The sequence below is a fragment of the Scyliorhinus canicula genome, chromosome 20 (genome assembly GCF_902713615.1).
Source record: "Scyliorhinus canicula chromosome 20, sScyCan1.1, whole genome shotgun sequence".
In the NCBI taxonomy this organism is placed as follows: Eukaryota; Metazoa; Chordata; class Chondrichthyes; order Carcharhiniformes; family Scyliorhinidae; genus Scyliorhinus; species Scyliorhinus canicula.
In genome coordinates, this window is record NC_052165.1 from 10,211,234 (window position 1) to 10,355,412 (window position 144,179).

A 144,179-nucleotide genomic window follows, 5' to 3' on the forward strand; every position below is an offset into this window, starting at 1 on the left:
TGCTGTCGTTGGTGTGATGATTGTGGCAAGCACTGGGTTCAATAGCTGGCAACCAGGGACTAACAACAATAAATGTTTATTAACAATGCTGAGCAGCTCTTCCATGTTGTGCGACTGCGCACGCCCAGGTGAGAACTGCCACGCTACCACACACGTGACCCCTATTGTACCCACATCCCAGCGCCTACCGTTCCATTCAAAGATGTCAGCCACAGTGAGTAACCATGGGAGGTCCGGGACCCCCTAATGCAAGAGACACCCCAGAGACCCTCTAATGAAAGAGGTCCCTCGGAGACCCCAATATTAAAGAGACCCCACAGACACCCCGAATTAAGAAGACACCCCCAGAGACATCCTAATTAATGAGACTCCCATCAAAGACCCCCCCCCCCCCCCAGAAGACAGGCCCCTGTCTGAAAGCTCCCCAGAAGAGGGACACCTGACTGGAGGCCTCTCAGAAGAGAGTCTCCTGTCTAGAAGATTGAAAGCAGTCCGGATAGAGACAGAGAAACAAAATTCAGTGCCCTAAAACTCACCTGGGCAATACACCTGCTGGATTAGGCAGAGGAAGCTGCACCTGTCAATTCCTGGAAAGAGAAAACCAGTCATCTGGGTTTAAACCCCATCAGACCTTTGGTCTGCAAGCCAATCATTCATTTCTCTTTGATATTGGTTTTACTAGGTTGTGATTGGCAGCTTCAACACAGGCACTACTGTCTGCATTGTTCCATTCTTTTCTTTTAAATTATAAATTTAGAGTACCCAATTCATTTTTTCCAATTAAGGGACAATTTAGCTTGGCCAATCCACCTATCCTGCACATCTTTGGGTTGTAGGGGCGAAACCCACTCAAACATGGGGAGAATGTGCAAACTCCACACAGACAGTGACCCAGAGCTGGGATCGAACCTGGTACCTCGGCGCCGTGAGGCAGCAGTGCTAACCACTGTGCCACCGTGCTGCCCTTGCATTGCTCCATTCTAACTGCAATGGTTATAGACCAAGCTTTGATGATAGCTCCTGGATCACATCAAAGGGTTAAGTGATTCCTGCTAGTTTCACAGCTGACTACTTCAAAGTCACTCAAGCGTGAAGGGAGATGAATGGAACACTGCAGGCAGTGTGTGGAAGCTGTCTATCACCACCCTCTGCCTCCTATTACTAACCCAGGTTTGTATCCAACTTGCCAAGGAACCCATGTGCTTTTACCTTCTTCATGTGGGACCCTGTCAAAGGCTTTGCTGAAATATATAAAGTACATCACCTGCACTACAACTCATCTGGACCTGGGAATTTGTCCACTTTTAAACCCACCAAAACCTCCAATCCTTCCTCACTCCCTGTGCCAAACTGCTCAAGAACCTCACAGTCCCTCTCCTCGAATTCTATACCTCCATCTGCCTTCTCCCGTGTGAAGACTGATGTAAAGTACTCATACAACACCCTACCAATATTCTTAATCTCCAAGCACAGATTGTCCCATTCGTCTTTAATGGGCCCTACTGTTTCCCTGGTTATCCTCTCACCCTTAATATAGTTAAAAAATATCTTTGGATTCTCCCTAATCCTACCGATCAGTACTTTTTTATTCCCCTCTTTGCTCTCCTAGTTTCTTTTTTAAGTTCTCCCTGCACTTTCTATACTCTACAAAAGCCTCTCTTCTGCTTCTTTTCCAGTTCTGAATTTTTGTTCTTATTCATTATGTGGACGTCACTGGTTCAGCCAGCATTTATTGCCCATCCCTATTTACCCTTCAGAAGGTGATGGTGAATTGCCTTCTTGAACCGCTGCAGTCCTTAGAATCATAGAATTTACAGTAAAGAAGGAGGGCATTCGGCCCATCAAGTCCGCACCAGCCCTTGGAAAGAGAACCCTAGCCTAGACCACACCTCCACCCTATCCTTGTAACCCAGCAACACCACCTAAACTTTTTGGACACTTTAGCAATTTAACAAGAGCAATTTAGCATGGCCAATCCTTCTAACCTGCACATCTTTGGACTGTGGGAGGAAACCGGAGCACCGGGAGGAATCCCACACAGACATGGGGAGAACGTGCAGACTCCACACAGACAGTGACCCAAGCCCGGAATTGAACCTGGGACCTTGGAGCTGTGAAGCAAACGTGCTGACCACTGTGCCACTGTGCCGCCCAGGTGTAGGTACACAACACTGTGCTGTTAGAGAGGGACTTCCAGGGTTCTCTAGGCTTATTGCTCCTGTTTCACCCTCAAGGGAACATGTTGGGCCTGTACTCTCCCCATTTCCTTTTTGAATGCCGCCCACTGCTCTGCTGTAGATTTTCCCCACAAGTAGTTGTTCCAAGTCTACTTTGGCCAGATCCTGCCTTATTCCAATAAAATACGCCTTCCCCCAATCCAAAAACATTTTTTGCAGATCACTTTTTTCCTTTTAACAAACTCAAAATTTTGCATCAAACTTTCCATGACAAACTGTGTTGTGTAATCCGTGAAGCTAAAGCCCTCCGTTCTGCACCAACTGTTGAGTTACGCATTCATCTGCCCTATTCTCCAATATCTGTACTTGGCACCGTGACACTGGGAGGAATCCAGACATTACAACATTTGAGGTCCTGTTTTTTAATCTGCTGCTGCTGCTGAAACCGGGAGTTAAGTTACTGCATTTGGGCCCACTTCCTGCACATTTGACCATCCAGGATGCCGGTCGGGCTCATGAATTCTCACACATGACAAATCACACATTCCATCCGGCTGACCTCATCTGCTATGTCTTAAACTTTTCAAATTACTTTGTCTCAAAAGATACTCTTCTCGCCTTCACTGAGGGCTCGATTCAACTAATTGGGAGGAAAGTTCCATCGCTAGCGCGTTTAGCCTCATGCTTCCTGTCACTTGCAGGGCCGAGTAACACGCGGCTATACAATGTGACTCACATTGTGTAAGGGCCATCAGTGGGGAACGCGTGGCCGGGGCCGCACAAAGCCCCGTTTTCTGCACTGAAGACCTCTCCTCACCAGATTTCCTCAGTGTAGCGAGAACTCAGGATGCCATTTATAAATGGAATCCCAATCTCCAAGACCCCAAAACGACCACCCAGCCCAAACACACTATGGGAGTGCCCAACAAGGTACCCCTGGCCCAATCATGCACGTGAAAAAATGCCTGCTTGGCACCACCAACCTGGCACCCTCGCAGTGCCCCTGCTAGCACCACCTAGGCACCATGGCAGTGCTAGGCTGGCACCCAGATGGCACTGCCAGGATGGCACTACCAAGGTGCCAAGCTGGCACCAGCAGTTCCAGAGAACCACCCTGCGGGCAGGCAGCTGAGAGCCTCTGTTCCCCTAGGAGACCCCCACAAATGACATTCTATCTGATCCCCATTCGCGGGGACCAGTGCTGAATGGCACTCACCTGAGCCCTCCAAGGCGAAGGGAATGAATCCTAAAGTCTCAGGTACAGGGTAGCACAGTAGCACAGTGGTTAGCAAGTTGCTTTACAGCTTCAGGGTCCCAGGTTCGATTCCCGGCTTGGGTCACTGTCTGTGTGGAGTCTGCACGTCCACCCCGTGTCAGCATGGGTTTCCTCCGGGTGCTCCAGTTTCCTCCCACAGTCCAAAGATGTGCAGGTTAGGTGGATTGGCCATGTTAAATTGCCCTTAGTGTCCAAAAAAGGTTAGGTGGGGTTACTGGGTTACAAGGATAGGGTGGAAGTATGGGGTCAAATAAGGTGCTCTTTCCAAGGGCTGGTGCAGACTTGATGGGCCCAATGGCCTCCTTGTGCACTGTAGGGCTCAGCGTGGCTATCTGATCGCGCCCATAGTTTCCTTATCTAGTTCTACTGTGATCTCGTTATCCTTGTATAACTTATCAGAATTACTTACCAGTTAGCTGGTTTAGCTCAGTGGGCTAGACAGCTTGTTTGTAATGCAAAACAAGGCCAGCAGCGTGGGTTCAATTCCCGTACCAGCTGAGAATTCTGAATTCTGAATTCTGAGATGATACAGTCCTTGACGACTATGACTCAGACCAGACTCCAGACGGGGAGCATCGACAAGCCAAAACTAACTCAGGTGAAACAGACCAGACTCCAGACGGGGAGAAACCACAAGCCAAAGCTGATTCAAGTAAGCCGGACTTGACTCCAGACGGGGAGCGCAGCGAACTCAGTGACGGCACGCTCAAGGAAACAGCAGATGCCACAAAGCACGCTGACACGAGTAACTGTGTGAAGGACTCGTATTGTCCACAGAGTGTGGTCCTTGAGCGCAGCAAACACGACAACAAAACCAACCAACACAACAACAACATCAAAGACGATAACAAGAAGTGTACCAGAGGCTACAACATCGACAGCAAGCACAACAAAGACAACAACAATGGAACTATGACTGGTACGGTATAAGGTGGGTGCAACCAAGGAGGAAATGGAACAATTGTCAGAGATAGCCGTAGAAAAGGAATTGATCCTGAATACGTTAAGAGGATCCAATACAGTTTAGTCCCTTGTCCCTGACGGTATGCAGCCGAGGCCGCTGAAACACAGGTAGGTCAGAGACACTGACCTCAATTTTTCAAACCTCCTCAAATGTACAAGAACTGATGTGGGGGCCGGAAGGTAATTGAAGTGACTCCTTTACGGAAGAAAAAGAGGAGAAAAATAAATTGTGTAACCGCATCAGTTGCGGATAAACTCTTAAATCTAAATTTAACCGAGTGTGGTGCAGCGTGGGGGGAGGGAATGGGCCAATGTTGTCATGGCCTTCCTGATGTGTGTTAATGATTGATGGGACATAGGAGGAAGCATTTGTGCTCAAACCTGGTGCAAATGATAGGTGACCAGCGGACGGGAGGGGAATATCGGACAAGAGCAATATATTGGGTGAGAGCATAATATTGGTATCTACCAAGGACCGAGTGAGCAATCGTGCTGAAGGAGGGGTTCCAGAGGCAATTGAAGTTGGTAAGTGAGAGGAAGCCCAGGAGAAGGAGGCCCAAGGTTTGGTCGAGGGCGATATAAAAAAGCACGCCTTTCCCTTCTGACCTGCAAGCAAACTCATTGGAATTTAGAAGGATGAGGGGGGATCTTATAGAAACATATAAAATTATGAAGGGAATAGATAGGATAGGTTGTTTCCACTGGTGGGTGAAAGCAGAACTAGGGGGCATAGCCTCAAAATAAGGGGAAGTAGATTTAGGACTGAGTTTAGGGGGAACTTCTTCACCCAAAGGGTTGTGAATCTATGGAATTCCTTGCCCAGTGAAGCAGTTGAGGCTCCTTCATTAAATGTTTTTAAGATATTGATAGATAGTCTTTTGAAGAATAAAGAGATTAAGAGTTATGGTATTCGGGCCGGAAAGTGGAGCTGAGTCCACAAAAGATCAGCCGTGATCAGGCTCGAGGGGTCAGATGGCCTACTCCTGCTCCTAGTTCTTGTTCCTAGAGGAAACATTGCTCTCCTATGCAAGATTTGGGGGTTTTGAGGTATAAACCCTTCTAATTAAAACTCTTAAGGTCTGAATTCTTAATTTCTAACACTAACACTAGGGTCCCCAGTTGAGCTTGGCCGAACAATCGAATGGAGTAGAATTTATTAAGCAAGATTTTAATAATGCTTATCACAAAGCAGTGCAAGACAATATAGAAGTTCCACATCCCTCAAGTTTCGAGGAGTCATTGGGCGGGATTCTCCCATGCCGCGCCATATGGGAGAATCGCCATTCACGCCATTTTTCCCCGCGGTGCCAGTCCGACGCCGTTCCGCCATTCTCCCAAACGGCGAGAACGGCTTCATCGAGGTCGGCGCCGCGCCTGCCGGAGAATCGCCCGAGGTCAAGTACGGCGGTTCTCCGGGTCCCCCGCTATTCAGCGGCCCGAATGTACCCAGGTCACGCCGTCGCCGTTCAACTCTGGTAAATAAATTTGTCAGCCAGTCATTGTGGATTACGATGTGGAGGAAGGAGGTGAGTGCCCGGCAGCAGGAAGGGCCGTCCACGGCCGGTGCTGGGGGGAGGTGGGAGGCTTCTCGGAGAAGGATGCCGCAATGCCCGGGGGTGGGTTCGCGGAGAAGGATGCCGCAATGCTGGGGGTGGGGCGGGGGTTCTCGGAGAAGGATGCTGCAATGTCCTGAGGGGGGGGGGGGGGGGGGGGGGGGGGGGGTGTTCTCAGAGAAGGATGCCACAATGCTGGGTGGGGGGGGGGGGGGTGAGGAGCAGGGGCTGGAGGTTGGAGTGGGGAATGGAGTGGGGAGTGTGGAAAGGAGGGGGGGTGGAGGAAGGAGGAGGGGTGGAGGAAGGAGCAGGGGGTGGAGGAGGGATGAGGGGGTGGAGAAATGAGGAGGGGGTGGGGGAAATGATGCCGCTGTGCTGTTGCGAGGGGGGGGGTGGCTGAGGACGGGCAAGGTTACCCGCGGGAGCGACATGCCAGCCGGCCTGCCATGGCAGGACGGTGGTGAAGACACGCTTCCAAGTGCAGGTCAAGCTGATGGGCCGAGGCAAGTGGCGCCGGAATGAGGAGGGACGGGGTTCAGTGGGCGGTGGACGGAGACTGTGGGCAGGGCGAAGGTTGCGTGTGTGTCTGCAGCGGTACAGGGCAGCCGGGGCACCCATGTATCCCATGGGCCCTGGCTGTCGAGGTGTCAAAGCGCCATCGTTAAACATGTTGTTGTCTCTCCTTCCCAAACCCTCCCCCCCCCCACATTCGTCTAGGTCGTCGTGTTTGCGCACCATACAGCTATGTTTGCCGCCATGGCGGGAACGGCTGCCCTGCAGGTAGCCATTCGGTGCCACTGCCGAAGGCGGCTCAGAGCAGCTGCTGGAGCGGTGGCTGCAGCACAGGGACTGGCTGCAAAGAGTCCCCTGCCAGCCTCTTATGCTGCAGGCCCTCCCACCCGACAGGTACATGAGGAAGCGGAGGGTGACCATGACAACCACATCGTCGGGCACGCAGAGGACGAGGATTCGGATCCTGATGGGGCGCAGGGGAAGGAGCCGGTGGTGGTGCCAAGGCTCCGGAGGCGCACCATGCGGCCTCGAGTGTACTGGGACCGCATGTCGTTCCAGCAGCTTCCGGATACGCATGCAGGAGGAGACTCCGATTGAGTCGGGTGCTCATGGCACATATATGCCACCTCTTGGCGCACCTGGTGCCACGTGGAACGGGGGGAGGCCATGCTATCCTGGTGGCCGTCAAGGTCATGGTTGCCCTCAATTTCGTCGCATGGGGGAAGACGGTAAGCTCGATTATTGATATTGACGAGGGGTTTTTCTTTGTCTCACTCGGCAGCCATCTTGGGTGGGGCTTGGTCCTTATAACTTGGAAGTGGGAGAGTGTGTCAGAGACCCCCGGTCACGCTGGGCGAGTGGAATATTAGGGGTTTGGGCGACCCACTGAAATAATCAAGACTTTTCTCTCATCTGATGAATTTAAGGGCTGATGTGATCCTTCTGCAGAGACCCACCGATGGGTGAGGTGTCAGCCTAGGAATCAAAATGACCGGATGAGGCAGGTCTTTGATAGCAGGGCCTTGGGCGAGGCAATCTTAATTAATAAAAGGACCTGTTTACTGGCGGGAAGGGTCATGGAAGATTAGGTACATTATAGTCACTGGGAGGCTGGAAGGTAAGTTAGTGGCGATGGTGAATGTGTACACCCCAAACTGGGAAGATGTAACATTCATTTTTTAAAAATTAATTTAGAGTACCCAATTCATTTTTTCCAATTAAGGGGCAATTTAGTGTGGCCAATCCACCTACCCTGCACATCTTTGAATTGTGGGGGCTAAACCCACGCAAACACGGGGAGAATGTGCAAACTCTACACGGACAGTGACCCAGGGCCGGGATCGAACCTTGGACCTTGGCACCGTGAGGCAGCAATGCTAACCACACCGCCACCATGCTGCCCCGATGTAACATTCATGAGGAGATTGTTGGCCACAATATCAGACTTGGATACTCATCAGGTGATCTTGGGGGTAGATTTAATTGGGTCTTGGAGCTGAAACTAGATCAGTCGAAGCCATCATCTTGGCCCTTTCGGGGGTAACAATACTTCTATGTTGGCATTTATGGAGGATATGAACGGGGTGGGGCTGATCTGTGGTGGTTTATGAACCCTGGGGGGAGGGGGGGGGGGGGCTAAGGAATTCTCTTTTTCCTCCGCAGTACATAAAGCGTATTTGAGGATTGATTATTTTTTTAATGATGGGAAAGTCTCTTCTGCCTGTGGTGAGGAAAGCTGAATACTCTGTTGTAGACATCTCAGACCATGCTCTACATCTGGAAATTTGGTATTAGAAATAGGAAGTAGGTCGGGTTCAGCGTCCGACATGGAGGCTATTGATAGACTTTGGGTTCTGTGGCTGGATATTGAAGGTGATAGACAAGTATATGTGGTTTAATGGGAATGGATCAATCTCACCCTTGCTTCTGTGGGAGACCCTGAAAGCAGTCATTTTCCAGCTACTCATGCTTTTACCATTGGGTTTGATGCCCAGAGCTATCCTGCACTCGAGCTTATACAGTTGTGAGTGTCCATTTAATTTCAATTAACGATCATTTCCAGATTTTCGTATGGTTGGGAAAGCTCCTCGGAGGGAACACTAGGATGTGGGGGGAATTCAGTAACCCCTCCCCAAGAAATATTTCAATGTAGAGCAATGCATAGAATCCTTATAGCGCAGAAGGAGGCCATTCGGCCCATTGAGTCTGCACCGACCCTCCGAAAGGGCACACTTGCTCAGCCCACTCCCCCGTCCTTTCCCACAATCCTACCTAACCTGCAAATCTTTACACCCTAAGGGGCAATTTAGCTGGGCTGGTTTAGCACAGGGCTAAATCGCTGGCTTTGAAAGCAGACCAAAGTAGGCCAGCAGCGTGGTTCAATTTCCGTACCAGCCTCCCCGAACAGGCGGCGGAATGTGGCGACTAGGGGCTTTTCACAGTCACTTCATTTGAAGCCTACTTGTGACAACAAGTGATTTTCATTTTCATTTTTCATTTCAATTTTAGCATGGCCCACCCACTTTAACTGCACATCTTTGGACTGTGGGAGGAAACCAGAGCACCCGGAGGAAACCCACGCAGAGACGGGGAGAAGGTGCAAACTCCACACAGACAGTCACCCACGGCCGAAATTGAACCCAGGTCCCTGGCGATGTGAGGCAGCAATGCTAACCGTGCCACCTTGTTGTGTTGTTTCCTATATGAACTATTTGGAAGATTTGAGTATTTTCGGCTCCTCTCTCTGTTGAATCAAAAATCGTTCTCGTTTGCAATTCCTGAAGGCCTAAGTGCTATTTTCAAAATATGATTTGATGCCTACAAGTAAAAGAGTGACCAAGTGTGACACAAGATGCCAGAAATATTGTGGATATTGTTTGATCACAAATTATTTTTCACAGGGAACCATTTTACAACTTTACTGCTTGTTATTCATAAATAATTTCAGAGGTCACTACCGGCTAAAATGGTTTCTCAAAGATGCCTGAAATGTGAGTTATGTTGCAGGGAGGTTTTCTGAATGAAGCTGAAAAATCGCCAGGCCTTGGATCGTGCTGAAACAGAACATTGAAGGGCACAGTTCAAAAATGTAAAGAATCATTGTGTGGGGGAAAATTGGTCATTTTCTATTGCTACTCTGAAATTGGTCAATTTGCCACTGCTGAGTTTGGAAGAAAGAGATTGCAATTTAGTCAAAGAATGTTGTATGTTTTATTATTTTCTGATGCATGTTCAACAGGGACATTTTAGCTCAAATGAGGCAGATTGATACCTCATGAGGATTTAGTGCAAAAAAACGATTTGGGGGGTATAAAAACATATCTAATATTTTGACAGATTGCATGTGTCATTCCATCACACTTGTTTTTTTTCCAATTGAGGGGAAATTTAGTGTGGCCAATCCACCTACACGGCATATTTTTGGGTTGTGGGGGTGAGACCCACGCAGACACGGGGAGACTATTTTCGCCATGCTTTTGATATCTTTTCTGGGGTTGTAACCAGATACTTTTAGAGTCAGTTGATGAGGAATTAGGCAATTAAACTATATCTCTTATTTCCCCAAAATTCTTCTTTGGCAATCACTCGCAATGATTGTTCAGGTCTCTCCACCGCCGGAAGGTCGCAATCCAAGAAAGGTCTTGTGTTCCCCTACATTCGGCAACATCTGAAATTCAAGTGTGGAATAGTTTTGTGGACAGAACTCAGGAGCACCAACAACAGCAAATATGTGGAAATGGGAAAAGGGGAAAAGGATCAGATTGAATCAAATTGGAGAAAAAAACCAAGGTTAAGGGGCTGGGAATGTGCATTTTTTAAATGTTTGAGGGGGACTTGTTTTTCTTTCAGATTGTCGAAAATCTAAAAGTAGTTAGCAAACAAACAATTCCTAGAAAGAAGAGTGTAAGGCAGCTAATGTGGTATAGTGTAAGGTAGCTAGTGTGGTATAGTGTAAGGCAGCTGGTGTGAGATAGTGTAAGGCAGCTGGTGTGAGATAGCGTAAGGCAGCTAGTGTGGTATAGTGTAAGGCAGCTGGTGTGAGATAGCGTAAGGCAGCTAGTGTGGTATAGTGTAAGGCAGCTGGTGTGAGATAGCGTAAGGCAGCTAGTGTGGTATAGTGTAAGGCAGCTAGTGTGGTATAGTGTAAGGCAGCTGGTGTGAGATAGCGTAAGGCAGCTGGTGTGAGATAGCATAAGGCAGCTAGTGTGGTATAGTGTAAGGCAGCTGGTGTGAGATAGTGTAAGGCAGCTGGTGTGGTATAGCGTAAGGCAGCTGGTGTGAGATAGCGTAAGGCAGCTAGTGTGAGATAGCGTAAGGCAGCTAGTGTGGTATAGTGTAAGGCAGCTAGTGTGGTATAGTGTAAGGCAGCTAGTGTGAGATAGCGTAAGGCAGCTGGTGTGAGATAGCGTAAGGCAGCTAGTGTGGTATAGTGCAAGGCAGCTAGTGTGGTATAGTGTAAGGCAGCTAGTGTGGTATAGTGTAAGGCAGCTAGTGTGGTATAGTGTAAGGCAGCTAGTGTGAGATAGCGTAAGGCAGCTGGTGTGAGATAGCGTAAGGCAGCTGGTGTGGTATAGTGTAAGGCAGCTAATGTGGTATAGTGTAAGGCAGCTAGTGTGGTATAGTGTAAGGCAGCTAGTGTGAGATAGTGTAAGGCAGCTAGTGTGGTATAGTGTAAGGCAGCTAGTGTGGTATAGTGTAAGGCAGCTAGTGTGAGATAGCGTAAGGCAACTAGTGTGGTATAGTGTAAGGCAGCTAGTGTGGTATAGTGTAAGGCAGCTGGTGTGAGATAGCGTAAGGCAGCTAGTGTGGTATAGTGTAAGGCAGCTAGTGTGAGATAGCGTAAGGCAGCTGGTGTGAGATAGCGTAAGGCAGCTAGTGTGGTATAGTGTAAGGCAACTAGTGTGGTATAGTGTAAGGCAGCTAGTGTGAGATAGCGTAAGGCAGCTAGTGTAGTATAGTGTAAGGCAGCTAGTGTGGTATAGTGTAAGGCAGCTGGTGTGAGATAGCGTAAGGCAGCTGGTGTGAGATAGCGTAAGGCAGCTGGTGTGAGATAGCGTAAGGCAGCTAGTGTGGTATAGTGTAAGGCAGCTGGTGTGAGATAGTGTAAGGCAGCTAGTGTGGTATAGTGTAAGGCAGCTGGTGTGAGATAGTGTAAGGCAGCTAGTGTGAGATAGCGTAAGGCAGCTGGTGTGAGATAGTGTAAGGCAGCTGGTGTGAGATAGCGTAAGGCAGCTGGTGTGAGATAGTGTAAGGCAGCTGGTGTGAGATAGCGTAAGGCAGCTGGTGTGAGATAGTGTAAGGCAGCTGGTGTGAGATAGCGTAAGGCAGCTGGTGTGAGATAGTGTAAGGCAGCTGGTGTGAGATAGCGTAAGGCAGCTAGTGTGGTATAGTGTAAGGCAGCTGGTGTGAGATAGTGTAAGGCAGCTGGTGTGAGATAGTGTAAGGCAGCTAGTGTGGTATAGTGTAAGGCAGCTGGTGTGAGATAGCGTAAGGCAGCTAGTGTGGTATAGTGTAAGGCAGCTGGTGTGAGATAGCGTAAGGCAGCTGGTGTGAGATAGCGTAAGGCAGCTAGTGTGGTATAGTGTAAGGCAGCTAGTGTGGTATAGTGTAAGGCAGCTGGTGTGAGATAGTGTAAGGCAGCTAGTGTGAGATAGCGTAAGGCAGCTGGCATATCAGGTGTAAGAGGCTTTACTAAATTGAAAACAAAAGTGAAATGACCAGATTTGTTTTAGTTGAGAAGATATCAAAAGCATAGCGAAAATAGTCTCCCCATGTCAGCGTGGGTCTCACCCCCACAACCCAAAAATATGCCGTGTAGGTGGATTGGCCGCATTAAATTACCCCTCAATTGTAAACTTTACATTTGTCTCCTCTTGGCCATTGGTGACATAACTCAGGTATTGTGTGGGTCTCCAGAATAAAATATCATCGTGCCACCAACGATGTCCTCAAGCTGCAACCTTTAATTCTAAAGAAGGTTCCTTGTTTGTTTCAACGCGGGCCTTGGCTAACCTCAAAGCCAATGAACATGTTCATTGTATGTATACAATGTTGCTTTGCCGGAATGATTGAGCCTGAAGCCAATAGCCTGATCGTAACCCCTCCCAGGCTTAAAGGAGGAGGGGGTTCAAAGCAGCTGTTATATTTTTATATTATTCAGAAAGAGTTAGTAACTACTTGTTATGTGACTGTTTATCCAGGGAGCCACATTTAATGTTGCACTGCAGTCAGATGCCATTTAACATTAGATCAGTCCACCAGCCGCATAATAATAATAATAAGAAGAAGAATCTTTGTTTGTGTCACAAGTAGGCTTACATTAACACTACAATGAAGTTACTGTCGCCACATTCCGGCGCCTGTTCGGGTACACTGAGGGAGAATTCAGAATTTTTAATTCTCCTAACAGCACGTCTTTCGGGACTTGTGGGACGAAACCGGAGAACCCGGAGGAATCCTACTCAGACACGGGAGAACGTGCAGACTCTACACAAACAGTGACCCAAGCCGGCAATCAAACCCAGGACCCCGCCGCTGTGAAGCAACAGTGCTAACCACTGTGCTACCGTGCCGCTCATTGAGCGTAGCAAGAAATAAAGTTGATGAAGCCCCAGCATTTTCAGTTTAAAAGTCTGATTACTTTAAACTTATAAGAAGCAGAGGACATATAATGGTAGCAGCGAGCTTGTGTAAGACGCCCAGTTTAAATGGTTTTAGTGTTGAATTAAATTGAGAAAACCCAACCCAAATTAGTGCCAGAGAGAAACAAAGATCTGAGTGAATCATGTGGAGAAACAAAATGGTCACAGCTGCAACAATGAACACGCAGCTACTGGCCATAATACGTTGGGAAGATGATGATGGCGTAGAGGCATTTGAGAAGTTTAAACAAGTTCAGACTGCCATTCAGTATCTTTCTAAAAATCAGGAGAGAAGAGGACAGTGCCAGCTACATACTTTTGTGGGTAGAAGAGAAAGGCTTAAATTTGTTTAACAGCTGGGAGAATTGGAAAATAATATTTTGCATACATCTTCCGCCAAAGGCAAATCTTGGATCAATCAATGTGAGTTTCAAACGTTGAGGCAGGAACCAGGTGAGCCTGTTGACAATTTCTCAACAAGATTGAAAAATACAGCCGGAAAATGTAAATAATAATAATCTTTATTGTCACAAGTAGGCTTACATTAACACTGCAATTAAGTTACCGTGAAAAGCCCTTAGTCGCCATGTTCCGGCGCCTGTTCGGGTACACGGAGGGAGAATTCAGAATGTCCAATTCACCTAACAGCACATCTTTCGGGGCAGATAAGATGAATCAGTTTCTATTGGACTCTGTACACCTTGATGTCCAAAAGCATTTGATCGGGAAGAACAAGCTCTCAATATCACAGTATGTAGATTCCATCGGAACATACGGCAGCAGGGTAGCATGGTGGTTAGCATAAATGCTTAACAGCTCCAGGGTCCCAGGTTCGATTCCCGGCTGGGTCACTGTCTGTGTGGAGTCTGCACGTCCTCCCCGTGTGTGCGTGGGTTTCCTCCGGGTGCTCCGGTTTCCTCCCACAGTCCAAAGATGTGCGGGTTAGGTGGATTGGCCATGCTAAATTGCCCGTAGTGTCCTAATAAAAGTAAGGTTAAGGTTACGGGTGGGCCCGAGTTGTTGGGTTACGGGTATAGGGTGGATACGTGGGTTTGAGTAGGGTGATCATTGCTCGGCACAACATCGAGGGCCGAAGGGCCTGTTCTGTGCTGTACTGGTCTATGTTCTATATGAAGCCGCAGGTAGATTAATGAAGATACAGACTACCCAAATTGTAAGCCTTTCGTTAAGTCACGAGAAAGGCAACAGGGTGTATAAAGCAGTGATGCACATACCAGACAGAGAGAAATGAGTGCAGAAGCTATGGATGACAACATGTGTTCACAGACAGAAGGAAATGTCCTGCATATGGATCAAACTGCAGAGATGGTGGAAAGCCCAATCACTGGGAAAATGTATATAGGACAAAGAAAGAAGACGGTAAAGGAGTTATCAGAGGCAGAGGAACAGGGCAAATGAGAAGGGACAGAAACCAAAATATCCATACCCTGGAAGGTATTGATGAGTTTGAGAACACAATAGACATAGGGACGATACAACTGCCTGAAATAGCTGGATGTGACGCAGAAAAGAAACTGAAGCATTATTCAGATAAGGAAGAGGGTGGAAAATCAACCTACAGCCATAGATTTGAAGATGAAGCTTCTTTTTGAAGCAGACAGTAACATCATATTGCTCAGACTATACCAGAAGATCATTCCTGAAAATTTGAAGAGAAATGGTTCCCCAAAGAATGATGCTTTAAAACCGAACAAGATCATGCTAATAGCATTGTGGAACTGGGATTCAACAGATAGGAATGATCCAAATTAGAGAGACACAACAAAGAAAAAGCTGTTAACGGTATGTTCTACATCGCTGAAACAGACACTCCTGTTGTCCTGAGTTGTGAAGAGCTGTAGCTTATCTCAGTAAACTATAAGGTCAACGAATTGATACTAAAGATTGAAGGTTGAAGGCGCACATCTATTGAAACACACCCTTGACAAGAAGCAAGGAAGATCTGGTACAAATATATCCAGAGTGCTTTGACGAGAGAATTTTCAAGATTTTGACAATCAAATAACTATTGATCTGGTGAAGAAACCAATGATTCACCGTCCTCAACATAAAGCACCAATAGAACCAAATGGAAAGCTTGAAAGCGAGTTCCAAGAGATGGAAGAGAAGAAATAATGGTCACAGTCACTGAACAAAAAGATTGGATAAATTCCACCATGGTGAGAGAGAAGCCAAATGGATGGCCAAAACTTTGCTGGGATCCCAAAGGCCTTAATCAAATAATAAAGTGGAACCAGCGCCCTATTCCTATACTGACACTGACAAAGTCATAGGTTTTCAGCAAGCTCATTGCTGCAAATGACTCATGGAAGGTGCAGCTTGAAGTGGAATCTTCACTGTTGATAACATTCAACACAGCCTTTGGCTGCGACAAATTCCTCTTCTATCTTTTAGCCCTAAAGTAAGCCAAGATGTGTTCCAGCATAAAATTGATGAGACATACCACAAATGTAAAGGGGCATAGCTGATGATGTCCGTATCTATGCTGCAGATGGGAATGGTTTTGGGCACAATCTTCCATAAAGGGAATAATGTTCCCCAGCGAGTGCATTTAGCCAAGCATTTCCCGGCACTTGCACGTGAATAAGGGGCCTAAATGGGAAATGCGCAGCTGAGGCCACACAGAGCCCTATTTTTTACAACGGAGAGCTCTGTTCGCCGGAACTACCCGATATCCGAGGTCCACAAAAAAAAATGACCTCCTCCCAGCCCGAAAGCACATCAGACCATAAGACATAGGAGCAGAATTAGGCCACTTGGCCCATCGAATTTACTCCGCCATTCAATCATGGCTGATATTTTCTCATCCCCATTCTCCTGCCTTCTCCCCATAACCCCTGATCCCCTTATTAATCAAGAACCTATCTATCTCTGACTTAAAGACACTGTGAATTGGTCTCCACAGCCTTCTGTGGCAAAGAGTTCCACACATTCACCACTCTCTGGCTGAAGAAATTCCTCCTCATCTCTATTTTAAAGGATCGTCCCTTTAATCTGAAATGGTGTCCTCTGGTTCTAGTTTTTCCTACAAGTGAAAACATCCTCTCAACATCCACTCTATCCAGGCCTCGCAGTATCTTGTTAAGTTTCAATAAGATCCCCTCTCATCCTTCTAAACTCCAGTGAGTACAGACCCAGAGTCCTCAAACGTTCCTCAGATGAGAAGTTCCTCCTCCATCATTCTTGTGAACCTCCTCTGGACCCTTTCCAAGGCCAGCACATCCTTCCTTAGATATGGGGCCCAAAACTGCTCACAATACTCCAAATGGAGTCTGACCAGAGCCTTATACAGCCTCAGAAGTACATTCCTGGTCTTGTATTCTAGCCCTCTTGACATGAATACTAACATTGCATTTGCCTTCTTAACTGCCGACTGAACATGGACATTAACCTTAAGAGAATCGTGAACAAGGACTCCCAAATCCCTTTGTGCTTCTGATTTCCGAAGCATTTCCCCATTTAGAAAATAGTCTATGCCTAAATTCCTCCTCCCAAAGTGCATAACCTCACACTTTTCCACATTGTATTTCATTTGCCACTTCATTGCCCACTCTCCTAGCTTGTCCAAGTCCTTCTGCAGCCCCCTTGCTTCCTCACTACTACCTGTCCCTCTACAGATCTTTGTATGATCTGCAAACTTAGCAACAGTGCCTTCAGTACCTTCTTCCAAATCATTAATGTATATTGTAAAAAGTTGTGGTCCCAGCACAGACCCCTGAGGCACACCACTTGTTACCAGCTGACATCCTGAAAAAGACCCCTTTAGCCCCACTCTTTGCCTTCTGCCAGTCAGCCAATCCTCTATCCATGCCAGGATATTACCCTAAACACCATGAGCTCTTAACTTATTTAACAGTCTCCTATGCGGCACCTTGCCAAAGGCCTTCTAGAAATCTAAATAAATCACATCCACTGGTTCTCCTTTGTCTAACTTGCTTGTTACCTCCTCAAAGAACACTAACAGATTTGTCAGACACGACCTCCCTTTGACAAAGCCGTGCTGACTCAGTCCTATTTTACCATGCACTTCCAAGCGCTTCGCGATCTCATCTTTAATAACGGGCTCTAAAATCTTACCAATGACCGAAGTCAGGCTAACCGGCCTATAATTTCCCGTCTTCTGCCTCCCTCCCTTCTTAAACAGTGGTGTTACATTCGCCACCTTCCAGTCCTCTGGGACCTCCAATGCCTCCAGTGATTCCTGAAAGATTATCACTAATGCCTCCACAATTTCTTCAGCTATCTCTTTTAGGATCCTGGGGTGTAGTCCATCCGGTCCACGTGACTTATCCACCTTCAGACCTTTCAGTTTCCCCAGAACCTTCTCCTTAGTAATGGTCACTGCACTCACCTCTGCCCCTTCGTTATCCTGGAGCTCTGGCATCCCATTGGTGTCTTCCACCGTGATGCCTGACGCATCTTGGCACTGCCAACCTCGCACTGCCCTGGTTATTCCCACACCCTGGCATACCAAAACAGCCAGCTGCCACCCTCACCTTCCCCTGGCACCCTGGCACTGCCTTGACACCCCCCAAACTGCACCTGGCTCCCTGGCACTACCCTTGACACTGTCCCAGCACCTTATACTGCTCTGGTACCCTGGTACTGTCCCCTGACACTGCCCCCAATGATGCTCCCGGTACTGCCTCACACCCTGTCACTATACCAATCTCTACTCCCTGGCCCCGGCATTACTCCAGGTACTTCCCTGGCACTTCCTCTCGGCAATCTGTTGCTGCAACCGGTGCCCTTGAACTTCCCATTTGTATCCTGGCACTGCCACTTGGCACTGTCCTCAGCATGTCCCCTGACACTGCCACATGGCACTCTGGCACTGCCGTCTGGCCCCGGCACTACCACTTGGCACTGTGCATGGCATTTCTCCGGCACTGCCACATGCCATCCTGGCACTGCCCCCTTTCACTGGCCACTGCCCCTTGGTGATCGCTCACTTTGAAATGCTGATCCGATACTTCCTTCTTGCATTAGTTTGTCGATCAATAAGGAGTCAGCTGCCTCTCCAGCCAGTTACGGCCATGTGATGGCAGAATTGATACATTCCATTGTCCACACAATGGGTTGAAACTGACGTAATTGTTACACAAGAAAGAAATGCTTGATATCACATCAATATTCCAACCATGTTCATCTCACTGAATTACTTTATCAGCAACCCCACCTTGGCAGGTGTTGAAGACATTGTCCTTTAAACCTTTTCCATGAGAATGGCGAAGGGTAGTTACAAATCCATTTGCATTTCTAGTAGCTTCCCTGACATATTCTCAATCTGTCCAGAGGCCAGAAACAGAAGTCACGTTCTGGAATCAAGTCTGTGGTGAGGTGTCACTGACCTGGATTGCTGTTTCCATTTGTTAAGGAAAGTAAAGTGCCTGTTTTCCAGTTTGCTTTGCCGGCATGGCGTGACCATCACATCATTCGTTCTTAACCTTTCAACCAATGCAACAATTCCCAAATGCATTGCGTCACAACGCCCTCTTCTACAGCTTGTTCTTTTCCTTTTCTAAACTTTTCCATTCTGTCTTTTTTAATCCACTCTTAATCCACTCTCTTTCTAGATATAATCTGATTCCAGTTCAATCTGTTAGCTCGTTTCTCATTAGCACTTGCTTCTTCTCTAACCTTAAAGTTTCATTGATTACAGGGGCTGGTTTAGCTCACTCGGCTAAATCGCTGGCTTTGAAAGCAGACCAAGCAGGCCAGCAGCACGGTTCCATTCCCGTACCAGCCTCCCCGGACAGGCGCCGGAATGTGGCGACTAGGGGCTTTTCACAGTAACTTCATTGAAGCCTACTCGTGACAATAAGCGATTTTCATTTTCATTTCAAAGACTGACAGTCACAATGTTCCCAAGGCCCGAGCCGTGACAGTGACATTAGTGCATTTCTGGCCATTTGCAGTGCTAATGAGTGTTCAAAAGGGTAAGGAAATAAATGTGATTGAAGTCAATCAGCAGGAGATGTGCCATTTCAACAGTTTCTGGGACATCGTGTCATGGATAGCCATCAAAGCCAGCTAGACCCCTTGGAAAGTCAAGAAAAAGCATGCCCTATAATTGACAGGATGATGCAGATCTTGAGGAATTAATTTACCTTTCACATCGGAGAGGTGTTTCCTCTGACATTAATGGCATTGTGCCATTTCCTGAGAATTGTCTTTAATGTAGTAAGGTGGCCTGAGAAGCACATAGCACACGTGCATCTTCGGTGGACTCATATTTAGTCTGTTGCTATGGAAACAAGAGGTAATCATTTTCAAAGCTCAACCATTGGTGAATAATCTGAGAGGTTCTGAGGATATGTCTGAGAAAGCAAAGGTGGAAACTGTTTGGTCTTTTCCCCTGCCTCGCATATGTTGTCCACGCCTCGGCACTGGAGAGGAGTGCACCTGCTCTGTGTGCAAGCAGTAGGACTGTCCTTTAAAGATGGCATCCAGAAGCCCCTTGCCAGTACTAACTCCCACCTGACAACCACTATTGTTCGCTCCCCCACCGGCATGTCAAAGGTTGGCCACATTGCACAATACGGCGACAGGGCCTCAAGCCATTTGGCAAAATCCAATCTTAAGAACCAATCTTCACGGCTCTGCCACCCCAATCCTTTGCCGCCTGCAAGCAGAGCCTAATAGAATTGGGCTGATTGCTGATTGATGGTAAACTACAAGTTTGCATGACAGGATGTGAAAAGTGTATTTCATTTAATACCAAGGTCCATTATTTTCCTGTATTGACTAATTGTTCTGATTGCTGATCAATACTACTTGGATGGTCTTAATTTAAAAAAAAAACAAATTTAGAGTACTCAATTCATTTTTTTCCAATTCAGGGGCAATTTAATGTGGCCAATCCACCTACCCTGCACATCTTTGGGTTGTGGGGGCGAAACCCACGCAAACACGGGGAGAATGTGCAAACTTCACACGGACAGTGACACAGAGCCAGGCTCGAACCTGGGACTTTGGCGCTATGAGGCAGTAGTGCTAACCACTGTTCCAGGGTGGTCTTAATTTAGTGCCCTCCCGTGTGGTGAGTTTGGTGATGGGGATGTATTTAATCAGGCAGAGTAGTGGTGAGTGAGGGACTCCATTATCTTCCTGCTCCACTCCGATTAATTCCATGGTGGAAAGTCCTGTGGACGGCCTTCCGACCCCACTGTCAATTTATGCCCTTAAGTGGGCAATTAATGTCTTATTTCAAAGGCATAGTGCCTGATTGAGGGATCTGCCATTGGGATAGGGCTGTGTCTGAGAGCCATCCCCTGCCCTTGCTGCGGCTGCAGTGCCGCCCCCCCCCTCCCCCCCCCCCTCCCCCACCCTCCGTGATTGCCATCCCATGAACCCTCCCACTCCTGATGTGTTATGTACTCTGGGATAACACAGGCTGTAGCCTTGACCATAAAATACTCTAACTTTGAAGTAAGTTCAATGTGATTTATTGAACCATTAGCACAGTTATCTATGAGTTTGACTCTCCTGCTAATCTTGCTATGGTAACTCAGTCTAACTAACCAGTCTGCTCTAAGCCACATGGTGGGTGTGATGCTTCTGATCTGCCCCTGTCCTACTCTCTAAGTGTTGCCTGTGGAAAGAGACAGAGCATGTGTGCCCTGTCCTTTTATATGGGTTGTGTAATGCCCCCTTGTGGTAATGTCACCTCTGGGTGTCTTGACTGCTCATTAGTTGTGTCCTATTCTAAGTGTTCATTAGCTGCATGTTTGCATATCATGACGTCTCTGGTGCTCCCTCTAGTGTTTACTTAGTTGTAGTGTATTTACATTAACCACTTGTGTATTTACAGTTGTGCATATCATCACAACTCCCGCCATCACTTACCTGTAGCCACCACTGTCTCCCTGCTGATGCTGTCATTCAATCAAGATGCGACTTTGATTGGCTAGCAGCTCTCAGCAGGTGGGACTTCCACCCCTGGAATCCTTGATCCAGGGGATAGCCCGTCGGTGACCAGTTGAGTGCCTGAGTGGCCTCTAATTTGGCAGACCTTCTCTAAATGAGGTGGCATGGAGGTTCCCCTGCCCAACTTTCATTAAATAACATCCTATGTTCAACCATTACCCTTTGCTTTTCTGCATGTAAACTCCACTTCTATCTGGGCTTAAGTGTGAACAAAGAATGTTATACAACTGCATTTGAACACAAAGACTAAATGAAATACAAATCAGACCTAGTTAGTCTAATATTTCTGAGGTTATATTCATTGTGTTTGGTACAAAAATACAAGCTGCTTTAGTCAAACTACATCAACACACCTTCACACATGTGTATATAGATTTCAGATAGATTTCACTCAATGTTCTCATGGAATGCCCCTCCACGTATTGTGCCAAGGTTAGCAGCTAAGCATAGCTGGATCAGTTAATGCCATATTAAGCATCAAGAACATTACTGAGCAGTTTCATTGTTTTATTTATTTTCTCTCTTCAAACATCTACTTTGATTAATTTTGAGAACTTAAATTCAGTTTCCCGTTTTATCTTATTGGACTTTCTTAGCAAACCAATTCCTCCCTAATTTGGTTCATTGTATGGGAGAGAAGAGGACCTCTCATTGCTCTTGCTTCAGTCACATGTTCCAGCCAGTGGTCCAATGAGAGCAGAGCAATTTGATCAGACTGGGAACAGAATTTAAAGGGGCTTTAATGCTCAACTATTAAAATGATTAGGGTAGTCACTGACATTACTGGTGTGTAGTAAAATGAAAGGAACTAACATAGAAACATAGGACGCGATCGTCCGGCCACCTTGCACCGGTAAAGTGCCTCCCTGCGGCGCAATGTGGCCATTGAAGCCGGGAGACCCCGCCCCGGGATCCATCCGGCTCGCAACGCCTTGCGAGATTCAACGCAATCTCGCGAAATGTTGCCAGGAGAATCACACCCACAATGGGCGGAATCACAATTTGTCAAATCTGCATATTAGAGCGAGGCAGTAAGACTTACTCTAAAGTACAGATTCCTGAGGTACCAGAGGCTTTGGGATCCAATCCATTTGCCTTGGGGACTTTGGCTGAGTACTGTTTGGTACTGGTTTCCACAAATGGGGACCAGATGGCACTTGTGGGGGTCCATAAGGAGATTGGAGGCCACCAGCTGCATGGGCAGGGTGGTGCTCTGTCACTGCTGGTGCCACCTGGATACCATCCTGGCATTGGCAGGGACACAGCCATGGTGCCAGGTTGACACTGTGAAGGTGCCAAGCTGGTATTTTATGTGGGTGTGCCATTAGGCCACCGTGGCTACGTCTTACCATGTTGTAAAAATGGCGTCCCGATCGCTCGATACAAAGAGTGGTTCTGGCAAGCGGACTTCCCTGTTGTAATAAATGGGGTTATGTGTGGCCTTGGCCAAGCGTTTCCTGTTTGGCCCCTTATTCAACACGAGTAGCACTGTGGGTGCTGGGAAACGCGCGGATAAACGCACTCGCTAGGGAACTTTGTTCCCTTTTGGGAAGATTGCACTCATAGAAAATAGGAGCAGGTGGAAGCCATTCGGCTCTTAGAGCCTGCTCCGCCATTCATTATAATCATGGCTGATCATCCAACTCAATAGCCTGATCCTGCGCCCCCCCCCCCTATATTCTTTGATCCCTTTCACCCAAGAGCTATATCGAACTCCTTCTTGAAAACATACATTACTACTATTACCAGCAACATTTGTGACATGCCAGCTTCTTTCATATGTTGCTGTGAGTGGGAAATGATTAGATTTTGTTGCCATTCACATGCTATCAGTTTGGAGTAATAGAAAGCCAGTTGTTAACCAGGCATTGCACAGTGATCTTTCTCAACTTTACTGCCATGTGATGGAATCTATGGGTCGGGAGTTTCCGTTGCCCAACGCCGATACTGTAATCGGCAATCGGGCGGAGAATCCCTGTTTACTGCTGAATCGGGGGCGGTGCCTGTTTTCGGATGTTCCGCCCCCTCCAAAACAGCATCACCGAGGAGTGTGCGCACACCGTTTGGATGGCCTCAGGACACTACCTGAAGGCCCTCCCCCGTGCTCTGCCCCCGATGGGCCGAGTTCCTGATGGCGCAGGACAAGTGTGCGCTCTGTGTCCGTGAACCCGGCGTGGCGGTTGCGGACTGTGTCCAGTGCCGCCACAGTCGGGAGAAGCCATGCTACTGGCCGGGGGGGGGGGGGGGGGGGGGGGGGGGGGGGGGGGGGGTGGGCTTCAGCGAGGGCAAGGGGGGACTGGTGGGTGATGGCCCATGCACGGCCACGGACCCGGCAATTCGGGAACGCCATGCATTTAACGTGGCGCGGCTGCTACCCCCTCACCGGTCGGAGGATCGGTGCTGGGGCCTCGCCAATTTTTCAGTCGTAAAACTAGACACTTCCTCCGGACGTAGCCTCAAAGTCAGAGAATCCAGCCCACGTTATTTTGAGGAGGAGAATTAGACTGACCCTAACTCAAGAATTAGACTGACTTAGAATTAGACTGACCTTAACTGACCCTAACTCAATTAGACTGACCCTAACCAAAGAAAGGAAATTGCAAAGTGAAAAGGAAACTGAGCTTTTTGGTTTCTAAGGAGACTAGGACTGAAACTGAGACTGGAAACCAAAACCTCTGGGCAACCTAAACTGGTTGAGGCCATATAAAAGGACACAGTGTCCCCAGAGACGTCAGATCACAGACCCCCATCGTGCAGAGCAGACAGATTGAAGAAGACGGATGCTGAACCCAGGAGCTGGGAATCGGCACATGCACAGTTGCTGCAATGTGTTCCGTTACTTTAATGCAACATTAGCAGATCATCGCAGGGCAGCACGGTGGCGCAGTGGGTTAGCCCTGCAGCCTCACGGCACCGAGGTCCCAGGTTCAATCCCGGCTCTGCGTCACTGTCCGCGTGGGGTTTGCACGTCCTCCCTGCGTTTGCGTGGGTTTCGCCCCCACAACCCAAAGATGTGCAGGCTAGGTGGATTGGCTAAAATTGCCCCTTAATTGGAAAAAATGAATTGGGTATTCTGAATTTAAAAGAAAATTGTGGATCATTGCCATCAAGCCTGTGGCGAGCTGAGCTGAGGCGGTTCTGCAGACATTTGCCATTTTTGGTGGAAATGGAACTTGGGTTGGTTGTGTGCTGCTATCGCCTGGGAACCAGGCTGAATCCTGGAAGGAGAAGAGCTGGAATCCTTTGTGAGGAGGACAGACTTTTGAAGGACTTTGTTGCTGAGATTGGAGTCATACTGAGAATACAACCTGAGCTATCAGTAAGATCCACCCTCTATCGGCTATTTAATGCGCAATTTATAGTTTATAATTAATTACAGTGTTATTGAACTCATGTTTAAAACATTGATTTTAGGCTTGATTGCTACAGATTTGTTTTTAAATTTAAAGTATTAAATTCTTTCTTTTTTCCAATTGAGAGGCAATTTAGCGTGGCCAATCCACCTCCCCTGCACATCTTTGGGTTGTGGGAGTGAGACCCACGCAAACACGGCGAGAATGTGCAACAGTGGTTAGCACTACCGCGCCACCGTGCCGCCCCCAATTGTTACAGGTTTTTAAAAACAAATTTATCCATTAGTTTTCTCACTGGGGCCGTTTGGGAAGTTTGTTTTTTCTCACATCTCTGCGGGAATCTTAACAACTAACATTTCATTTATGCAGCAATGGAGACCTGTCACCTTCTGCTCGTGATTATTATTTCATGCTGGTATTTTCACTGAGATAACCAGTCTGGGGGTGGGGTGCGGGTGGGGGGGGGGGGGGAGAAGGTAATAAGATATTTCTCCTTGCATGACATAAATGGGATTACCAGCAGTGGTTTACAACTGCAATCGTAAGAATCGGAGTGGATGCTAAATAGTTCCCCTATCCATTAATGGTCACTCACTCGTCTACCTGTCTCTCATAATTCATTCCTTTCTAACTTATTCTCTCTATTTTCCCAGGTTTAACCTGTGCCATTCGTCATTCCCAGCCTGATTCTCTCTGTTGGCTGTCTGCTGTCGTCTATTTTACTTTCACCCTTGTCTGATTAGTAAGACTTGCTAAATGCGCACAAGGCTCTCAGTCAGCCAGAGCCACCAATTGCACCTCTCTGTCCCAATGAAAACTGTAAATGTTGGAAATCCAAAGCAAAATCAGATATGGCTAGGAGCCGGATCAATCAGCATCCGTGCAGCGAGCAAAATGAATGTTCCAGAGGAAGGAGCATCTTTTAAAAATTTTTTTAAAAATAAATTTAGATTACCCAATTATTTTTTCCAATTAAGGGGCAATTTAGCGTGGCCAATCCACCTACTCTGCACATTTTTGGGTTGTGTGGGCAAAACCCTCGCAGACACGGGGAGAATGTGCAAACTCCACACGGACAGTGACCCAGAGCCGGGATCGAACCTGGGAGCTCAGCGCCGTGAGGCGGTTGTGCTAACCACTAGGCCACCGTGCTGCCCTTGGAAGGAGCATCTTAATAGAAACAGAGGAAAGAGGGAGCTTAACCTTCCATTTCTTCAGCTTGAAAGGCCTAACCTGAGACATTGCCTTATCTGTTTTAACTAATCCCATGTGTGTTCCCAACAGTCTGTAAGCACTTGTACCAAAAATGCACAAAACGCACCAAAATCTCTGTGCCGTACAAGTCAGTATTTTAAATAAAACATGAAATAAAAACATTTTTTGTTCTTAATGATATGCGATGTAAACAAAATGCATATTAGGACAGTGCTAGTGGAGCACCAGAAACAGGCTGCTTGCAACATAACTAATCCAAATTGCTTATAACTCTACTGCGCATGAAGTTCTGCATTCAAAACTGGGCATCATTTGCACTATCCAGTGCCTTCAACCATTTCTGGTCATCACATGGCGGCTGTTCAGAGGAGGTTGTCTGACGAGAAAAGGTTGGACTTGTTACCACTGGAGATTAGAAGAGTGAGGGGTGACCTGATTGAAGTTTGTCAGATCATAAACAGCCCTGGCAAGGTGGATGTGGAAAAGATGTTTCCCCTTGTGGGTGAGTCCAGAACTAGAGGGCAGTGTTTGAAAATTAGGGGTCGCCCTTAGAGGACAGAGATGAGGAGAAATAGTTTCTCTCAGAGAGTTCTGCCACTTTGGCACTCTGCGTCAGAAGGCCGTGCAGGAGAAATAAATATATTTAATTGCATAATTTTAAGGTGGAGGTAGATAGATTCTTGTTAGGCAAGGGAACCAAAGGCCATCAGGAATAGATGGAACTTGGAATCGAAACACAAACATATCAGCCATAATGTTATTGAATGGTGAAGCAGGCTGGAGGGGCTGAATGGCCTACTCTGCTGCTATTTCATATGTTCATGTGGAGTGAATTGAATAAACCTAAGAGTGCCATCTGTGAGCTGGGGACCTCAGGAGGCGGCCGAGATGGCCCTTCTGGTAAAACATAGTCATAATTGTTAGCCTTGTCTTTCACACTGAAGTGCTTTGCTTTGCCATTCCCCTCCCATTAATTGTTGAATTGTCCTCCACCATTCACAACTTGACAAGGAGAGAGTGCAGAGCATGGGGAGGCAGTATCATAGTGGTATTATCGCTGGACTAGTAATCCAGAGACCCAGAGTCATGCTGGGGGTTCGAATCCCACCACAGCAGATGGTGAAATTTGAATTCAATAAAAATATGGAATTAAAAGTCTGAAAGGTGACCACAAAACCATTACCTGAACCAGAGGGGTACCAATATCCTGGGGGGGGAGATTTGCTAGTGCTCTTCGGGGGGTTTAAACTAATTCAGCAGGGGGATGGGAACCTAAATTGTAGTCCCAGTGTACAGGATGTTGAGAGTAGTGAGGTCAGGGATAGGGCTAAACGTTCGAAAGAGGGCACCGACAAGCAGGACGCTGGTTTGAAGTGTATCTACTTCAACGCCAGGAGCATCCGGAATAAGGTGGGTGAGCTTGCAGCATGGGTTGGTACCTGGGATCTCGATGTTGTGGCGATTTCGGAGACATGGGTAGAGCAGGGACAGGAATGGTTGTTGCAGGTTCCAGGATTTAGATGTTTCTGTAAGAACAGAGAAGATGGTAAAAGAGGGGGGGGTGTGGCATTGTTAATCAAGGAAAGTATTACGGCGGTAGAAAGGACGCTTGAGGACTCGTCTACTGAGGTAGTATGGGCCGAGGTTAGGAACAGTAGAGGAGAGGTCACCCTGTTGGGAGTTGTCTATAGACCTCCGAATAGTTCCAGAGATGTAGAGGAAAGGATTGCAAAGATGATTCTCGACAGGAGCGAGAGTAACAGGGTAGTTGTTATGGGGGACTTTAACTTTCCAAATATTGACTGGAAATACTATAGTTCGAGTACTATAGATGGGTCAGTTTTTGTGCAGTGTGTGCAGGAGGGTTTTCTGACACAGTATGTAGACAGGCCAACAAGGGGCGAGGCCACATTGGATTTGGTACTGGGTAATGAACCCGGCCAGGTGTTAGATTTAGATGTAGGTGAGCATTTTGGTGATAGTGATCACAACTCGGTTATGTTTACTTTAGCAATGGGCAGGGATAGGTATATACCGCAAGGCAAGAATTATAGCTGGGGGAAAGGCAATTATGATGCTATTCGGCAAGATTTAGGATGTATAGGATGGGGAAGGAAACTGCAGGGGATGGGTACAATCGAAATGTGGAGCTTTTTCAAGGAACAGCTACTGCGTGTACTTGATAAGTATGTACCTGTCAGGCAGGGAGGAAGTTGTCGAGCAAGGGAACCGTGGTTTACTAAGGAAGTTGAAGCACTTGTCAAGAGGAAGAAGAAGGCTTATGTTAGGATGAGACATGAAGGCTCAGTTAGGGCACTTGAGAGTTACAAGTTAGCCAGGAAGGACCTAAAGGGAGAGTTAAGAAGAGCGAGGAGAGGACACGAAAAGTCGTTGGCGGATAGGATCAAGGAAAACCCTAAGGCTTTCTATAGGTATATCAGGAACAAAAGAATGACTAGAGTAAGATTAGGGCCAATCAAGGATAGTAGTGGAAAGTTGTGTGTGGAATCAGAGGAGACAGGGGAAGCGTTAAATGGATATTTTCCGTCAGTGTTCACACTGGAGAAAGACAATGTTGTCGAGGAGAACACTCAGGTTCAGTCGACCAGGCTAGATGGAATTGAGGTTCAAAAGGAGGAGGTGTTAGCAATTTTGGAAAATGTCAAAATAGATAAGTCCCCTGGGCCAGATGGGATTTATCCTAGGATTCTCTGGGAAGCCAGGGAGGAGATTGCATAGCCTTTGTCCTTGATCTTTATGTCATCTTTGTTGACAGGAATAGTGCCGGAAGACTGGAGGATAGCAAATGTTGTCCCCTTGTTCAAGAAGGGGAGTAGAGACAACCCTGGTAATTATAGACCTGTGAGCCTTATTTCGGTTGCGGGTAAAATGTTGGAAAAGGTTATAAGAGATAGGGTTTATAATCATCTTGAAAAGAACAAGTTGATTAGCGATAGTCAACACGGTTTTGTGAAGGGTAGGTCATGCCTCACAAACCTTATTGAGTTTTTTGAGAAGGTGACCAAACAGGTGGATCAGGGTAAAGCTGTTGATGTGGTGTATATGGATTTCAGTAAGGCATTTGATAAGGTTCCCCACGGTAGGCTATTGCAGAAAATAAGGAAGTATGGAATTGAAGGTGATTTAGCAGTTTGGATCAGTAATTGGCTAGCTGAAAGAAGACAGAGGGTGGTGGTTGATGGCAAATGTTCATCCTGGAGTTCAGTTACTAGTGGTGTACCGCAAGGATCTGTTTTGGGGCCACTGCTGTTTGTCATTTTTATAAATGACCTGGAAGAGGGTGTAGAAGGATGGGTTAGTAAATTTGCAGATGACATGAAGGTTGGTGGAGTTGTGGATAGTGCTGAAGGATGTTATAGGATACAGAGGGACATAGATAAGCTGCAGAGCTGGGCTGAGAGGTGGCAGATGGAGTTTATTGCGGAAAAGTGTGAGGTGGTTCACTTTGGAAGGAGTAACAGGAATGCAGAGTACTGGGCTAATGGCAAGATTCTTGGTAGTGTAGATGAACAGAGAGATCTCGGCATCCAGGTACATAAATCCCTGAAAGTTGCCACCCAGGTTAATAGGGCTGTTAAGAAGGCATATGGTGTGCTAGCCTTTATAAGCAGGGGGATTGAGTTTCGGAACCACAAGGTCATGCTGCAGCTGTACATAACTCTGGTGCGGCCGCAACTGGAGTACTGCGTGCAGTTCTGGTCATCACATTATAGGAAGGATGTGGAAGCTTTGGAAAGGGTTCAGAGGAGATTTACTAGGATGTTGCCTGGTATGGAGGGAAGGTCTTACGAGGAAAGGCTCAGGGAATTGAAGTTGTTTTCGTTAGAGAGGAGAAGGCTGAGAGGTGACTTAATAGAGACATATAAGATAGTCAGAGGGTTAGATAGGGTGGACAGTGAGAGTCTTTTTCCTCGGATGGTGATGACCAACATGAGGGGACATAGCTTTAAATTGAGGGGTGGTATATATAGGACAGATGTCAGAGGCAGTTTCTTTACTCAGAGAGTAGTAGGGGTGTGGAACGCCCTGCCTGCAACAGTAGTAGACTCGCCAACTTTAAGGGCATTTAAGTGGACACTGGATAGACATATGGATGAAAATGGAATAGTGTAGGTCAGATAGGCTTCAGATGGTTTCACAGGTCGGCGCAACATCGAGGGCCGAAGGGCCCGTACTGCGCTGTAATGTTCTATGTTCTATGTTCTATGTTCTAGTTGTTGCAAAAACCCATCTGGTTCACTAATGTCCTTTAGGGAAGGACATCTGTCATCCTTACCTTGTTTAGCCTCCATGCGTCTCCAAATCCACAGCAATGTGGTTGAACGTAGGAATTAGGAACAGAAGTAGGCAATTCAGCCCTTCGACCTTGCTCCGCTATTCAATCAGATCATGGCTGATCTCTTCCTGGTCTCAAAGTCACCTCCCAACCTGTTCCCCATATCCCTTTAACATATTTTTAAAATCAGAAATATATCTATCTCCCTCTTGAAACCATTTAATGACTCCACCGCACTATGGGGTAGTGAGTTTCACAAAGTTACTGCCTTCTGCGAGAAGTAGTTGCTCCTCATCTCAGTTCTAAATTGACCACCTCTCAACCTATAAATGTGGCTCAACCTATATCTGTGGCTCAACCTATATCTGTGGCTCAACCTATATCTGTGGCTCAACCTATATCTGTGGCTCGTAAATGCCCTCAGGGGTGGGCAAAAAATACTGGCCCAGCCAGCGATGCCCACATCCCATGAATAAATTAAACAAATGATCTGATCCATTGGTTACGGGGTTGAGAAACTCTGCTTATCATCTGCTTCTTCTGCTGTTTTTTTATTTGTTCATAGGATCATGCTGGGATCTTTGTTGCTGGTAGTACATATAAATGATTTGGAGGAAAATGCAGCTGGTCTGATTAGTAAGTTTGCGGTTGACACAAAGATCGATGGAGTTGCGGATAGTGAAGAGGATTGTCAGAGGAAACAGCAGGGTATAGATCGGTTGGAGACTTGGGCGGAGAAATGGCGGATGCAGTTTAATCTGGACATGTTAGGTAATGCATTTTGGAAGATCGAATACAGGTGGGAATTATACAGTAAATGGCAGAACCCTTCGGAGTATTGACAGGCAGGGAGATCTGGGCGTACAGGTCCACAGATCATTCAAAGTGACAATGCAGGTGGATAAGGCAGCAAAAAGGTATACGGCATATTTGCCTTCATCAGTCGGGGCACTGAGTATAAAAATTGACAAGCCATGCTGCAGGTATACAGAACGTATTTAGGCCACATTTGGAATATTGCGTACAATTCTGCTCGCCACACGACCAGAAGGCTGTGGATGCTTTGGAGAGGGTACTGAAGAGGGACACCAGGATGTTGCCTGGTCTGGAAGGTATTGGATATGAGAAGAGGTTGGACAGGTTCAGATTGATTTCACTGGAATGATAGAGATTGAAGGACAACCTGACAAGTTTTACAAAATTATGTGTATGTGGTGGTATGAATGGGAGCACTGCCATTGATGCAGAGCTTTGGTTTCCCATTGGCTCTGGCTGGTCATGTGCCTCTCGTCTGATTGGCTGCGACTAGTCACGTGACTACTCACCAATTGTACGAGAGGCAAGTAGACCCCGCCTCCGAGGCAGGGTATAAGTACCCAAAGTTCCCGGCGGTCGGCCTTTCTCTGTAGTCGACCACCGGGCTAACAACTAGCTGATTAAAGCCTAAGTTTGGACCTTCATTGTGCCTTGCGTCCAATTGATGGCACATCAATTTAATCAGCTAGAATTTTGAAATGGAGCTACGCATCAAGCCTGACTGCTTCCGGATCAGCCCGCATGCTTCAAATGCGCCTGCAATCTTTAAACATTGGCAGGCGTGCTTCAACAGTTACCTGACAGCTGCAGCCAGCAAGCCCACCAAGGAGCAGAAACTCCACATCCTCCACTCGTGCGTGGGCACGGCGGTATACTCAATGATTCAGGACGAAAATGATTATGACACGGCCATGGATATCCTGAGAGGACACTTTCTCCGGCCGGTCAATGAAGTATATGCACGGCATCTCCTGACTACGAGACAACAGTTCCCTGGCGAGTCACTCGACGAGTTTTACCAGGCCCTCACGGTTCTAGGGAGAATGTACGCCTGTCCCCAAGTTTCTGCAACAGAGCACATGGAACTTTTAATTAGAGATGCTTACGTTTCCGGCATGCAATCCTCCTTTATCCGCCAACGATTACTGGAGAAGAACGCCCTCAGCCTAGTTGAGGCACGGACCCTTGCAACCTCCCTGGAGGTCGCCGACCTGAACGCCCGCGCATACGCCCCCGGCCGCGCAGCATCCCCTTGGACTTCATGGCACGTGCCACCTCCGTCCTCCGCTGACCCCGACCCACCCCCAGGTCTGCGCTGCGGGACGCTCCGACAAGCTAACAGGGCCCCCTGCTATTTTTGCGGCCTCTCCAAACACCCCCGCCCGCGCTGCCCGGCCCGCTCCGCTCTGTGTAAGAGCTGCGGGAAGAAGGGCCATTAAGCTGAGGTCTGCCAGACCAAGCCGGTCGCTGCTGTTCCGCGCAGCGACCGCGGATCGCCCCCCCCCTCCCCCGGGGCCCTCCCAGGGCCCAGGGCCCAGCGCCACGCACCGACCTCTCCGGCCCGCCTCCCGGCCCCTGCAACAGGCCCACGGTCCTCCCTATCCTCGCTCCTGGCTGCCCTGACCAGCCTGCAGACGCCGCTGACACTGCCCCCAGCCGCCACGAGGTTCCCACGGGCGCCGCCATCTTGAGTCCCGGACGCCACGTCGGGTCATGGGCTGTGATGGTATGATTTGCATAGCTGTCTGCCATTGGTGCAGAACACTGGCTTCCCATTGGCCCTGGTCGGTCATGTGCCTCTCGACCGATTGGTTGAGACCAGTCATGTGACAGCTCCCCGATTGGTCGAGAGGCTGAGTTAACATCGTCTCAGAGCGAGGTATAAATACCCAGAACGCCCGGCGGTCGGCCATTTACTGTAGTTGGCCGCAGGGCTAACGTCTAGTTTATTAAAGCCTAACTTTTGTACAGCAACTCGTCTCGCGTTCGATTGATGGTTCATCATGGGCGCTGCCATCTTGGGGCCCCGGCTCCACGTGCGGGTCCTGGGCGCCGCCATCTTGGGGCCCCGATTCCACGTGCGTACGTGGAGTATCCCGACGGTCGGCAGGATACGGGCAGGATATGGGGCCTCACGGTAGCATGGTGGTTAGCATCAATGCTTCACAGCTCCAGGGTCCCAGGTTCGATTCCCGGCTGGGTCACTGTCTGTGTGGAGTCTGCACGTCCTCCCCGTGTGTGCGTGGGTTTCCTCCGGGTGCTCCGGTTTCCTCCCACAGTCCAAAGATGTGCGGGTTAGGTGGATTGGCCATGCTAAATTGCCCGTAGTGTAAGGTTAATGGGGGGATTGTTGGGTTACGGGTATACGGGTTACGTGGTTAAGTAGGGTGATCATGGCTCGGCACAACATCGAGGGCCGAAGGGCCTGTTCTGTGCTGTACTGTTCTATGTTCTATGTTCTATGATACGGTCTCGCTTCGGGACATGGCACCCGCCGGCGTGCGGCCTTCTCCCCTTACATCAACACCTCCCCCCAACCCCAATTCCCCACAGCGCCCCCACGACCCAGCGCACAGACCCCCTCTTCCCCGATTACAGCGTCTCCGCCACCGGCCCGGGGTACGACCGACGCTCCCGGAGGCAAGGACGACCATCAGCCCGACGTCACCGGCTCCACTGCAACGGCCCTCCAGAACACCACGGGCACCCGACAGGCTGATCGTGTCCATCTGATGCAACCATGGGACTTTATTGGACTCTGTTGTAATTTCTTTTGCATCCTACTGTATTTAGTTTTGTTCATTTTGCCACGAGCCAGTGGGCAGCCCCCATCTCGATTGTCTCTACTCATACCACCAGTCCTCGGCCCCCCCCCTCTCTCTCTTCCCCTTACAACACCCCCCCCCCCCCGCCTTCTTTCTCCACAAGGGGTAAATGTGGTGGTATGAATGGGAGCACTGCCATTGGTGCAGAGCATTGGTTTCACGTTGTCTCTGGCTGGTCATGTGCCTCTCATCTGATTGCCTAGAACGAGCTGTCGAACGAACTACCTGAGGCTTTTGGATTCATCCCCTTTGACTTAGAGACCTTGGGCGAATGCCGCTCTGCACTGGCCCCACAAACGAGGACCAGCTGGAATGACACTTGTGGGGGTCTCCCAGGGGTTTTGAATGCCCCCAGCTGTGGGGCAGGGTGGTGCCCTGGCACTGCTGGTGCCACCTGGTCACCCTGGTGGTGCCACACTGACATTTTTGAGTGTGTGATTGGGCTGGAGGTGCCCTGTGTGGGTGTAGCTGAGGGGCTGGGGACCCTCCCATAGTGCGCTCAGGCTGGGGGTGGCCTGGAGCTGCTTTGGGGACCTCAGAGATCGGGGCAACATTTTGAAATGCAAAGACACTTCGTGCCTGATTGAGGGACCCGGCATGAGGAGGGCCCCGACAGCCACCTCCTAACCTACCGGCCAATCCGCCCCTCTTCATGTGTTTGCACGTTCTCCCCCGTGTCTGCGTGGGTTTCCTCCGGGTGCGCCGGTTTCCTCCGACAATTCCCAAAAGACGGGCTCGTTACATGAATTGGACATTCTGAATTCTCGCTCAGTGTGCCCGAACAGGCGCAGGAATGTAGCGACTAGGGGATTTTCACAGAAACTTAATTGCAGTGTTAATGTAAGCCTACTGGTGACAATAATAAAGATTATTATAGATCCTGGCTGATCTGATGATGGTCTGAAGTTCAGCAGCCCACAACCCTTGATTTCCATGCCTATCCTATTGCTCTGCGGCCAACCTAAGTTCTTGATCTAGAGCTGGGGAGTGCAAGATTGCCTCTGGTTGTACCATCACAAACATAAATACCTCTCCTGATAGTTACTTCTGTGAAAATCGTGCACCTGTTCTTTAACAATCCTTTGGGGTGCCACCGCAATCCTGCTGATACATTCTGACAGAGGAAACCTTTCCCCTGGGGAGTTTTTCAAATCTTGAACCAGTTACCATGACAGCAGGTTGCTGAAAGAAGCCCTTTGGCGTTTAAGGGACATCTTGACAAATACATGAATAGGATGGGAACAGAGGGATACGGACCCAGGAAGTGTAGAAGATTTTAGTTGAGACGGGCAGCATGGTCGGCACAGGCTTGGAGGGCCGAAGGGCCTGTTCCTGTGCTGTACTTTTCTTTGACCGAACTGCGCACAGTAGTTTTGCAACTTAAACAGCAGCGGACTGCTGGAGTGCAGGGTGCCGGCTGGAGCTGAACTTTCCAGGGAAGCACCCCCAAGAAATTCCCCTTCACCCTGGGAAGGGAGTGAGTTTCACTGGGCGTCAACCCAAAGGGAAGGGAGTCACTTATCAGGCGGCTGTGTGAGGGGCAGGGCACACGCCAGCATCTCAAACCTAAAATGAATCAGCTATTTTTTTGTTGTAGTTTGTTTGTATGTTGGTTTGCAAGCAGTCTGTCCAACATTCCTTCTCACCTCTGGGCTTTCAAAGGAAAGAGGACGTCCGACTTAAAGCAGAGGAATGCACATTTGATCGGGGAGGGGAATAAAGGATTGGAATGCAAGCAAATCAGATGGAGTGAGGGATTAAAAGAGGAAGAGAGAGAGTGATGCTATTTGGTTGTGGTTGGAGTGCGGTGGGCATGTGGACCCCGCGGGTCTCCCGCTCTCCGCCTTCCAGCGCTCTCAATACCACTGGCATCCGGAAATGATGAAAAGTTGTGGTGTGAGGAGAAGAGAGAGAGAACTCTGTGAGGAAAAGTGAAGAGATGAGTTGGAGAGGAGGAATAACGTAAGATGAAAGCCGGGGGAGCAGGGGGAGGGAGTTTCGACCCAGCCCGCGGCCACTCAGCCCGTCCCCGCGGAGCGCAGGGGCTAGTCTTGCGGGCAGACTGTGTAACTTTTTTGTTTGATTTGTTACTGGGCGCACTCGAACCAAAATTAGCCAGTTGTGAAGGGTCCGGGGTGGTTTTCAGGTACGTGACCCCCGATGTGTGTGAGCTGAGAAAAGTGTTGGGAAAAGTTTGCCCTCGTTTCTCTCAGCTGAGGAAGATCCATCACCTTCCCTCTCTGCGCTTTTATTTTCTTCAGATTCTTTGCCACAACTTGTTGACGTGGTTCACGGAGTGGCTTTGCGGGGGGGGGGGGGGGGGGGGGAGACAGAACAGTTTTCCAGATTAGATCAGTGCACTGCTTTTATATTCTGTTTTTTTTTCTAAATCTGCTGCCTGATTACCTTTCTTTTTGTGTTTTAATTTCTTCCCCCTCTCTCTCTCTCTTCCCTCAGGATTGCTGATTCCGTTTCTCGTATCTGCGCCTGACTGACTGAGTGAGTGAGTGAGCTAGCTGCTTGGCAGATGTCCCAGGCGGAGAAGCCCCTTCAGGGGCCTCGAGGGCCAGAAGAGGACGTTTTTACAGAAAACAGCCTTTTACTCCACACTGAAGGTAAGGAGGCTTTGTGTGGGGGTGGTGGTGTGTGTGTGTGTGTGTGTGGGAGGGAGGGAGGGAGGGAGGGGGGGGGGGGGGTGTTTGGAGGTGAGTGTGTGTGTGGTTGGGGTGCTGGTGGGTGTGTGTGTGGGGGGGGGGGCTATATGGAGGTGGGGGTGTGTGTGGATGGGGTGCTGGGGTGGGTTTGGGGGGCAGTCCTCAGTGCTGTTGGGGAATTCAGCCTCAAGACGTTTCGGTTTAAACTGAAAAAGAAACTTAAACGTTCGGCCCAAAGTGCACATAGTTATACAGAGCAAGCAAAGTGAGAATCAATTAGAGGTAATGCCTCACTGATTTTACACCTTTTCGTCTGTAGAACTTCATTAGCTTAAGTGCTTCACAGCGCCAGGGTCCCAGTTCGATTCCGACTTGGGTCACTGTGCAGAGTCTGCATGTTCTCCCCATGTCTGCGTGGGTTTCCTCCGGGTGCTTCGATTTCCTCCCACAAGTCCCAAAAGACGTGCTTGTTAGGTAAATTGGACATTCTGAATTCTCCCTCAGTGTACCGAACAGCCGTCGGAGTGTGGCGACGAGGTGATTTTCACAGTAACTTCATTGTAACGTTAATGTAAGTCTACTTGTGGCAATAAAGATGATTTCAATCCAGAAACATAGAAAATAGGAGCACGAGGAGGCATTTGGCCCTTCTTGCCCGCTCCGCCAATAGAATTAGAGAATCACCACAGTGCAGAAGGAAGCCATTCAGTTCATCATGTTTGCAGCGACCCTCTGAAAGAGTACCCAGTAAACCCACATAACCTTTGAACACTTGAGGGCAATTTGACATGGCCAATCCACCTGCACATCTTTGGACTGTGGGAGGAAACCCACGCAGACACGGGGAGAACATGCAATCACCACACACAGTCACCCGATGTCAAAATCAAACCGAGGTCAGAATCAAACATGGGTCCCTGGTGCTATGATACAGCAGTGCCAACCACTGTGCCACCATGCTACCCATCCATTATGATCATGGCTGATTGTCCAAAAGCGTGATCCTGCTTTTCCCCATATCGTTTGATTTCCTTTAGCCCCTTGTGCTATATCTAACTGCTTCTTGACGACATACATTGTTTTGGCTTCCAACTCCTCCCTGTGGTAACAAGTTCCACAGGCCAACCACTCTTTGAGTGAAGAAATATCTCCTTATCTCTGTCCTAAATGGTTTACACTGTATCAACAGACTGTGACCCCTGGTTCTGGACATCCCACCATCGGGAACATCCTTAATGCATCTACCCTGTCTAGTCCTGTTAGAATTTTATAGGTTTCAATGAGATTCCCCCCCCTCATTCTTCTGAACTCTAGCGAATAGCATCCTTACCGACTCAATTTTTCCTCATGCGTCCCGTCCTGCAATCCCAGGAATCAGTCTGGAATATGACACTAGACAGCCCAAGTTTTTGTGTATACATTTGATTGCGACAAGGATTAGATTAGTTTTAGGACTTTGGTTGAAACTTGAGATGGATATATCCATCTGAGCTATACTTTGTCTTTTGGGGTATGTTGAAGCTTGACATCTTGCTACGGTAACAATAAGTTCCCCAAGTTTTTGGTTTGGTTTGGTTTGTTTTGGAAGATGCTCATATATGTTGCATTGCAGTACAAAGATGTGCAGTTTAGGTGGATTGGCCATGCTAAATTGCCCCTTAGTGTCAAAATGTTAGGTGGGGTTATGGTGATAGGGCGTGAGATTGGGCCTAGATCGGCTACTCTTTCGGAGGGTTGGTGAAGAGTTGATGGGTTGAATGGCCTCCTTTTCCACTGTAGGGATTCAATGATTCTATGCAGGGTTGATATATATTTTTGAGATTCAAACTGGGATGCCTTGCCACTTAGGGCACTAGTGCAGTTAATGGTTTTTCAGACTTATACTGTCTCTTCTGTCAGGCAATGCACTCAACTAAAAGTTAAAAATGTGTGAGTATTCATCTTATTAAAATCCAAACAGTTTCATTGGTTCTAAAAGGACTTCTTCAAAGATTTACATTGACATTTACCAACATTTTTTTAAAGCTACTGTGACATTTTAAATTAGTTGAATCGTGTAGAAGTTTCGTTCTTGAAGTTAATGCTGTGGAAAATCTTTATTAAGGCTCCTGTAATTGTGGTTTAATGCTATCTGTATCTCGTCAATGGCTTCTCTGGCTAACACCATAATACAGTTACAACTTCAAACAAGCAATTTCAAAGTTGTAAGTTAAGTAAACAAACTGGAGGGACAGGAGTTTGAGTAAAATTGGTGCTTGGGTGTGTCACCTGATCAGCTGCCAGCAGTTTAATCTTGGCAGTTCATTGTGCATTATATGCTCCGCAGCTGTTTTACTTCTGCTGTCTTTGTATTGTTTTGTTTCTATAAAAGCCCTCAACTTTCTGATTTCAGTTGCTGTGAATTTGCAAATTTGTTTATCCTTGTGCCCTGAAATCACCTTATTACTACATTGTTAAATTCTTTCATACTTGGTAAATGAACCAGTAAACGTATTTTCTTTTAATGTCAGCAGAAGTGTGTCATTTTGGCATGAACACTAAAACAAATGAGTTCATTTCATTAACAGTGTTGAGGAGCAAGGGAGAGAGAGGGAGCATTAACATGCGAGATGTCCCACACCCAACTGTTGCAATGTATTGTGATGAAACACATCATTACAAACAAATCTATAAAAGTGCTTTTCATTTTTTAATGGTTTATCCTCTTGGTAATTGTTTCATGTAAGTAAATGACCGAGCCTAATTTAGTCATTGACTGGCATTGAACCAGGCCTTCAATAACTATAATTTCCTGTGAATGATTCACATGCACAATGTAAGGCTAGCTCGTGTATGGTGCTGCTTCACAGTTCAGAATTTGACTACTGTATTCTCCTTTCGTCCAGGGACAGAAGATGTAAAGCGTGATAGGTTTTCTTTTTTATTGTGAAGACTGAACCATTCATTCTCTTCAGATCCTGCCACCAATTCTGTTCCCTCAACCACTGCCTTCAGCCCTGCCGCTGGCAACTGGCCGAGGCTGTAACAGACTCCCCCGCAACCATGGTGTTGCATTTGAATCCGAATGAGCTGCTGAACATGCACCTACGTGACCGCGAAGACTGTTTATTCCCACTGTTGTAATATTGCACAACTCTTGCCTTGACTGCTCCTGGTCGGCCTCTGATTGTCCACCCCCATAAACTCAACTCGTCCAAAGCTCTGCTCTCCATTCCGCACCAAGTTCTGTTCAAGTGTCAGCCCTGTTGGCTCCAGGATGAACAATTTTTTGATTTAAAAAAATAAATCTCACTCGTATTTTCAAAACTCCATCCACGACCTCCCTACTCCCTATCTCTGCAACCTCCCACAGCCTCACAATCCTTCAAAATGTTGTACTCCACCAGCTCTGCTATTTTGCCCATCCACCAATTTTATTTTTACAAATTTAGAGTGCCCAATTCATGTTTTTATTTTCAATTAAGGGGCAATTTAGCGTAGCCAATCCACCTATCCTGCAGATCTTTGGGTTGTGGGGGCGAAACCCACGCAAACACAGGGAGAATGTGCAAACTACACACGGACAGTGACCCAGAGCCGGGATCGAACCTGGGACCTCGGCGCCGTGAGGCTGCAGTGCTAACCACTGTGTCGCCATGCTGTAATCATTCCACCATTTAGCAGTTGGACGTCAGAGACTGAAGCCTTTGATCTGGATTATTCTCTCCTGCCCGCCGTAGGATTGCCACGGGCGAGGCACAGACAATGGAAAAGTCCATTGACCTCGGGCGGGACTCTCTGGATGCCTGGTGGGCTCTGAAATTCACTGCCTCCTCTGCCCCAACCCTCTAAACCTATTTTTAAGATGCTGATTAAAATTTGGTCAAAGAGGAAGGATTTTAGTTCTCGCCTTTAATATCTCCTTGAGGTTGAATTTTGTTTGATTAGCGTGCCTTGGAACTATTTACTCCATTTAAAGGTACATATAAACTCAATTGTAACTTTGCAGATTGGGGTTGAAGATTCTTGAATTTCAACATCCACAAAATCAGTGTCGTGGGTTGGTACAGATATTTAGTTCACTGTCCTGTCACCTCTAGAAATGATTCAAATACAAATATAGAGTTACAAAGAGGATGCAACATAGAAACTGACCTTTTGGCCACTGCTAATGAACCTTCTCCCGCTGTATTTTTTGAAACCAGGGGTCACAGTCTGAGGATACGGTGTAGACCTTTTGGGACAGAAATGAGGAGAAATGTCTTCACCCAGAGAGTGGTGAGCCTGTGGAATACGTTACCACCGGCAGTAGTTGAGGTCAAAGCGTTATGTTTTCAGTAGCAGTTAGATGTAGCATTTGGGGCAAAGGGGATCGAAGCGGAAAGCGCAATTAGGCTATTGAGTTGGATGATCAGCCATGATAATGAATGGCGGAACAGGCTCGAAGGACCGAATGGCCTCTTCCTGCTCCTATTTTCTATGTTGCTATCTCATCCCAGTAACATATTCTTCATTTCCTTTCTCCCGCATGCTGTTTCCTCTTAAATACATCCATGTTATTCCCATTGACCACTCCATGTGGTAATGCGTTCCATGTTTTCATCACTCTTCTGAGTAAAAAAGTGGCTTCTGAACTCCTTACTGATTTATTAACAACTTCAGAATCACAGAATTGATTATGGCACTGAAGGAGGCCATTTGGCCCATCATGTCTGTGCCCGAATGAGCAACACTCCCAGTACCATTTCCCCTGGCTTCTCTCTATCACCCTGCAAATTGTTCCATTTTGGAAAAGAATCTAAGGGCTGGATTCTCCTACTCGGCCTGCCGCACGATCGCCACCGGTGGCACACGTATCATGTAAAGGTCCAGTTGCCGGGCGGGCACTGCTGGAGAATCCCGCCCTAACTCCACTTTAAGCACTTCAGTTGAACCTGCTCCTTGTGCATTCCAAACCCTAACCACTTGCTCTATAAAATAGTGTCACCTCGTATCTCTGGCTTCTGGCCAATGATGTCTCAGGAGGGGGTCTCAGCAGCCAATGGTCCATCTCATTTCTGGTGGTATGGGCTGCACATAACCTGTTCCCATATAAGGTAAGAGTAGAATCTCTGGGTGATGGAAAGTCTGGCTCAATCTGGGTTACGGACAATCGACCTGTGCATTTCAATGGGGTGCGATGATCCCTTGCTGGGTCTCGGTAGAGTGCGATGATCTTTGATGGGTGATTGATTGTCAGGCCCAGACGCAGACATGTTGACAGATTGTCTGCTGGTTGTGTATTTGACTTTGGTCAAGTCTGAATTCCAACAGCCTTCCTGAGGTTTGACTACAGTATGATTATAAAATGCCCAGTTCTTTAATTTAGGATATCCAATTTAATCAGCAAATTCTTTAATTTAAAATACCCAATTTTAATCGGGCCTAAATCTAGGCCTTGCTATGTTACCACAGTCCCTCCTCTTGATCCAGTGAGCATCAGTGGCTCACGCAATACTGACCAAACCATCTTTGATGAGTAAGTATCGTGATCTTGGGTTTACAATGTCATCCCTAGCCCACAATAGTGCAAAATCTTAATAAATAGTAGAACACAGTAACAGCAAACAAAAAAAAATTTCAACAACAATAAGATGCAACAATATTATGAGGAATTTACAGGTGTAAGAAATACGTTAATGTCAAGGGTGAATAGGCAGACCGACTAGGGAACTATTACAATATATACATTCATTTTATACAACGGAACAGTAGAACTAGGTGCATCGGTGCTGAATGGGTCGTCACGGGCTTCCTCTATATATTCTTTCTTGAAGTCGGAGAGCCATTTCTGCCTCCAGACGGCGCATAAATTCCTTTTTCAAACATACAAATTTGAAGAGGTGGGGGAGTACGCGTGTGCTCGGCTGGATTGGAGATTTAACAGGAAGAGGCGTATCCCTCCTCTGGACAAGTCCTTCCAGGGTGCTGTTGATTGACAGGTTTTGACACAGGTTAGAGTGGGACGAGTGAGAGCTCCTTCGGAAGCTTTGGTAATTGGGGTGTTTGCGTGGAGTGGACACAACGTTTTGTGACTGGGTGGATATGTGGAGTGGATGGAAAGTTTTGTGATAGGGAGCGGTTTTCCAGCTTTCAGGGTGCGGTTTATTCTTTCCGCGATCCCACTGGAGAGGGGTGGTATGTGATGTGGAACCGTTGTTTTACCACAAAAAATTCCATTACCCTCCGCATTACCTGGGCTGTGAAATGGGTGCTCTTGTCGGAATCTATACTGCGAGGGCGACCCCGCCTAGTGGAAATGTGCTGCACTAGGATGTCAGCGATCACTTTGGCCATGGTCACCCGGGTCAGGAAAGCTTTCACCTATTTACTAAAAGTGTCTACCATGACCGGGAAGTATTTGTAACCTCTCACTTCGGGCAGTAGGGGACAGTAAGATTTGCCTAATCTCGTGCTCATCGATAACTCGGTCCGGTTGAATGAATGTAAAATAAAGTTTATTTATTAAGAACACATTTTGGTACATTCACGTGAAAGTAACTGGAAAATGCTTTTTCGCATTTCTCTCGAAATGTCCTTGAGGCATCAACAAGTGAAAGCAAAAACTTCAAGATAAAAGTGACTTCAGATTGAACAAAATTAAGTCATTTCAACAAAGGCCTTTAAAAGTAATGTTTATTCTCTGATGCTATAATTTCTCTGCTAATCAGTTATAGACAGATCACATTCTTAAGGGAATCCTTATCTGGGTTTAGCCCCTCACTTGGTTTCATTGGTTCTAATTCTCAGCTGAGACCATCTTGATTCGTTCAGGAAAGTGTCAGTTACTTAACAGGTGATCGGTTAATTAGACATTAATCAATTACTCTAAATTAATTAACTGTCCCATGATTTTTGTCCCACGTTCAAACTTCCTACAATGACCAGGAAGTATTTGTAACCTCCCACTCTGGGCGGTAGGGGACACTAAGATATTGTTTCAAGCTTGTTGAATGTACCTGGAGGGGCTGGTTTAGCACACTGGGCTAAATCGCTGGCTTTTCAAGCAGACCAAGCAGGCCAGCAGCACGGTTCGATTCCCGTACCAGCCTCCTCGAACAGGCGCCGGAATGTGGCGACTAGGGGCTTTTCACAGTAACTTCATTGAAGCCTACTCGTGACAATAAGCGATTTTCACTTTCTCTTTCTTTCACCTTTCATATCGTATCAGAACTTGTAATACATTATTCGTAACATTTGAAACAAGCATGGACAATATTCAAGCGATTATAACTTACTCATATTTCTACAAATTCAGTAATTTTCAAGAATCATTTTAGCTAATATTTTAAAGGACCCCCTTCTATAATGGTTGAATCCAACAGGGACCGTATAGGCAAAATCTGGAGATTTGTCCAGGCACTTTCCACAGGATGAATATGGCTCAGTTTCCTGGGCATATTTATCAGGATTGTTCTGTGCGCAACTGATACAACTACCGACGTAATGCCGCATGTCCTGTTCTAGGTTTGGCCACCAGCACAATCCTTTGATTTGCTCACTTGTGGTTCCTGCCCCTTGATGGCCTCGGACATTGTCGTTTTGGAAAATGATTTGGTTGCGGTCCCTGGTCGGGACCACATATAGGCCGTCCTGAAGGTCCTGGTCACTGCTCTGGGCTTGTTTTTTTAAAAAAAAAATTTATTTAAAAAAAAATAAATTTAGAGTACCCAATTACTTTTTCCAATTAAGGGGCAATTTAGAGTGGCCAATCTACCTATCCTGCACATCTTTGGGTTGTGGGGGTGAAACCCACGCAGACACGGGGAGAACGTGCAAACTCCACACGGACAGTGACCCAGGGCCGGGATTCGAACCCAGGTCCTCAGCGCCGTAGGCAGCAATGCTAACCACTGTGCCACCGTGCTGCCCACTCTGGGCTTGTTTTAGGTCTTCGACCTTGGTCGGGCTAACAGTTACGGCTTCAATTCACTCTATAACTATCGGTTTCCAAAATTCCCCGTCCCGAGCACCCTGTTTCCCATTTGCCGATAAGTATGCTCTTGCTTCCCATAGGGGCATGAAGCCTGTTAAACTATTGAAGACATATGCACTGCTGCCTCACGGCGCCGAGGTCCCAGGTTCGCTCCTGGCTCTGGGTCACTGTCCGTGTGGTGTTTGCACATTCTCCCCGTGTTTGTGTGGGTTTCACCCCCACAACCCAAAGATCTGCTCAGTCAGTGGATTGGCCACGCTAAATTGGCCCTTAATTAGAAAAAATGAATTGGGTACTCTAAATTTAAAAAAACAATTGCAGACATACATACTATCGGAATGTATGTTTGTGGGTATGGGGAACAGGACAAGGTGGCTGACTATGTATGCTATCGCTGCCAGTTCTGCAGCCTGTGTACTCATGTGTTGGAAGTTTTAAGCCTATCTCCCTCAGGGGGCTTGCCTTCTTGGTTTTCCACGTGCATCCCACATTCTGTTCTCCTTTTTCCCTCTTCCACCATGGATGACCAATCTGCAAACATTTTTAAACTGTCCTGAGCCTGGGTTTGGCAGATTCCTCCCTGGCACCTCCCCATTTTTGTTTTGGCAAAAATGGCCCCATGGGGTATTTTACTGCCGGAACCTGGCATTCGTGAAGTTCCCCTCCATAAGTTATATTATCTGCCAGGAAGGTGGGAATTTGGGTGTGTTTTACGGCAATGACCCAGCCCTGAAGCATAAGGGTCCACCTTGCTATTCTATTCTCTCTAACCGTCCCGTCTTTGATTCACACGTTCAGCAGTAATTGAATGGGGGTATGTTCAGTGAGAATGGTCAGGGCATTGAGTCCAACTATATAGTTGAAGGGTGTACTGCCCAGAGCACTGATAGGAGGTGCGTCACACATACCGCAAAACTTTGTTCCACCAGGGTGAGTAGGCGTGAGGCGTAGGCTATTGGGTCTAGGCGCCTATGCCATTCCTGGAGGAGTACAGCGGCTAGGGTGCTGTCAATGGCTGCAACTTCAAGGGCAAAAGGGAGTTAAGGGTTGGGTACCTGTAAGGCAGGGGCTTGAGGTCTGAGGCTGCTTGTGTCCAAACCCACGGGGTGTGTTTCTCGTAAAGGTTCAAACAGAGGAGCAGCTTTAGTGGCAAAAGCGTCGATGTGGTTCCAGCAGTACCCCACCAAGCTCAGAAAGGAGTGCAGCGAGCTCTCGTCCTTCAGTAAGGGAAGGTGTGTTACAGACTCAACTCTTCCCTTCTATCTCATGCTTTCCCTCTGTCACTACTACACCCAGGTAGGAGACTTGTGGTCTCATGATTTGGGCCTTTTGGGGTTTATTTTGAATCCTAGGGGAGCGAGGAGGCTTAGCAGCTCCTTTAATAATTTTAAACGTTCCCCTCTTGTTTCTGTTTGCCGGAGGAGATCGTCCACATATTGGATGAGACATTCTGGTTTGGAAAATTGTTCCAAGCCTTTGGCCAATCTCTGGTGGAAGATCCTCTTCAAAGTCTCCCTACTCTCTCCCTGGGTCACTATCCCCGGTTCCGGTGGTGACTGCACACATTACAGCCCTTTTTATGGCTAGTTGTGATTTTAAATCTTCAATCTCGTGCATGCATTTGGAGTGGTTTGTTGCGTGGGCAGTATGTTATTTTCCTGCTGGGTGCAAAAATGTTACTGCAGCCTGCAGATCGCTGCATTTACGTTTAACTTCCACCTGTTTCAGCGTAGCGTCTCTCTCACTGACAGCGCGCTGTGCCTTTTGGTAGGCTCTATCACATTGAGCCTGGAACTGGCTCGTGTGTATCATATTAAGCTGGTTCCTTTCCTCTCGTGTGCCTGCCTCCACATCCAACTGTTGTATGCACATGGTAGCGCACATTGTCCTGGTTTACACGAACAGCTGCCGGAATGTGGTAACTAGGGGATTTTCACAGTAACTTCATTGCATTGTTATGTAAACCTACTTGTGACACAAAAAGATTATTATTGTTATAAACTATAATTACCCCAGGTGAATGAAATGAAATGAATGAATGAAAATTGCTTATTGTCACGAGTAGGCTTCAATGAAGTTACTGTGAAAAGCCCCTAGTCGCCACATTCCGGCGCCTGTCCGGGGAGGCTGGTACGGGTCTATTTGAATTGCACTTCCTTTAGGGTTGTGTAACAGTTTCTTAATACTTTCATTTGTCGACATTTAGAATTCAATTCCGAAAACTAAAAACAATGAACGCGATTTGATCCACAGAAAACAGAGAGGCGTGAACAACCGCGCTATCAACGGGCCTTTGTTGGGAACGCCCCCGCTGAGGCCGCACCTACCACACTTCCTCTCCGACAGGTTCAGCTCTTCAGTGCAGAAAGAGATTAGAGGGGTGTTTTAAAATATCCCCCCCCCCTCCCCCCCTCCTTTCAGAATCCCCACTGCGGTCTCTGGAACCCCCCCATCTGCCTACTTCTCAGGGGGTCCTCGATTTTCCCCCTCTTCCCCCCCCACTTCTTGAGTGCAGTGCACCCCTGGGCCCGATCCCTTGCACTGCCAACCAGGCACCCTGGTAGCGCCAGGTTGGCAGTTTCAATATGCTTAGGTGCCAGTGGGAGTGCAGGGTACCACCCTGCCCACAGCCTGACCATCCGGGCCTCCGATAGCCTGGGAAACTCCTCCCACTCCCCCCACCCGGTGCCATTATCTCCCCCCACCCCCCTCCCCCCAGGTGCCATTATGCCTGTTCTACGTTGAGTGAACCAGTGCTAAATGGCGCCATGCGGCGGTCTCCCAGGCGTGGGCCTCAGGACAATCGGGGGCCAACATACTTAAATTAGCGTAATGGCTCTCTTAAATATGTAAATCTGGACCTCGCCCAGTGAGGCCGAGATCCAGATCGCGACGTCTCGCGAGATCTCATTGGATGTCATGAGGCATTCCAAGCGTCGCCAATCTCGTGAGGGACCTTTCGCGAGATTTACCGGCTTCATCGCGTCATGGGTGCGCTGAGGCCATTCGATCGCGCCTAATATGTCTAAAGCATATGAATAAGAGATTTGTCAAATGTTATTTTCGTTTCATAAAATCGTGCTGACTCTTCCTAATTATATTTTGATTTTCTAACTGCTGATATTAATTCCTTAATAATGATTGCAGCACTTCATTGCTGACTGATGTCAGACTAACTGGCTTCCATTTTTCTCTGCCGCCTATCTTGAATAGCCATGTTAAATTTGATATCATCCAATCCATTGGACTATTCCAAATCAGAACCGAGGGAATTTTTGGAAGATCACTGCCATTTCTGCAGCCAACTCTTTTAAAATCTTATGATGTAGGTGATCAGGTCACTGGATATGGCAACCATAGGTCCTGTTAATTTCTCCAATACTTTTTCCTTTACTAATATTGCTTACTTATTTGACACTTGCTTCACCATTAATTCTGGTATTCTTTTGTCTGTTAACTGTGAAGATGGGCACAAAATAATGGTTTAATGTTTCTGCCATTTCTTTATTTGCCCTTTATATTTCGTCCTGAGCGACCCAGTTTTACTTTTCTCGAGGAGAGAGCTCCATTTTGGTCGGTTGTTGTTCAGTTCCAGAAGGCCTCTCTTTGCTGATTCAAGGCCTCTAAGTTAAATGAGTTGACTGATCTATATCTGATTTCATGTCACAGTCCAGACTTACTGGCCTTTGCACTAAAGTGGCAATCTCACTTTGTGAGACTTGCACGGGAATTAGAAATGATACACTTGAACATTCCGAGAAGTGCTCTGCGATATTCCCCGTCTTTCAGTTTACGTGGTGTGCCGTCACACCATTTGTCTTATCCAGCAGCTGACTGATTCTTTCTAGCATTCCCCACAGCAGTTCTCTGTAGAATGCTATTGGTGCAGTGATATGTTCTTTGATATCAGTGTGGGAGCAACACTGCCAATGTGACCAACTGTGGTTATGGAAAGAAAAACATTGTTTTGTATTATGGTCAGATATCTGAATCAAAATATCTGAATGAAGATTGCACGAAACCCAGTAAGTGAGATTAATTGTTTCCCATCGTCACAATGGTAGATAGTCACATAGCTGCCGGAGCATCGTTATTTGGATTTGGTTGGATGCATGATGATTCGTCGCATCTCTCTCTAGTCTTCTGTATGTTTGCACCCAGGTGTAAATTTCTTTGCTCCTCTTGGTGTTATTTGGCCACAGGCGATTTTTATAGGGGCGGGGGGCAGCTCAATTTATAGCTGGGAGTGAGATTTGAAAGAAAGTCCATGGAGATGAATTTAAAACGTTTTTTTCGAAAGTTTTTTTCACTCTTGCCCAATCTTATTTTCATTTCCCCTCAACGAGAAAAGTGCGAACATGTAAATTGTTCTGAACTTACCCCCCCCCCCCCCCAGCAGCTCTCAAGAGATTGTATCGGGTGTGTCTTTTTCCCTTCATTTATTTCTTCAGGTAAGTAGAATTGCTGGGTCTGCACCTTACAGATCTATCAATTAGTTTTTGAAAGAATTGTGATTTTTGTTACTTCATTAGTCAGAGACCATCCAGTATTCTGTGCTGCTCTGTCCTTTTGGATATTCCATTCATTGTCCTCTAATATCCTCCCTTACCATGCTGCCCCCTTGGCCCTCCCAGCTCCCCAAATTGCGAACACACACATAGTTCTGCAGAGGTGCCGTGAGAGTTCATGTCATAAAACATGAGCTTAAGAATATGAAGTTGTCTTTTTGGAAATCAAGGCGTTGGAAATTTTTGGCGTGGATCTCTGATGCAACAAATGACCTTCCCCGAATGCATCATCGACTCTGTTCCACGTTCTTCGTTCAGTGAAACGTGGGTTGATGTTTATTTACACATTTCAGGTTGCCACAGAGACTTTGTTTTGGCTGAGGTCGGGGAATTTAGTTCCTGCGAACTTGAAATAAAATCTTGCTCACTAACAGCCGTTTTCCAAAGCCGTCAATTGACCTACATTGCTTGTTGAAGGAAACAAGCCTTTTAAAATTTAAATTTCCTTCCATTCTGTCAGGTCTTCAGCAGTTCTGGTCACAGGACATGAGGGTCATTCATTAGTGTTCATTAGTGTACAAAATGGTGACAATACTCTGGGCATAATGGGAGGTCACTGGCCTGAATGGTAAACTCTGTTCCTTCTCTCCACAACTGCTGCCTAGCCTGCTGAGTATTTCCTAATTCACCAATATCTTGGCCAGTGGACCTGTTGCAATGAAGGTTATTTAAGCCATAGTTTCTGAATTGAGACACGAAAGGTCTGTAAATGCGTCCTGCCCCAAGGACATAGAATTTCCTTTTTCGCCTTTTCTGTTCAAGTTTTACAAAATAACTTTTAGTGCATAGTGATAACATCCAGTACTGCTGCTGAAACAAATTCAAACACATGAGAACGAATGATCTTTTAAAATTAGTCGCTGAAAAATCCTTTTATTTGAAGAGATCCTCTGGGGACATTGTTTTGGTGTGCATCAGGGTGTTCCACCAACAGGAGGAAGATTATCTTGAGAGAGAAAAATTGGCAATGGTAAACCCGAGTCCTGGTAATACGAAAGCATTATTATCTGATTGGTTGGAATATTAGTATACGCTTGCCATTTGAACTAAGGTTCACTTTTTCTCAGTGTGTTTATGTCCTAGAAATTTGCTAAGGCCCGTGCTGTCTCGCTGGTGCCTAACAAGCACCTATGTCTTCAGTATTGAGAGCAGTAATTACACACTTGTAGGCTGGCAGTGCACCATCTCGCATATCCATAGAATCATAGAATTTTACAGCATTGAAGGAGGCCATTCGGTCCATCGTGTCTGCACCAGCTCCCGAAAGAGCTCACCTAGCTAGTCCCATTTCCCAGCCCTATCTCCATAACCCTCTAAATTCATGACTTTCAAACATATATCCAGCTCTCTTTTGAAACCTCCTATGGAATCCGCCAGTCTCCCAGTCAGTGCATTCCGAATCCCAACAACTCTCTCTGAGTAAAGAAGTTTCTTCTCGTCTCACTCCGAGCTCTCTTGCTGACCATCTTGAAATTGCGGCCCCTGATATGTTGGGTGCTCTAGATCCGTGGGACACATACAGGCCACCAACAGTTTAAATATTACAACACTATTTTATTAAACTATAAACTGTTGAACATACCCTTACTGTGGGTTAACACGATGTTAGATTGACTAAAGACCTGTCCCTATCCTAACCAGTCTAATCACTCAGCACATGGTGAGGATCTGTGCTGTAAGCCGTAAGCTCTTGTACTTCTGAAAGGCTGCATCCCGAATGAGCGGGAAAACTGATGCCCTCTGTCTTTATAGTGAGTGTGCTCTAACTGGTGATTGGCTGCGGTGTTATGCATGTTGATTGGTCCTAGTGTATGTCCATCAGTGTGTGTCTGCACCATGATATACTGGTGTATATTATGACAGCCCCTAGTCACTGACTTGCCAACTAGTAGGAACAGAACACCCTTCTTTACCCTGTCAAAATTATTCATAATTTTTAACACGTCAGTAAGGTCACCTCTCGATCTTCTCCAAGGAGAACAAGCCCAATTTTTCTAATCGTTCCTTGTATCTAAAATCCCTCATTCCTGGTATCAGTCTAGTAAATCTCGTGTAGGCAGCACATATCCAGACTTCATGCATCTCTGAGCCACTGTGCAAAACTGGGTCGACCCACTGCGTTCAGGAAAAGTAAGACTGTTTGAAAGCTGAAATTGTCACCATCACAAAGCAAGTTTTTAAAGTGCAACCGCACTACAGTCCTGCAGAATTTTGTCAGCAAACCACTCCTCGCCCCCCCCCCCCCCACCCTAATCTCCTGATCTTTTCTATCCCCGCCATACCACACCAGCACCACACTTCCCAGTTGCTTTCCCTTCCCCTTTTAATCACTTGAAAGTGAGGCCTTTGCCACTGACGGTGTGGCCTTAAATTGAAACCTCCTCAGTGAGCTGCCTGAGAGTGGCCGGTAGGTCCTCGAGCTCGACACGGCAGCAGCAAATTCAGCTTTCGGCTGCGCAGTGGCTCATAGCGGTAAATTAGTGAAGGCAGTAGTCCTTTGCCGTCTCGGCTTTTTATCATTTTTTTTTTAAAATTAGCCCCGCCATCTCTTTGAAAAGTGTCACGAACAATCTCACTGAACTGTGCATGTGCCACACTGTGCATTGGAAAATAATGAAATGTTAACTCATCCATTTAGATGAATAATGGACAGATAGTGGTGTTCAAAATGGGGTTGACAAGCAAATACAATATCAGGGCTTTTAATCTGCGACATAGTTCTACAGAATATGAATTAATGCTCAGTCCAAAGAAATCTGTACAGAACATCAGCAGTGAATTTTCACACACGACTTGTCATGCTTGTGGTATTCACAGTGTCATTGTCTGGCACTCTGGCCCTTTACACAATTGTGTTTTAATATAGAATTAACCTTTCTGAGGGAATGTATTAAGGTGTGAAGATTCAGATTGGAAAAAAAAATGAAATACCAAACTGCATGATAAAAGAAAAATTGAAAATATACCACATAAGGACGTAGTGATACTAAGTTTCGGGTTTCGATGTTTTGATGATGGTAAAGTCGAGAGAGTTAAGAGGCTTTGGTTTTGAGACCCACACTAAAGTATGTTCAAATAAGTCGAGAGATACCGGCATGCAATGCTGTTTTAAAAGGTGGAACAAGGGAATGTGGGATGTCATACGTAAAGTGGCACTGACCTAGTTGTGTTGAGAACATAGAGGAAGGTTAGAATGGCAACAGGGGATTTAAAGTTGGAGGGAGGATATAAAGTTGGAGAGTCAAAGGTTTTACAGGAATTGCATATCGGACCAATATTACTTGTCAAGAATGCAAGACAGGATCCAGAAAAGCCTTCATAGATATGGGAGGACTTTTCAAATCTTCTCAGTCTTGGGTTTGCAAATACAATTGGAAATGATGGCAGGATAATCTATTTTGGCTTCCCAGGAAGACCCTGACGACTTCCAAAATGATATCCAGATGTTTGCAAATTATTTCAAAAATGTTTCCTCTACTTCTCTACCTGAAAACTCAATCCATGTGTTGACCATTTAATGTGCAGAAGAACTCTGTGACAGCACTCCGAAATTTGCACTTTACTACTTTGAACCTATACCCCTTTTCTTATTGTCATAAGTAGGAAAGTGCAAATAGTAGAGTCATGTAGTAGTTTGTCACAGCATTCTGAATTTCATTTTTCTATGTTATATGGCTCTATAATATTTTTTGACCTTCCTTCGACAAGCCCAGATTTCTCTAATCTTATAACTCGTCGCTGATTATGGGCAGCATGGTAGCATTGTGGATAGCACAATCGTTTCACAGCTCCAGGATCCCAGGTTCGATTCCAGCTTGGGTCACTGTCTGTGTGGAGTCTGCACATCCTCCCCGTGTGTGCATGGGTTTCCTCCGGGTGCTCCAGTTTCCTCCCACAGTCCAAAGATGTGCAAGTTAGGTGGATTGGACATGATAAATTGCCCTTAGTGTCCAAAATTGCCCTTAGTGTTTGGTGGGGTTACTGGGTTATGGGGATAGGGTGGAGGTGTTAACCTTGGGTAGGGTGCTCTTTCCAGGAGCCGGTGCAGACTCGATGGGCCGAATGGCCTCCTTCTGCACTGTAAATTCTATGATCTATGATTAGCACCTGAATCTTATTTCTGAACCACTTCCAGTACTTGAATGTCTATTTCTCCACTGTTTTGTTAAACAGGATTCAGCGTGTGATCACAATATGATTGAATTTTTACATTCAGTTTGAGGGAGGGAAGAGTGATTCGAAGACTAGCATTTTAAACTTAAATAATGGCAATTATGAGGGCACAAATGTGGAGCTAGTGAAACTGAACTGGCAATTTAAGTTAAGGAATGCGTCAACCGAGATACAGTGGCAGACATTTGAAGGGATATTTCAGGATACGCAGAACAATTGCATTCCAACAAGGAACCTTCCATGGGGAGGACACACTGATCGTGTTTAACTAAAAAAGTTAATGACAGTATGAAAGAAAGCTAGTTAGAAATATAAAAGCAGGTCATAGGAATTTCCATAGATACATAAAAAAGAAGTGTTAACAAATTGAGTGTTGGTCCTACAGAAAGTGAGTCTGGGGAGTTAATAATGGCAAATAAGGAGATGGCAGATTAATTGAACTGTTTTTTGTGCCAGTCTTCACTACTGAAGATGCAAGAAACATCCTAAAAGTGGGTGTAAGTCAGGAATCGGAAAGCGAGGTACTCTAGAAAATGACAATCACCAGTGATGTACAGATCCCAGGGTCCTGAAGTAATTCATCAAAGGGCCTTAAAAGAAAGGGCCAATGAGATAGTTGATGCATTAGTTTTAGTTTTCCCAAATTCACTAAATTCAGGGAACGTTCCATTAGATTGGAAAATAACTAATGTGACTCTTTTTTACTCAATAAGGGAGGGGGACAGAAAGCAAGAAACGACAAGCTGGTTAGCTTAACGTCTGTCATAAGAAAATATGAACTGTTATTAAAGATGCTATAGCAGGGCATTTAAAAAAACAAATTCAAGGCAATTGGGAAGAGTCAGCATGGTTTTGTGAAAGTGAAATCATGTTTAATCCATTTATTGGAGCTCTTCAAAGAAGTAACATGTGCTGTGGTTAAAAGGGAACCAATAAGATTGTACTTAGATTTTTAGGCATTTGATAAGAAGCCATATCACAGGTTATTTTGGAAAATAAAAGCCCATAATGCAGGGGGGGGGTAACATATTGGCATGGATTGAAGATTGGCTGGCTGGCAGGAAGCAGAAAGAAGGCATATATGGCTCATTTTCTGGTTGGCAAGATGTAAGCAGTGCGTTGGGATTTTAGCCTTTTACAATTTGTATCAATGACTTGGATGAAGGAACTGAATGTACGGTGGCTAAATGTGCTGATAATTAGGAAAGTAAGTTATGAAAAGAGGACATAGGCCACAAAAGGGCATTGATAAGTTAGGCGAGTGGGCAAAGTTATGGCAAAAGGAGTATAATGTGGGTAAATGTGAAATTGTCTGTTTTGGCAGGAAGAATAATGAGCGATATGATTTTGCTCCTAAATGTTTGAGAAATCCCTGATATGGCCAGAATAAAGGAAATGACATGTTCACAAATCTTTTACGTGTTTTTAGTCATTGGACAGCCGGAGTAAACGTTGATTGATTGCCTCTTTCAGATACCAGTAAACATGAGGAGGGGAGAGAAGTTGCACAGCAGGAGGCCTTACCTTCACCAGGTAACTGGGCCATACATCAGGATGCAGAGCACCCATCAACCCTGGTGAATGACACTACTGGTGACCTCATCAGAAGTAAGTGCTTGGAAGGTCTTTTGACTAATGTAGTGCATTCTGGTACAAATTGCTGTCTGACAGTATTACAATAATACCACAATTACAGATAGTGGCAATATTGACATACAGTTAACTTGTGTCAAATGTGATAATGTCAGTAAAGTAACATGAGTCAACGGAATTGCTTTAACAGAATGATGGCTGTCTGAGTGTATTAACAGTCTTGCAAGTGCCAAGGTATTGCTGAACCAGGATTGCTCTTTTTTCTTTATCATGCATATTGTCAAACTTGTGTGTGCGCGCAGTGGTATTTGCATTGCAGATTTGTTGCCTTTGTTTTGAAGAACAAAGACCTCACTGTTGGTGGAATGGTTTTGGTACATATTCATTGGTGGCCCACTGTATACGCAATTTGACGTGGCACGACAGCTTAAGTTTAGAACAATCCAGGTTTACGAATTTCATTTTCCATTATTAATTGTAGAAAGAAAATTTGTACTGATGGTATCTTTCAACATGGAAAGCACTATTTTTAATCAAAATATGTGACACTTTTCGTCTCTTTTTGCTCTTGAATCTACCTAAATCGGTTGTCATTAAAATTACTTTATAAGCAAGTTCTGGAAAACACTCCTTGGAAAAAGTGTTTATTTCGGGTTTTTTTTTAAACCAATTGAGGACCAAAAAATGTGAAGAGTTATGTGATCAGCTGTGCTCTTGACCTCCAACATTCATGGAAAACTAACTTTGTAAAGCGGTCTCACAACAAGTGTACACATATTCAAGGTAACTAAGGCCTGTTTTAGGTGTGGATCAGAAATGTCCAACCAGCAGTGGGGCCAGTGCCTGAACCGAAACGTGTCACGATCCAAAGCCAAACCCCCGGGTTCTTGTGCAAGATCCTGTTAGGGACCAACAAAGCTTTGTTAAAAGTAGACCCAATTTTGGGATTCAAGACATTTGCTCAGTAAACAAACCATAAGATTCCACTGGTTTAGTTTTGAACAAACAGGAAAAAAAAATAAACTTTACAAGGTCAGAAAGATGAAACAATTTGCATTCGGCAGGAGTTTCCCTTGTCAACGGGGTTTCCCGTTGAATGCTCCCCTCGCTGCTGGAAAATCTCTGGTGGGCGTGCGCCATCAGAGGGATGGGAGGATCCAGCTGGCGTGCATGGCTGGAAAGCTCCAGTCAATTATTTATTTTGTACTCTAACATTTAGAGTTGATATCGGGTACCCGTGAATTAACAAGTAAACCGTCGTTGAACACACCATCCTACTCAACAAATCCTAGACGTAACCGAGAGAGATTCCGTGGATTTCTCAACAAATCGCCCAGGTGTCTGTTACACTGCTGAGTCCACCAATCAGTGAAATTCTGTGTCTCTCACAAGGGATTCCATTCTTCCCCTTCAAAGATCTAACCTTGAGATTCTCTTCACAAGTCGATCCATCTCTGATGGCAGCAACAAGGGTTTTAAATCTCGTCTCCTGCTTTTCCATTCCCCTGGGTTCCAATGAGGCACTCTAGTGCCAACTCAGAAGCACAACTTCAGTTCTTTGTCCGAGCCAAGCAGGACCGAGCTACATAAAAGGAGTAGATTGACCCCAATTGTCTGCAGCATGAAGGCACTAACCTTTTGTCTTCATTCTTCACTTAAAGTCTGCACCCTGCAGCTCTCCTCCTGTTCGGAGTATGCTTCTCTGCTTTTTAAAAAAAACTGAACTGGAACCGTTTCCTGTTCCTTTCCCCTTTCTGACACTTGTTTTGGACCTCTCCCTGCCCCCTGTCGCTCAGGTACTTTTCCCAGTCCCCTACCTGGGACTCTAGATTTCCATGGTGCTCTGTTCCTGGTCACCTGACCTGGTTTTTCAAGCTGTTTTTCAGAACTCCGTGTAGTGATCTTGATGTAGTAATACATGATCAAATAATGTTAAACAAGTACAGGCAAATGATCACTAGATGGCCACACTACCAAGACCTATAAAAAGATTTTCCCGCTCTTTCCTAAGGAGAATGTGTTAGGAGTGTGGAGAGTACAGAAGGGAAACAGCTCGAGAGAAGAAGTTAACAGATCTTGGTATATAGCATTATCTTATTTGATAGTTTAATCCATAGTTATTTGTTTGTTTACTAGTTCAGTATTGAAGTAAAAATAACTCGCTAATTTAATTCATATTACTCATTAGATTATTTTGTCACCACCTGGAAGACTACATCTATATTTCAACAACTCGGCTAGACAAAGAGTAATAAAATCGTAATGCAACACTACGCATGTAAATTGCAGCTCTCGGCATGTACAGCTCGCTCCAGCCTGCATGTGCGCAAAAGCCTGTTCAGAATTGAAGCTCCTGACCTTTGCTCCCCAATGAGCCAAGTATAATTTTCGTAAATTTTGATACATACAGTTTGATTAACATTCACATCCAGAATGATTCAGAGTCACATTCAGAATATTTCAGGTTGATTAAGACACAGATACAGAATTATTCAAATTCACGTTCAGACTGATTAGTCCAGGCACTCGATGAGAAACCCCAACAATTTTGCAATTTGTAAACTGTGAGGAAAGGATACTTCACCCTCGGGAGTAATTCCACTGACAAACGGGGATCTTTCATATTAAACAAAACTTTATTCTTAACACAGGACCAACTAGGTTAACATCACAAAAATAGCTTACAATTAACAGTTAAACACTTAGACCTTTCTCTCTCCAATTAAGCACAGCGCTTTACAGGTCAAAGCCATTTGTAAATAAAGTTAGCAAACACAGAGATACTTGTCATCCTCTATGCAGATAATTCCTTTCAGCAAAGGAGAGAGACTCTTTCCAGGCACATCTTGAAAGTCCTTCTGTCTTTGGCAGAGTATGAGCTAAACTGCTTGCTACAGACCTGGCTCCTCCCATTAATTACATCATCTCTATCCCACTAAATGCCTTATAACCATCTTATTAAGGCTTAACACAACCCCTCAATTATCTAAACCCCAGGGAACCTTCTTCCTATAATTAAAGAAGTCCATTACCTATGCAGATCAACAAGTGAATATGAATGATTATCCCATTTTATGACCTCTCAATTGCATCTCTTGCAGGCACTCCAGCTGCCTTTATGTTAAACTAGAATTTATAAGAATATTTATTGCAACAGCTATATAATACAATGCATATAGCAATTTTCTATATTCACCACACTGAATCCTTTGATAAATTGTCAATTCAAATTGGAGATAGGCATTCTTTAAGTCTCCATTTTTTGGGATCTCCTTTTCTCTCCCAGAAACCAGAAAATGATTTATTTTTGTCGAAAGGATGACCCAAAATGCATAACAAATTTTTTTTTGTGGTCCTATTCCTATTGAACAATTTTGACATCTCGGTGTGTGTGCATTGAAAGTTTTGATGTTATTTAGTTATTTTTATTTATTTTTGTCTAATTTTTTTCTCGTGTTTTGAAGTTTTCTGACTTGAGTGTTGAATGATTTGGGCAGAAAATCTGAGCAGACATTTGTTTGTATTGTATGAGTTTATGGTCTGTAGAGTTTTACACCACGTATAATTTAATATGAAGAGTTTTTTTTAATTGGTTTTGTGCAAAGTTAAGTGTGAATCTTTAAAAAATATTTATCATGTAGTTAAAGAAATGCATATATATTTTGCATTCCAAAGTAGTTTGTAGCTAAAGAAGTGCTGAGGTAGAGTTGCTGTTATTTTTAAAGCAAATACAGCAACCAATTTGCACTTGGATAGACAGCAACGAGGTAAATAACCAATCATTTTGTCTTTGAAAATGCTGATTGAGGGATAAACCTTTGGTCTGGGAGGCAAGGGAAAGAGCCATTATAAATCTCAGTTTAATATCTCATCCAAAATGCACTGCCTACAGCTGTGTAGCACCCCCTCAGTATCACACCAAACTGTCAGCCTAGAGTATATCCTCAAAATCCATCCATGACATGCATCCACTACCTCTTGATTCAGAGGGAGGAGAACCTCCATTAGATCAAACGTTGATTTGTTTGCGAAGCTGTGACATTTGTAATCGCAGCCGCCACCAGTATCAAAAGCTTGGGATCAAAAGGTGCTGCATTTTCTTTAGTGTGCTGATACAAACGTCTGTATTTTCCGCGAGGATGGAAATCCTGCCGGAAATGTGGCAGGATGAGAATGACTCATACCAGATGTCACTGGTGCTGACGCCGCTCTGATTTCTGTGGGTGTATTATGGGTCAGTTTAGTTACAATAATTTTATATCTACTCCTCTGGTTTGGAGCTTCAAGACAGTAAACCAGCTGCTGCAGGTTTTCAAGGCCTGCGGTAGTTTAAAAAGCCTGTTAACATCAAATGTTATGGCTACAACTGAGGTGCTTACGATCCAAATGTTAGGTTAATTTTTCATGTCCATGAAGCTTATTGCATTTAGTTCCTCACTCTGCTGCTGGCAGGAGGGTGTCCCCCCTGGTTCTGCTACTACAAATCAGAAAGCTATCTCCGTTTGTTTGTAGCTAATATCTCAATGGCCAGAATCACATAAAAAGAAAAACATAAAAGTTGCCAAGGATGGGCTGCTATGAATGGGGTGCCCACGTGGAGGTGAGCAGAAAAGCCATTGCTGGCAATGTGTAGTGGACAGGGGGGAATGAACCCATGCAAGGGCAGTTCCTCATGGAAGCATGAGAGATGGTTTGGGGGATTGTGGTTTGATCGACTGTTTCAAACACCACAGAAAGGTTGGAATAAGAAGGATCAGAAAACTAGAATTGCAATTGGCGAACACGTCAAAGGACCAAGTTCACCCATGATCCGATGAATAGGATGGATGTTGGATTGAAGGATTTTGACAGAAGGAATTTTCAGAGGGTTATACTCAGGCAGTTATCATGATGTGAAATGAGCTAGGAGAACCATAGGAGGAACCATAGAAACCCTACAGTGCCTAAGGAGGCCATTTGGCCCATCGGGTCTGCACCGCACCTCTGAAAGCGCACCCTATCTTGCCCCCCCCCCCCCAACCCTACCTGACCTGACCTACTTAACCCTGTAAAGTATGAGGTGACACACATTGGAAGGAGAAATTTGACAAGGAAATATTCAATTGGACTTGAGCAGAGTGATCACAAGGAAATGGATGTTTGGAGGCAAAACTAGATTTAAGGAAATATACAACTACTCTTCTGCACTCTCTGGAGAGCTCTCCCACCCTGAACTACATTTAGGCTAGGGCTTTTGTACCCAACAGGCTTTCCTTGGTAAGGTTGAAGCCCTGCTCCTTTCACGGGGAAGTTCATACTCTGATGAGGTCGCGGGGAATCTGATAGTCGATACCCCGTGTGGGTTGTAACATAGTCAACGAATGGCAGGACACTGGGAAGTTCTGAGGAACGAAGAGACCTTGGCGTGTTTGTCCATAGATCTTTGAAGGCAGAAAGGCAGGTGAAAAAGGCTTATGGGACACATGCCTTTATCAATCAAGGCATAGATTACAAAAGCAGGGAGGTCATGTTGGAGTTTTTACAGAGCTTTGGTGAGGCCATACCTGGAGTCCTGTGTGCAGTTCTGGTCGCCACATTATAGGAAGGATGTGATTGCACTGGAAGGGATGCAGAGATGATTCACGAGGATGTTATCTGGGATGGAACATTAAGTTATGAGGAGAGGTTGGACAGGCTTAGGTTGTTTTCGTTGGAGCAGAGAAGATTGAGGGGGCGACCTGTTCGAGGTGTACAAGATTGAGGGGTGTGGTGAATTATAAACACTAATAATCTACACTGTATTGTACAACATGTGTTGAGCCTGTACCTTGTACTAGATCATGTGTAGTTGCGCGGCTCTACCCATAGGGGAGATGAGCTTGTACTGGGCTCCACCTGTGGCTCCGCCCATGGCCCCTCCCCCTAACCGGAAGTATAAAGGTTGCTGTTGTGAGCCTGCCTGCCAGTTCATCTAGAGTTCATCTCGTCACAGGCAGGCTCTGTTGTAAGACGATTAAAACCACTGTGCGCTTCTAACCACGTGTCGCGTGAATTGATGGTCTCATCAAGGGGCATGGACAGGGTGGATAGAGAGCAGCTGTTCCCCTTGGCTGAATGGTCAGTTACGAGGTGACACAGGTTCAAGGTGAGGAGCAGGAGATTTAGGGGCATGTGAGGAAAAAACGTTGTTTATGCAGAGGATGGTGACGGTCTGGAATGTGCTGCCTGAGGGTGGTAGAGCTGGGTTGCCTCTCATCTGTTTAAAATTAAGCACCTAGTTAGCGCATCATTAAATTCAAGGCTATGGGCTAAGTGCTGGCAAATGAGATTAGGTAGATAGGACATGTACTTTACATGTGTCGGTGCAGGCTTGATGGGCCGAAGGGCCTCTTCTGCACTGCATTTCCTGTGATATACTCGAGGGTAATTTTTATCCTGGCCAATCCACCTAACCAAAACATCTTTGGACTGTAGGAGGAAACCAGAGCACCCAGAGAAAATCTACACAGACACTGGGTGAACGTGCAAACTCCACACAGTCACCCAAGGCTGGAATTGAACATGGGTCCCTGGCTAACCACTGTGCCACTGCGCTGAGAAGAATGGAAAATTACATGTGGGATGATGGTGAGAAAGGACGAAGGAAGACGAGTGGCTTTTGTGAAGGAGAAGTTGTGGTTTTGGATGAAACAATAACAGTGGGTTAAACTTCCTGGGCCCGATCAGCGCAGGTGGAAATCCCGTTATGACCGCAAACTCCCGCGAGACGGCCATGATGGGATTTGCAGCAGCGAGATCTCCGTTTGAGATCTTCCCCCACCCTCCGCGCCGGCAACTGAACCAGGTTCGTGCCCAGCGAGAGGGTGAACCCGATTAACATTCATTTGTATGCTGTTTAATATTCAGAAGCGGCTTAACGCCGTTGCTTCCGGTGTCCTCAGATATCCCCACCCCGCCGGCGTGACGTGATGCTGCCGGGAATCACCATTGGTTTCCAAAAGTAGTGAGGGAGTTGGCCTGGCATTGCCAACCTGCCAGTGGTGGGTCTTCCATGAAACTCCATTGGGGGGTTCTCATTATGTTGGGCAGGGGTCAGCCGACCAATGAGTAGTTGTGGGAGTGAGGAGGAGAGACGGTAGGAGGTGGCGGAGGTTGGCACTCTGTTTCTGGGATGGCGCGGTAGCACAGTGGTTAGTACTGTTGCTTCACAGCTCCAGGGTCCCAGGTTCGATTCCCTCTTGGTTCACTATCTGTGCGGAGTGTGCACGTTCTCCCCGTGTGTTCGTGGGTTTCTTCCGGGTGCTCTGGTTTCCTCCCACAGTCCAAAGATGTGCAGATCAGGTGGATAGGCCATGTTAAATTGTCCTTAGTCTCCAAAAAGGTTAGGTGGTGTCACTGGGTTACAGGGATGGGGTGGGTTTAAGTGGGTGCTCCTTCCAAGGGCCGATGCAGACTCGATGGGCCAAGTGACCTTCTGCACTGTAAATTCTTTGATTCTCTCTCCAAAGATTCTGCCAGACCTGCTGAGTCTTTCCAGCATTTTCTGCTTTTTATTACAGATGTAGGAATGTTGTGCTAGAGTTGTACAGGGTGTTGTTGAAATCCGACACTCAACCGATACCTGTTATTGGGGAGGGGTATCTTATATGGAAAGGTTGGTCAGATTGGCCCTTTATCCATTGGAGTTTAGAAGATTGAGAGGTGATCTTATTGAAACATTCTAGGCAGGATTCTCTCAGCCCATGGCGGGTCGGAGAATCGCTGGGCTGAGCGCGATTTGCATGACGCCGCCCCAACACCGGTTACCGGAGAATCGGGGCGATTGGCACTGCCGCGATCGGGGGCCGCTCTCTCTGGCCCCCGCCAGCGATTCTCCGCCCGGGATGGGGCGAGTGGCAGCCCAAAAAAACCTGAGTCCTGCCGGTGCCGTTCACATCTGGTCTTACCTGGCGGGACCTCGGCATCCATCCTGTCGGGGGCGGCCTGGTGGTGGGGGGTGGTGTGTCCGACCCTAGGGGGGGGCCTCCACCGTGGCCTGGCCCGCGATCAGGGCCTACCGATCGGCGGGCCCACCTCTCGTGGTGGGGGTCTCTGTTACCCTGCGCTGGCCCCTGTAGCCCTACACCATGTTGCGTCGGGGCCGCCTTGGAGAAGGACGCTACCGCGTATGCGGGCCGCTCGCAGCGCACATACGCAAACCCGCGGCGCCCATTTGACGCATTGTTAAAAGTGTATTTAGACTTGACTTTCCTTGGAAAGTTTTCTTCTATGGGGAGGTGGTGGCATAGTGGTATTGACTAGTAAACCAGAGACTTGGGGCTGGATTCTCCCAAAATGAGACTCTGTTCCCATGCCGGCGTAAAAACGATGGAGTTTTATTCCCGAAATTCTTTGGAAAAAGTTGGACGAATTGAAATGAAATGAAAAATGAAAATCGCTTATTGTCACGAGTAGGCTTCAATGAAGTTACTGTGAAAATTCCCTAGTCGCCACATTACGGCGCCTGTCCGGGGAGGCTGGTACGGGAATTCAATGCCCTGCAGTGGGTTAGCAGGGACCCGGAGTGAATCTCACAGTTTTTGCTGCAGATACGGGCCCCCGCAGATCCAGGTCAGAGGCCGCGCATGCGCACAACGGTGACCTCCAGCGGCCGCGCTGTGCTCCATGGCGGACTCTGACCGCGGAGCCAGACAAAAAAAAACACCCCGATTGGCCACGCGCCCGAGCCTCTAACCCTGCTCATTTAATCAGCAGCCACCCACAAGCCCCCCTGGTCTCTGGTACGCCCGCCCTCGACCAGGGAGTCCGCAGCCGCCATGCCAGCATAGGTGGTTAGTTCCACGCTGTCGGGAACTTGGACGGTCAGGAGCAGAGGTTTTCTGAGCTGGCCTCTGCCAATGGGCCCACGGCCGCGTGGCGTACTCCGCGGCGATGCCCGGAGAATCACCGAACCTGCGCCGGGCCCAATTACACTGTCAAACTGGATTCTCCGACCTGGCGTCGGCTGCGATTTCGGCACGGGGTTGCGGAGAATCCAGCCCATGCTCTGGGGAACCCAGGTTCAAATCCCGCCACTGCAGATGGTGAAATTTAAATTCAATAAAAATCTGGAAATAAAAGTCTAATGATGACCGTGACACCATTGTTGATCGTCGTAAAAATCCATTGGGTTCACTAATGTGCATTAGGGAAGGGAAGTCTGCTGCCTTTACCTGGCCTTGCGACCATTCTGTCAAAACCGTGGCTCTTGTTTAGCTGCAAATTCTAAATGACATTGCAGCTGTCAGTGATGCTTTTTCATAGGTAAGGCAACAGGGCAGTTCTTTGTGAGATGGTACAAAATGGGTGACAGGGCAAGCCTAATTTACATCTCTCCCAGTGCAGGCCAGAAAAAAAAATTCAGTGACTGTGTAAAATGGCCTGCTGACTCACTGTCATTTGTTTGGCAGTATTGTACAAAGTCCAGACCTGCCTCCGCACTTCTAGGACCATTAGAATTTTGATTATGGAATTGTTCACAGCGATACTCACCAGAGACATTTACATCTGTGCGAGGGGAAAATTACAGTGATGGGTTTAATTAAACTATTCTGAAACATTCAAAACATCTTGTAGAATGGACTACTCCCCTAATTTTTCTAGTTTACTGAGTGGCATGTTCTATGTTCTAGTGTTCTACCCCCCAACCCCTTACAGTGCAGCTTTTTAAATGAAATTATTTTGAAGCAATTGCAAAAGAATTATGCATGTTGCAGTTGATCGTGCTATTTGTTTAGTGTTAATTGGGCACTTGATCATTACTGTAAGAGTTGTTTGGTTGACAGATTATTCAAGTGTTGAAGAGTAGCAAGAGGTTTAGTTTAAAGGGGTTTACTGAGACGATATAGTTCCATCACAATCTGAAGAGAGAGGGCAGCATGGTAGCACAAGTGGATAGCACTGTGGCTTCACAGTGCTAGGGTCCCAGGTTCAATTCCCCGCTGGGTCACTGCCTGTGTGGAATCTGCACGTTCTCCCCCTGTCTGCGTGGGTTTCCTCCGGGTGCTCCGGTTTCCTCCCACAGGCCAAAGACGTGCAGGTTAGGTGGATTGGTCATGCAAAATTACCCTTAGTGTCCAAAAAGGTTAAGAGGGATTATTTGATTGTGGGGATAGGGTGCAAGTGAGGGCTTAAGTGGGTCAGTGCAGACTTGATGGGTGGAATGGCCTCCTTCTGCATTGTATGTTCTATGACCCTTGACAAGCGAGAAGGTTTACAAGTACCGGATCCAATGGATTAAATGACCTGTTCTCTGCTGCCTGCCAGAAGGCTTCCTTGCCTTTGACCTAATCAGGATGTTAAGCTGAATCTTGCCAATGCGAAGAGTTTCTCCCCTTACCCTACGTAGGAACATTTTGTCCATTTCAGAGATCATAGACTTTACAGTGCCGAAGGAGGCCATTCGGCACATCGAGTCTGCACCGGCCCTTGGAAAGAGCACCCTAACCAAGCCCACACCTCCACCCTATCCCCACACCTCCACCCTATCCCCGTAACCCCACCTATCCTTTTTTGGACACTCGGGACTCTTTAACATAGCCAATCCACCTAATCTGCACATCTTTAGACAGTGGGAGGAAACCGGAGCAGCCGGAGGAAACCCACACAGACACAGGGAGAACGTGCAGACTCCGCACAGACAGCGACCCAAGCCGGGAATCAAACCTGGGACCCTAGAGCTGTGAAGCAACTGTGCTAACCACTGTGCTACCCCGTTTGTTTGGATAAGTGGGTGCATGCTCCCATCTTATCAGGCCCTGACACATTGACTTGAAGGCCTGTGCTTGAAGGAGCTATGTGATATAGATAACGAGGGCTTCTGGAGAACAATGGATAATTGACTTCTGTGTTTGTTATCTCCAGCAGGAGCTGAAGAGTTCTCTGAACTCGAGAGAGAAACTTATTGCCAAGAAACCACAACCTCAGCATTTCTTCCACAAATATTATTTCTAGCATTTTTCTAATAGTCTCGGAACTCTTCCATCTTGTAGCTGGAGTCTTCGAACCATTTTCTTGTTCTCACAAAATTTGTGCCGTAAGTGGCTATAGCTGTGTCCGCTCATTTAAAAAAAAATCTTTGTGCAGTGAATTTTGGTGGACCGCACCTATAAAACAGATATTTGTGAAATTAATTTAAAAGCTTATCTGTGGTGCAAAAAAGTGAATGTGACACAAGTAGTTATTTTCAAATTGACTGGGACTTAATAATTTATTAAAATGTCAAACTGAGATATATATAAGTGCAGAAGATTACTCATTGCGTTTTCAAAATGAAAATCTCCTTTGTTCCTATTCTATGTAAGTGCAGCTGAATTTGTCCAGCCGGATTGATGTATGAGGCTAACTACAGCTAGAACAGCAAAGGGCAGCAAAATATAATATAGATCAATGTGATGCTATCCTTGACATTTCCAGCTGTTGGGTGCAGTGCTTCTTTCTTTAATGTGTTTCTCAGCAATGGATTATTTTACAGGGTGAATTTTCTGCATGTGCTTCCCTCGAGTCAAAGTTTGGAGTCTCTTCAGCAAACAAAGATTGTTACAAGATTAATTGGAAATTTGAAATCTGAGGCCACTAGATTTCATTTTCCCCTCTTGGACATGTCAAGGGATATAGAATCCCTACAGTGCAGAAGGAGGCCATTCAGCTTGTCGAGTCTGCACCGACCCTTCGCTCTCCCCATATACACTCGCCCAACCACCCCACCCCACTCCCCATAACCTAACCCTGAACACTTAAGGGGCAATTTAGTATGGCCAACCCACCTAACCTGCACATCTTTGGACTGTGGGAGGAAACTAGGGGACCCGGGGGAAACCCACGCACACACTGGAAGGACTCTGCACAGAGAGTGACTCAAGGCCAGAATTAAACCCAAGTACCTGGTGCTGTGTGGTGGCAGTGCTAACCCCGTGCCCCCGATGAACGCATCGAGATGGGTACATGGAGGTAGGTTACAGAGCAGCCACGATCTTGTTGAAATACACATCAGGTTCAAGGGTTTAGGAGCTTATTCCTGTCCTATGTTCTCTTTTCTTGAAAATTGCCCACTGCTGCTGGATTTTAGGAAATTATTGGCAAGTGCTATTCAACCCATTAATTTAAAGTTGTGGGCCTTGCACTGACAAGTTACTAATGTGTGCTCCCAAGCTGTGTAAGAAGGAAACGTGGGGAGGGAGTTTTTAAAATTCATTTTTATGCCTTGTGGGCATCGCTGGCTGGGTCAGCGATTTGTTGTCCATCCCTAACTGTCCTTGGGAAGGTGGTGGTGATCTACCTTCTTGAACCTCTGCAGACCATGAGGTGCAGGTGCACCCACAGTGCTGGGAGTGAGGAGGTTCCAGGATTTTCACCCAACAACAGTGATGGAACGGCGATATATTTCCAAGTGAGTTTGGTGAGTGACTCGGGTGGGGAACTTCCAGGTGGTGGCATTCCCATATATCTGCTGACCTTGTCCTAGACGATTGTAGTTGTGGGTTTGGAAGGTGCTGCCTAAGGAACGTCGGTGAGTTCCTGCAGTGCAACATGTAGATGGTACACGCAGCTGCTGCTGTGTGTGGTGTGGGAGTAAATGTGTGTGGAAGGGCTGCTTTGTACTGGGTGGTGTCAAGCTTCTTGAGTGTTTTCAGAACTGCACTCATCCAGGCAAGTGGGGAGTATTCCATCACATTCTTGCCTTATGCCTTGTAGGCGGTGGGCAGGCTAAGGGGAGACGAGAGGTAAGTTACGCGCCTCAGGACAGGATTCCTAGCCTTTGACCTGCTCTGGTACCCACTGTATCTATACGGCTAGTCCAGTTCAGTTTCTGGTCAATGGTAACCCCAGGATATTGACAGTGGGAGATTCAGTGATGGTAATGCATTTGAACGTCAAAGGCGATGGTTTGATCCTCATTTATTGTCGATTGCCATTTCCTGGCACTTGTGTGGTATGAATGTTGCTTGCCACGTCGGCCTAAGCTTGGATATTGCCTGGGTATTGGTGCATCTGCATGTGGACTATTTTGGTGTCTGCGAAGTCATGAATAGTGCTGAATATTGTGCAATCTTCAGTGATCTTCCCCACATCTGACCTTATGATGGAAGGAATGTCATTGATGAAGTAGCTGAAGGTGGTCCAGCCAAGAACACTATCCTGAGGAACTCCTGCAGTGATGTCCTGGGATTGAGATGATTGACCTCCAGCAACCACAATCATCTTTCTTTGTGTTAGGTAAGACTCCAACCAGCGGAGAGTTTTCCCTTGATTCCCATTGACTCCAGTTTTGCGAGGGCTTGTTGATGCACATTTGATTAACTGCTGCCCTGATGTCCAGGGCAGTCGCTCTCACCTCACCTCTGAACAGTAAGAAGTCTTAGAACACCAGGTTAAAGTCCAACAGGTTTGTTTCAAACACTAGCTTTCGGAGCACTGCTCCTTCCTCAGGTGAATTCCTCAGGATTCACCTGAGGAAGGAGCAGTACTCCGAAAGCTAGTGTTTGAAACAAACCTGTTGAACTTTAACCCGGTGCTCTAAGACTTCTTACTGTGCTCACCCCAGTTCAACGCCGGCATCTCCACATCATGGCTCACCTCTGGAGTTCAGTTCTTTTGTCCATGTTTGAGCCAAGGTTGTAATGAAGTCAGGGGCTGAGTGAGCCTGGGAGAACTGAAACTGAGCGTCAGTGAGCAGGCTATTGCTAAGTAAATGCCACTTGATAGCACTGTTGATGACTCCTTCCATAATTTTACTGATGAATGAGATTGATTCATTAGGCGGTAATTAGCTGGGATGTATTTGACCTGATTTTTGTGCACAGGATATACTTGAGCAATTTTACACATTGCCAGGTAGATGCCAGTGTTGTAACTACTGGAACAGCTTCCCTCAGAGCGTGGCAAGTTCTGGAGCACTCGTTTTCAATACTGTTGCTGGAATATTCTCAGGGCTCTTTGCAGTATCCAGTGCTTTCAGCTGTTTCTTGATATCACACGGGATGGATCAAATTGTCTGAAGACTGGCATCTGTGATGCTGGGGACCTCTGGGGAAGACTGAGATGGATCTTCCACTTGACTGGCTGAAGAATGATGCTTCAACCTTTTGTACTTCTGGGCTGGGCACCTTCATCATTGAGGATGGGGATATTTGTGGAACCTCCTCCTCCAGTGAGTTGTTTAATTGTCCACCACCATTCAGGACTGGATGTGGCAGGACTGTAGAGCTTAGATCTAATCCGTTGGTTGTGGGATTGCTTAGCTCTGTCTATTCCTTGCTGCTTATGCTGTTTGGCACACAAGTAGTCCTGTGTTGTAGCTTCAGCAGATTGCCACCTCATTTTGCCTGATGTTGCTCCTGGCATGCCCTCCTGCACTCTTCATTGAACCAGGGTTGATCCCTTGGCTTGGTGGCAATGGTAGAGTGGGGGATATGCAGTTACGGATTGTGGTTGTGTGTAGTTCTGCTGTTGCTGGTGGCCTACAGCGCCTCATAGATGCCCAGCCTCAAGTTGCTGTATCTGTTCTGAATCTATTCCATTTTGCACGATGGTAGGCCACACAACATGATGGAGGGTATCTCAATGTGAAGATGGGACTTTGTCTCCACAAGGACTGTGCGGTGGCCAGTCCTACCAATACTGTCATGGTCAGATGAATCTGCAGCAGGCAGATTGGTGAGGATGAGGTCAAGTATGTTTTTCCCTCTTGGTTCCCTCACAATCTGTTGCAGGACCAGTCTAGCAGTGACGTCCTTTAGGACCTGGTTAGTAGCGGTGCTACCGACCCGCTCTTGGGTGATGGACATTGAAGTACCCCAAGCAGATTACGTTCTGTGCCTTTGCCACCCGCTGTGCTTCCTCCAAGTGTTCAACATGGAGGAGCGCTGATTCATCAGCTGATGAATGGTATATGGTAATCAGTAGGTGTTTTCCTTGCCCATGTTTGATCTGAAGCCATGAGTCTTCATGGGATCCAGTGTCGATGCTGGACCCGTAGATTCCCCGTGCCACTATCACAGTTCAGTACTGTGTCTGGGGTTGGGGAATACAGGGGGTCACCTTTCCGCTGATGCCACACACCAGTGTCTTTTGCGACTGGACTGCACTATCAGGCTAATGCAGGTCTGAAGCTCGACGGGGGGATGGAGTGTGAGTTGAGGCCAGGGAGAGGGGTGCTGATGAAGACCATGGGGGGCAGTGTGGAAGGAGGGCTGTGCAAGTGGTGGTGGGTGGTGGGGGAGGGTGGGAGGCAAGGGTGAGGGCTCACGATGACGAGCAGGGGTGCAAGCACGTGTTTGAACAAGACAAACAACGTAAGAAGGACCGAGAGGAAGGAAACTGGACCCCAACAAAGCTGCATGAAAAGCTACAGGCCAAAGATGTGGTGGGTCGAAGTCCAGTTGGGGCCTGGGCACTTTACAGGTGGTGGGCTCGGGGTGGGATGGGGGGTGGGGGGGGGGGGGGGGGGGGGGGGGTGAATCGAGGAACAGGCTTCTTCTTGAGGCTGTGAACCTTTTTTCTTTGAGTTGCTGCCAATCTGCACTGTCTGGTGAAGACAGGTGTGTTGGACAGAGTGATACCAATCTGTTCGACTGCTACTTAAATATGGCGCCAGGACCTTTGAACCTGCCAGTTGAAGTCGGGAAGACGAATCAGCTGCCGGCCAGCCAGATGACGCAAAGAGGACCTTCCCTGTGCATAATTAATGAGGTTTCATGCTCAGGTTCTGGGTCGGCCATTCGGGCCAGCAGGAGGGACACTGCTTGAGCTGCCCTCCACTGCACTTAGTTTCAAAATGGGGGAAATCCACCATGAATTGAATCTTCCTTGTTACAATGCTACTTTCACAATTGCACTGCAGTTCTAATTAAATTTCGTATTTTTTTGATGATCCAGGTCATTACTTAACTTTCCAGTGGATGACAATATATTGGGGACATTATCAGCCACATTGGTTTAAATTTGTGGCAGGCAAGTCGAGAAATGGGCATTGCAAAATTATTGATGATGTAACAAAGATAAGATGCAGGAAGTATTCAAATACATACAATTTCCTTTACAGAGTTCCAGCTTTGCCTTGCTCCACTGATTACCTCTTTTTCTTACATAATTCACTTTTGTGGTATTTTTAAAAATAAATTTAGCATACCCAATTCATTTTTTTCCAATTTAAGGGCCAATTTAGCGTGGCCAATCCACCTAGCCTCCAATGATTTAGTTTAAAGGTATTTTAAACACCTGGATAGAAGATGTATAGGAACTTTACCTGGGTTGGAAAAGGTGCAGAGTGGTGCCACTTGATACTTTGCGAGAAGTGTAAGATTAGGAACAAACACTTGGAGGGGGGAGAGCTCCCCCCCCCCCCCCCCCCCCCCCCCCCCCCCCCCCCCCGAAATATGTTTCTCTGTGGTGGGAGGCAACCTACCATTGTCCAATGGTGTGATCTTCTGGTCTCGCCATTATCAATTGGGTTTTCCATCGAATGCACCCCGGAGGCGGGGTTTTCTGTCAGCGAGACCGGACCAGAAGATCGCACTGATGAGAATGGCTGGAAAATGAAAATCCCCCCGTCCCCCGGGTACCAGAAGGGTAATAAATCAAACTATACTTATTCTTTGCATGGGTAATAATGACCATGGCGTATAATCTGGACGAAGGTTGCTTTTACAATAGAGTGGCTTGCGACATCCATTCACTCAGCGTTACGTGCCACATGCACGCCGAGCTCAATATGGATTGCAGCGTCTCTCCCCTTGAGGGCGTTCGTAAACCAGTTGAGATTTTATGGAAGCATTCATTGCCTTTTTTTTGGTGCCATCTCCCACAATTGGTCACGTTTATTGATTTCGGAATTGCACCGCCTGTTCTCGATGATTGATTGGATCAAAGTAACCTTTTTTCATTGTTCCAACAAGATTTACTGCGAGTTTTCAAATGACTCTTGGGGTGATTCTTTGTCTTTAAAGTTAATCACATCTGTGAAAGTTCTTTAAAGCTCCTTAATGTTGGCCTGAAGCAGTTGGCTTTTCATTAATCTGTGGCGTGATGTAAAACAGCACAACGTTTTGTCATGCGAACAGGAGGAAAAAAACCTTAAAAGGTCGCACCATTCTTGCCCCCACTGCTAAATATGAAGAAAGGAGGTGCAGTTTTATTTGCAAAGAATTGTTGTTTAATTTATATGGTTAACTCTTTTTTAGGTTAACTATCGGCAGCGATTATCGTCCCCTTGGTATGAGCCTTGTGCCCTTGCCTTGGCTCACCCATGCCTTTGATTATTCCAGTGTTCCCCTGGCCACCTTCCAGAAACATTAATTCACTTAATGCTCTACTGTCTGTATCCTATCCCACATCAATTCCCATTTACCCATCAGCCCTGTGTGCGCTGACCTAATGGCTCCACGGTATTATGGATTTATTTTGGAAAAGCAGGCTTTCAGTTCCCAGCACTAAAATTGAATAAGTACAGTGGCCCCACTCCCTCCCATTTCTCTGTACTTTCATTGTAAAGCATGGCTTTGGGACGTGGGGCATCGCTGGTTGGGCCAGCATTTGTTGCCCATAACTAATTGCCCTTGAAGGGGCAGTTAAGAGTCAACCACATTGCTGTGGACCTGGAGTCACATGTAGCCCAGAGCAAGTAAGGATGGGAGATTTCCTTCCCTGAAGAACATCATACTGGGAAACTAGCAAAAGGTGACTAACAACTTCATAGAAACCCTGGCATTTCAAAAATATCTCTGAATATGGGCCTATGATAAATGGTGGACTAAACATCATGAGTCACAATCCCAGCAGCTACACTGATTAAACTTACGGTGGTCACTGTTGTTTGGCTCTGCAGGATATTGCAGTGTCATTGCGAGAGCGGCTAATTGGTATCATACAGACCTCCTTTCAGTCACAACTCTGAAGTTCATGGGCTGGATTCTCCGTTTCAGGAACTATGTCCCCACACCATCGTGAAAACTGTGGCCTTTTACGCCAGACAAACTGGTGTCAAGAGGCCACAGATTCACAGGGCCAGCAGGCAGCTGTCGTGGAGCTCACAGCTCCAGCTGCTGCTACGGCCCCTGCACCTCCGGGTCAGAGGCCGCGCATTTCCTCGGCTGCAGCCTCCGGTGGCCGCGCAGTGCTCCATGGCGGACTCAGACTGTGGAAATAGTGCCCCCAATCGGCCGCTCGCCCGACTGTGGCACGTGGGTATCATGGATGGTGGGACCACATTAGAAATACGCCGATGGGACTTAGGCCGGTCAGGAGCGATGAATAGCGGGGCGGGGCTCTGACAATGGCTGCAGGCGGTGTACTTGCAGCGCTTTTCGGGGATGCGGAGAATCGCGGATCTGGCACCGGTCCCGATTTCATGCGTGAAACTGAATTCTCCGCCCTGCTGCCAAACGCAATTTCGCTGTCGGGGTGTGGAGAATCCAGCTCGGTGTGTCGGGAGACCTTTGTCTACTGTGCGACTGAAGAAAGAGTTGATTAATCGCCGTCTTGAACCTCCATAGATACCCATATTCTTTTTAAAGCAAGCAACTGGGAATTCTTTCAAAACTCAAATGTCTACAAAATACATAGGTTGAACCTAAGGATCATTGAAGTAACGATCAGAAACTGATAGCTAAAATATAGGAGCAGGAGCAGACAGACCACGCAGCTCGTTGAACCTGCTCTGCCATTCAATATGATCATGGCTGATCTTGGATGCAACTGCCGCTCTCCATATCCCTTAAGAGTCTTCCTATCTCCACCTTAAATATATTTTATACTGTTGTGGGAGATGGAAATTGCTGGATCGGCCAACATTAGTTGTCCACTCGTAATTCCCCTTGAGAAGGTCGTGGAGAGCCTTTGCTGCAGTCCCTGTGGCTCAGGTACACTGCCCAGTGCAGTTATCAAGAGAGTTCCAGGATTTTTGAAGGGATGGTTCTCTATTCCAAGTCAGGGTGATCTGTGGCTAAGAGGGGAAACTTGATGGTTTTGGCGTTCCCACACATATTTTCCTTCTGGCTGGTAGAGGTCTGGGTTTGGATGGTGCTGTTGACTGTGCCTTGGTGAGTTACTGCAGTGCATTACAGTGCACACTGCTGCCACTGTGCATAGGGTGATCATTGCTCGGCACAACATCGAGGGCCGAAGGGCCTGTTCTGTGCTGTACTGTTCTATGTTCTATAAGTGAGGGCAGCAGTGGAAGAGTGAATATTTAAGTTGATGAACTGGGCACTCATGTGGTTAGTAACACAAAAGCCAAACTTGAATATTGTTAACTCTTGCTGCATTTGGCAGACGCAGCATGGGTTCATAAAGGGCAGGTCGTGCCTAACAAATTTAGTGGAATTTTTTGAGGACATTACCAGTGCGGTAGATAACGGGGAGCCAATGGATGTGGTATATCTGGATTTCCAGAAAGCCTTTGACAAGGTGCCACACAAAAGGTTGCTGCATAAGATAAAGATGCATGGCATTCAGGGTAAAGTAGTAGCATGGATAGAGGATTTGTAAATTAATAGAAAGCAAAGAGTGGGGATTAATGGGTGTTTCTCTGGTTGGCAATCAGTAGCTAGTGGTGTCCCTCAGGGATCAGTGTTGGGCCCACAATTATTCACAATTTACATAGATGATTTGGAGTTTGGGACCAAGGGCAATGTGTCCAAGTTTGCAGACGACACTAAGATGAGTGGTAAAGCAAAAGTGCAGAGGATACCGGAAGTCTGCAGAGGGATTTGCATAGGTTAAGTGAATGGGCTAGGGTCTGGCAGATGGAATACAATGTTGACAAATGTGAGGTTATCCATTTTGGTAGAAATAACAGCAAAATGGATTATTATTTAAATGATAAAATATTAAAACATGCTGTTGTGCAGAGAGACCTGGGTGTGCTGGTGCATGATTTGCAAAAAGTTGGTTTACAGGTGCAACAGGTGATTAAGAAGGCAAATGGAGTTTTGTCCTTCATTGCTAGAGGGATGGAGTTTAAGACTAGGAAGAGGTTGAGTAGACTGGGACTGTACTCGGAATTTAGAAAGATGCGGGGGGGATCTTATAGAAACATATAAAATTATGAAGGGAATAGATAGGATAGATGCGGGCAGGTTGTTTCCACTGGCGGGTGAAAGCAGAACTAGGGGGCATAGCCTCAAAATAAGGGAAAGTAGATTCAGGACTGAGTTTAGGAGGAACATCTTCACCCAAAGGGTTGTGAATCTATGGAATTCCTTGCCCAGTGAAGCAGTAGAGGCTCCTTCATTAAATGTTTTTAAGATAAAGATAGATAGTTTTTGAAGAATAAAGGGTTTAAGGGTTAGGGGCTGGTTTAGCTCACAAGGCTAAATCGCTGGCTTATAAGGCAGACCAAGCAGGCCAGCAGCACGGTTCGATTCCCGTACCATCCTCCCCGAACAGGCGCCGGAATGTGGCGACTAGGGGCTTTTCACAGTAACTTCATTGAAGCCTACTCGTGACAATAAGCAATTTTCATTCATTTCATTCATGATGTTCAGGCCGGAAAGTGGAGCTGCGTCCACAAAAGATCAGCCATGATCTCATTGAATGGCGGGGCAGGCTCGAGGAGATAGATGGCCTACTCCTGCTCCTAGTTCTTATGTTCTTATTTGGACACTGTTGCTTCAGTATCTGAGAAGTTGCAAACACTGAACATTCTGAAAGGTCATGATCAATGACGATCCCCATTTCTGACCTTATTAATGCAGGGAAGGTCATTGATGAAGCAGCTGAACATGTTTGGGTCTAGGACACCGCCCTGAGGAACTCCTGCAGCAGTGGCCTGGGACTGAGATGATTGACCTCCAGCAACCGCAACCATCTTCCTCTGTTCTAATTGTGACTCTTCCACTGATTCCCATTGACTTCGATTTTGGCCAGAGCCATTTGATGCCACAACATCACCAATGGGGCATCCATCCTCCCTTTGAGGAAGAGAAGTCCGAAGACCCGCCATGGTGCATGCTCTGGTGACCAGGGTTCGAATCCCGCCACGGCAGATAGTGAAATTTGAATTCAATAAAAATCTGCAATTAGACATCTAAATGTGACTATGACACCATTGTCGATTGTCGTAAAACCGATCTGGTTCACCAGTGTCCTTTCGGGAAGGGAATCTGTCAACCTTACCTGGTCTGGCCTACATGTGGCTACAGATCCACAGCAAAGTGGTTGACTCTTAAATGTCCTCGGGGATGGGTATTAAAGGCTGGCCCAGCCAGCGATGCCCACATCCCATGAACGAATTTTTAAAAAAATTCACCAGCCCCACACCTGCCATAAAATCCGCCGGCAGGTGCTTGAACGCCAACCGAATTCCGCCCAATGTCTTTCTGAACATCAGCATTCACAGGATTCACGCCAACTGAGAAATGTTCTGCCTTTCCATCCTCCGGACCGAAGTGAATGACCTCGCACTTCCCCATGTTGTGCACCAACTGCCATCTTGTTGCCCACCCATTAAACCTGTCTCAAACGAAACACAAATATGGACGTAAGAAGGAAGAGTTTGGCAAAAGTAGTTAAAGTCTTACAGCCCCGACCTGATTAATGGGAGGAAAAGTCAGGAGAAAGTGATAATGAAGGATAAGAAAATAGCAGAAATGTTAAACAATGCTTTTTTTAAATAATTATTTCTGGTTGAAGACGTTAAAAAGAAATTCCTAAATGATGTTCAGTGAAAATAAACAACTTAAATTAGCATTAAAAAAAACCTAGAGTAATTAAGTGTGAATAAAAATGAACAAATCGCTCGTCCTGCTGTCTTCGTGTTCGGGTTTAAGATAGCTAGCCATCGAGATGAATGGTTGCTTGAATAGAAACAATATGCAGGGGAATGACACTAAGCCACAGTGCTCAATTAGAGTCGGTGCAGAGACACTGAACCAAATGGGGCCAGAACGATTCTGTGATTCAGTTCCTGACCAATCCGAGTTCCATGGGAATCACAGAATAATATATCACAGAAGAGGCCTTTCGGCCCATCGAGTCTGCACCGTCACATGAAAAACTCCCGACCTGCCTATCTATTCCCATTTGGCCCATAGTCTTCGATGTTATGACGTGCCAAGTGCTCATCCAGGTACTTTTCCTCTACCACCCTCCCAGGCAGTGGATTCCAGACCGTCACAACCCTCTGCGTCTAAACAGAAAAGCTTTTCCTCAAACCCTCCTCTAAACCTCCTGCCCCTGACCTTGAGCTTGTGTCCCCTTGTAACTAAGGGGAACAGCTGCTCCCTATCCACCCTGTCCATGCCTCTCTCTTATGTTCTTCAATAAAATGGTGCCCTTCTCCAGAATCTGTTTGGCTCTTGGCAGTCAATTACTTCAAGTAATAGAAACAGCTGCGGCAACCTTGTGTTTGTCTGTTGCCAACTTCTGGATCCAGCCTTCGTTTTCTTCAGCTTGCCTGTGCTGCACCATTGGTTGATCAAATGGCTCGGTGTCCTCTATCTGTTTTCAACCAGTTTCAATCTCTGTTTTAGTTTGTTTCTCCAGAAACTCGAAGGTTCCGTTTCCCTTTCAGCCAGGGTCTGTCTGGAAAAAAAAAGGCTTTGAAACCAGGAATTCCATCGTATGTCCCTATTGAAGGCTCATATTTTCCACTCAATGCAGCATTCAGAGTTTCTGAAAAGGCAGAGCTTGGACCAATGAGTTTCATTCCTCTACGGTGTGGCACTGGTGATACAAAGTCCACAAATCCTGCTTCCAATGGTCATTGGCTCTCTCTTGATTTGAGGATGACGACCGTTCAAGGTTGTGCGTTTCTGTTATGGGTCTTCATGTGACTGAACAGGGCAGCTGTTGACCTGCAGATCTTTGGCCACATAGGACGGGGGAGGACATTCCACTGGGTAGTGCAGGATTTGCTTCCTTTACTTTCCTTCTTTGCCACAAATCTGCGTCACCGTTAAAGCGTCTGAGCTCAAAGCATGATGCATCTCGATGGGCAAGATGCCACCAATTTGAGTGATTAGTCACATGCTCCGCCCAGTCACAAATACCTGTGATGCACTTTTAACCTTATTTATTGATTTTTAAATTCACTTGAAAGTTTACCTGAATATTCTTTTAAAGGTGGGGGGGGGGGGGGGGGCGGGGAGAGAGTGTTGTCACTTAGTCTATTCTGTTTTGGGTATATTAAAAGTTAGTTAAGTTCACAAATGTTTGTTTACCGTGAAATACAGGAGCATTTTGAAGGTTAACTATAAAATATGTCACATTTCCAGCAGTATTTGTATTCTGATGAATTGTGGACAGTTGATTTTCCACATCTGTTTGTGATTAAGGTACACAACATTTAGCCTTTCTGAAGCCAGTGTCTCAGTTCTGCCTGAGCAACGTCACTAACTTGGAGATGCTTAAATGGGAGTGTTACTAAATGCCCCAAGGGTAGTGCAGTAACTGGAAAGCATTTGAAAGCCATTGATTCCGTGACTCTTCAACACCATAAAAGCAAACATGCGTGAATAATATGAGAGCCAGAACTTTATTTTTTACGTGAGTTGGTAAATTGGTCTGTACCTGTAATGTGGATGCCAACATTTTTCATTGAAGAATGAGAGGAATGGGTAGAACAAATGTTCCAGTGTAAGGCTCTGATTTCACACGGCAAAATGCAAAAAAAGGAGCTTTTGGAAGTTCCACCTTTGCCAAGCCATTTTGTGTGGTGGCCATGTGTGCTTCTAATTACAATGTAGTGGGACAAACTTTACTTTGTTAATTGCTGGCAACTTTTATTGTTGGACCAGCCAGATGTTTTGGACTTGAGAGCCCTCAAACTTCCAGTTGTGCACACCAGTGGATAACTTTAAAGTCGCCTCGACGCTTTTATGCCTGTGTACATGAAGGGTGCATAAAAATAAAAGTGTTGTCTAATCTATTTCCTGTTTTGGGGATCTTGAAAAGCTGGTGAAGTTCAAAGATGTTTGTGTGCAGTTCAAACTGAAATGCAGCACCATTTTGAAGCTTTACTGTAAAATAAGTCACATTTTGAGCAATATTTTTCTTTGAGTTTGTATCCTGATAAAGAGTGGGCAATTGATTTTTTTTTCCATACCTATCTTTGATTTATGATATACTTGCAGACTTCTTTCCAATTCCAAGCCAGCACCTCTGCATATAAATACTTGCAAGAGCAGAATATCAAAGGAATACGAGACATGACTTTGGAATGGTTTTTGCAATGCAAATATTTCTGTAATGATCGAAAAGTACCATCTTAATAAGAAGGCTTTAATAAAATGGCACATGGAAGTGTCCAAAAATAGCATGATTGAGAAATCAACAGAAGACTGCTTCTCTCTGTCCTCATTGATTTTTCAAATGAAGCACTGTTTCCATACAAGACAATCTTGGGTTTGAATGTTGGAATTTCATTTAGAAATGCCAATTAAAATTTTGTAAAGCAGGAAGCTATTAGGAAGCATAGTACGACACCCCATTGACTCAACCATATATGAGTTAAGGAAAGATTGAAAAAAAAACTGTATGTAGCTCATTATCAGCACTGTGCCTTTTTTCAAGGAAGCCCTCTTCCATAGGTAGCTGTCAACTATGATATTTGTCCTTGAGTATCTCCATTAATTAGACATGGGTCTGCATGCTTTGTATTGCTGAATTCTGAGCCGAAATTGCCCAGGTATGGTCGTATAATCCGAATGCTATGTTTGTCAATGAGAGCGAAGCCTGCTGGGTAAGGTAACAATTAGCAATATTGATATCTGATACTGTGCCCAAATATTTGGTACAACTGAAATGCGGGCGAGATGTTTGCCTTTGTGTTCATCCACTGCAACAAACGTTCCCAGCCCAGGAGTATCTGACTTTGGATCAGTCGTTGGGAACAGAATGTTGCTGATTTGTTTGATCGGAATTTGCCCCCCCCTCCCCCAAAATTACATAACATAATGAATAATGCTGTTGTTAAACTGCGATCCTATAGAATATCTTCTGCTGAACTCTGCACTGGCTGTGATATAAAACTGATCCAGTTTTGTGTAGGACGTTAATATCAAGTCTGATAACAGCAAACACTTGGCCAGTTTGAACTGGGTTTGATACACTTCGGCAGGCTGTGGAGAGAAGATAGTGGGGTGGGGATTTCTGGGCGTCACCCGCCACTAGTCTCACCAAAAGTCAGTAGACTTTTAGCCAGGCTGCCGAATCTTTTGTGGAGGGCCCTACCATGATGGAGCCTGAATATCCCCTCCGGTCTTCTGGCTTTTGCCACCAATTTTGATCTCTCTTGATTTATGGCAAGTTAGTTGAGTTACTCTGTGAAATCAACCCGTCACTGAATGTTATGTGCTGCACACTCAGGACAAAAGAAGGTGAGGTTGGAGCACCTGGGGTTGAATGCAAATAACAACGCAGGTTTATCGCATAGCTGTTAACTCTGACTTGGGGCGGAATTCTCCACTAATGGGGGTGGGATTCTCCAATAACGGGGCTATGCCCCAACGCCAGCGTAAGAACACTGGCGAATCACTCTGGACTTACCTTAAGAAAGTCCTGAGTGATTCTCCTACCTGCAGGGGACTCTCGCAGCTCTATCAGTGGATATGGGGCCCAGCACTTCCAGTCGTGGGTCCATGCATGCGCACAGCGATAGCCTGCAGCGGCCGTCCCGTGGGACATGGTGGACTCGGACCGCGGAGCCGCACCAGAAATGTAGCCCCCCCCACCCCCCGAGATCGCGTGCGCCTGCGGGTCTGTGATGCCTATTGCCCCCCTGGCTGCCCATGAGCCCCCATCCCCCCTCCCCAACCAGGGCAACCACAGACTGAGTCCGCAGCCACCACTGGCCGTTCCCGACGGCTGATAGGTGGTTAGAACCACGCCGCCGGGAATTCGGCCAGCTTTCCTTGGAGAATCGCGAGGGTGGCCTCTGTCAATGGCCCCCTGCCCGCGCCGATCGCAATCTCGCCGCGGAGGCTCGGAGAATCCAGCCCTTTATCTAGACCGAGGTAAAGCCCACGAAACAGCCGATGATGTCGCAAATTATGCACGCGAGTAGACTCAACTACGTAACAATACAACAACAACCTCAAATACAACATCCCTCCCCCTTTAATTCTGAGTTCCCATAGCAACAGTTAACAATAGTACTTTTACATAATCATCAAAACATATATACAAGGGCAGGCAATGAAACACTGCACTGTAATGATACAGTTAATAGGAAAGGCCATCTGATAGGTGTCTCTTCCTCATTGATTGCTTGCGCACTCCAGGAATTTGGTTGCTCTTGACATGAGAGAGGTACTCTCCGGTTCTTCAGTGGATGTCTCTTCCCCAGAACGGATTTCAGTCCCCTTTGCAGAGGAGGACTAGTAGTAGCAAGGGGTTCTTCGGGCAATCTCTGTTTCTGCTGATTGACTAGAAGTCGCTGTCACACAATCTGGTAGTACGGATGGTGGATCTCCCTGAGGTGGTTATGACTAGCTCATTGATGAATGTGGCTAACAATTGATCAACATGTCACCTCCATGCTAGCTCCTTTTCAAGGGTGGCACAGCAGTTAGAACTTCTGCCTCACAGCGGCAGAGACCCAGGTTCAATTCCAGCCTTGGGGTAACTGTGTGGAGTTTGCACTTTCTCCACGTGTCAGCGTGGGTTTCCTCCGGGTGCTCCGCTTTCCTCCCACAGTCCAAGGACGTGAAGGTTAGGTGGATTGGCCTTGCTAAATTGCCCCTTCATGTCCAAAAGGTTAGGTGGGGTTACTGGGTTACGGAGATGGGGTGGGGGCCTAGGTAGGGTGCTCTTCCGGAGATTCAGTGCAGACTCGATGGGCTAATGGTTGCCTCCTGCACTGTTGGGATTCTATGATTCAGTTTGTGTTGGAGACATAGCCAGTTTGCGCCATTACAGTTGCAGGAACATGCCTGTCGCCGATAGTATACCATGCTAAAACCTACTCTTTTTGTCGAAACAAGAATAAAAACATAAGAACTAGGAGCAGGAGTAGGCTATCTTACCCTTGAGGCTGCTCCGCCATTCAATAAGATCATGGCTGATCTTTTTGTGGACTCAGCTCCACTTAGTCATCCGCTCACCATAACCCTTAATTCCTGTACTGTTCAAAATTCTATCTATCTTTGCCTCAAACAAAAAATCCAGTGAGGTAGCCTCAACTGCTTCACTGGGCAGGGAATTCCACACATTCACAACTCTTTGGGTGAAGAAGTTCCCCCACACCTCAGTCCTAAATCCGCTCCGCTTTATTTTGAGTTCTAGTTCACTCGCTAGTGGAAACAACCTCCCTACTTCTAGCTTAACTATTACCTTCATAATTTTATATGTTTCTATTAGTTTCCCCCTCAATCTTCTAACTTCCAATGAGTACAGTCCCAGTCTACTCGGTCTCTCCTCATAAGCCACTCCTCTCAACTTTGGAATCAACCTAGTCAATCTCCTTTGCATCCCCTAACATTAGCGACTACTGATTGCGTTCTACTATCTTGGATGTCTCCTGTGGTGAAAGTAGATCAGATGTAGTTCTCAGCTGCTTCTTTGGCAATAGTCAAGCTGGAGAGCTCCGGGGCAGCACGCTGGCACAGTCAAAGAATCATAGAAATTAGAGTGCAGAAGGAGCCAAAATCAGCACCTTACCCCTCATCCATGGATGGTTTAGCCATAAGGTTTGTCCAGTCCATGAAGCGTGCACTGACCAAGGTTCATTAAATCTCCGTCTAAATGGTTACTTGGTGGCGCATCGCAACACCACAGTCGCCACTCACAGAATCATTAGTGCAGAAGCAGGCCATTCAGCCCATTGAGTTTGCACCAACCCTCTGAAAGAGCACCTATCCCAGTAATCCCACCTAACCTTTTGGATACTCAAGGGCAATTTATCATGTCCAATCCACCAAACCTGCACATCTTTGGACTGTGGGGGGGAAATCGGATTAAACCCATGCAGACATGGGGAGAAGGTACAAACTCCACGCGGTCACCCGAGGCTGGAACTGAACCCAGCACCCCTGCCTCACAGCATCAAGGATGTGCGGTTCGGTGGATTGGGCACTAAATTGTCCTTTAGTGTCTAAAAAAGGTTAGACGGGGTTACTGGTTTGCGGGCTTAAGTAAGGTGCCAGTTCAGAAGGCCAGTGGAAAATCAAATGGGCCGAATGGCCTGCTTCTGCACTAGTGATTCTGTGAGTGGTGACTGTGGTGTTGCGATGCGCCACCAAGTAACCATTTAGATGGAGATTTAATGAACCTTGGTCAGTGCACGCTTCATGGACTGGACAAAGCTTGCGGCTAAACCATCCATGGATGAGGGGTAAGTTGCTGATTTTGGCTGTTGGATGACACTCTCGTTAGAGTGCACGGTAGCAGGGCAGCAGGGTAGCATGGTGGTTAGCATAAATGCTTCACAGCTCCAGGGTCCCAGGTTCGATTCCCGGCTGGGTCACTGTCTGTGCGGAGTCTGCACGTCCTCCCTGTGTGTGCGTGGGTTTCCTCCGGGTGCTCCGGTTTCCTCCCACAGTCCAAAGATGTGCGGGTTAGGCGGATTGGCCGTGATAAATTGCCCGTAATGTCCTAAAAAAGGTTAAGGGGGGGAGTTGTTGGGTTACGGGTATAGGGTGGATACGTGGGTTTGAGTAGGGTGATCATGGCTCGGCACAACATCGAGGGCCGAAGGGCCTGTTCTGTGCTGTACTGTTCTATGTTCTATGATTGTCCTCAAACGCTGGGTCGTGATTCTGGACCGTTATCACTCAAAACTTGTTCTGGTTTCACAAATCTGGTGCAAATCTTATCAAACTTTTCGATGGTTTGTTCCGCAGTTGTTGACCTCCATCAGGAAGACCTCAGGCCATCTACAGCGGCCATGGAAGAAGGCAAATGTGACGATGCATAAGCATAAGCTTGGCTCTCTGGCTGATGGTATTTGATCTCAAAGCAATATGCTGATTATATCAAAGACTATCGTTGACGTCTGCTTGCTGCCAATGAAGGAATGCCGCTGTGTGGCCCAAAGATAGTTGTTGAGGATCTGTGGTCCATCAGCAATGTGAAGTTGCAATAATAAGAGGTATTGGTGAAGTTTCCTCTCACGTAAAAATAATGCTCTGCCTCCTTCTCCAACTGGGCGTAATTTGATTCAGCACTTGTTAAGGAACACATGCAAAATCCATTGGTCCTTCTTCCCCTGAAGGTAGTATGTGTGATACGACCGCCCCAACTCCGTATGGCGAGGCATCACAGGCAGGTTGTAATGGTATCTTTGGATTGCAATGTATCAACACTTCTGACTTCTTCTGTGCTTCTTTGATTGACAGATATGCTTTTTCACACTCTTGTCGACTTCCATGCTTGTTTTATACACAACAAATTATGTAATGGTTTAAGCAGGGTTGCTAGATTCTAAACAAATTTCCCAACTCGAGGAATGATCTTAGCTGTGTTATGTTCATTGGTTGTGGGCCCTCCATGATGGCTTCCATCTTCTTGGCTGCCTTGTGTGAACCCTTGATAATGATCACATGACCATTGTATTGTATCCATGTTTAAAAGAAGTCACACTTGTCTTTCCTGGCATGAAGACCATGGGCGGGATTCTCCGACCCCCCCCACCCAGCTGCCGAATTCTCCGGTGCCGGTTTTCGGGTGGGGGTGGGGATTGCACCGCACCGGCCGGGGGCCGTTGGCAGTGCCCCCTCCCTTCCCCTCGACGATTATCCAGCCCCGATGGGCCGAGCGTCCACCACTTTTTGGCCAGTCCCGCCGGTGTGAAATGGACATGGTCAATTCCGGCGGGATCTGGCTTGGAGGGCGGTTGGCGGGGTCCTTGGGATGGCGCAGGGGGATCCGGCCCTGGGGGTGGCCCCCACGGTGGCCTGGCCCGCGATCGGGGCCCACAGATATGTGGACGGACCTGTGCCGTGGGTGCACTCTTTCCCTCCACGCTGGCCTCTGTAAGGCTCTGCCATGGCCGGCGAGGAGAATAAACCCCCTGCACATGCACAGGAAACACGCCTGCAGTTCTGCGCATGCGCCAGAACACGCTGGCAGTCCTGCGTATGCGCCAACTCGCGCCGGCTGGTGGCAGCCCTTCGGTGCAGGTTGGTGCGGCGCCAACCCCTCCAGCACTGGCCTAGCCCCCAGAAGTGCGGAGGATTCCGCACCTTCCGGGCGGCCCGACGCTGGAATGGTTCACGCCGCTCTTGGCGCCGGTACGGGATGTGCTGCCAATTCCAGGAGAATCCCGGCCCATGTGTCTGAAGGCTTCTAGGTTATGTATGTTCCTGTTCGCTGGTACCAGTGATCAGTATGTCATCAAAGTGACATTGTATCCTCTGCAGACCACAAAGAATCAGGTCCATGGACCGTTGAAACAAAGCAGGCGACGATGTTGTACCAAAACATAATCTCTTATAGCAGAATAGGCCTTTATGTGTTATAATACTGAACAGATGTTGCGATTCAGCCGCAATATTCATTTGAAGGTTGGCTTCCGATAGGTCGATCTTGCTGAAATTTTGTCCTCCTGCTAGGCTAGCAATCAAATCCAAAATCAATGGTAGAGAGTATTGATTTGCGCATAAAACCGTGATGATAGTTGTTTTGAAATCTCTGCAAATGTGAATAGTTCCATCCTGCTTCATTACAGGCACCATAAGGGTTGCCCGGTCACTAGTGATGGATGGGTTCTAAGATCTCTGTATTCACAAGGCTGATTAGTTCAGATTCTATCTTTTGGATGAATGGCAATGGGTACTACTCTAGTCTTGAGACGTTTAGGCTGGCTGTTTTGTTTGATCTGAAGTGCCACCTGTACTCCCTTCATGGACCACAGTGTGTCTTCAAATACACTAGTGTCCTTCTCCAAGATGCTCTGGAGTTCTGTTTTTGAATCAGAGTTCACAGCACTCCCGATCAACTTTTATCTTCTCTAGCCAAGATTGGCCAAATAGATCAGGAAAACTTTCTCCAACATGGAGTGACAGTTCAGCAGCTTGCCCATTTCTACTCTGACGATGATGTATCCTCTTAGAAATGCTATTTCCTAAGTGTAGGTCCTCAGGATGACATCTGGTGACTTTAATGGTAGATGATTCAATTTCTGCTCATAGGTGGTCCTGGATATAGGGAGATGGCAGCCCCAGTATTGACCTCCATTTTTGTGGGCTGTCCATTTAATTTTGGAACTACCCAGAACCGATGTGATTCACCTTGAGCAGTACATTTAACTCCAATTCTTCATTAGATTGATGTGGTGTGTCATCGTCTTTCTTATTAGTTATCTCTTCCACAGTGTAAATTATTTTGGTGGAATTCATGTTGTTTGTGCCTTTAGGTGTCCCCTTTTTCTTTCTTTGAACATTTTGCTCCAGTTTACTCGAAGCTGTGTTTTTACCACAGTCTTTGCATTGGCTGTCTTTGCTGCAGCAATCCGTCTGTGAATGGCCAGTTTTTGCACAGCGATGACGTGTCTGTTCCTGAGTAGACTTTCTCTGGCTTGCATCTTTCTGCATTGGACTCCAATTTTCAGAATATTCCACCGATGGGCCAATGGCATCGAACTGTCCCGCCTTTTAATAATAATAATAATCACTTATTGTCACAAGTAGGCTTCAATGAAGTTACTGTGTAAAGCCTCTAGTCGCCACATTCCGGCGCCTGTTCAGGGAGGCCGGTACGGGAATTGAACCCGCGCTGCTGGCCTTGTTCTGCATTACAAGCCAGCTGTTTGGTCCACTGTGCTAAGCCAGCCCCATATTTTACAGGGGGACCGGGATATGCTAGTAACTTCCCTTCAGGAGCTTCCCTTAATACCAATAGTCTAGTTTATATTAATGTGGAGATGCCAGCGTTGGACTGGGGTGAGCACAGTAAGAAGTCTTACAACACCAGGTAAAAGTCCAACAGGTTTGTTTCAAACACGAGCTTTTGGAGCGCAGCTCCTTCCTCAGGTGAATGGTGAATTCCTCCTTCCTCCTTCACCTGAGGAAGGAGCTGCGCTCCAAAAGCTCGTGTTTGAAACAAACCTGTTGGACTTTAACCTGGTGTTGTAAGACTTCTTACTAGTTTATATTGTAATATAAGCTCATCGTAGCAGCTTGTCTTGGATTTAATGCGATGCAAGAAATCTCTCTGTCTGGCTCTACCTCTGTGCCTTGATCTAACTGCACACGTGGCGAGCACTGCAGCCTGAATTCCATGGGGTGTCAGTTTTATTTTTAGGTATGGGCCTTTTTGGTTCCTGTTCTGACCTGCCATTGACCCTGCCTCAACATCAAAATCTTTGATTTTCTTTTCTTGATTGGAAAGAATTTTTTCTGTTCCTCGTCGCCAGTATTCCTTTGATCCTGTAATGTTCCACATTCGCAGGACAAAAGAATGTCACATTGTCGCATCCGCGGTCAAATGCAAATGACAACTCAGGTTTAGCTGTTACCTCTGCAAAGGCTTGATCTAGACTGAGGTAAAGCCGGCGAAGCAGCCAATGGTGTCACAAACTAGTCATGTGACTAGACTCTTAAAGTGTGCACGCACAACACAACATTTTTTTCCAATTGAGCGGCAATTTAGCGTGGCCATTCCACCTACCCTGCACATCTTTGGGTTTTGGGGGTGAGACCCACGCAGGCACGGGAAACGTTCTTGGACTCCCTTCCATTCGGGGTGGATGATCACCATGTAGTCACAGAGCCATTTTTGTAACATTATAAATAATACTGATAAACTGATGCAGATTACACAGTAATCCAATTGATAGCGAAGGTTCGTTGCTCCTCTTCTAGCTTAGTGACTCCAGAGCGTACAATGGTTAGGATTGAGCATTTTCCCATTTTGTGTAATTGCAATCACAAAGGATGTTGCTGTTCTCCAAGCTGTAATATTCACAAAATGAGGGTTCAAAAAAAAAGATTTTACTTTGGTTGTTGTTTAAAATGCAAAAATGTTCAAATAGTGCAGGGCAGTTACTACATTATGAAGAAATGCGTGGAATATGCACAACAGAAACTTTCAGTTCAACTCGTTTGTGCTGATGTGTATATGACACATGAATCCCCCCCATTCTATCGACTCATCTCTGCTTTTTAGTATATTTTTCAATTTTGTTTTTACTCTTTTTCCTTTGGAAAATATCTCAGCTATCGACCTCAGTCATGGCCAGTGGTGTTGAGTTTCACGTGCTAACCATTAACCAAGTAAAGACATTCTCTTTTTTCCCTGTTGGTTTTATCGGTAATTATCTTAATTTATGACCCTGGTTCTGTTCTACTGAACTAAGGGGACAAAGGTTCAAATTAATTTGAAAGAAAACCAAATTTAGAACTGACGTTAGAAAGAGCAACACATGAACCAATCAGAGGAAAGTTATTTCAATATTTCATGTTGACCGCAGGAAGTTCTTGTAAGTAAAGCAAATGAACACAGCTCTACGAAGTATGTTCTGCTAAGTTCCCAGGTTCAATCCCAGCTTGCGTCACTGTCTGTGTGGAGTCTGCACGTCCTCCCCGAGTCTGTGTGGGTTTCCTCCGGGTGCTCCGCCCACAGTCCAAAGATGTGCAGGTTGGGTGCATTGACCATGCTAAGTGTCCAAAAAAGATTAGGTCGGGTTACTGGGGATAGAATGACAGTGTGGGCTTAGGTAGCGCCGGTGCAGACTCGATGGGCCGAATGGCCTCCTTCTATGAAATCTATGAAGTATTGCGAGTTAGCTTATGTTGTCTTGCTTCAGTAGTAGGAAGATCAAGTTGAGAACTTGACAGTTAAGTTTTTTATGTTACCGCCACCTTCCTTTCTGTTCATACTTACCATATGTTGGAACGACCTTGAAAAGTTAGCTTGGCCCCTTGTCCTTTTAAGGTTTAGTTCAGTGGAACACAACTCATTAATCAAGATGATTACTGATAAAACCAATAGGGGAAAAAAGGAGGAATGCCTTTGCTTGGCCATATAATTTTGGCAAGAATTGCTGTACTAAGCAGATTGACCTGTTAAAGCCCACCTTATCGATCTACATTTCTACATTTCATAGTATAGTCAAGTTTTCAATGTTCAGGTTCTGAAATCAACAGAGGGACACCAAATCTATTGTGCTCATTTGGCTTCCTATGTACCCATGTCATAGCCCCCATAAATCCAATAGTAACTTGGGCAAACTTGAACATGACGGAGAAACATAATTGACACTATTGTACGTATCACCTTATTGAAAGGGCAGTCGGTTAACCTTCCAAGACAAATTATTTAATCCAGGAAGATTTCCCTTAAGTGCCTATTTGCAGATCTTGGAAGTATCTTGGCAAGGAATATTCTTCAATCTATAACCTTTTTTCTCCCCATATTTCTTGCCCCTTCTCACAGATTGGGCGCACACCCACATATGCATGCATCAAAAGTGACATTCAAGATGATTTTATTTTTAAAAACTTTGTGTACACCCGCTCTCTCTCTTTCCCTCTCGCTCTCCTTCTCAAATAGCTGGTTCTCTGACCTTGTGTGCTTCAATGCATCTGTTCTTTGACTACATGAAGGATTTTAATTGCTCCAGTAATGCATAGCTTGCTATTTCCAAGTCATAGGATGATAAGAAATAGGAGTTGGCCACTCGGCCCCTTAAGCCTGCTCCCCCATTCAGTAGGCTCATGGCTAATCCCATATTCCACAAGTCCACTTTCCTGCTCTTTCCCTGTAACTCTTGATTTCAGTACTGATCAGGAATCTCTCAGCCTTAAACATACGTAAGTTCCAAGGATGTAAGCCAGGATCTTATTGATTAGAAATGATTGGTCTAAGTTGTTCTGGGTAGCACGGTAGCACAAGTTATTACCACTGTGGGTTCACAGCGCCAGGATCCCAGGGTCGATTCCCAGCTGGGTCACTGTGCGGGGTCTGCACGTTCTCCCCGTGTCTGCATGGGTTTCCTCCGGGTGCTCCGGTTTCCTCCCACGGCCAAAAGATGTGCAGGTGGGTGGATTAGCCATGATAAATCGCCCTTAGTCACCAAAAACAGTCAGGAGAGGGTATTGGGTTACGGAGATAGGGTGGAAGTGAGGGTTTAAGTGGGTTGGTGTAGACTCGATGGGCCGACTGGTCTCCTTCTGCACTGTATGTTCTATGTTCTTGGGTAGTATTGTGCTTTTATTCCAGCAGGTAAACCAACTGGATCTTGATAACTATTAAACCCAAAATGTATGGAAGTAACTATTATCACTATTCAAATGTATTCGTCGGATACGCAGGTTGGAAATATCCTGAGCCCAGTTTCATTAAAGTTTGATATTTGTGGTCTCCTTGAACATCTTCTGTGTAGCATGTGTAAATGCTTGCCAAGTTTCTGTTCTTTTGATCACCAGGAGCATAATGTGTTAAAGAATAAACCAGCGTCCTGAGTTAACTCAGAGAATTTCACTCCTAGTACACATTCTATTTTCACAGAATGCATATGATTGTTTTGAAAGAGGCAGCTTAACTCTCAAGTCCATTTTGGCTCTCTGCGGAACAGTCTAGTCAATCCCACTCCCCTACTCGATCCCTGTATCCCTGCAGATTTATTTCCTTCAAATGCCCATCCAATTTCCTTAAAATCATCGCTTCGACTTCCACGACCCTCCTGGGCAGGGCGTTCTAAGTTATTGCCACTTGCTTTAAAAAAAAGTTATTTTTCGTATCTCCCCTGCACATCTTGCCCATAACCTTAAATCTGTGTGTGTCCCCAGTCCTTGGCTACTTTAGAGCAAATTAATTGTCTTTAAAATATATTGTACAACATAGTTACTTCTGCTTTAGGATTAAAAACTTGCATTCAAGGATTGTTACGGCCGTTTGTCTTCTGGCAGGTTCAGCCATTTTGCTGACCTTTTTGATTACTTTGGGTTGAAATCAGCCTTTGTTTGGAAAGTAAAACTCTTCGGTTTTCTTTCTCTTTTCTTCTTACTTTTCAGCTCAACCTCAATCGCTGTCTTGGCCAACTGCTTCGGCACTGGAACAGACTGAGGGGGAAACTGGCAAATTACCAAATGGCCTCATGGGTCTGAGTAGTGTAAACGGAATGCACAACGGGGTCACGCATGGGATTCCCGACCACAGAAAGCTCTCTGCTCCAGTCTCTCAGAAAATGCACCGTAAGCTCCAATCGAGCCTTTCCGTCAGCAGTAACAGCAGCAGGAAAAGCAAATTGAGCTCGACAAACTCTCAGAAACCTACATCCACACCAGAAGGTAAGCTTAACTCTGCAGAATTGTTCGGTCACATTCCAGTACTTGTTTTAAATAATGCTGCGGAACATGGCTAGTAAAGAACCAGGAGCCACACTTAATCTGTGAGAATTCTTTTTTTTTTTTTAATTTAGATTACCCAATTATTTTTTCCAATTAAGGGGCAATTTAGCGTGGCCAATCCACCTACTCTGCACATTTTTGGGTTGTGGGGACGAAACCCACGCAGACACGGGGAGAATGTGCAAACTCCACATGGACAGTGACCGCGATCGAACCTGGGACCTCAGCGCCGTGAGGCGGTTGTGCTAACCACTAGGCCACCGTGCTGCCCGTCTGTGAGAATTCTAGGTGGCTTTTTAAAATTCTTTTTGGTGAGAATTTTAAGAATTAAAGTTATTATTTGCCAAGGAATCCTTCATTCAGTACGCTCTTCAAAGCAGATTTTTTTTTAAAAAAGAGAATGATACAGTTCCCTCGTAGGCTTATGAATCACTTTGCTTTATCCGGACATCCTTACCAACCAACAGGAAGCAATTTCTAATTTAAGGATTTAACACCATGTCGACTGGTTGCTTGTCATGTGATTCGGTGTGACTACATAATGACTTGTCTCGAATTATACACCGATTTTGCAGATGTCAGCAAAATCCAATCATTCCGTTCACTTAAAACCTCTTATGTCTTGCATAATCTAGATTCAAGGACTTGAATTCTTATCAAAATAAGCATTCTATTGGCACTGAGTAATTTTTTTTTTTGCATTCTTAACGTCATGTCCAGAATAAGGTGCCTCGCTTTTAAGCCAAAGTGTGTCCACATAATTATGCTGTGGCGCAAAAGCCAAGCCCATGCCTTTTCGATGTGTCAGCCATTCATATGCAGTTGGATGTTACTCATTCAGTATTTCTGGGATAATTTCCCCTCCCTATCTCAGGTTGGTGATTACTGAATGTGTTGCACATCCCATGTCCTGTCCGGCAGAAGGCGATTTGAACTTGGAAATCACAGTTTTTTGTGGCTCGATAGCAGACTGTGGGGGCCAGCAGATTATTTTTGGGGGGCACTTCCTCTTGCATTACACCATATTGGTAAAAACAGCTTGGGTTCCGAGATCAGATCCAAAATACTGAGGATGCTGGAAACCTGAGATAAAAGCAGAGAGTACTGGAAGAAATCAACAGGTCTGGAAGCATCTGTGGAGAGAGAAACAGAGGGGCACGTATTAATTTTCAAATGGGAGTCCATTCCGGGTGGGATTAGTGGGTACCGGGAGCAACCACACTACCAACGGCACTCTGTAGCTATTTCGGGCCCTGGTGGGAACACCCCTCAAATTCCGCACTTGGGTAAATTATTGCACTGAGGAGCTGCTCAGTACAGGAAGAGATCGGGCAGCATTTATAAATGCCGTCCTGATCTCTCTGCTCCTGACGCGAGCCCGGGACCCCACACAATTCCCCAACCCACCTATAGTGGGGTCTTCAGGGCCCCTGCATCCCACTTCTCAGAGGCGGGGCACTCCTGGGCCCGATCCCCCTGCGTGGGTAAAATGCCAGCTTGGCACTGCCAGGATGGCACTGCCAGGATGCCAGTCTGGCTATGCCGATGTGCCCATGTGGCACCAGTGTGCCAGGCTCGCCAGAGGCTGATCACCCAAGGGATGATGATTGCCTGAGACGCCCCCCCCCCCCCCCACCCCAAATGCTATTCTGGGGACCAGTGTTAAACGTCACCCAACTGGGGTCTCCTTGGCGAAGCCGGTAGATGCCTGGTGGCCGTCAGATCCAGACTTGGTTAACTTGGCTTTTAAGCTCACTTAACTATGCAAGTCTGGACCCCGCCGGTCCGAGCCTTTGTGATCCCTTTGTGGACAGGATCCAGATCGCGATGTCTCGCGAGACATAACCCTCAGGAATCCCAGGAGAGGCCTCGCCCAAGATCTATCGACTGTGTCCTGCCCCGGTAAATCGTGCCCAGAGCTAACGTTTTGAATCCATGGGACACGGATGCTTCTTCCTGCTGAGTTTATCCAGCATTTTCTGTTTTTATTGCGTTCCCAGATGATTGCCTAAAACAAATGTGTAGGTAAATGAGGGTAAATTTGCCTTAGATAGGCTTCAGGAAATAGTTGAACAGGAGTTGGGAATGTTGTACTCGGAATTCTTAGGGTTGATGCAATTTAAGTAGTGACCGCCACCTAGCCTTGGGCCTTCTAGTTGGGGTTTGCAATGCTTCCAGCCTGCCACAAGATACAGATCCAAAAATGAGCCACAACCAGGCTTCATGTGAAATGTTTAACAGAGGAGTCTGTTCACCAAATATTTTCAGTCTCACTTGTTCTCTCCATCTTCTTTTATGACGAGTAATTGACTGGAGTGGTGTGCTTTGCAGGTGTGGTGAACACAAACTGCCCCTCTGAGAGCAAATGCAGTTATGCGCTCTTTTCATATAGGTTTAGACAGTAATAGTTAACATTCCTGGGATGCTTGAATGCTGATCAAATAACTAAGAGATTGATGGTGTTTAACTGCATTTTCTTGAGCTTTATTTAACTAGTTCTATTGAATCTATGTTGGAATAGTGTTGCATAATTTGTCTGTCTTAAATATTCCCTTGAATTCAGTGGCATTGGTTGCTCATTAAGGGGTTTCTGCATCTCAGATGTGCAGGGTGTGTCCATACAGACCAATACATAGACAGAGTTGGACTACTGAGCCAGACAAATGCTCTGGGAACATGGGCTCAAACGCCAAAATGGCAGGCGTGGAATGTAAATTTAGTTTTTAAAAAAAAATCTGGAAAAACAAAATCTTGAATTGAAAGGCAGCTCGGTAGCACAGTGGTTAGCACAGTTGCTTCACAGCTCCAGGGTCCCATGTTCGATTCCTGGCTTGGGACACTGCAGAGTCTGCACGTTCTCCCCGTGTGTGCGTGGGTTTCCTCCGGGTGCTCCAGTTTCCTCCCACAGTCCAAAGATGTGCAGGTTAGGTGGATTGGCCATGATAAATTTCCCTTGATGTCCAAAAAGGTTAGGTGGGGTTACGGGGGTGGGGTGGAGCATGGGCTTAAGTCGGGTGCTCTTTCCAAGGGCCGGTGCATACTCGATGGGCCGAATAGCCGCCTTCTACACTGTAAATTCTATAATTCTATTAAAGCTCGTCTAATGGTGACCATGACACCTATCATTGACTGTCGTAAAAGCCCATCTGCTTCACTAATATCCGTTAGGGACGGAGATCCACTGTCCTTCCCTGGGTGGTCTATGTGTGACTCCAGACCCACAGCAATGAGGCCAACTCTTAGGTGCCCATCTGAAGTGGTCAAGAAAGCCGCTCAGTTGAAGGGCAATTGAGGGTGGGCAACAAATGCTGGCCTTTCCAGTGATGCTTACATCCCATGAATAAATAATAATAAAAGATACAGTCTTGGAGGTTGGGAGGTTTAACAATAATACATGTGATCTGAAACTGATATTTTATCTTTCATGCGCATTTTTTCAGTCGGTCGGTCAAAGTGCTTCTCAGTGAGTCGAGAACAGGTGCAAAGTCATTAAATTGCGTTATTAAAGTGAATGCTATTTTTAAAAGCACAGTTCTCATGAATAAGAAAACTATTAAACCATGCAACAATGTCACAGTTCTCTGGTTGAATATGGCAGCTTTGCATCCATCTGAGCATTGCAATTGACCAAGCTTGCATGGGCTTGGCCAGCTCTCGTCTTACAATGACCATTCTGATAGACTTCGTATCCATCCTTTTCTTACTTCTCCCTCTCTTCACGGGGAGTGACCAACCTTTTCCCCCATTTAGTGATACACCAGTAAGTCCATCAGCCCAGCCAGCAGTCCTGCCCCGAAGAGGGTATTCTGAACAGGGAACACCCAGCTGGATTTCCAAGAAAACGATCTAGATCGCATGGCTTATTGATGGACAAAAAATTGTCCATGATCATTAGAATGAACTGTAAGTGCAAATCTGTGCAGGTTAGGTGGGGTTACGGGATGAGGTGAGTCGGCTTACAATAGGGTGCTCTTCCGGAGGGTCGGTGTCGACTCGTTGGGCTGAATGGCATCCTTCTGTCGGGATTCTATGGAAGTAGGCACACTAACACAATCATCCTTCCTTGATGTAATAGCTTCAGCATATGTCTGGAAGCTTTTAAAAAATATGTAAATTTTTACAATTAAGGGACATTTTAGCGTCCGCGGTCCACTTACCCTGGGTTGTGGGGGTGAGACATACGCGACACGGGGAGAATGTGCAAATTCCACATGGACAGCGATCGAACCCGGCTCCTCGGCAGCCTTGCTAACCACTGCCCCACTATGCCACCCGTCTGGAAGATTTTAAGCCTGTGTGAATCTGCTTCAATGTTAAAGGGAACAAAAAGGTCCAAAATGGCAATGGCAGACTGCTGAGAGTTGATAGAAATACCACCGGCATTAAGTTCAAACTTGCACTGTTTCCAGTATTCCCCCCCCGCCATCAATAGTTTTGAACATGCAATTTCTGGGGATGTGGAATAAGATGCAGTCACAGTTGACATTTTTAGTTACACTGGAAAACAAAATTGTGGCAAAAAAATAATTAACGAGGCTTTTGAAAGGATGGTTTACATCAGGTCCTCAATATGTCTGTTTTATATAGGTAGAGGTGGTGGCTGGCGATATCTTACGAGTAACCCAATTTAACTGATAAATGAGGCTCTTACTTGCAACACAACCCGCCTGCCCCTAAATTGCATTTTGGAACATTGGACCCCGTGCCCATGAAACCACTTGGCTTCAACCTAAGCGTGGAAAATTGAGGGTTTGATTTTTGGGCCTAATTCTGGACCAACACAAAACTCACTGCCTCCATTCCATATTGTATTCACACTTTTGGGGGAAGCTAAAGTAGAATTTCAGGGAGAAGGGTATCAATGGTTACTATGGCAGATTGAGATGAGAAAAGGTGGGAGGAAGCTCGAGTGGGGCATAAATATCAGCATGGACTGCTTGGGCTAATTATCTGTTTCTTTGCTGTATATCCTATTTTTGTGGTTGGGGTGGGGGGGGGGGGGGGGGGGGTGCAGTGTGTGGGGAGTTAGATGACGATCTAACGCAAAACAAGAAGCCCAGGCTGACGATCTTGGGATGTGGTCCAGAGGGCCCAGGCTGGGCAGCTCGGTAGCACAGTGGTTAGCTTCACAGAGCCAGGGTCCCAAGTTTGATTCCCGCTTCGGTCACTGCCTGTGCGGAGTCTGCACGTTCTCCCCGTGTCTGCGTGGGTTTCCTCCAGGCGCTCCAGTTTCCTCCCAGAAGTCCCGGAAGACGTGCTTGTTAGGTGAATTGGATATTCTGAATTCTGGTTTAGGGGCTGGTTTAGCTCACTGTGCTAAATCGCTGACTTTTAAAGCAGACCAAGTAGGCCAGCAGCACGGTTCGATTCCCGTACCAGCCTCCCCGGACAGGCGCCGGAATGTGGCGACTAGGGGCTTTTCACAGTAACTTCAATGAAGCCTACTCGTGACAATAAGCGATTTTCATTCCATTTTCATTTCATTTAATTCTCCCTCTGTGTACCCGAACAGGCGCCGGAGTGTGGCAACCTAGGGCTTGTCACAGTAATTTCATTGCAGTGTTAATGTAAGCCTACTTGTGACAACAATAAAGATTATTATTTTTAATAGTCCTAGGATACGGTCCCGAGGACCAGGCTGATAGTCCTGGGAGATCCAGGCTAATTGCCCTGGGATTGGATTGGATTGGATTTGTTTATTGTCACGTGTACTGAGGTACAGTGAAAAGTATTTTTCTGCGAGCTGCTCAACAGATCATTAAGTACATGGGAAGAAAAGGGAATAAAAGAAAATACGTAATAGGGCAACACAAGATATACAATGTAATTACATAAGCACTGGCATTGGATGAAGCATAGGGTGTAGTGTTAATGAGGTCAGTCCATAAGAGGGTCATTTAGGAGTTTGGTGACAGTGGGGAAGAAGCTGTTTTTGAGATGGTCTCCAATCCTACCACAGCAGCTGGTAAATTTTAAATTAGAACATAGAATGGAGAAGGAGGCCATTCGGCCCATCAAGTCCATTTAAGCCCTCACTTCCACCCTATCCCCGAAACCCAATAACCCCTCCTAACCTTTTTTGGTCACGAAGGGCAATTTATCATTGCCAATCCACCTAACCTGCACGTCTTTGGACTGTGGGTAGCAACCAAAATACCTGGAGGAAACACACGCATGCACGGGGAGAACGTGCAAACTCCGCACAGACCGTGACCCAGCGGGGAATCAAACCTGGGACCCTGTCAATGTGAAGCCACAGCGCTATCCACTTGTGCTACCGTGCTGCCGAATTGAAATTCAGTCAATTCTTTTGCAATTTAAATTGTGTCTCAGTCACCATTACTATCAACGGTATGTTATAAAATCTAAAGGGTTCACAAATATGACCAAAATAATTAGGAGCAGAAGTTGGCCAATTGCCCCCTTGAGCCTGCTCCGCCATTTAAATAGTCCATGGCTGACCTGTTTGTGTTTCGAATTCCACGTTCCTGTTTAACCCTGATCACCTTTGATTCCCTTGTCGAACAAGAATCGTTCTACCTCCACTTTAAAAATATTCAGTGCTCCCCCCCACCACCACCTCCAGCGCCTTCCAAGGCAGGGTTCCAAAATTACTTAACCCTCTCATTCCCCTAATTGCTGTTCTAGATGTCCTTTCGGAAGATGGATCTGTCAAACCTACCTGCCCTGTATTTGTCTCCAGACCCACAGTAACATGGCTCATTCTCAACTGCCCTCTGAAGTGTCTCCTTGCAGGCCGCTTGCTGCTGGGGCCACTGGGGACGGACAACAGATGCTGGCCTTGTGGCTGATGCCCGCATCCCATTGAAAGAATAAAGCGAAAGAAAATCCAGTGCTGTTTCAAAGCAGCCGTTCCCGGAGACTCCTGGAACACTTCCAAGTCTAAACATTTCACACGCAGTTTCATGAAAGAGAGAGTGGAAATTACGCATCAACCAGGCAGTATGAACTTGACCCTGCCACCTGAAACTCTAAACTCTGACACGGTAGAAGGCACCTGCAGTCTAAATACAAAGAGATGCCATGCGCACCTTTTTATTTAACCCCGTGCATGCCAATCAGCCAATTATACCTGAAACTGCCATCAATCTGATGGTATCGTGCATTACTTGAAATGTAACTAGGTGTTTATTCACTTTTTTATTTTCACCTCTGCAGGGGACTCGTATGTCTATTGCATAAATATGAAAATCTCTGGACGAGATTCCTTTGCTAGGTTTAAAATATGGGGGGATTCATCAAATGCTTAGTTAGATCCTTCTCTAATTTGCATTTAAACAGAGAATAACCTGCTCCGTTTCTGATCTGTATTGAATAAAAATGTGATTTATTCATACTTGTGAATTTCTCTCTTTCGGTTAAACTATAGCAGGTAGTTTATTTTACCAGGGCCTTATTTACATTTTATAATGGAGCAAGGAAGTAATGCGTATTTCTCGTATTCTCATTTAACCATAGAAATGCCAGCAAATTCCAGTCTTTGATGTGCTTTTTTGTCTTTTCAAATCACTTTGGGTTTAGCGAAGCTAGAAAGTGCATTTATGGAGTTTTAATCGATGTCTTGAACTTGGACAATACCTGAAAGTGGAGATAAATTGATGAGTCAATTACTGCTTCTGCCTTCGGGGCCTAACAGTCAGTTATATTAACGATAATTAATAGACTTGAGGGAGCAACTAATTTTTCAGGAAATCAAAACAGGATGTGCGAGACATAAAGGAAGTGAGTTGAGAACTCTATTTGAAGCAGCATATTAATGGGTGATTTTTAACACAACATCCCTGCCTGTTGGCCTTCATTGACAGAATTAGCTCATTATCGCCACTCGTATGATTTTGTAATGTACCAATAAGTACTTGGGGGACAGGAAATAAATTGACACATGAAACTCTTTCCACTAACAATACAGATATTTACCAGAATCTGTGGGGGGAAAAAAAAAACAAGTGTGTAGATTTTGCGCGTGGAACCTAAATACACGCTTCCCTCCTTTGAATAGCTTGCATGTCTACATATAATCAGGGTATGTATGAAACAAGGGGAAAGGGATCGGAAATACGATATCCCTGGAGAAGAAAATCTTTGCTTTCAAGTACATTTAAGATAGGTCAGCATGCCTAATTGTTTCAAATTGAGAGAAAATGCATGTTGCACTCCATTTCCAAAACAGTACCAGAGCATTAAACAATAACATATGTAAACTATAAAGTTGCTCAATATGCAAAATAGCATATTCCTGGAGAATAGTTTTGTTTAGTGTAATTATTTATCTCGACGATAATGTTTAAATTGTGATTATTTGACCAAAACTTTCTTTAACTATGTAAATTAATTATTTGAAGTAGCTGTTCCAGTAGATTAAGATACATTTAGATGTCTGTCCATTAATTATTTGTTTACGTTATAATCATTGGTTTGTTATAGGGTCAGTTAGCTCAGTCAGTTATCTTAGTTGGCTAAATAGGAGTGGTGCAGAGTGAAGCATACAATACTGTTCAATCTCTATACTGGCCGCAGTACGTAGAGCAAACCAAGGAGGCAGGCTTTCATACTTGATGCGGAGTGATGCACTTGTCTTTCTCTAACAGATAGAGGTGCCTATTGACCACAGTGGACGATGGCTAATTACCTTGCCATTGGATTGTTGCAATATCGATCCTGCCTCGTCGTGCCCGTATTGAAGCCCAACAGTTCCGTTCATCTTTGCAGAGGGTCCTGTTACCCCATCCCGAGTATAGAGAACCTCTGTGCAAAGCTCGGTGGAGACCGCACCTTCACGACACTGGATATGAGCTGCACTTACCTTGAACTGGTCTTGGACCCAAGCTCTAGGAAGTTTGTAAACGTGAACAAGCACCACAGGTTGGGCGTGTATGCCTTGTCTGTCTCTCGGGAGTTTGTCGGCCTGCACGATTTTCAGCATGTCATGGAGAATATATTGCAGGGTCTACTGTGGGTCGCAGTCTACCATGACGATACCTTGATCATAGATAGATAGTTTTTTGAAGAATAAAGGGATTAAGGGTTATGGTGTTCGGGCCGGAAAGTGGAGCTGAGTCCACAAAAGATCAGCCATGATCTAATTGAATGGCGGAGCAGGCTCGAGGGGCCAGATGGCCTACTCCTGCTCCTAGTTCTTATGTTCTTATGTTCTTATGTTCTTATCACCGGGACCAAGAACCAGTAACAGCTGCAGAACCTTGCCAAAGCTCTCAATGGTTCTGCGGCCGCCAATATTCGGCTCTGCAGAAAAGTGCGTGCCCCAAACCGAGGAGGCCACACCATTTGGTTACTGCGTGGACCGCCACGGCCTTCAACTGGCCGAGGATAAAATATGGGCAATCTGGCAGATCCCCACTCTGGAACGACCACGGGAGCTCTGTTCTTTTTGACAGCTCAAGGCGGAAAATGTATCCCTGCTGGCCGCCTTGCACCAATTATTGAAGAAAGACCAGCCGTGGGAATGGGGTCAGCCTCAATGGGTGGCTTTTTCAGAGGCTAAGATGTGGCTGTCGTCCTAAGGGTTACTGACCCTGTTTTAACCCACCAAACCGCTGTGATGCCTTGTGGCATCCGGGTAGTTTTGGCCATCGCAGAGATGACGGAATGGAACACCCAATTACGTTCGACTCTCAAAGGCTCCCTGTAGCCGAGCGGAATTATGGCCAAATTGAGCAGGATAGTTTGGGCGTGATTTCCGCCGTCAAAGTTGTTTATGGTCATGCTTTTACGGTGCTGACAGATCTCTAGCATTATTTAAGGAGGACAGGGCAATTCCCCCGTCGCTTCTGCATGGTTTCAGTGTTGGGGCTTACTGTTGGTGGCCTATGAACACGTGCTGGAACATCACCCTGGGGCGAGGATCCGCCATGCGTTTTGAGTCGCCTTCCCCTTCCAATGCCCGCTTCCGCTCGCAAAGTCATAGCCACCTTGCACTTTATGGATTCTTTGCCCGCCGCAGCGTCCCGATTTCAGGCCTTGGCCCAGACGGATCCGCAGTTAGCCAGTGTCCATCATTTCATCTTGCACGTAGCTCAGCACTGCGTTTAGCCAGACAATCTGAAGCGTTTCACGACCAGGATTAGGGAGCTCCACATAGAGGATGGTGTCATTCTCTGTGGACACACGTCACGGGAAAAGGTCGTGGCCCCATTCTGCAGGAAATCCACAATGGACATCCCGGGATCTTGAAGATGTTGGCCCGCAGCTACGTCTGGTGGCCCGGCATCGGCATTGACATCGAGAAGCTCACCCAACAGTGTGGCTGTTGCCAGGAGCCCAGAAGCTTCGAATGACGGTGCCCCTCCACCCGTGGGAATGTCCAGGTCGGAACTGGTCATGTCTTCACATCGACTTCGCCAGGCCATTCCCAGGATCGATGCTTCTAATCATGGTGGACGCCCATTCCATGGATGGATGTCCACTGCATACAGGTGACAACCTCGAAGGCCACAATTGAGCGCCTTTCCCAGTGTGTACGGCATTCCGGAGGTACTCGTCTCCGAAAGCGGGATGGCATTTATCAGCACGAATTCTGTTCCTTTATGAAGAGTACCGGGATCCGACACATGTGAACTGTGTCATACCATCGAGCCTCCACTAGGCTGGCAGAGCGGGCAGTCCAAACATTTAAACAGAATGTGAAAGCAGAGCTGCGGGCTTCCTTGAGACACACCTGGCTCATTTCCTTTTTTGTCATCAGACCACACCACACACCGCAACAGGGGTTGCATCATCGGAACTCATCACGGGGCGACACCTCTGCGTATGCTTAAGCTTGGTGCTTCCGTACATTGGCGGGAAAGTCCGCAGCGGACAGATTCGGTCCAAAGTAGATGCACTGTGCCGTTTTTCGGCAAGCGGCACGGCGTACGGCAGGAATTTTGGCAACAGATCCAGATTGATGTGCTGAAGCAAATGGGACTGGTTTCCTCTACGATACGGGCGCAAGACTGGGGGTCCAACAGACACATGGACCACTCCTGCCCCGGCTGCTCCGGCACCGTCCCAGCATGCCCCAGATCCTCAGGACACTGAGATGGTGGGCGCAGAAACCTCTGATTCCAATGGAGACACTGCCGCCGGTGCTGGCCGCAGACCAGGGCGCAGATGCAGGTGCCGCTTCGAAGCGCTGGTCCCCCGTGTGGTACGTACTTCCGGACCCCAAGCAGCGGACACCCAAGCGTCAGCCCTGGGCAAAGCGAACAAAAGGACATTTGTGACACTCTGCCATGGCGAACACCATTCAGGACTAAGTGGGGGGGATGGGTGGGAAGAGGAGTGTTACAACCCTCACAGGTTCCCCCTGGCCTCCGCTGAATATGAACTTCACCATTAAAGGGGTGGGGCTTTCCCTTAACAAGGGAAGCCTGTCGAGTATAAATGCCCCGGCCCGGATGTGGGGCAGGGCGGGAGAATACTTTGGGGTGTGGAGTAGGATTTTGTATGTATGATAAACCTTTTTGTTTGCCTCCAAACATTTGTTTCCATGTGGTCACTCTGCAAAGACTAGATCAAGTACTTGAGCTTCGCAACAAAAAGGAAAACATGCGGATGGATGATCACATGCTACAAGGATTCGTTGGGTCCGTGTTGGTCTTTTTGGGAACATTACAAAGCAATGCCACTCTGAGAAAATTGACAAAGCAAGTTTTCAGAGAGGTTTCTGGAATGTTCAGTATTCTGGGAGGAAGTGAAGAGGTATCAAAAAAAAAAACTGCAGCGCTGAAAGTAGCAGATGCACATCTGGAAAGAACTCTGCAAAAAGGTTACATTCCAAAAGAGGTATATTAACAGTGTAGTATTCTAATAAATGTAAGAGCTGCAAGGGTTAATGAAATGTCTAGGTCAGCAACTAGAGGCGCAATTATACAAAATATTGATGCTAAGCCTTGTGGGGGAGTGAAGTGAAGGAGATAGTTAGAGTACAGACTGAAGGAAAGATGGTGTGAGTGAGAGCAGATCATAGTTTATAATAGTGTAGAGATGAGTTGTAGATGAGTGTAGATTATATGTTAATTATTAACTGTATGTTATTTAGGAATACATGCAAATCCAAATTAGTAGTGTCAATAAATTTATAGCATTGTTCAAGTTAAAGCTAATTGCGGTCTTTGTGAACACAACGCCAACCATCCTGAATTTAGCAATACAAAGAACACCACAAAGAGGTGAATATCAGGAACATCGAAAGACTGGTAAAGATCGATTTCCTCGCCAAGGGGTGTGAGGTCTTTCATAAACAATTGATAGGTGCACAATTACCGAATAATAGGTCAAAAACAGGTTTAGTTGTCTGCGTAAGAGGCTCTGCCGCTGCTGTGCTTGCACGAGAAGTGAAAAGTAGGAGACAGCATGGGTGTGGTCCTGTTGTTTTCCAGCGATAACTGCAAGCTGTACTCCAGTAAGACATTCAAGGAACTCGTTCATACTTATTCTGCATTTGCCCTGCAGGTGGAGAATTCCAGTTATTGATTAGTATTCTTGCTGCTAATGTCGAGCAGCTGAGCGAGATAGAGAATTGAACACTCGCTAATAGCGCAGAATTATTTCCACCTAACCTACCCATTTGGAAGTTGATGGGATTGGGAAGACCACTGAGTTTACTCACTGCTTCATTTTACTCTCCATCAAAATTAATGCAGAGTGATATTGTGTTGGGGTATAAAATCGGCATTCCACCAGCCAGTGAAATGGGTTAAAATTCACCCGATTGTTGCTGCCCATTGAGCTGCTTTTTACAGGCATCTTTTCTGAGATATATTCAAGTGTCGACCTCGTTTCATAACAGGACATTGCTTTAGGAATGGAGTAGAATGATCTGCCATTGATGTTTCCTCTTCCATTATGACCCTATCCCAATGGCGTATCTTGTATTCTTTAGCTCAGTTTATGTTTTATCGTAAAATACTTTCTGGGATGGAAAAGTAGCAAGATCGACGACTCCAACATTGTGGTGGCTCTGTCGGTGAATTACTCAATATTTGGTGAAAATTGGTACCACAATAGAACCGACCTGCCATTAAAATTAAAAATTGCACCTGTCAAAATATGAAATTGAAAAACATTTTGAACGTTGTCCAGTATATGGGGACAAAGACGATGTGTTCCTTTTAAAAGTTAGTTTTAAGGGCGGCACGGTGGCGCGATGGTTAGCACTGCTGAGGACCCGGCCCTGGGTCACTTATCATGTGAGAGTACCTTTTAAGAAATGGGGGTTTATCGAATAGCTGTAGGGGGCGTACCTTTTAAGAAATGGGTGTTTATTAGAGAGCTGCAGTGATGTCAGAGAGTGGGTGGAGCTGGGCTGTCTGTCTGCTTTACTTTGTTTTAGGCTGTTCGCTACAGGGTGTGCTTAATTTCATTTTGAGAGCTGGATAGCTGCAGGCAAAGCAAGGAGCTGCATAAGGATCTCTCTCTGCAAACTAAAGACTGTCTCCAGATCAGTGGGGTGATTTCCAAGTGCTGACTGCTCTCAAGAGTTAATTTAAACCTGATCTCTGTGTTAAAAAGGGTCTTTTGTCTTCTGGATGTTGTTTGAAATGAAATGAAAATCGCTTATTGTCACAAGTAGGCTTCAAGTGAAGTTACTGTGAAAAGCCCCTAGTCGCCACATCCAAACGCCTGTTCGGGGAGGCTGGTACGGGAATTGAACCCGCGCTCCTGGCCTGCCTTGGTCTGCTTTAAAGACAGCTATTTAGCCCTGTGCGAAAACCAGCTCCTATGCTAAACCAGCCCCTTTATTTATTAAGGGGCATCTATCGAGTACTGTAAGCTGTGGGGATGATTGGTGTTGATAGTTGTTAAGATGTTTACTGTGAGTTTATAAAGTGTTAACGGGTTTCATAAATAAACATTGTTTTAATTCAAAAGTACTGTGAAGCTCTGTTGCACCACACTGGTAGAGTGGACCGTATGCTCCCCATACCACAATCTGGTAAAAGTCGTGGGTCAGGTTAACTACATGATACACTTTGGGGTTCTCTAAACCCTGGCCCATAACACATTGTCCGTGTGGAGTTTGCATATTCTCCCCATGTCTGCGTGGATTTCGCCCCCACAACGCAAAGATGTGCAGGTTAGGTGGATCAGCCACGCTAAATTGCCCCTCAATTGGAAAAAAAGAATTGAATCCTCTAAATTTATTAATTTTTTTAAGTTAGTTTTTAATGGAACACAATGTGTTAATCTTTTGTCCTTGAGATCCACTCTTGATTGTTGGGATCAATTCTCCTTTTTGGCTGCAAGGACTCTGAGATGAATTAGGTTCTGCAGTCTGATACTTTGGCACACCAAATGCTGGTGAAGTAGGGTCATCTTCTGGGAGGAAAAGATAAGGCATACTATTGTAACAGAATAAAACGAGTTTTACTAAACATGTACGTGGTCTGTAAGATTTATATCTGACACTTAATGGAAAAATGTTCATTCCTTCAGCATTGTCAGCCTTCGCAGTGAACAGAAAAATAAACAGAATAAACATAATCAATTTGGTTGATTGTGCCCCGATCAAGTGCCCCACTGTTGCTTTCCTTGTTAAGGAGGCATTCATGGGATTTCTCTGTGGCTGGCTAACGTGAAGCTGTACCCTTCTGGTATGGACGGGATTTGTTATTTTTGAAGATTCCTCATGATGCTTTATCTGTAAACCCAGGTGTTAACTGGCAACACCTCCTCTTGTCAGGATAGGTGAGTTACCCTTGTCAACGAAGGCAGTGATTTAAATTTGTGACCCTCTGGGTAAGGAGGCCAACAAACAACAAAAATGCTTATTCGGTGGTTCATGATAACATCACAGGAAATTAAACTTACAATATCCAGATGCTGCATGCACATGGTGTAGCCACCTGGGTTGGCCACTTCCCGACTTTAGTATGATTGGATGTTTAAGTGAGTGTAGTCTATGTAAGATAGTTAGAGGTACCGTTTTTTTTTGTGCTGTAATGCATGTCCCTTTTATGACATAGTGCCACTTAGAGTTGTCAGTTAAAATTTCTTGCATAGTTATGATCAGTGTAGAGGCCAGGGAAGAGTGCTTGCTGGGTCAGGGAATGAAGACGACGTAGTTATGTGATCCTTCACGCTTCGCGTTAGTGATCACAAGGAGGGAGTGTAGTCACCTTGGTTGGCCACTTCCCGACTTTAAAATGGAGATCCGCTAAGAATGCAGGGAGAAATGGCAAAACGCAGGAAAACAAGCAGGTGCAAAATCTCCTGTTTATTAGAACTTGCAGAAATCCAGACAGCACTGATACTAACAACCATCTACATATTGATGAGCGATCCCCGGGAACAATTGGAAACATTTAAGATAATCGAGGCCAAGCCAGACTCCTCGGCGCCAGCAGGAGCCAAGACAAAGGGAGGCCAACGGACACTTAGGAACCGCCCAGCGATCAGAGAACAGCCCCAGTATTGGGGAAATCAAATCAATTGATTGGAACATGGTCCAATCAATTGTAACCAGGTACGGGGTCCATCCAAAAGGGCGCGAAGCCCCTGGGGACTATAAAATAGAGTCCCCAAGTTCAGTTCGTCCTTCTTGGCAGGGTCTCTCAGCAGCTCGAAACAACTCTTGACCGTGACCTGCCTAGGAGTTGCACCAACCAAGTAAGTGTCCAGTCAACGCACGCAACGAGATAGGCGCGCCTAACCCTTAGTCCACACCAGCTGGAAGCCTGCAGACTCAGAATCGAACGAAAGGCCATTTGTTCCCCTGACCTGATGGGCCAGTTTCCAAAGCTACGTATTAGCCTTTTAGTGTTAGAGATAGTCTGGTGAGTAGTATTTTATGCACGAGAGATTGACTGTGTGTATAATAAATGTGTTTTGATTTGAAACCTACTAACTGGTGTATTGAGTTATTGATCAGCACTTGAACTTGAACCTCGTGGTGGTATCATAAAGATACCTGGCGACTCTAGAGCAAGGTGACTAAACAGAGCAAATTAAGTGTAAAGCACACTTAGCAAAATTAGCAACAATGTGTAGCACAGTTGCTTCACAGCTCCAGGATCCCAGGTTTGATTCCCGGCTTGGGTCACTGTCTGCGGAGTCTGCATGTTCTCCCAGTGTCTGCGTGGGTTTGCACCTGGGTTCTCCGATTTCCTCCCACAGTCCAAAGATGTGCAGGTTAGGTGGATTGGCCATGATAAATTGCCCTTAGTGTCCAAATAGGTTAGGTTGGGTTATTGGGATGGGGTGGAGGCGTGGGCTTAGGTAGGGTGCTCTTTCCAAGGGCCGGTGCAGATTCGATGGGCCGAATGGCCTCCTTCTGCACTGTAAATTCGATGAGTCTATGATACTTGTGTGTTTATGGATGTACTTTAAAGAAACAAGGCTCCTCACCTGCTCTGCATCTCTTTTGTCGTTGAATTAGATCATATATTGGTTTCAATATTCTAATGATTGCTTAATTCATACCACACAATCTCCTGTGCTGCTGATAAGTATGAAAGCCAGATATTTAGGAACAAGATTTAAATAAATGTGCTTATTTTCATGTCCTTTATATTATTTTATTGAGATTATTTGTTGATTCAAACCTTCCTTTCTGCGGCAGACTGCTGTACTTTGGTCCTCGCCTGTCTCTCCTGTCACTGTGCCAGGCTCACCCTTGGCTGTCTTCAGGTTTGCTCTTGTCAGCTTGCTGTCTGTAATTCCTGTTGTGATTGCCGTGCCTGTTGCTGCATGAGCCTTGAGGAGACCCCTGCTGAGGATCTCAACTGTGCCTGCGACTTTGATTTTGCACTCCTTTTAATTCTCGCTGTGAGACAATCTAGCGCCTGGAGATTTGTGTTGAGTGCTCTGAACTCTGCCAACGTAGATAACTTGAGTCGGAGCTGGCCCTCCCGTTCGCGTTGCATAAGCGAGCTCAACGATATGTTAATGTCATGTTCAAACCTTAAATTAGCTACTGAGGGAAAACCTTGCATTTGTTCTCTTCAGTTAGCAAGAAATTAGAGTTCAAAGATTAAGCTGGGTAACAATCTTCACATTGTTCAGTCTGTGCTCTAAAATCTACTTGCATGCAATTCAGATTGTGTCGATTGCCAGGCATTCTCCAGATTGGCTCTAGTAAATTTGGAAACCTTATTTAAGCAGTTGAATTGAGTACGCGGATCTTTGTCGAATTTCCACTGGCTGTTTCGGTACAATCGTGAAGAATTGCCTGTGCAATTCTTGAGAATCCTAGGGTGCAACTAATGGAAACGTTTCTAAGTGATTTACTGGGAGTTTCTCCCCAGCTTTGCCGGCGGATTACCCACAGCTATCAAACTAGATTTAGTCATTGTTTTGCGTCCTGGGGAGTTTTTTCCCAATCAAACCCACACTTAGAATGGTTATCATCACTGGGCATTTGATCATGCTGGCCAGAGCAGCTTGTGGGTACCCCAAATCCCACCTCTATGGGTAATACCACCCCCCCACACACATGGACATTACCATCCCCCCCCCCCCCTCCAAAGTGATGACACCCCGCTTTGAGGTCACTGAGGGCTCCCCTTGTCATGCTTTCTCATGCCCCTTTTTGGGCCACTTCCAACTTCCCCTTCACACCTGCTCCGTGCCTCCCCCCCAACCCTTCATACGACCCCTGAGCCCTCCTTTCATGGGCATGGCTTCCCTCGGGCCCTGACCCTTAGCATTGCCACCCTGGCACAGGCACTGCCACCCTGGGACCATAGCAGTGCTCCTGCTGGCCTTGCAGTGTCATCTCAGCACCTTGGCCGTGCCAGGGTAGCAGTGCCAAGTTGCCTGTGTTCAGGGGGGGGGGGGGGGGAGGGCCATGGGGCAACCTGCCCTGTCACTGACTACCCAGGGGCCTGGGACCTCCCCTCCCCCCCCTCCTCCCCTCCCGGGTGTCGTTCCACCTGATCCACGTTTGTGTGCACCAGTATTGAATGGCGTCTGGCTGGAATCTCCCTGGGAAAGCCGGAGACAGATAGATTCGGGTCAATGCCTAAATGGATTTTAAAACCAGGTTAGGCTTGGACCCGCCCATTGTGGACGGAATTCTGATCGCAACGTCTCGCGACACCTGGGTAGACCTCGTGAGACATACTATCTGTCGGGAAGCCCGCAGGAGGCATCTACTAGCACCTACCAGCCATGCTGTGCTGCCGTTCGGGCTGAACCTGACCGGTACTCCATTCTGGTTGAATGCAAGAAAGATTAAATTGATTAATAAAAATAAATAAGTTTGAATGAAAGTGTTATTATAGGAGGGTGGAGGGAGATTTTGTCTCTGCTGTATCTGACCCAAGAGTGTTTGAAGGCTATAATCAAGTAGGAAGAGTTCAGTTGCCCGGCACAGAAGACAATCGGCAGATATTGTTTCTTTTTGAATAAATTATTGGAACTCCGGTTTAGAAGACTTTCAGTGGTAATGGAAACATGTTTTGATTATTTCTTCAAACAGAACTTCTTTGCCTCTTATTTTTATGTGTTATTTATGATCCCAACTGGTTACCTGCAAGTGATTTAACCATTCACAGAGTATGGTAATCAATGTAACAGCATGGCATGCAGCATAAAAGTATTAAATGGGATTCTGACCAATTCCCCACACAGGTGTAAGTTAGGCAAAACTATTGTCAACTAGTCCATAATATTTTGAGCGTAATACGGAAAATTACAGTGCAAGTGCAGCCTGTATACTGGTGCCTAGGCTTGCTGTAAGTAACATTCTCAAATGTATTTTGCAATCTTTCAGGTCATGACCTTTTAAAATCTTAACATAGGCAAAGGAAAGGAAGGGAAATATTTCCTTGGCAGCATGCAAGGACATTGCATTTAGTCTCCCTTACCACAGATAAATCTAAACTGACATTGCATTTGTTTTGGGGATGAAGCACAAAATAGAATAAGTAAGTTTATTTTTCTATTGGAATCACTCCAGTGTGAAGTTGGTAAAATAGGTGTCAATAGGTGTCACTGATAATAGTTGCAGATATCTCACTTCAGTAGTAAAATGGTCATAGCATGTCACTGTTAACCAGGTGATACCTTCAAACTGTTGTGTTTTGATTTACTGTTTGACTTGCTATTGTGTGATATTATCCCTTTACTTCCACCATTCACCACTTACTATTTTTTTCCCCGTTTGAAGATGGTTGCGTGCATTGCATTCTCACCTGCCTATTCTGCGAGTTCGTCACCTTCTGCAACATTATCCTGGGACAGGCCTCGTGTGGCATCTGTACGTCTGAAAACTGTTGCTGCTGTTGCGGGTCAGATGACTTTGGGGATGACTGTAACTGCCCGTGTGACATGGACTGTGGCATTATGGATGCCTGCTGCGAGTCCTCAGACTGCCTGGAAATCTGTATGGAATGTTGCGGGATTTGCTTTCCTTCGTGATCACCCGAAGTAGCATTACATTTTTTAAAAAAGAAAGCTGAATAATAACGTCCATACTGTTGCTAAGACAGGAGGCACTAATATACCCTGGTTACGTTCAACATTATGAAGACAAAACAGTTGCACTCTTAATTTCGATAGAGATTTTTTTTTAAATTGCTGTGGAATATCATCTCTACTAATGTGGACAACAGAATTGGGGTATTTTTGTTTTAAAACGTGCAGCGCAAGTTCTTCATTAAAGTTTGCAAAAGTTGCTTTATTAATGGGCAAAGATGTTGCCATGAACGTTGTAAATGTGCATGTTTAACTTGTGTACAGTTTCAAAAACCAAAGCTGTTCCTCCGCAAACTTTTTATTTGCATTAATGTTGTATGTTGTTTGAGATAAAAGTATTTTTCAACAAATTTGTATTATGCAGTTAACCAGATTTACAATCCAGGTTCACAACCTTCTGCCTTAATTTTCTCAATGCCTTTGGTTCAAACTAAGGAATCCGTTTGGTTACCAATTATATGAAATGTACATTAAATTATTAAATATGCATATTACTGTAAACTACTGTTAGGAGTATAATCTTTAAATGTCTGGTTTAAATACAAATTGAGAATTGAACTGTGTGAAACCGCCTTTTTAACTGCATCCGAAAAATAGGAATGATTGTTACAAATATTCATCTCTGCTTATTTTCCTGAAGTTATTTTTAATTGATAAGGTGATTAAGCATATCTGCATGGGGAAAGTGGGAAGGGTTTTAAATACACTCATGTTTCATTAATTTAAGATTTGGTTGAATGTTTTATTTCTGGAAACCTATTGTGTCTCATCGAAAAGAACCAAATTAAGCCGATAAAGCAGTGTATTATTGCAGGTTAGAGATATTTGCTTACTCTGAAAAGTAAATTGCGTGTTTTCTTCGAGCTTGTATGTAGCTTCATTTTGTGAGATAAACCAAAAGCAGACCAGATACATATATTTTTTATGGCTTTCTGTATTTTTTTAAAGACTGGAGCATTAGCCTAAGCCATGTACTAAAACAACCAACACAAAAATAAAAGTAATTAAACTCAATTTAAACATTGGTTATATTTTGTTCTACCCTGTGTGAATGTGAAACCTGGTTAACAAATTGGATTTTATTGAACATATTCTGAATTATAAGCATTGCTTTTCTCTTCCTCTTGATGTTAATAACTTTAGAGATTTTATTTGTGTGTTTTTTAGTCCTGATAATTGTGTGAACACAGAACCTACTGAACAGAATATAACAGGAACTGTAACAACGGGAGGGTTTTGCGGTATAAATAATGAAAACTCTGAAAATGTTCCTGTTTGATAGACAATGGGTGGGATTATCCGCCCATCGCACCAGATTTCTGGTGGCGCGCGCCCCCGGGATTCTCCGTCTCGCCAGCCTGCCAATGGGCTTTCCCATTGTGGTCAGCCCCACGCCGTCGGCAAATCCCTGGGCTGCCAGTGCAACGGAGAATCCTGATGGCAGGGAATCCATCCCAAGGAGTATGTGTAGACAATGATCATACCTTCAAGTGTGTATGTGGTCAAGGCAGTTATGCTGGGCAAAAATTTTTAACTGTTAAAATGTTATATTGTGATTCATTATGAAAGGCACATGATAATTAATTATGTGGTTTGATTTTGGGACTTGTTATGACCATAGCAGGTGTTAATTGCTGAATGAACCAAATCTGAGGGAAACCTGGCTTATGGGCCATAACTTTTTTTTGTTTGTGTGTGCGTGTGTGTATTCTTTAAACAAGCAGAAAATGTACTGATCTCAGCAACAAGAAGTCCAGTAGCACTTTGGGAATTTTTAAATTTAGAATTAAAAGATTTCTTAGCAGGAAGAAAATAAAACTTAATGCAAAAGGTTATAGTTATACGGTTAAAATAGTCATGCAAAACATTCCGACAGACCCACAAGTAAACCCCTTCCAAGCAACAGTCCCTCATAGGTATTTAACCATAAACATCCACTAATATTACCCAAGGCAACACTGCTGTCACTTTAATAAGGGTATTGGACAGCATGGTAGCATTGTGGTTAGCATAATTGCTTCACAGCTCCAGGGTCCCAGGTTCGATTCCCAGCTTGGGTCACTGTCTGCGCGGAGTCTGCAAATTCTCCCCGTGTGTGCGTGGGTTTCCTCCGGGTGCTCCGGTTTCCTCCCACAGTCCAAAGATGTGCAAGTTAGGTGGATTGGCCATGATAAATTGCCCTTAGTGTCCAAAAGTTCCCTTAGTGTTGGGTGGGGTTACTGGGTTATGGGGATAGGGTGGAGGTGTGGACATTGGGTAGGGTGCTCTTTCCAAGAGCCGGTGCAGACTCGATGGGCCAAATGGCCTCTTTCTGCACTGTAAATTCTACGATTTTACACAACCTCTCAAATTAATTTCCACTCTGCTGTGGAAATTCAAAAAGTTCACAACAAGCCTACTTTTTGCAATCCCAACTTTTTCTAGCTTGGCTGGTTGGCTGATTCAAATTTCACCTTCTTCTCCCAGCACAAGAGCTGTTTTCAGGAGGCCTTCCTCACGCTGCCAACCCAAAATCAGCTCCGAAATCTCTCCTTCCACATCCTCTTTCCCATTTCATCTTTGATTCTGTCGTTCTCGGCACGTCCTTGAACTTACTTTTTTCCAAAAAAACATTGCATGCCTTTCCTGCTACCCCCAAGTTTTGAAATTGAACAGCTGAAGAAACAAAGTTACCCTCTTATACTAGTTATAAAACCACTTGACCGTAACTTCATTACAAATGCATGCATTTAGCAGCTTCACTTCTTTCATATCTCAACTCTTCCAGACAAGGTGGGGGGGAGGGCAATTTTGATCCCGCATTAGCGGGATTACTGACATGGGAGAAGATCCAGAGAGAATCGTATTTCCCCATTTTTCATACCCCTCGCCACTGACCTTATGAGGTCCATGCCCACGAAGGGCGAGGGCCTCGAGGGTTTTGTATACATTTTAATATATTTAGCCCTCTGTCACATGATATCCCCACCCCTCACTGAATATTCAACCTTTGCCACCATGACATCACATCAGAAAGGCATACAGCAGTTTTTGGAAAAAGATTCAGTCGAGAGGATCCCCTGGGGACGCAAAGATAGGTGTAGCCCCCCCCCCTTCAGGGGAAAGGGATATGCCCCAGCAGAGATTAGCACTTTATTGGCACAGTGCCAACCATGCAGTCCCAACCTATCCTGGGTGCAGTGCCAGAGGTGGGCCCTCTGCACAACCCCATGGGAGTGGTTCCCCTTTATGCATGTTGCGGACAGCTGATGCCTGTGATGAGTGGGGGCGGGGGGGGCGGGGACAAGAGTGCCCCCGAGACTGGCGATGGGGGGAACTCATTGCCCTGATGCCCTGCAAAAGGGGTGGGGTGAGAGAGAGGCCTGGAAAGGGTGGTGAAGACGAGAGAGGGCTACCCAATGCCTCCGAAGAGGGGAAAGGAGGGTGGGGGAAAGGAGCCCCCTGATGCTTGTGGGTGACTGGGGGCTGGTCAGTGTGTGTGCTGAACTGGGTGCTCTTTAAAGATGACGCCCTGATCTCTGTGTAGCCGGCCTTGCCAGTCTCAGACTCCGCCCCACCAGAATGACGCACAAACCGCCCCCATTCATTTTTTACTCAACGAGACACGAGAGCTGAAGGGGAAACCGGGCTTTGCAGCTGGAGAGGGCCATGCTTGACAATTTGTCAAAATATGAGAAAATTTCACCAAGGGTCTCCATTAACCTTTCCCCAGTTTAATTAAAAATTTCCGCATGTTTGCCCTTCCTTGGAGAATGAGACAATATTCTCCCCAAAATATTTAAAATTAAGATCCGTTCTCACAGCCATGACTGTTGCATTCACTCTTGAGGATAGTGGCAATTGTGCATGATATTTGACTTTGAAACGTTTTCCAATAGCTCTGTAAAACGTTACTTGAGAGGTGGAATGGGATAAGAAGAGAGATATTCAGCTCTGCACATTTTAACAGGCATATATAAAAGATCGCTCCAATAAAATGGTGTGCGTGTGTGTGGAAATCAGAGGAATGGCAATCAAAATTGGTCTTGTAAATTTCCTTACAGGAATAAGGTTCAGTTTGCAAGCCGGGGGTGGAAGCATGTTTTTGTCACTGTCGAATTTCTGCAATTTTTTTTTTTTTCAAAGCTTTCCGAAATGATGCAACGTTTACTAACTCGGCTTCCTTCCTTCCTTGCGCTGATTGGTCCGCAGCTGCAGTTGCCATGTTTGTGACTGTTGCATTTCTGCAGACCAACTGAGATTTCTAATGGAATTGTTATTAACTTGGTTACATGAATTCAAAGGGTCAAAGTGATTTCAGAAGAAGCCATCTTGATCGGATGGCAGCAAATTATGATTCAATTTGCAGTTGAATGAGTGATGGTGGGGGTGAAAAGGCAGGATAATGGCACTAAGCCATGATGCTCACTTGGGGAGATGGTGCAGGCACAGTGTTTAGCACTGTTGCCTTACCGCACCAGGGACCGTGTTCGATTCTGGCCTTGCGTGACTGCCTGTGCGGAGTCTGCACGTTCTCCCGTGTCTGTGGGTTTCCTCCAGGTGCTCGCGTTTCCTCCCACCGTCCAAAGTTGTGCAGGTTAGGTGGATTGGCCATGCTGAACTGCCCTTTAATGTCTGATGATTTGCAGGTTAGATGGGGTTACAGGGATAGGGCGGGGGAGTTGGCCTAGGTTGTGTGCTCTTTCGGCCGGCCGGTGCAGACCCGATGGACCGAATGGCCTCCTTCTGCAGTGTCGGGATTCGAGATATAGGCTAAATGACCCCCTTCTGCGCCGTATTACTAAATTCTTGCAAATTCAGGGCATCATGGACTGCAGTCATGAAGCTGTGCATCCTTCTCCTTTCCCACATCACAGATCACTCAACAGGAAATGCTTTCAATCAATCAGTGCTCAACATTTTCATGAGCGCAGGCAGCAGGTTATGCAGGTCTCTGCCTGCCCCCACCCCCCACCCCCCAGGGTGTTTTCCACCAGTTTGTCATTGGCCGCAAGCATGATCTTCTGGTCCCGGTTGATGTCTGCAACGTTTTGCATGGTTCCCTGAACCACGGGGTGTGAAAATCTGCCACGGGGGCGGGGCTTCAGAGGGACTGGAAGATCCTGCCAGCAGAAAGGGCTGGAAAGTCCCGCTCCCTGAGCAGTTCAGGAGGAGTCCTCCACTGCAGCACAAAGGGATTGCGGAGATTTACCATCGTGCAGCAAACAATCTTGCAACGCCAATGGAAACTGCCTTAGAGCTGCCTGAGGGAAAACGGGGAGTAGGAGGACGAAGGAGGTGGGGAATTGCAAGTTGCAGAGGAAGGATGCAGCCAAACATTGATACAGAAAATTAAGATTCATAGAATTTACAGTGCAGAAGGAGGCCATTCAGCCCTTCGAATCTGCACCGGCTCTTGAAAAGAGCACCCTGCGTAAGCCTACGCCTGCACCCTATCCCTGTAACCCAGTAGCCCCACCTAACCTTTTTTGGATACTAAGGACAATGTACCATGGCCAATCCACCTAACCTGCACTGTGTGACTGTGGGAGGAAACCGGAGAACCTGGAGGTAACCCACGCAGTCATGGGGAGAACGTGCAGACTCCGCACAGACAGTGACCCAAGCCGGGAATTGAACCTGGGACCCTGGAGCTATGAAGCAACTGTGCTATCGAAAAGCCCACTTCCCCTCAGTCTTCCCTCCTCTTCCCAGAGCACCATCACACCCCTTCCATCTGATAGTCTGACAACTAAATAATCCCCATCAATGGGTTACATCACTATAATTATGAAAACTAGCAGACGTGCCAAACCTATTTATATTCACTATTTGGAAAGGCTCTGTGAAAAGACAGCAGGTGAATTGGAGCTGGATTACTCCATACTCTTTGATGTTGTATGTGGGTTTGCTGGAGGCAGGCTGGTGCACTTAAAAACGCTTTGTGGGTTGTCACTTATGCTGGTCCTTTGACATCTTCATCTGCACCCTCTGTAAGAGGACTCTGTGCGAGTTCTCATCCCGATAAACTGCTTCTGAGATCATCCTATCCACCTTCACTTTCTCCTGAGCACTACGACTGCGTGCACCTCCGCCTGCAGGCCCCTCTGGCTTTCTCTGAACCACGTGAGGTGGAAGTCTCAACTGTGCCTGCAAGTCTGTGATTGAGCGATCATCTTCTGCAGTGCTCCTCTCTTTTGCCCCTTGAGGAAAGGTACAAGGCAAAGATCAGGGATCATTGAAACATCCTGTTGCCCACAATCTTCTCTTTTAAAGCATGCAGGCTGCCATTTAATGGCAGTAACTTGTGAGATTATACTTTCCTATTTGTTGAACTGTCGATAAATGATGTGGGTCGGGCCAGCAGCCCAATTTGTTTTTAAATTAAGAAACTAAAGACTTGCGTTTGCATATTTCATGACATCTAGAATCCCAAAGTGCTTTCCAGCCAATTAAGTCTTTTGAAGTATTGTCACTGTTGAAATGTAGGAAACAGGACTGCCAATTAGCTTGCAGCAAGTTCCTACAAACAGCAATTTGATGGTGAAGAGATCATCAGTTTGTGAGATGTTGACTGAGGGATGAATGTTGGCCGAAACATCGGAGCTAACTTGCCTTCTTCAAAACAGTGCCGTGGGATCTTTTATATCCACCTGAGGGGGTAAGATTGGACCTTGTCTTAATGTCTCATCCTAAAGATGAAAAGATGCTCAATGTTGGAGCTTTAGTTGCATCCAATTGATTGGCCAGATGCTCCAAGCGTGGGTCTGCACCTGAAAATTGTAGTTCTAATCCATAATTATTGAAAGTAATTTCTTGAAGTTCAAATGAAGCTTTGGACTTTTATTTATCGAGAAAACTTTCTCTCACACCAAATAATGAGTACAGGGTTGTCAAGTTTATTTTAAAAGGCATCTGTTTAATTTTGATCCAATTAATTTACCTGCGTAGTGTCTCCATTAGAATTCCCAGTTGTAACTTAGCTCAGCAGGTTTAATGGAGTTCTAACCTGGGAGCTCTAATTGGCTGTGACAATGCTTGGTCAAATCCGTCCTGCATTTTTAAAAATTGAATTCTATATTCTAATGTTAATTCACTTTTGACTGTGTTAAAGGTTGGTAGAGATCTATACTTGAGTTTGATCCTGTTTGACATTAACAATGATATTCCTCTCACAAAGGAAGTTCCTTATAACAGATTAACATTATCATGAACAATATTTTTTAAACACTTTTAGCCTCTGTTAGTTCAAATTTTTTTCATTTTCTGTTGGTCAAGTTAGCAAACGGTCCTTCCGCATGGTTAAAACTACTTTTTGTGATTGTCAACTATGGTGAGATGCACCCAGTTCCTGTCTATCTTTTAACATGCTACGTGGAATATGGGCACCAAGTTGGTTAGATGCATATAAGGCTCTGGGATGATACCTGATCGTGGCGTGGATTCTGCAGAGCATATCTGCACCGAGATATTGAAAAAGAGGATATGGAAATGGAGATATGGAAAGTTACATTCACCAATTTCCTGGAATTTCACTTAAGTCAAGTAGCCTAGCTTACTCACCTATCTCTGATATCTATGTTCAATTTCATCGAATTTACAGCGCAGAAGGAGACATTCAGCCCATCCAGTCTGCACCAGCTCTTGGAAAGAGCATCCAACCTAAGCTCACACCTTCACCTTATCCCATAACCCCACCTAACCTTTTTTTGGACACTTAAGGGCAATTTATCATGGCCAATCCAACTAACCTGCATATCTTTGGACTGTGGGAGGAAGCCAGAGTACCCGGAGGAAACCCACACAGACACGGGGAGAACGTGCAGACTCCGCTCAGACAGTGACCCAAGCCGGGAATCAAACCTGGGACCCTGGAGCTGTGAAGCCACAGTGCTAACTACTTTCTTCCGTGCCGCCTATGTATTGATAATTCTTTCTGACTATTCAGCTTTTATCTTTCTTCTCTGCTGCTTCCTGTCCCACCGTTTTTTGTTCAGGGTACGTTTGGGTTAGGAGGGGTTAACAGGTTAATACGATTTACAGCTTTTGTGGCTTCTTACTTTGTTGCACAATGCCATGCTAAATCACCACCTTCGCAATCACTCCTGTTTCAGCCCACCCACTATCCCTTAAATCCACCCTACCTACATCCTTTCCTCCATTTAACCTGATTGCCTCATTTTTTAACCTTCCACCCTCTCTTTGTCCACTCAACTTGATTCAAGCCTGGTACTAATACTGAGGACACCTTAACCTTTCATTAAAAAAATAAAACGTGTGTAAGAAAAATAAATTTTGAATCAAAATTGCCGAACACTTGTCTATCCGTTCGTCTGTTTACCCACTCTCTCCTCGTCTCTTTCACCCCCATGTATTTTTCCTCTGCCTCAGCATGGTAGCATAGTGGTTAGCACTGTGGCTTTACAGCGCCAAGGTCCCAGCTTCGATTCCCTGCTGGGTCACTGTCTGTGTGGAGTCTGCACATTCTCTCCGTGTCTGTGTGGGTTTCCTCTGGGTGCTCCGGTTTCCTCCCACAGTCCAATGACGTGCAGGTTAGGTGGATTGGCCATGCTAAATTGTCCTTAGTGTCCACAAAAGGTTAGGATGGGTTATTGGGTTAGGGTGGAAGTGAGGGCTTAAGTGGTTCGGTGCAGACTCGATGGGACAAATGGCCTCCTTCTGCACTGTATGTTCCATGTCTATGTCATGTTCTTGTGAATTTTGTATTTACTGGTTTTCATAACTCTTGTGCTCTTTCTCAATGAGTCTTATCTCTTCATGCCCCAATTGCTGTTGTTATTATGGGGTTTATAAGATAGTGATGTTTAGGATCATTAAAATGACAGTAAAATAAAAACGTGACGTGTTCCAAAGTCTGCTTGACAGCAAGCTTGGTTAGTTCAATCCTGCCGTATTTTACTAAAGTCTGATCTCCCCCAATCCAAGACCTTTTTCTGCAATTTGTCTATTTCCTTGTACATAACAAACCTAAATTGCACCATGTTGCGGTCGCTTTCACTAAAATGCTCCCCCACCATTACATCAACCCCACCTGCCCCGCTTCATTCCCCAGAATTAGGTCCAGCACTGCATCATCCATCCCTTGATGAACCCTGATGTGGAGATGCCAGCGTTGGACTGGGGTGAGCACAGTAAGAAGTCTTACAACACCAGGTTAAAGTCCAACAGGTTTGATTCAAACACGAGCTTTCGGAGCGCAGCTCCTTCCTCAGGTGAATGGCGAGGTATGTTCCAGAAAAAGTGATGAACCCTGTACATTGATGGACCCTCCACATGCTGAGCTAAAAAGTTCACTTGTATACATTTCAATGAATTCTGCTCCAGCTAAGCCCTTAACACAATGACTATCCCAGTTAATGTTGGGAAAGTTGAAATCACCCATGATAATTCCCCGATTATTATTTTTACCTACTTCTGCCAATTGTGCACATATTTGCTCCTCAATTTCCTGCTGATTATCTTGGGGTCTATAATAAACAACTAGCAATGTGGCTGTCCCTTTTCTATTCCTAAACACTACCCACACTGCCACCCCAAGATGCCATCTCTCCTTACTACAGTAATTGACTCCTTAACTCAGGGGTGGGCAAACTACGGCCCGCGGGCCGCATGCGGCCCGCCAAAGGTATTTCTGCGGCCCACCAAGTCATTAAAAAAAAAAAAAAATTTTTTTTAAAAAAAAATTTTTTTTTTTTTTTTTTAAATTTTTTTTAAGGTTAATGCGGGGGGGCTGTTGGGTTACTTACTGGTATAGGGTGGATACGTTGACTTGAGTAGGGTGATCATTGCTTGGCACAACGTCGAGGGCCGAAGGGCCTGTTCTGTGCTGTTCTATGTTCTATATGAGGCGCCCAGAATCATAACCGGGTGAAGTAATTATTTTACTTAATATACTATGCGGCCCTTTGTGAATTTCTGAATGTGGCCCTTGCACGGAAAAGTTTGCCCACCCCTGCCTTAACTAATAGTTCAGTGCCTCACCCTCTCTTTCCCCCTCTCTTATCGGACATTCTGACTCTTGAGATGTTAAGCTGCCAATCCTACCCCTCCCTCAACCACATCTCCGTGATGGCTGCTATATCATAATTCCATGTCTCAACCCTCGCCCTTAACTCCGTTTTACCTGTGATACTCCGGGCATTCAAGTAGAGGACATTCAGCCTTGTTTTATTCTCCTGAAACTTATTACCGCTGTATTCTTTCTGACTTGATTGTTTATCTGTTATTTACTGTGCCTCTATTCTGCTCACAGTCTGCGTCCCCTCCCCCTGCCAAATTTGTTTCAACTCCTTCCAACCACTGGCAAATCCACTAACAAGGATGTTAGTTCCGATCTGGTTCAGATGTAGACCACCCTGCTTGAACAGGTCCCACCTTCCCCACAAACTGTCTCAGTGGTCCAGGAATCTAAAACCCTCCCTCCTGCACTAACTCTTAAGCCACACATTCATCTTTGCTATTCTCCTATTTCTATACTTGCTGGCCCGTGGCACTGGGAGTAATGCAAAGATTACAACCCGAGAGATCCTGCTTTTTAGTCTGCAAGTCTAGCTACCTGAATTCCTGATGCAAGACCTCATCCATCTTTCTACCTATGCCATTGGTACAAACACGTACCATGACCTCGACCTTATCACCCTCCCCCTTCAGGATGCTCTGCAGACGTTCAGTGACATGCAAAAAATGCATAAAAAATCAAGTAAAGTAAAAAAGCAAAGTCGCCATAGTCTCAGATGACCATAGGGTGCTTTCCCCTTTGACCGGGGGGGGGGGGGGGGGGGGGGGGGAGGGGGGAGCTGACTGGTGGTGATTTAACCTGAGGGTCACTACACCACAGGCGAGGGGCGAGGTTGAGAAGGTAGGGCCTCCATGAATATTCTCAGCCAGTACGGTCAATTAAGTACAAGTTATCCAGACTCGCGGAATCTGCCAAAAGTAAATGTTGCTCGTTTAATCAAATAGTTTCAAATAAAAAGGATGTTCTTTCAAATTGTTAAAGACACATGACAGCAATATTGCAACAGCGTCTAACAAACATGCTGTAAACATTGATTGGAATCGGTTGCGTTCTTAATGCATGACGCTCCCTGACGCTGACTCCATTAGGAAAAGGGTAGAAACAGTCATCTGCTTGCTGAGAAGACTTTATAAGTCTGAAACCATCTGGCGATGTTGCAAAAGGATTGAACCAGTTTCACCATCGGTTAAAACTGAGTTATGCTGTTGTTAAACTTTGCTGGTTATCTGCAACTTGGCATGTGAGATACCCTCAATTACAACACAGGAGAGAAGATTGGTAATTCAAAGGTTTTAATTACCAGAAAACTAGACAGCTGCCGAGAAGTGTGGTCACAGCACGCTGCCCACTAAACGTAACCTTATATACAGTTTCCTGGGGGTGGAGCCAGAGGCGGACTCCCCCAGGGTTCCAAGCCCGGTCTTAAAGGGGCCATCACATTAAAGGTAAGGTACAGCTGTACAGTTATCATTCATCACAGCATGAACTTGTTGTATCGATTACAATTACAGAATATTTACTGCTAGTGTGGAAATGTTTTGAAGAAGAAGTTACCTCACTAATTTTATAGATAGGAAAATCTGGGGCAAATATAACAGCCACTAGGACAGGTATCGATAGATTAATTAAGGAAATCCAGCTCTAATTCGTTAAAAGCATATTGTGTTTAACGTGCCTCGATGAGTGTGTTTTTTTTAAGAAATAACAGAGTTGCTGAGGGTGGGTTGGTTGGTAAACATGGACTTCCAAAAGACATTTCATGAAGTGCCACATAATAGGCTTATCAGCAAAATTGACGTCCATGAAAGAAAAAGGACAGTGGTTAGCATGGGTATGAAATTAGCCCGAGTGACAGGAAACAGGTAAATGTTTCGGATTGAAGGAAGCTACGTAGTGGGAATACCCAGGCGTCGATACTAAGAGCGCTACTTGATATATATTAATAACCTAGAGTTGGGCGTACAGGGCACAATGTCAAAATTTGCTGATAACGTAAAACCTGTCAGCATTGTCAACTGTGGGAAGGATAATGATAGACTTCAGAATGAGAGAAGGCACTATAGAATAAATTATACAATTCTGAAAGGGGGCGCAGGAACAGAGAGATCTGGCAGTGCATGTGCACCAATTGTGGAAGGTGGTAGAGCAGGTTGAGAAATAGTTTTTAAATGCCCACAGGAGCCTTTGCTTTATAGAGCCACAATTTTGACCTTTATAAATATACAGCGGAATTCTCCGTCGGGCGGATCCTCCGGTCCACCGGCAATGCACCCACGCCATACGGTGTGGCGTGGCCACAATGGGAACCTGCCGCGCTGGCAGCGCACCCACGCCCAAGGGTTTCCCAGCGGTTTGCGGTGGCCACAATGGGAAATCCGATTGGCAGGTGGCAGGAACAGAGAACCCCGCTACCAGCGAGGGCGCGCCGCCCAGGAAAAAGCAGCTTGCAGACCGGAAAATCCCACGGTTTTTATGCAGCAAGTGGTTAGGATGGCAGAGTGTGGTGTAAGCAGATTCAGTCATCATTTTCAGGAGGGACTTGGATAAGCATCTGAAGAGAGAATTTTCAGCGCTACGAGGCACGGATGGGGGGGGGGGGGGGGGGGGTGCGGTGTGGGAGTGGAATGGGGCTGCATAACCTATTGTTGCAGAGATTCAGCACAGACGCAACATGCTGAATGGCTTCCCTCTGCACTGTAATCATTTTCTGATGCTTTGCAAATGCTAAACAGTTTAAATATTTTCAGGTGTGTCCATAAAGGTAGTAAAAAAATTATGCCCATTGAAAACTGTTTATATTGTCTTGAGTGTTACACAGCAAGTAATTTTTTTTAGGGATTTTATTTGGTGATCTTTGACATTTTGAAGCAGTCAAAATGAAGTGTAATTCAAGTATTTTTAAGCATTCTACCCTTTTTCCTTTGCATCTCATGCATCCCCAACTGTCGATTCAGGATATCCAGAATGGTACTATTTGTCGACATGACGTGCTACAGAACATGTCTTGTTTTAAGACGGGATGGAAAGAGCCCCGACTGGCCCCTCGAGAGTGGGTATGCACCAGTTCAAACGCACCATTTCAGAGGGAATAAAATCACAGACACTGAATAAGCTTTTCCGTTTTCCTCATTAGACCTGGTAAACTCAATTTGATTCAATTTATGCCTTCCCAAAATAAGTTTGACCTCGGTTTACAAGGAAGTGATCTTTATCACATCGTGTTCCAGTTTCAGAAGACTGCTTTATTCCAAACTGGGAGTTTAGTGTGCCACCAGTACGAAGACTGAACTGAGAGAAATGATTTAGTTTGGTGCACCTATTTGTTTCAAAACAGTGATGGGCACCCTAGGCTAAGTGAGTTGGCCGCTAGAGTGGCTTTTCTTCACCTTAGTGGGCTGCAAGACTGAAAGTAGTCATGTTCACTCACCACCACCCCATGAATAAGGTCAAATACATTTGACACAATTTCAAAATGAGTTATTAAAATCACGTTTAATCATTCATATATTAATAGAACTGTAATCAACTTGAAGGGCCTCTTAGCACTGTTGCTTCACAGCGCCAGCATCTCAGGTTCGATTCCCGCTTGGGTCACTGTCTGTGTGGAGTCTGCACGCTTTCCCCGTGTCTGCGTGAGTTTCCTCCGGGTGCTCCGGTTTCTTCTCACAAGCCCTAAAAGACGTGCTTGTTAGGTGAATTGGACATTCTGAATTCTCCCTCCGTGTACCCGAACAGGCGCCGGAATGTGGTGATGAGGGGCTTTTCACAGTAACTTCATTGCAGTGTTAATGTAAGCCTACTTGTGACAATAAAGATTATTATTATTCTGTGCTGTGAAACTCTGTGACTAAAAACAAAACAAATTACGCTCTGACTGGATGCCCTCACGGTCAATGTTGTGAGCAATCAGCATGCACCTCACTCCATTGTTCCTTTAGTTAAGCCAGTGGAAAAAAAGACCCACGTGGATGAAATCCAGTGGAATCTGGAAACCTGGCATGTGGACAATGGCCATGAAAATGTAATACGTTTTCAGATTTCAAACTAGGGTAGCATGCGGTTGACTTCTTTACCAAATGGTGATCGCTGCAAACAGGGTGGTGAAACAAGATTATTTTTGACAGGTGAAGGTTTGGACAGATTTGTGACTTTTACCTAATTGACTGAGAGGATGGGTAATTAAGGAGTGCAAAGCTGAGGTGCACAGAATAGTAACGGATGCTACATACCAAAATACAAGCAGTAGAGTTCTGTTCCAATTTCTAAAATATAAAAAGTCACCATAGTCCCAGATAGCCATCGGCTGTTTTTCCCTTTGAAGGGGGAGAGCTGACTGGTGGGGATTTAACCTGAGGATCACCACACCTCAGGCGAGGGGCAAGATTGAGAAGGTGGGGTCTTCATGAATAACCTCAGCTAGTACCGGGAAGTGAACCCACACTGTTCGCCTTGTTCTGGATCATAAACCGGCTGTCCAGCCAATTGAACTAAACAGCTCTAACGCAAAGGGAAAATGCTGGAAAATCTCAGCAAGTCTGTCGGCACCTGTAGGGAGAGAAAAGAGCTAACGTTTCGAGTCCGATGAGCTCTGAAATAAAATGCCCTCAACATTGATTTTTTCTTTGGGGAAACTTCAGTGTGAATATCTCCGTGTGTTAACGGGAGGATCGATTACTTTTGTAACCTCATTATTGACAAAAATTACAGGCTGGATTCTCCGCTGCCCTGTGCCGAAATCGCGTTCGGTGCCGGGGCGGAGAATACAATTTCACGCCGAAATCGGCGATTCTCCGGGACCCGAGAATTGGCGTGATCACGGAGTACGCCACGTGGCTGGGGTCCCATTGCCAGAGGTCTGCCCAGCGAACCTCCGCTCCTGACCGGCCGAGTTCCCGACGGCGTGGAACTAACCTGGTATTGTCGGTCGGGATGCTGGCTGCGGACTCAGTCGCCGGCCGCCCCGGTGAGGGATCAGACACCGGGGGGAGGGGGGTGGGGGGTGTATAGGCGACTAGGGTTAAAATCCGCACGGTCAGATCCTCGGGCATGTGGCCGATCGGGGGGGGGGGGTCTAATTTTTCAGTCTGCCTCCGCGTTCCGAGTCCGCCATGGCGCTCGGCGCGGGCGCTGGAAGCTGCCGCAGTGCGCATACGCGGACACAAAACCGGAAGTGCGGGGGCCGTATCCACAGCTAAAGCTGCGTGAATTACTTTGGGTCCCTCCCTGCTAGCCCCCTGCAGGACATTGAATTAGCTGTACTTTTTTGCAGGAATCTCTGGAGTAAATCTCCTGCGTTTGTACGCCGGCGTGGGGACATCGTCCCATTTTGGGCAAATCCAGCCCAACCTTTTTTTTAACATCTTAACCAACCAAAGTTTTTGTTTTTAAAATTCAGGAGTTGGGAGGAAGAGGAAAACTTGTGTGGGATTAATCTACATATCTTTGGACACTAAGGGGCAATTTTAGCGTGGCCAATCCACCTAACCTGAACATCTTTGGACTTTGGGACCTTAGTGCCATGGATTTAGTGGCTTGCTAAACTCTATCGCTTAACGCATCAGTTCAACATTTTGATAAAAGAAGCTACCTCAAAATAAATATTCTATGAAGAGAATAAGATTCACTCACTTATAGTCGACATGAAAGTCAGTGACAATTCCTTCTTATCGTTAAAATCTTCATGACTAAAGCAGTAACAATTACTTAGGAATATAAATGCATATTTTAACAAAGTTCTTGTGCCATTGAATATTATAATAACCCCAAGTGATTAACCACAGTGAGGTCAGTCCAGTCATCTCAAAAGCCAAGAATTGATGGGTGGGAACTCTCTCGGATTTATGTTGTACTTCTTTCAGAGAGTGAGAAAGACCATATCTGAGGTTCATTTTCAACATACCATTAATTCAACCCCTTGTTACAAAACGGGAGATAGTACAGTGGAATAAATTGGCAGTGGGATTCTTAAAACCTATTGGAGTGCAGCAACATCAAAGTACATGTTAGCAGCTGTCTATCTGAGATAACATTGTGGAGATACTTAATGAAAGCAGCAAGCGTACTCCTCCAGTTCAGTATCCTGCTGAAACATCATTGGAGTAACACTTTGCACTTTGTCAAAAGTGGACATTTTGACCGGACTAAACTTAAGAATTAAAATGATAAGGACGGAAGAACGCCACTGCAAAGAATCCCTTTGCCTTTTATGGTTCAAAACCTCACCTGTCTTCTGATCATGCTATTTAATTATATTCACCCTCAGAAATGCATGCACACTAGTCACCTCTTGACCGATGTGTATTGCAGTGTTAATCTAAGCCTACTTCTGACTTGCAACACTAATAAAAGTTATTTTTTGCTTCATCGTCTTTTCTGGAAACTTGATCCACAAATATATTACGTGCTCTCTTTCCAAAAGGTGCGCATGCGCAAAACTACGTTTGTCTCCCCAGGACAAGGCCACGCACAACCGCCGGGAGCGGGAGAAGACCAGTGGGGGCCTACCAGACCTGCATCCCCTCAACCTCCTCACCCCACACCCAAATCCCCCTCACCACAGCCCAAACCCCCTCACCCCACACCCCAACCCACCTAACCGCACACCCCAATCCCCCTCACCACACCCCAACCTCCTCACCCCACACCCCAACCCACCTAACCACACACCCCAATCCCCCTCACCACAGCCCAAACCACCTCACCCCACACCCCAACCCCCCTCACTACACCCCAACCTCCTCACCCCACACCCCAACCCACCTAACCGCACACCCAAATCCCCCTCACCACAGACCAAACCCCCTCACCCCACACCCCAACCCACCTAACCGCACACCCCAATCCCCCTCACCACACCCCAACCTCCTCACCCCACATCCCAACCTCCACACCCCAACCCCCTCACCCCACACCCCAACCTCCTCACCCCACACCCCAACCTCCACACCCCAACCTCCTCACCCCACACCCCAACCTCCACACCCCAATCCCCCTCACCACACCCCAACCTCCTCACCCCACACCCCAACCTCCTCACCCCACACCCCAACCTCCACACCCCAATCCCCCTCACCACACCCCAACCTCCTCACCCCACACCCCAACCTCCTCACCCCACACCCCAACCCACCTAACCGCACACCCCAATCCCCCTCACCACACCCCAACCTCCTCACCCCACACCCTAACCTCCTCACCCCACACCCCAACCCCCTCACCCCACACCCCAACTCCCTCACCCCACACCCCAACCTCCTCACCCCACACCCCAACCCCCTCACCCCACACCCCAACTCCCTCACCCCACACCCCAACCTCCTCACCCCATCACCCCAACTCCCTCACTCCACACCCCTACCCTGCTCACCCCACACCCCAACCTCCTCACCCCACACCCCAACCCCCTCACCCCACACCCCAACTCCCTCACCCCACACCCCAACCTCCTCACCCCATCACCCCAACTCCCTCACTCCACACCCGAACCCTGCTGACCCCACACCCCAACCTCCTCACCCCACACCCCAACCCCCCACCTCAATCCCCCTCACCCCCCCACTACACCCCCCAATCACCCCAACCCCCCACCTCAATCCCCCTCACCCCCCCACTACACCCCCCAATCACCCCAACCTCCTCACCCCACACCCCAACCTCCCCATCACCCCAATCCCGCTCACCGCACCCCCTAACCCCCTCACCGCACCCTCCCATCACCCCAACCCCCTCACCCCAACCCCCTCACCCCACCCCCATCACCCCAACCCCCCCACCCTAATCCCCCTCACCACACCCTAATCACTCTCGCCACACCCTAATCCCCCTCATCACACCCTAATCCCCCTCGCCACACCCTAATCCCCCTCGCCACACCCTAATCCCCCTCATCACACCCTAATCCCCCTCGCCACACCCTAATCCCCCTCGCCACACCCTAATCTCCCTCACCACACCCTAATCCCCCTCGCCACACCACAATCACGCTCACCCCACCCTCCCATCACCCCAACCCCCACACCCCAACCCCCCACCCCCCATCACCCCAAACCCCCCAGCATAATCCCCCTCACCACTCCCTAATCCCTCTCGCCACACCCTAATCCCCCTCATCACACCCTAATCCTCCTCGCCACACCCTAATCCCTTTCGCCACACCCTAATCCCCCTCATCACACCCTAATCCCCCTCGCCACACCCTAATCCCCCTCGCCACACCCTAATCCCCCTCATCACACCCTAATCCCCCTCGCCACACCCTAATCCCCCTCGCCACACCCTAATCTCCCTCACCACACCCTAATCCCCCTCGCCACACCACAATCACGCTCACCCCACCCTCCCATCACCCCAACCCCCACACCCCAACCCCCCACCCCCCATCACCCCAAACCCCCCAGCATAATCCCCCTCACCACACCCTAATCCCCCTCGCCACACCACAATCACCCATTTCTCTACTAATATTGATCTCCCTCAGTTCTTCCCTCTCACTAAACCTTTAATTCTTCAACATTTCTGGGATCTGATTTGTGTCCTCATTTGTGAAGACAGAACCAAAGTATGTATTCAATTGCTCAGCCATTTCTTTGTCCCTTATTGTTCCCCTGTTTCTGTCTGTAGGGGCTTACATTTCTCTTTACCAAGCTCTTTCACTTCACATATCTGTAGAAACTCTTCGTGTCAGTCTTTATGTTCCCTGCAAGCTTCCTTTCGTACTGTACTTTCTCCTTCTTAATCTATCCCTTTGTCCTTCTTTGCTGAATTCTAAACTGTTCCCAATCCTCAGACCTATTATTTTTCTTGGCCAATCTGTATGCTTCTTCCTTGTATCGGATACTATTTCTAATTTCCTTTGTAAGCCATGGATTGGCCGTCTTACCCCCTTTGCTTTTGTGCCAGACAGGAATGAACAGTTGCTGTAGTTCCTCCATGCGTTCCTTGAATGTTTGCCATTGCCTATCCACTGTCATCCCTTTAAGTAACTCTCCTCAATCTATCAAGGCCAACTCATGCCTCATATCCTCATAGTTCCCTTTATTAAGATTCAGCACCCTAGTCTCCGAATCAACTACTTCACTCTCCATCTTGATAAATAATTATATCATGTTATGGTCGCTCATCCCCAAGGGGTCTTGTACAGCCAGATTGGCAATGATTCCCTTCTCATTACACAGTACCCAGTCTAAGATGGCCTGCTCTCTAGTTGGTTCCTCCACATATTAGTCAAGAAAACCATCCCGTATATACTCCAGGAATTCCTCCTCTACGGCATTATGGCTAATTTGATTTTCCCAATCTCTGTGAAGATTAAAATCACCCATGATCACCGATATTCCCTGATTATATGCATCTCTAATTTCTTGTTTAATGCCATTCCCAACCTCATCAGTGCAGTTTGGGGGTCCATATATGATACCCACTAATGTTTTTTGTCCCTTGGTATTTCTCAAATCTACCCATACAGATGCCACATTGTCAGAGCTAATATCCTTTCTCACTGTGGTGTTAATTTCCTCTTTAACCAGCACTGCCGCACCACCACCTTTTCTTTTATGCCTGTCCTTCCTAACTACTGAGAATCCTGGGACATTCAGTTCCCATCCCTGTTCACCCTGCAGCCATGTCTCTGTAATCCCAATTATCTCATACGCATTTACATCTATCTGCGCGATTAGTTCATCCACTTTATTGCAAATGCTCCGTGCATTAAGGCGTAGAGCCTTTAAGTTTCCCTTTTTCACAATGCTTGTCTTGCTCCCAATATTTTTCTCTACTGCCCTGTTTGAATTTTGTCCTTGGTTTCTCCACCTATCACTTTTCTTACTTACTTTTCTACCTTTTGCTTTTGTCCTTGCTCCCTCTGTCTCTGACTCCTTGCAGTGGTTCCCATCCCACGGGCATATTAGTTTAAACCCTCCCCAACCGCTCTAGCAGATAGCCCTCCAAGGACATCAGTTCCAGTCCTGCCCAGGTGTAACTCGTGCAGTTTGTACAGGTCCCACCTCCCCCAGAACTGGTCCCAATGCCCCAGGAATCTGAAACCCTCCTCCTCCTGACACCATCTCTTCAGCCACATATTCATCCTATATATCCTGTCATTTCTACTCTGACCAGCACGTGGCACCGGGAGTGATCCTGAGATCACTACCTTTGAGGTCTGATTTATTAACTTCCTTCCTAGCTCCATGTATTCTGCTTTTAGGACCTCATTCCTTTTTTTACCTAGGTTGTTTGTACCGACATGTACCACGACCACTGGCTGTTCACCCTCCCCCTCCAGAATGTCCTGTACGCGCTCTGAGACATTCTTGACTCCAGTACCATGAAGGCAACATAACATCCTGGAGTCTCGTTTGTGGCCACAGAAACGCCTGTCTATTCCCCTTACAATTGAATCCCCTATAACTATTGCACTGTCACACTTATCACCCCTCCCCTCTGCAGCAGAACCAACCGTGGTGCCACGAGTTTGGCTGTTGCTGTTTTACCCTGAGAGGCCGTTCCCCTCAACAGTATCCAAAGTGGTATATCTGTTCTGCAGGGGAATAGCCACAGGAGACTCCTGCACTACCTGCCTCACTCTCGTGCTCTGTCTGGTGGTCACCCATTCCCTTCCTACCTGCGGAATCTGAGCCTGCGGTGTGATCACCTCTCCTTACGTGCTATCCACGATGCTCTCCACTCGCGGATGCTCCACAGTGTCTCCAGCCGCTGCTCCAGCTCTGAAACTCGAGCTTCCAGGAGGTGTAACTGGAGACACTTCCTGCACACATGCTGACACTGGGGACTGGAACTGTCCCCAGCCTGCCACATGGAGCAAGAGGAGCAGACCACGCCGTTGAGCTGTCCTGCCATGATTTATTCCTTTAAATTAAACTTTTGAAATTAAATTTTAGAAAGATGTTTTTGTGTCAGATTAAATCCAATCCCCGTATGCTATTTAATTAGATTTTTTTTAAAAACTGAGTATTTATCCCTCTTGAGCTGACAACAAATTAAAAATAGTTATTTAATTGAAATTAAAATAGTTATTTAAATCAACTTAAAAATAGTCATTTAAATCAACCCAAAATAGGTATTTAAGTCAAATTTAAAAATAGTAATTCAGATCAACTTAAAAATAATAATTTAGGGCAGCACGGTATCACAAGTGGCTAGCATTGTGGCTTCACAGCGCCAGGGTCCCAGGTTCGATTCCCTACTGGGTCACTGTCTGTGTGGAGTCTGCACGTTCTCCCCGTGTCTGCGTGAGTTTCCTCCAGGTGCTCCGGTTTCCTCCCACAGTCCAAAGACATACAGGTTAGGTGGATTGGCCATGATAAATTGCCCTTAGCGTCCAAAAAAGGCTAAGAGGGGTTATTGGGTTACAGGGATAGGGTGGAAGTGAGGTCTTAAGTGGGTTGTGCACACTCGATGGGCCGAATGGCCTCCTTCTGCACTGTATGTTCTATGTTCTATGTTCTAAGTGAAATCAAAACTATTATTTAAATCAGTAACTCCACAGATATTCAAACTTAGCCCAGTCTGCCTTTCAGCCAATCAGGTCACAGTCTCGTGTGACACCACTTTACTGGGGTTTTTTTCAATATTAAAACAGACAAACAGCTGAGTTACCTCTCTGCGCTCTTTAATGAAGTCTCGCCCTCTCTCTCTCTCCGCGCCCTTTATCGAAGTTTCACCCTCTCTCTCTCTCTGCGCTCTTTAATTAAGTCTCGCCCTCTCTCTCTCCGTGCTCTTTATTGAAGTCTCGCCCTCTCTCTCTCTCTGCGCTCTTTAATGAAGTCTCGCCCTCTCTCTCTCTCCGCGCTCTTTAATGAAGTCTCGCCCTCTCTCTCTCTGCGCTCTTTAATGAAGTCTTGCCCTCTCTCTCTCTCCGTGCTCTTTACTGAAGTCTCGCCCTCTCTCTCTCCGTGCTCTTTACTGAAGTCTCGCCTCCTCTCTCTCCGCTCTCTTTAATGAAGTCTCGCCCTCTCTCTCCGTTCTCTTTAGTGAAGTCTCGCCCTCTCTCGCTCCGCTCTCTTTAATGAAGTCTCGCCCTCTCTCTCTCCGCGCAGTTTACTGAAGTCTCGCCCCTCTCTCTCCGCACTCTTTAATGAAGTCACACCCTGTCTCTCCGCACTCTTTAATGAAGTCACATCCTGTCTCTCCGCGCTCTTTAATGCAGTCTCGCCCTCTCTCTCCACACTCTTTACTGAAGTCTTGCCCTCTCTCTCTCCGAGCTCTTTAATGAAGTATTGCCTCTATCTCCGCGCTCTTTACTGAAGTCTTGCCCTCTCTCTCCGTGCTCTTTACTGAAGTCTCGGCCTCTCTCTCTCCGCGCTCTTTAATTAAGTCTCGCCCCTGTCTCTCCGCGCTTTTTACTGAAGTCTCGCCCTCTCTCTCTCCGCGCTCTTTACTGAAGTCTTGCCTCTCTCTCCGCGCTCTTTAATGAAGTCTCGGCCTCTCTCTCTCCGCGCTCTTTAATGAAGTCTCGCCCCTGCCTCTCCGCGCTTTTTAATGAAGTCTCGCCCCTGTCTCTCCGCGCTCTTTAATGAAGTCTTGCCTCTCTCTCCGCGCTCTTTAATGAAGTCTCGCCCCTGTCTCTCCGCGCTCTTTAATGAAGTCTCGCCCCTGTCTCTCCTCGCTCGTAAATTAAGTCTCACCCCTGTCTCTCCGTACTCTTTAATGAAGCTTCGCCCCATCTCTCCGCTCTCTTTAATGACGTCTTGCCCTCTCTCTCTCTCCGCACTCTTTACTGAAATCTCGCCCCGTCTCTCCACGCTCTTTAATGAAGCCGCGACCCTGTCTCTCCGCGCTCTTATGCAATACTCTTACGGGGACAGGGTGAAGGTGTGGACTTAAGTAGGTTGCCCTTTTCAAGGGCTGGTGCAGACTCAATGGGCCAAATGGCCTCCTTCTGCACTGTAAATTCTATGATTCTATGATAGTGGATTTTAATGTCATCTGGCGAATATGTAACTGAATAATGTCTATAATACATGAGTTAATATTTTAAAATCTTACATCTTGACATACTTCCTGACAATGTTTTCTATTATAAATCCCTGTGTAAACTGGTATCTGGGAATTGTTGATGGAAAGGTTGAGGCTTGAATGGAACCCTCCATTACTGTAGGCACTGCAGTGCTACCATTGGCCAGAATTAGAATTACATGACGTATTTAAACCTACCGTTTTCATTATTAAAATCCTATATCTACATTTATAATGGATTTTTTAAGGGAAATGTGAAAATAAAAATAGAATATATGACCTGGAATTGGAGATGTTTCATTACATGTGCTTGAAAATGATGCACAGGAAGGGACCACGTCCATTGAGCCTTCCCTGCAATGTTGTGACTCCTTGTGCATCTTGATTCATAACTTCTTCCACCAACCTTCAACTGTTAATCTTCCTAAGAGACAATTAAAAAAAACTTTTCCGGACAATGCAAACTCCTCTTCCACCTTCTTGGATGATCAAGATTATTCCTCCTCACTAATATCTGGAAACATGCCAAGATTAGGCACAAACTAGTCCAGCAACAACCTGACATAGTCATAGTCATGGAATCATACCTTACAGACAATGGTCCAGACTCCTCCATCGCCACTCCCGGGTATGTCCTGTCCCACGAGGAGCAGGACACACCACCAGAGGTGGCAGTGGCGGGTATACAACTAAGAGGGAAATGCCCGCCGGGAGACCAGCACGAGACCTGCACATTGACTCCAGATCACGGGAAGTCTCATGACATCAGGTTAAATGTGGGTAAGGAAACTGATTACTTTCTGCCTTCCCACCGCTGAAGAAGGTCAGGGGACAGAATGCACTCTGGCTGGGGACTATAATGTCCACCACCAACAGCTTGTAGAGTCCTGAAGGACCTATCTGCCAGTCTGAGCTTGCAGCAGGTTGTGATGGAATAAACAAGGAGGAAAAATGTAATTGACATCACCCTCACTCATCTTCCTCTTGCAGATGCATCTACTGTGATAGTATTGATAGGAGGGACTATTCTTCATTGTGGAGACCAAATCTGTCTTCCCACTGAGGACACCCTTGATTGTGTTGTTGACACTTCCACTTGGTCAAATGGGACCAGCTCAGAACAGATCCCGTCGCTTAATAATGGGCGTCCGTAAGGCACTGTGAGCCATCACAGCACCAGAGATATATTCCACCACAACCTGTAATCTCATGGCCTGGCATATTCCCACCATACCATTACCCACAAGCCAGGGGACTAACCCTATTTCAATGAAGATTATAGGGGAGAATTCTAGGAACAGCGCAGGAAACCTAAAAAATTAGGCATCAGACTGGAGAAGCTTCAACATCGGCCGAAATGCACTCTAAACAGCAGAAATAGCATTGTGTCGACAGAGAAAATGACTCACATCCAACAAATCAGATCAAAGCCTTGCTGGCCTGTCACATCCCAGTTGTGAATGATCAAGGACAATTGAGCAACTCAGTGAAGGAGAAGGCTTCAATACTATCCCCATTATGAATTGTGCGGGAGCTCAATACCTCAGTGGAAAAAACAAGGCCGAAGCATTTGCGACCATCTTCAGCTATAAATGCCAGGTTGAAGGTCCATCTTGGCCACATTTTGAAGTCTCTGCTATTGTGGTTATCAATATTCAGGCAGTTCAATTCATTCTGTGTGATATCAAATAATGGCTGAGGGCAGTGGATCGATCAAAAACTGTGTACCCTCACAACATCCTAGCTATAGTCCTCAGAACATGTGCTCCAGAACTAGCCAGGTCCATAGAACAAAGAACAAAGAAAATTACAGCACAGGAACAGGCCCTTCGGCCCTCCCAGCCTGCACCGATCCAGATCCTTTATCTAAAGCTGTTGCCTATTTTCCAAGGTCTACTTCTCTCTGTTCCCCACCCATTCATATATCTGTCCAGATGCATCTTAAATGATGCTATCGTACCCGCCTCTACCACCTCCGCTGGCAAGGCATTCGAGGCACCCACCACCCTCTGCGTAAAAAATTTTCCACACACATCTCCCTTAACCTTTATCCCTCTCACCTTGAAATCGTGACCCCTTGTAATTGACACCCCCACTCTTGGAAAAAGCTTGTTGCTATCCACTCTGTCCATACCTCTCATAATTTTGTACACCTCAATCAGGTCTCCCCTCAACCTCCGTCTTTCCAATGAAAACAATCCTAATCTACTCAACCTTTCTTCATAGCTAGCACCCTCCATACCAGGCAACATCCTGGTGAACCTCCTCTGCATCCTCTCTAAAGCATCCACATCCTTCTGGTAATGTGGTGACCAGAACTGCACGTAGTATTCCAAATGTGGCCTAACCAAATTCCGATACAACTGTGACATGACCTGCCGACTCTTGTACTCAATACCCCATCCGATGAAAGCAAGCATGATGTATGCCTTCTTGACCACTCTAACAACCTGTGTTGCCACCTTCAGGGTACAATGGACCTGAACTCCCAGATCTATCTGTACATCAATTTCCCCAAGACCCTTCCATTGACCATATAGTCTGCTCTTGAGTTAGATCTTCCAAAAAGCATCACCTCGCAGTTGCCTGGATTGAACTCCATCTGCCATTTCTCTGCCCAACTCTCCAATCTATCTATATTTTGCTGTATTCTCTGATAGTCCGCCTCGCTATCTGCAACTCCACCAATCTTAGTATCATCTGCAAACTTGCTCATCAGACCACTTATACCTTCATCCAGATCATTTATGTATATCACAAACAACAGTGGTCCGAGCATTGATCCCTGTAGAACGCCACTAGTCACCTTTCTCCATTTTGAGACACTCCCTTCCACCGCTACTCTCTGTCTCCTGTTGTCCAGCCAGTTCTTTATCCATCTAGCTAGTATACCCTGAACCCCAAACGACTTCACTTTTTCCATCAACCTGCCATGGGAAACTTTATCAAATGCTTTACTGAAGTCCATCTACAGCCCTTCCCTCATCAATTAACTTTGTCACTTCCTCAAAGAATTCTATTAGGTTTGTAAGACATGACCTTCCCTGCACAAAACCATGATGCCTATCACTGATAAGTCTATTTTCTTCCAAATGTGAATAGATCCTATCCCTCAGTATCTTCTCCAACAGTTTGCCTACCACTGACGTCAAGCTCACAGGTCTATAATTCCCTGGATTATCCCTGCTACCCTTCTTAAACAAAGAGACAACTTTAGCAATTCTCCAGTCCTCCGGGACCTCACCCATGCTCAAGGATGCTGCAAAGATATCTGTTAAGGCCCCAGCTATTTCGTCCCTCGCTTCCCTCAGTAACCTGGGATAGATCCCATCCGGTCCTGGGGACTTGTCCACCTTAATGCCTTTTAGAATACCCAAAACCTCTCCCTTCCTTATGCCGACATGACCTAGAGTATTTAAACATTCATCCCTAACCTCAACATCCATCATGTCCCTCTCCTTGGTGAATACCGATGCAAAGCACTCATTAAGAATTTCACTCATTTCCTCTGACTCCACGCATAAATCCCCTCTTTTGTCTTTGAGTGGGCCAATCCTTTCTCTAGTTAACCTCTTGCTGCTTATATACGAATAAAAGGCTTTGGGATTTTCCTTAACCCTGTTAGCCAAAGATATTTCATGACCCCTTTTAGCCCTCTTTATTGCGCGTTTGAGGTTTGTCCTACTTTCCCGATATTCCTCCAAAGCTTCATCAGTTTTGAGTCGCCTCGATCTTATGTATGCTTCCTTTTTCATCTTAGCTAGTCTCACAATTCCACCCGTCATCCATGGTTCCCTAATCTTGCCATTTCTATCCCTCATTTTCACAGAAACATGTCTGTCCTGCACTCTAATCAACCTTTCCTTAAAAGACTCCCACATTTCAAATGTGAATTTACCCTTAAACAGCTGCTCCCAATCCACATTCCCAAGCTCCTGCCGAATTTTGTCATAGTTGGCCTTTCCCCAATTTAGCACTCTTCCTTTAGGACCACTCTCGTCTTTGTCCATGAGTATTCTAAAACTTATGGAATTGTGATCGCTATTCCCAAAGTAATCGCCGACTGAAACGTCAACCACCTGGCCGGGATCATTCCCCAATACCAGGTCCAGTATGGCCCCTTCCCGAGTTGGACTATTTACATACTGCTCTAAACAAACTCGCCTGGATGCTCCTTACAAATTCTGCTCCATCTACGCCTCCAACACTACATGAGTCCCATTCAATGTTGGGGAAATTAAAATCTCCCATCACAACCACCCTATTGCTCCTTCATTGTTCTATAATCTGTCTACATATTTGTACCTCTACTTCACGCTCGCTTTTGGGAGGCCTATAGTAAAGTCCCAACAATGTTACTGCACCCTTCCTATTTCTTAGCTCCACCCATATTGCCTCAGTGCTCGAATCCTCCATCGTGCCCTCCTTAATCACAGCTGTGATATCATCTCTGGTCAGTAATGCAACTCCTCCACCCCCTCCCTCTCTATCCCTCCTGAAGCATCTATACCTTGAGATATTTAGTTGCCAGTCTTGCCCATCCCTCAACCAAGTCTCAGTAATACCAATAACATCATATTCCCAGGTACTAATCCAAGCCCTAAATTCATCTGCCTTACCTGCTACACTTCTCACGTTAAAACAAATGCACCTCAGACCACCTGTCCCTTTGCGATCATCATCTTTTCCCTGTCTACTCTTCTCCTTAGTCACAATGGGTTTATTATCTAGTGCCTTACTGGCTTTAGTTGCTGCCTCTTTACTGACCTCTAACTTCCTAATCTGGTTCCCATCCCCCTGCCACATTAGTTTAAAACCTCCCCAACAGGCGAGCTCTCCACTACAGCTACAAACACTGACATCTATTTGACAATGTGGAAAAGTACCTGGAACAGCCCATCCACAAAAAGCAGGACAAATCCAACCTGACCATAGCGCTTCGTCAATCTCCCCTCAATCATCAGGAAAGTGATCAAAGGTGTCTTTGACAGTGCTATCAAGAGTCACTTAACAATGTAAAGGCCTGCTCACCCATGCTCAATTTTGTTTCCATCAGAGACATTCAGCTCATTACAGTCTTCAAATATGTACAAAAGAGCTGAATTCCAGAGAAGAGGCGTGAGAGACTGCCTCAACATCAGAAAAAGATTCGATCGAGTGAGGTATCAAGGAGCATCGGAAAAGTTGAGTTTCCTGGAAATCGTGAAAAATTCCACCCTTTTCTGTCACATCCACCAGAGCGGACGATGATTGTTGTTGTTTGGAGCTGTGATAATTGTCCTCCGTCACCTAGACCAGGGATTCCTCAGGGTCGTGTCCTAGGGTCAACCATCTTCAATTGTATCCTCAATGACCTTCTCTCCTCTATAAGGTCAGAAGTGGCTGATGGTTGGACAATGTTTTGCACCATTTGTGACTCCTCAGGTTCTGAAGCAGCCAGTACCTTCATGCAGCAAGGCCTGGACAACATTCAGGCTTTGCTAATGTGTGGCACAGATGTTACTTACCACAGAAGATGCACAAGGCAAGGAGCATCTCTAAAAAGAGAACCTCACCATCTCTCCTTGACATTTAGTGACATTACCAATGCTGGATGCCCCACCATCAACATCCCAGAACTGAGCTGAGCAAGCCACATGAATACTGTGACTACGAGAGCAAGTCAGAGGATTGAGATTCTGTCGCACGTAACTCACCTCGGTGGCATGGTAGCACAGTGGTTAGCACTGTTGTTTCACAGCTCCAGGGTCCCAGGTTCGATTCCCGGCTTGGATCACTGTCTGTGCCGAGTCTGCACGTTTTCCCCGTGTCTGCGTGTTTTTGTACAAGACTTTGTTTAGACCTCAGATTGAACACAATGTCCAGTTTTAGTGAAATTACGTGGTTGGTGATATAGAAGTTTTGATAAAGGTTCAGGGAGGGCTACAAGAATTATATCATAGAATTTACAGTGCAGAAGGAGGCCATTCGGCCCATCGAGTCTACACCAGCTCTTGGAAAGAGCACTCTACCCAAGTTCAACACCTCCACCTTATCCCCATAACCCAGTAACCAACCCAACACTAAGGGCAATTTTTCATGGCCAATCCACCTAACCTGCACATCTTTGGACTGTGGGAGGAAACCGGAGCACCCGGGGGAAACCCACACACACACGGGGAGGATGTGCAGGCTCCACACAGACAGTGACCCAAGCCGGAATCGAACCTGGGACCCTGGAGCTGTGAAGCAATTGTGCTATCCACAAGGCTACCGTGCTGCCCATATTATCCCACATGTGCTATCCCACCGCACCTTTGGGGAGGCCCGACGCCGGAGTGGTTGGCGCCACTCCGCTACACCGGGACCCCCGCCCCGCCGGGTAGGGAAGAATCCCGCCCCCTTTTTAAAAATAAATTTAGAGCATGCAATTATTTTTGTTTCAATTCAGGGATAATTTGGCATGGCCAATCCACCTAACCTGCAGGTTGTGGGGGTGAAGCTCATGCAGACATGGAGAGAATGTGCAAACTCCACACAGACAGTGACCCGGGGCTGGGATTGAACCCGGGTCCTCAGCACCATAGGCAGCAGTGCTAACCACTGTGCCACCGTGCCACCCTCTCTTGAGGTTTCCAAGCATAAAAGATATGTTTCTAATTCTGCATATGTAATGGATTTAATTGAATTCAACTTCAGCCCTAAATATTTTATTCGCAAAACTAGTAATTCAGATGGTTGCTTTTATGATCACCGTGCTCCGTAAATTATTGAAAACAATTTGACTCTTCTCACTGACCTTGCCATTTTCCTTCATTCTGATAGTTCCTGTCTATTGCAAGAATGCCTATCTGCAGGAAACAATTCAGGAGAAGCCTCCTAGGTTCGTCCGCCCTGGATGACAGCCCGTTAGCATCACACCACTGATATGTAAACAAAACCTACCCCGGATAATAACATTCCGTGTATCCAACTCCGAACGGGGGGGAAGAAAGGGGCTCACCCACACAGATGGGCCCAAGGATGTCACAGTGGTTCCCAGCTGAAAGACGGTCCCCAGTTTGTTTGCGGGTAAACTCCCAGGGAGCAGAACACAAAATTCCAATAAATAATTAGCTCTCCTGTGACAGGCTTCTGAATTACTGTGATACATTAATTGGGCAAAATTAGCATGAATTAAGGCAAATAAGTATAACATGTAATTTATTACTTACCAAGCATGGTGCTGCAATGGAAACTTGCAATTTCCCTTAAGATTGCTTTAACAGCTATAATGCATTCTGTAATTTACTCTGTGGAAAATTAATTTTTCAGAGTTCATTAAGCACCAATATGTTGGAATGCAACTCCCCAGAGTAAATAGCTACAATATATTATGCAAATTATTTCCAGTGCATTTCAAATATGTAAATAGCAATAATGCCAGTGTCAGCATCCTGCGTTCATTTGCAACTTAGAAAGCTAGAAATGACATTTTTTTGCAAGGAATTTAACTTTTTGTTTATGAAATGCATGTTAAAAAGAAATATTTGTCATAATATGTATAAGTTAATTAGTCTGTTCTCTGGATGTTGGTTCTCCTCCTCTTGCCAAATGTTTTTTTATGGAAGTCACTCTGTGTACCCTGGCCAGGTAACAGAATCCTGCACTGATCTATTGGACATGTTTATTGGCTGGCATTGGGATTAATATGCGCAGATAAAATTTTCGCGTATGATCTTCAGTGGATGTCCTTATCCTATCCTGAGGGACCAATTTTTTCTTTGCTCTGATACGCGAAGGCAGGGGTTTAACCACACCCTTCATGGATCCTTTAAGAAAATAAAGTAAAATTGGGGTGGGACGGTGTTTAGCACTGCTGCCGCACAGCTGTTGCCAATAATAATGGTGAATCACAAGCCGTCCCTTATATCGAACAAATGACCACACATCCAGTTAGTTAGTTCAAAATATAGTTTATTTACATACACAAGAGTTATCTTGACATGCAAAGACAATATCTACTAAGAGTTAAACTACACCTATCAGCTACAATAACCTATACTTAACTTCAGGGCGACCGGCACTGTGCAAATGGATAAGGCCTTTATCTGGATTTCACTTGGCTGGGTCGAAGAAAGTTGCTCTGTCTCTGCTGGGCTCATCCGTCAGGTAGCGATCGTTGATCTTGAACTTGGCTGGCTGTTCCTGCTATGATTGGGTTGCCACAGGACGGACCCAAAAGAGACAGAACCCATGGCTGTGTCCTCTTTTATCCCTCTGGGATTTCGTGCTCTTTGGGGTGATCCTTAACCTTGGACTCAATAGTTCGACAGGGCTCTGATCACTGTCTTCGATTTCGGCCAATAAAGGGGCAGCTGCCTTGGTAGCTGGGCTTGTCCTGAGTGGTCATTGACCTTGGCAGTTGGTCTTTCTGAGAAAGGGGAGTGGCACAGATCAGTCTGTGGCTTGATTGGAGTTATATTGTCCTGGCAAAATGGGCCATTAAAAAGCAAACGAGCAGGGTATCTTTTGTGAGGGCCACGAAGAATCCAGTATGAGTTTTCAGGATACAAAGAAATAACATTTATTTGCAATAACATATATATACAACAGCAGCAGCAGCAACTTCCCTTGCGGCTTACTCCTCTCTCTCTCTCTGCTGGTTCCAAACTGGCCAGCTCTATTTATGCAGGGAGTCTGCTAATGATTTCTCCGCCCCCCTTATTGGGGAAGCTCATACTCCCATAGGATTGTGGGATTGTCATTAGTTCCCAGCCAATGGTCAGCATGTAGGTTATAACAGTTTTGATCAGATCTGGTTAACTGTGTTTCAGATACACATAGGCTCTGTATCTGTCTGAATCCTGGGTTAGCCATAATTCCCATTATCCTTTGCAGGTGGCCATCTTAGATGGCTACACAGCGCCAGGGAACCGAGTTCAATTCGGTTCTTGGGTGACTGTGTGGAGTTTGCACGATCTCCCCCGTGTCTGCGTGGGTTCCCCCCCGGTGCTCCTGTTTCCTCCCCAAAAGTCCCAAAGATGGGCAGGTTAGGTCGATTGGCCAAGCTAAAAATTGCCCCTCAGTGTCCAAAGATGCGCAGGTTAGGTGGGGTTACGGAGATAGGGCGGGGTGAAGATGGCCTGGATGGGGGGGCTCTTTCAGAGGGTCGGTGCAGATTCAATGGGTCAAATCGCTCCTTCTGCACTGTATGGATTCTATCATTCTATGATTCTACTTTCTATTCATGTGTTTAAGCCCTTGATTGCAGTGCACATGAAAAGAGAGCTCCAAAGGCAACTGCACGCATAGTCAGCGATGCTGCATAGGCCAGTATTTTCTGTCCCCGTCTTGGCAGCACGGTAGCATGGTGGTTAGCATAAATGCTTCACAGCTCCAGGGTCCCAGGTTCGATTCCCGGCTGGGTCACTGTCTGTGTGGAGTCTGCACGTCCTCCCCGTGTGTGCGTGGGTTTTCTCCGGATGCTCCGGTTTCCTCCCACAGTCCAAAGATGTGCGGGTTAGGTGGATTGGCCATGCTAAATTGCCCGTAGTGTCCTAAAAAGTAAGGTTAATGGGGGGATTGTTGGGTTACGGGTATAGGGTGGATACGTGGGTTTGAGTAGGGTGATCATTGCTCGGCACAACATTGAGGGCCGAAGGGCCTGTTCTGTGCTGTGCTGTTCTATTGGGGAGGATGCAGCAACCAGCCAAATGTCCATTAACTTTCAACAGGACCAAAATATCCTGCCGCTAGGCGAGGTCAGAAAATCCCAGTCATAGTGATGTGGAGAATGGATAACTTTTCATATATGCAGACCATCCTGGTTTTTGAGTTCAAAGAGAGGAAGATTTCCGATTATTCAAAGATCTATTGAAACTCGTCGCTGTCTAAAGAAAAGGCATCAACGTGCAAACTGCGGTTTATCGAAACAATGGCTGCCACAAACCACCCCACCCAAAATCCCTGCTCAATACACAATGGGTGAAATATTTCAGGCCATGGTGCAGCTAATGCAGACATTGCAGGAGGCTTTACCGCAAAGGAAACAGGCTAACAGTTGTGCTATCCCTCTTTCTCTTTCAGTTGGAACAAATGTATTACCAACGTAAAACAAACAACGACGAATCAGACTACAGAAGGGATACAAATCACTTGGTTGCATGGTGTACCAAAAACAACTTCTCTCTAAATGTCGGATAGACCAAGGAACTGATCATTGACTTCAGGAAGCATAGCACAACTCACACTCCCATCTGCATCAATCGCTTCGAAGTGGAGATGGCCGAAAGCTTTAAGTTCCTGAGGTTCACCATCACCAACAGTCTGCCCTGATCCATTCACGTTGATGCAACAGTCAAGAAAGCCCAACAACGGCTCAATTTCCTACAGAAGCTAAAGAAGTTCGGCATGTCTGCATCAACTCTCACAAACTTCTACAGATGTGCCCTAGAGAACTGCATCACTGCTTTGTATGGCAACTGCTCGGTCCAAGATCGCAAGAAACTGCAGAGCGTGGTGAACTCAGCTCAACGCATCACACAAGCTTGCCACCCTCACATTGATTCTGTCTGCACCTCCCACTGCCTCAGGAATGCAGACAGCATTATCAGAGCCCCCTCCCACCCAGGCATTGCCTTTTTCCAAACCCCTCCATCAGGCAGAAGGTACAGAAGTCTGAAGACCCGCACATCCAGATCTAGGAACAGCTTCTTCCCCACAGCTACTAGACTCCTCAACGACTCCCCCTCGGACTGATCTGTTACCCGTAAGAACACGATTCACAATGCCCTATGCTGCTCTTGCTCATGTATTTGCTTTGTTTGGCCCCTTGTTCCGCACTGTAACCAATCACTGTTTGTTGATGCACCATTTGTCAATGTACTCATTTGTACAATGATTATTCATTTTCGTCTACTATGTACGTACTGTGCACGTTCCCTTGGCTGCAGAAAAATACTTTTCACTGTACTTTGGTACATTTGACAATAAAATCAAATCAAAATCAAATCCTGAATCCAA

The 144,179-nt window shown here is 46.3% G+C and overlaps 1 protein-coding gene across 1 annotated transcript; it reads left to right on the forward strand.

Annotated features, from left to right (window-relative positions):
- Positions 1–35,221: 35,221 nt before the first annotated feature.
- mdfic (MyoD family inhibitor domain containing) lies at positions 35,222–111,226 on the forward strand. Its single transcript, XM_038780970.1, has 5 exons — positions 35,222–35,541; positions 36,037–36,194; positions 54,402–54,536; positions 90,431–90,706; positions 109,899–111,226. Exons 2-5 carry the CDS (start codon positions 36,107–36,109, stop codon positions 110,147–110,149), a joined length of 750 nt encoding a protein of 249 aa, XP_038636898.1. The 5' UTR covers positions 35,222–35,541; positions 36,037–36,106; the 3' UTR covers positions 110,150–111,226.
- The last annotated feature ends 32,953 nt before the right edge of the window (positions 111,227–144,179 follow it).

Coding starts and splice junctions, on each gene's coding strand:
- mdfic (XM_038780970.1), top strand. CDS start 36,107: ATGTCCCAGGCGGAGAAGCCCCTTCAGGGGCCTCGAGGGCCAGAAGAG. Junction 36,195..54,401: donor CCTTTTACTCCACACTGAAG/GTAAGGAGGCTT, acceptor TGCCTCTTTCAG/ATACCAGTAAACATGAGGAG. Junction 90,707..109,898: donor ACCTACATCCACACCAGAAG/GTAAGCTTAACT, acceptor CCCCGTTTGAAG/ATGGTTGCGTGCATTGCATT.